Raw genomic sequence first — 139,539 nt, forward strand, 5'->3', positions numbered from 1 at the left:
TGTGGGCGGGACCATCGTGCTTCCTCTCGAGTGGAGACGGGTATGGCGGTGAACTTCTTGAGTTGCAGCAAGGGTGTGAAAGACCCTTTCGAAGTTCCAGAGGTTTGGTGTCATTAGTCTCCAGAGGCCTCATCGGAAATAGGCCTCATCTCGCCTGGAAGGGAGAACTTCCTGGATTTTCTCGAGTTGCGGCAGGTGTTCTCGAGTTACGACGGGGACCTCAGGGACCCGCCCTGGTGGCCTCAGGAGAGGCCAGTCCCCATGCGTGTTGCTAGGGGGCCTCTCGGGATTCCTCTCCCGTCTATACCGGGGCCAAAAACCTTGTGTGGAGTCAGGGCCGGAACCGAGGATTCCTCTCAGGGGCTGACATGGATCTTTGGGTACTTCTGGAGTCTCCCCAGTGGAGTCAGACCTCGTCTCGAGTGGGGGCATGCACGTGCGCTTTCCTTCCAGGCTGAAACAGCAATGTCACGCTTCCCGTCGCGTGGATCAAAGGATCTGTGGTTTTCCCTCGAGGCTTTCCCTCGAGGCTTTCCCACAGGGCTGTCCCACGTGCCACCGTGGTGTGAGTCGATCCTCGGCGTGAAAGATGAGCCAGTGCAGGGCAAAGAGGTTCCTCTGGAATGGACTGAGACATCTGGGGGACTCTTGGAATGGTGGTACGACCATGGAGATCCTCTCGCCTTTCCGGTTGAGAGTGCCTCCTCTTGAGATGCGACGGGAACGCCGGGAATTCTTTCCCGTTGAAAGCAGGGAAAGGATCCCTCATCTCGAGCACCGAGGGGGAAACGGGGCTCCTCTGGATGTGGGCGGGACCATCGTGCTTCCTCTCGAGTGGATACGGGTATGGCGGAGAACTTCTTGAGTTGCAGCAAGGGTGTGAAAGACCCTTTCGAAGTTCCAGAGGTTAGGTGTCATTAGTCTCCAGAGGCCTCATCGGAAATAGGCCTCATCTCGCCTGGAAGGGAGAACTTCCTGGATTTTCTCGAGTTGCGGCAGGTGTTCTCGAGTTACGACGGGGACCTCAGGGACCCGCCCTGGTGGCCTCAGGAGAGGCCAGTCCCCATGCGAGTTGCTAGGGGGCCTCTCGGGATTCCTCTCCCGTCGATACCGGGGCCAAAATGCTTGTGTGGAGTCAAGGCCGGAACCGAGGATTCCTCTCAGGGGCTGACATGGATCTTTGGGTACTTCTGGAGTCTCCCCAGGGGAGTCAGGCCTCGTCTCGAGTGTGGGCATGCACGTGCGCTTTCCTGCCAGGCTGTAGCAGCAATGTCACGCTTCCCGTCGCGTGGATCAAAGGATCTGTGGTTTTCCCTCGAGGCTTTCCCTCGAGGCTTTCCCACAGGGCTGTCCCACGTGCCACCGTGTTGTGAGTCGATCCTCGGCGTGAAAGATGAGCCAGTGCAGGGCAAAGAGGTTCCTCTGGAATGGACTGAGACATCTCGGGGACTCTTGGAATGGTGGTACGACCATGGAGTTCCTCTCGCCTTTCCTGTTGAGAGTGCCTCCTCTTGAGATGCGACGGGAACGCCGGGAATTCTTTCCCGTTGAAACCAGGGAAAGGATCCCTCATCTCGAGCTACGAGGGGGAAACGGGGCTCCTCTGGATGTGGGCGGGACCATCGTGCTTCCTCTCGAGTGGAGACGGGTATGGCGGTGAACTTCTTGAGTTGCAGCAAGGGTGTGAAAGACCCTTTCGAAGTTCCAGAGGTTTGGTGTCATTAGTCTCCAGAGGCCTCATCGGAAATAGGCCTCATCTCGCCTGGAAGGGAGAACTTCCTGGATTTTCTCGAGTTGCGGCAGGTGTTCTCGAGTTACGACGGGGACCTCAGGGACCCGCCCTGGTGGCCTCAGGAGAGGCCAGTCCCCATGCGTGTTGCTAGGGGGCCTCTCGGGATTCCTCTCCCGTCTATACCGGGGCCAAAAACCTTGTGTGGAGTCAGGGCCGGAACCGAGGATTCCTCTCAGGGGCTGACATGGATCTTTGGGTACTTCTGGAGTCTCCCCAGTGGAGTCAGACCTCGTCTCGAGTGGGGGCATGCACGTGCGCTTTCCTTCCAGGCTGAAACAGCAATGTCACGCTTCCCGTCGCGTGGATCAAAGGATCTGTGGTTTTCCCTCGAGGCTTTCCCTCGAGGCTTTCCCACAGGGCTGTCCCACGTGCCACCGTGGTGTGAGTCGATCCTCGGCGTGAAAGATGAGCCAGTGCAGGGCAAAGAGGTTCCTCTGGAATGGACTGAGACATCTGGGGGACTCTTGGAATGGTGGTACGACCATGGAGATCCTCTCGCCTTTCCGGTTGAGAGTGCCTCCTCTTGAGATGCGACGGGAACGCCGGGAATTCTTTCCCGTTGAAAGCAGGGAAAGGATCCCTCATCTCGAGCACCGAGGGGGAAACGGGGCTCCTCTGGATGTGGGCGGGACCATCGTTCTTCCTCTCGAGTGGATACGGGTATGGCGGAGAACTTCTTGAGTTGCAGCAAGGGTGTGAAAGACCCTTTCAAAGTTCCAGAGGTTAGGTGTCATTAGTCTCCAGACGCCTCATCGGAAATAGGCCTCATCTCGCCTGGAAGGGAGAACTTCCTGGATTTTCTCGAGTTGCGGCAGGTGTTCTTAAGTTACTACGGGGAACTCAGGGACCCGCCCTGGTGGCCTCAGGAGAGGCCAGTCCCCATGCGAGTTGCTAGGGGGCCTCTCGGGATTCCTCTCCCGTCGATACCGGGGCCAAAAACCTTGAGTGGAGTCAGGGCCGGAACCGAGGATTCCTCTCAGGGGCTGACATGGATCTTTGGATACTTCTGGAGTCTCCCCAGGGGAGTCAGGCCTCGTCTCGAGTGGGGGCATGCACGTGCGCTTTCCTTCCAGGCTGTAGCAGCAATGTCACGCTTCCCGTCACGTGCATCAAAGGATCTGTGGTTTTCCCTCGAGGCTTTCCCTCGAGGCTTTCCCACAGGGCTGTCCCACGTGCCACCGTGGTGTGAGTCGATCCTCGGCGTGAAAGATGAGCCAGTGCAGGGCAAAGAGTTTCCCCTGGAATGGACTGAGACATCTGGGGGACTCTTGGAATGGTGGTACGACCATGGAGTTCCTCTCGCCTTTCCTGTTGAGAGTGCCTCCTCTTGATATGCGACGGGAACGCCGGGAATTCTTTCCCGTTGAAAGCAGGGAAAGGATCCCTCATCTCGAGCTACGAGGGGGAAACGGGGCTCCTCTGGATGTGGGCGGGACCATCGTGCTTCCTCTCGAGTGGAGACGGGTATGGCGGTGAACTTCTTGAGTTGCAGCAAGGGTGTGAAAGACCCTTTCGAAGTTCCAGAGGTTAGGTGTCATTAGTCTCCAGACGCCTCATCGGAAATAGGCCTCATCTCGCCTGGAAGGGAGAACTTCCTGGATTTTCTCGAGTTGCGGCAGGTGTTCTCGAGTTACGACGGGGACCTCAGGGACCCGCCCTGGTGGCCTCAGGAGAGGCCAGTCCCCATGCGAGTTGCTAGGGGGCCTCTCGGGATTCCTCTCCCGTCGATACCGGGGCCAAAAACCTTGTGTGGAGTCAGGGCCGGAACCGAGGATTCCTCTCAGGGGCTGACATGGATCTTTGGGTACTTCTGGAGTCTCCCCAGTGGAGTCAGACCTCGTCTCGAGTGGGGGCATGCACGTGCGCTTTCCTTCCAGGCTGTAGCAGCAATGTCACGCTTCCCGTCGCGTGGATCAAAGGATCTGTGGTTTTCCCTCGAGGCTTTCCCTCCAGCCTTTCCCACAGGGCTGTCCCACGTGCCACCGTGGTGTGAGTCGATCCTCGGCGTGAAAGATGAGCCAGTGCAGGGCAAAGAGGTTCCTCTGGAATGGACTGAGACATCTGGGGGACTCTTGGAATGGTGGTACGACCATGGAGATCCTCTCGCCTTTCCTGTTGAGAGTGCCTCCTCTTGAGATGCGACGGGAACGCCGGGAATTCTTTCCCGTTGAAAGCAGGGAAAGGATCCCTCATCTCGAGCACCGAGGGGAAAAAGGGGCTCCTCTGGATGTGGGCGCGACCATCGTGCTTCCTCTCGAGTGGAGACGGGTATGGCGGTGAACTTCTTGAGTTGCAGCAAGGGTGTGAAAGACCCTTTCGAAGTTCCAGAGGTTAGGTGTCATTAGTGTCCAGAGGCCTCATCGGAAATAGGCCTCATCTCTCCTGGAAGGGAGAACTTCCTGGATTTTCTCGAGTTGCGGCAGGTGTTCTCGAGTTACGACGGGGACCTCAGGGACCCGCCCTGGTGGCCTCAGGAAAGGCCAGTCCCTAGGCGAGTTGCTAGGGGGCCTCTCGGGATTCCTCTCCCGTTGATACCGGGGCCAAAAACCTTGTGTGGAGCCAGGGCCGGAACCGAGGATTCCTCTCAGGGGCTGACATGGATCTTTGGGTACTTCTGGAGTCTCCCCAGGGGAGTCAGGCCTCGTCTCGAGTGGGGGCATGCACGTGCGCTTTCCTTCCAGGCTGTAGCAGCAATGTCACGCTTCCCGTCGCGTGGATCAAAGGATCTGTGGTTTTCCCTCGAGGCTTTCCCTCGAGGCTTTCCCACAGGGCTGTCCCACGTGCCACCGTGGTGTGAGTCGATCCTCGGCGTGAAAGATGAGCCAGTGCAGGGCAAAGAGGTTCCTCTGGAATGGACTGAGACATCTGGGGGACTCTTGGAATGGTGGTACGACCATGGAGTTCCTCTCGCCTTTCCTGTTGAGAGTGCCTCCTCTTGAGATGCGACGGGAACGCCGGGAATTCTTTCCCGTTGAAACCAGGGAAAGGATCCCTCATCTCGAGCTACGAGGGGGAAACGGGGCTCCTCTGGATGTGGGCGGGACCATCGTGCTTCCTCTCTAGTGGAGACGGGTATGGTGGTGAACTTCTTGAGTTGCAGCAAGGCTGTGAAAGACCCTTTCGAAGTTCCAGAGGTTAGGTGTCATTAGTCTCCAGACGCCTCATCGGAAATAGGCCTCATCTCGCCTGGAAGGGAGAACTTCCTGGATTTTCTCGAGTTGCGGCAGGTGTTCTCGAGTTACGACGGGGACCTCAGGGACCCGCCCTGGTGGCCTCAGGAGAAGCCAGTCCCTATGCGAGTTGCTAGGGGGCCTCTCGGGATTCCTCTCCCGTCGATACCGGGGCCAAAAACCTTGTTTGGAGTCAGGGCCGGAACCGAGGATTCCTCTCAGGGGCTGACATGGATCTTTGGGTACTTCTGGAGTCTCCCCAGGGGAGTCAGGCCTCGTCTCGAGTGGGGGCATGCACGTGCACTTTCCTTCCAGGCTGTAGCAGCAATGTCACGCTTCCCGTCGCGTGGATCAAATGATGTGTGGTTTTCCCTCGAGGCTTTCCCACAGGGCTGTCCCACGTGCCACCGTGGTGTGAGTCGATCCTCGGCGTGAAAGATGAGCCAGTGCAGGGCAAAGAGCTTCCTCTGGAATGGACTGAGACATCTGGGGGACTCTTGGAATGGTGGTACGACCATGGAGTTCCTCTCGCCTTTCCTGTTGAGAGTGCCTCCTCTTGAGATGCGACGGGAACGCAGGGAATTCTTTCCCGTTGAAAGCAGGGAAAGGATCCCTCATCTCGAGCTACGAGGGGGAAACGGGGCTCCTCTGGATGTGGGCGGGACCATCGTGCTTCCTCTCGAGTGGAGACGGGTATGGCGGTGAACTTCCTGAGTTGCACCAAGGGTGTGAAAGACCCTTTCGAAGTTCCAGAGGTTTGGTGTCATTAGTCTCCAGAGGCCTCATCGGAAATAGGCCTCATCTCGCCTGGAAGGGAGAACTTCCTGGATTTTCTCGAGTTGCGGCAGGTGTTCTCGAGTTACGACGGGGACCTCAGGGACCCGCCCTGGTGGCCTCAGGAGAGGCCAGTTCCCATGCGAGTTGCTAGGGGGCCTCTCGGGATTCCTCTCCCGTCGATACCGGGGCCAAAAACCTTGTGTGGAGTCAGGGCCGGAACCGAGGATTCCTCTCAGGGGCTGACATGGATCTTTGGGTACTTCTGGAGTATCCCCAGTGGAGTCAGACCTCGTCTCGAGTGGGGGCATGCACGTGCGCTTTCCTTCCAGGCTGTAGTAGCAATGTCTCGCTTCCCGTCGCGTGGATCAAAGGATCTGTGGTTTTCCCTCGAGGCTTTCCCTCGAGGCTTTCCCACAGGGCTGTCCCACGTGCCACCGTGGTGTGAGTCGATCCTCGGCGTGAAAGATGAGCCAGTGCAGGGCAAAGAGGTTCCTCTGGAATGGACTGAGACATCTGGGGGACTCTTGGAATGGTGGTACGACCATGGAGATCCTCTCGCCTTTCCTGTTGAGAGTGCCTCCTCTTGAGATGCGACGGGAACGCCGGGAATTCTTTCCCGTTGAAAGCAGGGAAAGGTTCCCTCATCTCGAGCACCGAGGGGAAAACGGGGCTCCTCTGGATGTGGGCGGGACCATCGTGCTTCCTCTCGAGTGGAGACGGGTATGGCGGAGAACTTCTTGAGTTGCAGCAAGGGTGTGAAAGACCCTTTCAAAGTTCCAGAGGTTAGGTGTCATTAGTCTCCAGACGCCTCATCGGAAATAGGCCTCATCTCGCCTGGAAGGGAGAACTTCCTGGATTTTCTCGAGTTGCGGCAGGTGTTCTTAAGTTACGACGGGGAACTCAGGGACCCGCCCTGGTGGCCTCAGGAGAGGCCAGTCCCCATGCGAGTTGCTAGGGGGCCTCTCGGGATTCCTCTCCCGTCGATACCGGGGCCAAAAACCTTGAGTGGAGTCAGGGCCGGAACCCAGGATTCCTCTCAGGGGCTGACATGGATCTTTGGGTACTTCTGGAGTCTCCCCAGGGGAGTCAGGCCTCGTCTCGAGTGGGGGCATGCACGTGCGCTTTCCTTCCAGGCTGTAGCAGCAATGTCACGCTTCCCGTCGCGTGGATCAAAGGATCTGTGGTTTTCCCTCGAGGCTTTCCCTCGAGGCTTTCCCACAGGGCTGTCCCACGTGCCACCGTGGCATGAGTCGATCCTCGGCGTGAAAGATGAGCCAGTGCAGGGCAAAGAGTTTCCTCTGGAATGGACTGAGACATCTGGGGGACTCTTGGAATGGTGGTACGACCATGGAGTTCCTCTCGCCTTTCCTGTTGAGAGTGCCTCCTCTTGATATGCGACGGGAACGCTGGGAATTCTTTCCCGTTGAAAGCAGGGAAAGGATCCCTCATCTCGAGCTACGAGGGGGAAACGGGGCTCCTCTGGATGTGGGCGGGACCATCGTGCTTCCTCTCTAGTGGAGACGGGTATGGCGGTGAACTTCTTGAGTTGCAGCAAGGGTGTGAAAGACCCTTTCGAAGTTCCAGAGGTTAGGTGTCATTAGTCTCCAGACGCCTCATCGGAAATAGGCCTCATCTCGCCTGGAAGGGAGAACTTCCTGGATTTTCTCGAGTTATGGCAGGTGTTCTCGAGTTACGACGGGGACCTCAGGGACCCGCCCTGTTGGCCTCAGGAGAGGCCAGTCCCTATGCGTGTTGCTAGGGGGCCCCTCGGGATTCCTCTCCCGTCGATACCGGGGCCAAAACCTTGTGTGGAGTCAGGGCCGGAACCGAGGATTCCTCTCAGGGACTGATATGGATCTTTGGGTACTTCTGGAGTCTCGCCAGGGGAGACAGGCCTCGTCTCGTGTGGGGGCATGCACGTGCACTTTCCTTCCAGGCTGTAGCAGCAATGTCACGCTCCCCGTCGCGTGGATCAAAGGATCTGCGGTTTTCCCTCGAGGCTTTCCCTCGAGGCTTTCCCACAGGGCTGTCCCACGTGACACCGTGGTGTGAGTCGATTCTCGGCGTTAAAGATGAGCCAATGCAGGGCAAAGAGGTTCCTCTGGAATGGACTGAGACATCTGGGGGACTCTTGGAATGGTGGTACGACCATGGAGTTCCTCTCGCCTTTCCTGTTGAGAGTGCCTCCTCTTGAGATGCGACGGGAACGCCGGGAATTCTTTCCCGTTGAAAGCAGGGAAAGGATCCCTCATCTCGAGCTACGAGGGGGAAACGGGGCTCCTCTGGATGTGGGCGGGACCATCGTGCTTCCTCTCGAGTGGAGACGGGTATGGCGGTGAACTTCTTGAGTTGCAGCAAGGGTGTGAAAGACCCTTTCGAAGTTCCAGAGGTTAGGTGTCATTAGTCTCCAGACGCCTCATCGGAAATAGGCCTCATCTCGCCTGGAAGGGAGAACTTCCTGGATTTTCTCGAGTTGGGGCAGGTGTTCTCGAGTTTCGACGGGGACCTCAGGGAACCGCCCTGTTGGCCTCAGGAGAGGCCAGTCCCTATGCGTGTTGCTAGGGGGCCCGTCGGGATTCCTCTCCCGTCGATACCGGGGCCAAAAACCTTGTGTGGAGTCAGGGCCGGAACCGAGGATTCCTCTCAGGGACTGATATGGATCTTTGGGTACTTCTGGAGTCTCGCCAGGGGAGACAGGCCTCGTCTCGTGTGGGGGCATGCACGTGCACTTTCCTTCCAGGCTGTAGCAGCAATGTCACGCTTCCCGTCGCGTGGATCAAAGGATCTGCGGTTTTCCCTCGAGGCTTTCCCTCGAGGCTTTCCCACAGGGCTCTCCCACGTGACACCGTGGTGTGAGTCGATTCTCGGCATGAAAAATGAGCCAGTGCAGGGCAAAGAGGTTCCTCTGGAATGGACTGAGACATCTGGGGGACTCTTGGAATGGTGGTACGACCATGGAGTTCCTCTCGCCTTTCCTGTTGAGAGTGCCTCCTCTTGAGATGCGACGGGAACGCCGGGAATTCTTTCCCGTTGAAAGGAGGGAAAGGATCCCTCATCTCGAGCTACGAGGGGGAAACGGGGCTCCTCTGGATGTGGGCAGGACCATCGTGCTTCCTCTCGAGTGGAGGCGGGTATGGGGGTGAACTTCTTGAGTTGCAGCAAGGGTGTGAAAGACCCTTTCGAAGTTCCAGAGGTTTGGTGTCATTAGTCTCCAGAGGCCTCATCGGAAATAGGCCTCATCTCGCCTGGAAGGGAGAACTTCCTGGATTTTCTCGAGTTGCGGCAGGTGTTCTCAAATTACGACGGGGACCTCAGGGACCCGCCCTGGTGGCCTCCGGAGAGGCCAGTCCCCATGCGAGTTGCTAGGGGGCCTCTCGGGATTCCTCTCCCGTCGATACTGGGGCCAAAAACCTTGTGTGGAGTCAGGGCCGGAACCGAGGATTCCTCTCAGGGGCTGACATGGATCTTTGGGTACTTCTGGAGTCTCCCCAGGGGAGTCAGGCCTCGTCTCGAGTGGGGGCATGCACGTGCGCTTTCCTTTCAGGCTGTAGCAGCAATGTCACGCTTCCCGTCACGTGAATCAAAGGATCTGTGGTTTTCCCTCGAGGCTTTCCCTCGAGGCTTTCCCACAGGGCTGTCCCACGTGCCACCGTGGTTTGAGTCGATCCACGGCGTGAAAGATGAGCCAATGCAGGGCAAAGAGGTTCCTCTGGAATGGACTGAGACATCTGGGGGACTCTTGGAATGGTGGTACGACCATGGAGTTCCTCTCGCCATTCCTGTTGAGAGTGCCTCCTCTTGAGATGCGACGGGAACGCCGGGAATTCTTTCCCGTTGAAAGCAGGGAAAGGATCCCTCATCTCGAGCTTCGAGGGGGAAACGGGGCTCCTCTGGATGTGGGCGGAACCATCGTGCTTCCTCTCTAGTGGAGACGGGTATGGCGGTGAACTTCTTGAGTTGCAGCAAGGGTGTGAAAGACCCTTTCGAAGTTCCAGAGGTTAGGTGTCATTAGGCTCCAGACGCCTCATCGGAAATAGGCCTCATCTCGCCTGGAAGGGAGAACTTCCTGGATTTTCTCGAGTTGCGGCAGGTGTTCTCGAGTTATGACGGGGACCTCAGGGACCCGCCCTGGTGGCCTCAGGAGAGGCCAGTCCCTAGGCGTGTTGCTAGGGGGCCTCTCGGGATTCCTCTCCCGTTGATACCGGTGCGAAAAACCTTGTGTGGAGTCAGGGCCGGAACCGAGGATTCCTCTCAGGGGCTGACATGGATCTTTGGGTACTTGTGGAGTCTCCCCAGGGGAGTCAGGCCTCGTCTCGAGTGGGGGCATGCACGTGCGCTTTCCTTCCAGGCTGTAGCAGCAATGTCACGCTTCCCGTCGCGTGGATCAAAGGATCTGTGGTTTTCCCTCGAGGCTTTCCCTCGAGGATTTCCCACAGGGCTGTCCCACGTGCCACCGTGGTGTGAGTCGATCCTCGGCGTGAAAGATGAGCCAGTGCAGGGCAAAGAGGTTCCTCTGGAATGGACTGAGACATCTGGGGGACTCTTGGAATGGTGGTACGACCATGGAGTTCCTCTCGCCTTTCCTGTTGAGAGTGCCTCCTCTTGAGGTGCGACGGGAACGCCGGGAATTCTTTCCCGTTGAAAGCAGGGAAAGGATCCCTCATCTCGAGCTACGAGGGGGAAACGGGGCTCCTCTGGATGTGGGCGGGACCATCGTGCTTCCTCTCTAGTGGAGACTGGTATGGTGGTGAACTTCTTGAGTTGCAGCAAGGCTGTGAAAGACCCTTTCGAAGTTCCAGAGGTAAGGTGTCATTAGTCTCCAGACGCCTCATCGGAAATAGGCCTCATCTCGCCTGGAAGGGAGAACTTCCTGGATTTTCTCGAGTTGCGGCAGGTGTTCTCGAGTTACGACGGGGACCTCAGGGACCCGCCCTGGTGGCCTCAGGAGAGGCCAGTCCCTATGCGAGTTGCTAGGGGGCCTCTCGGGATTCCTCTCCCGTCGATACCGGGGCCAAAAACCTTGTGTGGAGTCAGGGCCGGAACCGAGGATTCCTCTCAGGGGCTGACATGGATCTTTGGGTACTTCTGGAGTCTCCCCAGGGGAGTCAGGCCTCGTCTCGAGTGGGGGCATGGACGTGCACTTTCCTTCCAGGCTGTAGCAGCAATGTCACGCTTCCCGTCGCGTGGATCAAATGATGTGTGGTTTTCCCTAGAGGCTTTCCCACAGGGCTGTCCCACGTGCCACCGTGGTGTGAGTCGATCCTCGGCGTGAAAGATGAGCCAGTGCAGGGCAAAGAGGTTCCTCTGGAATGGACTGAGACATCTGGGGGACTCTTGGAATGGTGGTACGACCATGGAGTTCCTCTCGCCTTTCCTGTTGAGAGTGCCTCCTCTTGAGATGCGACGGGAACGCCGGGAATTTTTTCCCGTTGAAAGCAGGGAAAGGATCCCTCATCTCGAGCTACGAGGGGGAAACAGGGCTCCTCTGGATGTGGGCGGGACCATCGTGCTTCCTCTCGAGTGGAGACGGGTATGGCGGTGAACTTCTTGAGTTGCAGCAAGGGTGTGAAAGACCCTTTCGAAGTTCCAGAGGTTAGGTGTCATTAGTCTCCAGACGCCTCATCGGAAATAGGCCTCATCTCGCCTGGAAGGGAGAACTTCCTGGATTTTCTCGAGTTGCGGCAGGTGTTCTCGAGTTACGACGGGGACCTCAGGGACCCGCCCTGGTGGCCTCAGGAGAGGCCAGTCCCTATGCGAGTTGCTAGGGGGCCTCTCGGGATTCCTCTCCCGTCGATACCTGGGCCAAAAACCTTGTGTGCAGTTAGGGACGGAACCGAGGATTCCTCTCAGGGGCAGACATGGATCTTTGGGTACTTCTGGAGTCTCCCCAGGGGAGTCAGGCCTCGTCTCGAGTGGGGGCATGCACGTGCGCTTTCCTTCCAGGCTGTAGCAGCAATGTCACGCTTCCCGTCGCGTGGATCAAAGATCTGTGGTTTTCCCTCGAGGCTTTCCCTCGAGGCTTTCCCACAGGGCTGTCCCAAGTGCCACCGTGTTGTGAGTCGATCCTCGGCGTGAAAGATGAGCCAGTGCAGGGCAAAGAGGTTCCTCTGGAATGGACTGAGACATCTGGGGGACTCTTGGAATGGTGGTACGACCATGGAGTTCCTCTCGCCTTTCCTGTTGAGAGTGCCTCCTCTTGAGATGCGACGGGAACGCCGGGAATTCTTTCCCGTTGAAAGCAGGGAAAGGATCCCTCATCTCGAGCTACGAGGGGGAAACGGGGCTCCTCTGGTTGTGGGCGGGGCCATCGTGCTTACTCTCGAGTGGAGACGGGTATGGCGGTGAACTTCTTGAGTTGCAGCAAGGGTGTGAAAGACCCTTTCGAAGTTCCAGAGGTTTGGTGTCATTAGTCTCCAGAGGCCTCATCGGAAATAGGCCTCATCTCGCCTGGAAGGGAGAACTTCCTGGATTTTCTCGAGTTGCGGCAGGTGTTCTCGAATTACGACGGGGACCTCAGGGACCCGCCCTAGTGGCCTCCGGAGAGGCCAGTCCCCATGCGAGTTGCTAGGGGGCCTCTCGGGATTCCTCTCCCGTCGATACCGGGGCCAAAAACCTTGTGTGGAGTCAGGGCCGGAACCGAGGATTCCTCTCAGGGGCTGACATGGATCTTTGGGTACTTCTGGAGTCTCCCCAGTGGAGTCAGGCCTCGTCTCGAGTGGGGGCATGCACGTGCGCTTTCCTTTCAGGCTGTAGCAGCAATGTCACGCTTCCCGTCACGTGGATCAAAGGATCTGTGGTTTTCCCTCGAGGCTTTCCCTCGAGGCTTTCCCACAGGGCTGTCCCACGTGCCACCGTGGCATGAGTCGATCCTCGGCGTGAAAGATGAGCCAGTGCAGGGCAAAGAGTTTCCTCTGGAATGGACTGAGACATCTGGGTGACTCTTGGAATGGTGGTACGACCATGGAGTTCCTCTCGCCTTTCCTGTTGAGAGTGCCTCCTCTTGAGATGCGAAGGGAACCCCGGAATTCTTTCCCATTTAAAGCAGGGAAAGGATCCCTCATCTTGAGCTACGAGGGGGAAACGGGGTTCCTCTGGTTATGGGTGGGACGATCGTGCTTCCTCTCGAGTGGAGACGGGTATGGCGGTGAACTACTTGAGTTGCAGCAAGGGTGTGAAAGACCCTTTCGAAGTTCCAGAGGTTAGGTGTCATTAGTCTCCAGACGCCTCATGGGAAATAGGCCTCATCTCGCCTGGAAGGGAGAACTTCCTGGATTTTCTCGAGTTGCGGCAGGTGTTCTCCAGTTACGACGGGGACCTCAGGGACCGGCCTGGTGGCCTCAGGAAAGGCCAGTCCCCATGCGAGGTGCTAGGGGGCCTCTCGGGATTCCTCTTCCGTCGATACCGGGGCCAAAAACCTTGTGTGGAGTCAGGGCCGGAACCGAGGATTCCTCTCCGGGCTGACATGGATTTGGGGTACTTCTGGAGTCTCCCCAGGGGAGTCAGGCCTCGTCTCGAGTGGGGGCATGCACGTGCGCTTTCCTTCCAGGCTGTAGCAGCAATGTCACGCTTCCCGTCGCGTGGATCAAAGGATCTGTGGTTTTCAATCGAGGCTTTCCCTTGAGGCTTTCCCACAGGGCTGTCCCACGTGCCACCGTGGTGTGATTCGATCCTCGGCGTGAAAGATGAGCCAGTGCAGGGCAAAGACTTTCCTCTGGAATGGACTGAGACATCTGGGGGACTCTTGGAATTGTGGTACGACCATGGAGTTCCTCTCGCCTTTCCTGTTTAGAGTGCCTCCTCTTGAGATGTGACGGGAACGCCGGGAATTCTTCCCCGTTTAAAGCAGGGAAAGGATCCCTCATCTCGAGCTCCGAGGGGGAAACGGGGCTCCTCTGGATGTGGGCGGGACCATCATGCTTCCTCTCGAGTCGACACGGGTATGGCGGTGAACTTCTTGTGTTGCAGCAAGGGTGTGAAAGACCCTTTCGAAGTTCCAGAGGTTAGGTGTCATTAGTGTCCAGACGCCTCATCGGAAATAGGCCTCATCTCGCCTGGAAGGGAGAACTTCCTGGATTTTCTCCAGTTGCGGCAGGTGTTCTCCAGTTACGACCGGGACCTCAGGGACCGGCCTGGTGGCCTCAGGAAAGGCCAGTCCCCATGCGAGGTGCTAGGGGGCCTCTCGGGATTCCTCTCACGTCGATAACGGGGCCAAAAACCTTGTGTGGAGTCAGGGCCGGAACCGAGGATTCCTCTCAGGGGCTGACATGGATCTTGGGGTACTTCTGGAGTCTCCCCAGGGGAGTCAGTCCTCGTCTCGAGTGGGGGCATGCACGTGCGCTTTCCTTCCAGGCTGTAGCAGCAATGTCACGCTTCCCGTCGCGTGGATCAAAGGATCTGTGGTTTACCCTCGAGGCTTTCCCACAGGGCTGTCCCACGAGTCACCGTGGTGTGAGTCGATCCTCGGCGTGAAAGATGAGCCAGTGCAGGGCAAAGAGTTTCCTCTGGAATGGACTGAGAAATCTCGGGGACTCTTGGAATGGTGGTACGACCATGGAGTTCCTCTCATCTTTCCTGTTGAGAGTGCCTCATCTTGAGATGCGACGGGAACACCGGGATTTCTTTCCCGTTGATAGCAGGGAAAGGATCCCTTATCTCGAGCTACGAGGGGGAAACGGGGCTCCTCTGGATGTGGGCGGGACCATCGTGTTTCCTCTCGAGTGGAGACGGGTATGGCGGTGAACTTCTTGAGTTGCAGCAAGGGTGTGAAAGACCCTTTCGAAGTTCCAGAGGTTAGGTGTCATTAGTGTCCAGACGCCTCATCGGAAATAGGCCTCATCTCGCCTGGAAGGGAGAACTTCCTGGATTTTCTCGAGTTGTGGCAGGTGTTCTCCAGTTACGACGGGGACCTCAGGGAACGCCCTGGTGGCCTCAGGAAAGGCCAGTCCCCATGCGAGTTCCTAGGGGGCCTCTCGGGATTCCTCTCCCGTCGATACCGGGGCCAAAATACTTGTGTGGAGTCAGGGCCGGAACCGAGGATACCTCTCAGGGGCTGACATGGGGCTTTGGGTACTTCTGGAGTCTCCCCAGGGGAGTCAGGCCTCGTCTCGAGTGGGGGCATGCACGTGCGCTTTCCTTCCAGGCTGTAGCAGCAATGTCAAGCTTCCTGTGGGGTGGATGAAAGGATCTGTGGTTTTCCCTCGAGGCTTTCCCTTGAGGCTTTCCCACAGGGCTGTCCCACGTGCCACCGTGGTATGAGTCGATCCTCGGCGTGAAAGATGAGCCAGTGCAGGGCAAAGAGGTTCCTCTGGAATGGACTGAGACATCTGGGGGACTCTTGGAATGGTGGTACGACCATGGAATTCCTCTCGCCTTTCCTGTTGAGAGTGTCTCCTCTTGAGATGCGACGGGAACGCCGGGAATTCTTTCCCGTTGAAAGCAGGGAAAGGATCCCTCATCTCGAGCTACGAGGGGGAAACGGGGCTCCTCGGGATGTGGGCGGGACCATCGTGCTTCCTCTCGAGTGGAGACGGGTATGGCGGTGAACTTTTTGAGTTGCAGCAAGGGTGTGAAAGACCCTTTCGAAGTTCCAGAGGTTAGGTGTCATTAGTCTCCAGACGCCTCATGGGAAATAGGCCTCATCTCGCCTGGAAGGGAGAACTTCCTGGATTTTCTCGAGTTGTGGCAGGTGTTCTCGAGTTACGACGGGGACCTCAGGGACACGCCCTGGTGGCCTCAGGAGAGGCCAGTCCCCATGCGAGTTGCTACGGGGCCTCTCGGGATTCCTCTCCCGTCGATACCGGGTCCAAAATCCTTGTTTGGAGTCAGGGCCGGAACCGAGGATTACTCTCAGGGGCTGACATGGATATTTGGGTACTTCTGGAGTCTCCCCAGGGGAGTCAGGCCTCGTCTCGAGTGGGGGCATGCACGTGCGCTTTCCTTTAAGGCTGTAGCAGCAATGTCCTGCTTCCCGTCGCGTGGATCAAAGGATCTGTGGTTTTCCCTCGAGGCTTTCCCTCGAGGCTTTCCCACAGGGCTGTCCCACGTGACACCGTGGTGTGAGTCGATCCTCGGCGTGATAGATGAGCCAGTGCAGGGCAAACAGGTTCCTCTGGAATGGACTGAGACATCTGGGGGACTCTTGGAATGGTGGTACGACCATGGAGTTCCTCTCGCCTTTCCTGTTGAGAGTGCCTCCTCTTGAGATGCGACGGGAACGCCGGGAATTCTTTCCCGTTGAAAGCAGGGAAAGAATCCCTCATCTCGAGCTCCGAGCGGGAAACGGGGCTCCTTTGGATGTGGTCGGGACCATCGTGCTTCCTCTCGAGTGGAGACGGGTATGGTGGTGAACTTCTTGAGTTGCAGCAAGGGTGTGAAAGACCCTTTCGAAGTTCCAGAGGTTAGGTGTCATTAGTCTCCAGACGCCTCATCGGAAATAGGCCTCATCTCGCCTGGAAGGGAGAACTTCCTGGATTTTCTCGAGTTGCGGCAGGTGTTCTCGAGTTACGACGGGGACCTCAGGGACCGACCCTGGTGGCCTCAGGAGAGGCCAGTCCCCATGCGAGTTGCTAGGGGGCCTCTCGGGATTCCTCTCCCGTCGATACCGGGGCCAAAAACCTTGTGTGGAGTCAGGGCCGGAACCGAGGATTCCTCTCAGGGGCTGACATGGATCTTTGGGTACTTCTGGAGTCTCCCCAGTGGAGTCAGGCCTCGTCTCGAGTGGGGGCATGCACGTGCGCTTTCCTTTCAGGCTGTAGCAGCAATGTCACGCTTCCCGTCACGTGGATCAAAGGATCTGTGGTTTTCCCTCGAGGCTTTCCCTCGAGGCTTTCCCACAGGGCTGTCCCACGTGCCACCGTGGTGTGAGTCGATCCTCGGCGTGAAAGATGAGCCAGTGCAGGGCAAAGAGGTTCCTCTGGAATGGACTGAGACATCTGGGGGACTCTTGGAATGGTGGTACGACCATGGAGTTCCTCTCGCCTTTCCTGTTGAGAGTGCCTCCTCTTGAGATGCGACGGGAACGCCGGGAATTTTTTCCCGTTGAAAGCAGGGAAAGGATCCCTCATCTCGAGCTACGAGGGGGAAACGGGGCTCCTCTGGATGTGGGCGGGACCATCGTGCTTTCTCTCGAGTGGAGACGGGTATGGCGGTGAACTTCTTGAGTTGCAGCAAGGGTGTGAAAGACCCTTTCGAAGTTCCAGAGGTTAGGTGTCATTAGTCTCCAGACGCCTCATCGGAAATAGGCCTCATCTCGCCTGGAAGGGAGAACTTCCTTGATTTTCTCGAGTTGCGGCAGGTGTTCTCGAGTTACGACGGGGACCTCAGGGAACCGCCCTGTTGGCCTCAGGAGAGGCCAGTCCCTATGCGTGTTGCTAGGGGGCCCGTCGGGATTCCTCTCCCGTCGATACCGGGGCCAAAAACCTTGTGTGGAGTCAGGGCCGGAACCGAGGATTCCTCTCAGGGACTGATATGGATCTTTGGGTACTTCTGGAGTCTCGCCAGGGGAGACAGGCCTCGTCTCGTGTGGGGGCATGCACGTGCACTTTCCTTCCAGGCTGTAGCAGCAATGTCACGCTTCCCGTCGCGTGGATCAAAGGATCTGCGGTTTTCCCTCGAGGCTTTCCCTCGAGGCTTTCCCACAGGGCTGTCCCACGTGACACCGTGGTGTGAGTCGATTCTCGGCATGAAAAATGAGCCAGTGCAGGGCAAAGAGGTTCCTCTGGAATGGACTGAGACATCTGGGGGACTCTTGGAATGGTGGTACGACCATGGAGTTCCTCTCGCCTTTCCTGTTGAGAGTGCCTCCTCTTGAGATGCGACGGGAACGCCGGGAATTCTTTCCCGTTGAAAGGAGGGAAAGGATCCCTCATCTCGAGCTACGAGGGGGAAACGGGGCTCCTCTGGATGTGGGCAGGACCATCGTGCTTCCTCTCGAGTGGAGGCGGGTATGGGGGTGAACTTCTTGAGTTGCAGCAAGGGTGTGAAAGACCCTTTCGAAGTTCCAGAGGTTTGGTGTCATTAGTCTCCAGAGGCCTCATCGGAAATAGGCCTCATCTCGCCTGGAAGGGAGAACTTCCTGGATTTTCTCGAGTTGCGGCAGGTGTTCTCAAATTACGACGGGGACCTCAGGGACCCGCCCTGGTGGCCTCCGGAGAGGCCAGTCCCCATGCGAGTTGCTAGGGGGCCTCTCGGGATTCCTCTCCCGTCGATACTGGGGCCAAAAACCTTGTGTGGAGTCAGGGCCGGAACCGAGGATTCCTCTCAGGGGCTGACATGGATCTTTGGGTACTTCTGGAGTCTCCCCAGGGGAGTCAGGCCTCGTCTCGAGTGGGGGCATGCACGTGCGCTTTCCTTTCAGGCTGTAGCAGCAATGTCACGCTTCCCGTCACGTGAATCAAAGAATCTGTGGTTTTCCCTCGAGGCTTTCCCTCGAGGCTTTCCCACAGGGCTGTCCCACGTGCCACCGTGGTTTGAGTCGATCCACGGCGTGAAAGATGAGCCAATGCAGGGCAAAGAGGTTCCTCTGGAATGGACTGAGACATCTGGGGGACTCTTGGAATGGTGGTACGACCATGGAGTTCCTCTCGCCATTCCTGTTGAGAGTGCCTCCTCTTGAGATGCGACGGGAACGCCGGGAATTCTTTCCCGTTGAAAGCAGGGAAAGGATCCCTCATCTCGAGCTTCGAGGGGGAAACGGGGCTCCTCTGGATGTGGGCGGAACCATCGTGCTTCCTCTCTAGTGGAGACGGGTATGGCGGTGAACTTCTTGAGTTGCAGCAAGGGTGTGAAAGACCCTTTCGAAGTTCCAGAGGTTAGGTGTCATTAGTCTCCAGACGCCTCATCGGAAATAGGCCTCATCTCGCCTGGAAGGGAGAACTTCCTGGATTTTCTCGAGTTGCGGCAGGTGTTCTCGAGTTATGACGGGGACCTCAGGGACCCGCCCTGGTGGCCTCAGGAGAGGCCAGTCCCTAGGCGTGTTGCTAGGGGGCCTCTCGGGATTCCTCTCCCGTTGATACCGGTGCGAAAAACCTTGTGTGGAGTCAGGGCCGGAACCGAGGATTCCTCTCAGGGGCTGACATGGATCTTTGGGTACTTGTGGAGTCTCCCCAGGGGAGTCAGGCCTCGTCTCGAGTGGGGGCATGCACGTGCGCTTTCCTTCCAGGCTGTAGCAGCAATGTCACGCTTCCCGTCGCGTGGATCAAAGGATCTGTGGTTTTCCCTCGAGGCTTTCCCTCGAGGATTTCCCACAGGGCTGTCCCACGTGCCACCGTGGTGTGAGTCGATCCTCGGCGTGAAAGATGAGCCAGTGCAGGGCAAAGAGGTTCCTCTGGAATGGACTGAGACATCTGGGGGACTCTTGGAATGGTGGTACGACCATGGAGTTCCTCTCGCCTTTCCTGTTGAGAGTGCCTCCTCTTGAGGTGCGACGGGAACGCCGGGAATTCTTTCCCGTTGAAAGCAGGGAAAGGATCCCTCATCTCGAGCTACGAGGGGGAAACGGGGCTCCTCTGGATGTGGGCGGGACCATCGTGCTTCCTCTCTAGTGGAGACTGGTATGGTGGTGAACTTCTTGAGTTGCAGCAAGTCTGTGAAAGACCCTTTCGAAGTTCCAGAGGTAAGGTGTCATTAGTCTCCAGACGCCTCATCGGAAATAGGCCTCATCTCGCCTGGAAGGGAGAACTTCCTGGATTTTCTCGAGTTGCGGCAGGTGTTCTCGAGTTACGACGGGGACCTCAGGGACCCGCCCTGGTGGCCTCAGGAGAGGCCAGTCCCTATGCGAGTTGCTAGGGGGCCTCTCGGGATTCCTCTCCCGTCGATACCGGGGCCAAAAACCTTGTGTGGAGTCAGGGCCGGAACCGAGGATTCCTCTCAGGGGCTGACATGGATCTTTGGGTACTTCTGGAGTCTCCCCAGGGGAGTCAGGCCTCGTCTCGAGTGGGGGCATGGACGTGCACTTTCCTTCCAGGCTGTAGCAGCAATGTCACGCTTCCCGTCGCGTGGATCAAATGATGTGTGGTTTTCCCTAGAGGCTTTCCCACAGGGCTGTCCCACGTGCCACCGTGGTGTGAGTCGATCCTCGGCGTGAAAGATGAGCCAGTGCAGGGCAAAGAGGTTCCTCTGGAATGGACTGAGACATCTGGGGGACTCTTGGAATGGTGGTACGACCATGGAGTTCCTCTCGCCTTTCCTGTTGAGAGTGCCTCCTCTTGAGATGCGACGGGAACGCCGGGAATTTTTTCCCGTTGAAAGCAGGGAAAGGATCCCTCATCTCGAGCTACGAGGGGGAAACAGGGCTCCTCTGGATGTGGGCGGGACCATCGTGCTTCCTCTCGAGTGGAGACGGGTATGGCGGTGAACTTCTTGAGTTGCAGCAAGGGTGTGAAAGACCCTTTCGAAGTTCCAGAGGTTAGGTGTCATTAGTCTCCAGACGCCTCATCGGAAATAGGCCTCATCTCGCCTGGAAGGGAGAACTTCCTGGATTTTCTCGAGTTGCGGCAGGTGTTCTCGAGTTACGACGGGGACCTCAGGGACCCGCCCTGGTGGCCTCAGGAGAGGCCAGTCCCTATGCGAGTTGCTAGGGGGCCTCTCGGGATTCCTCTCCCGTCGATACCTGGGCCAAAAACCTTGTGTGCAGTTAGGGACGGAACCGAGGATTCCTCTCAGGGGCAGACATGGATCTTTGGGTACTTCTGGAGTCTCCCCAGGGGAGTCAGGCCTCGTCTCGAGTGGGGGCATGCACGTGCGCTTTCCTTCCAGGCTGTAGCAGCAATGTCACGCTTCCCGTCGCGTGGATCAAAGATCTGTGGTTTTCCCTCGAGGCTTTCCCTCGAGGCTTTCCCACAGGGCTGTCCCAAGTGCCACCGTGTTGTGAGTCGATCCTCGGCGTGAAAGATGAGCCAGTGCAGGGCAAAGAGGTTCCTCTGGAATGGACTGAGACATCTGGGGGACTCTTGGAATGGTGGTACGACCATGGAGTTCCTCTCGCCTTTCCTGTTGAGAGTGCCTCCTCTTGAGATGCGACGGGAACGCCGGGAATTCTTTCCCGTTGAAAGCAGGGAAAGGATCCCTCATCTCGAGCTACGAGGGGGAAACGGGGCTCCTCTGGTTGTGGGCGGGGCCATCGTGCTTACTCTCGAGTGGAGACGGGTATGGCGGTGAACTTCTTGAGTTGCAGCAAGGGTGTGAAAGACCCTTTCGAAGTTCCAGAGGTTTGGTGTCATTAGTCTCCAGAGGCCTCATCGGAAATAGGCCTCATCTCGCCTGGAAGGGAGAACTTCCTGGATTTTCTCGAGTTGCGGCAGGTGTTCTCGAATTACGACGGGGACCTCAGGGACCCGCCCTAGTGGCCTCCGGAGAGGCCAGTCCCCATGCGAGTTGCTAGGGGGCCTCTCGGGATTCCTCTCCCGTCGATACCGGGGCCAAAAACCTTGTGTGGAGTCAGGGCCGGAACCGAGGATTCCTCTCAGGGGCTGACATGGATCTTTGGGTACTTCTGGAGTCTCCCCAGTGGAGTCAGGCCTCGTCTCGAGTGGGGGCATGCACGTGCGCTTTCCTTTCAGGCTGTAGCAGCAATGTCACGCTTCCCGTCACGTGGATCAAAGGATCTGTGGTTTTCCCTCGAGGCTTTCCCTCGAGGCTTTCCCACAGGGCTGTCCCACGTGCCACCGTGGTGTGAGTCGATCCTCGGCGTGAAAGATGAGCCAGTGCAGGGCAAAGAGTTTCCTCTGGAATGGACTGAGAGATCTGGGTGACTCTTGGAATGGTGGTACGACCATGGAGTTCCTCTCGCCTTTCCTGTTGAGAGTGCCTCCTCTTGAGATGCGAAGGGAACCCCGGAATTCTTTCCCATTTAAAGCAGGGAAAGGATCCCTCATCTTGAGCTACGAGGGGGAAACGGGGTTCCTCTGGTTATGGGTGGGACGATCGTGCTTCCTCTCGAGTGGAGACGGGTATGGCGGTGAACTACTTGAGTTGCAGCAAGGGTGTGAAAGACCCTTTCGAAGTTCCAGAGGTTAGGTGTCATTAGTCTCCAGACGCCTCATGGGAAATAGGCCTCATCTCGCCTGGAAGGGAGAACTTCCTGGATTTTCTCGAGTTGCGGCAGGTGTTCTCCAGTTACGACGGGGACCTCAGGGACCGGCCTGGTGGCCTCAGGAAAGGCCAGTCCCCATGCGAGGTGCTAGGGGGCCTCTCGGGATTCCTCTTCCGTCGATACCGGGGCCAAAAACCTTGTGTGGAGTCAGGGCCGGAACCGAGGATTCCTCTCCGGGCTGACATGGATTTGGGGTACTTCTGGAGTCTCCCCAGGGGAGTCAGGCCTCGTCTCGAGTGGGGGCATGCACGTGCGCTTTCCTTCCAGGCTGTAGCAGCAATGTCACGCTTCCCGTCGCGTGGATCAAAGGATCTGTGGTTTTCAATCGAGGCTTTCCCTTGAGGCTTTCCCACAGGGCTGTCCCACGTGCCACCGTGGTGTGATTCGATCCTCGGCGTGAAAGATGAGCCAGTGCAGGGCAAAGACTTTCCTCTGGAATGGACTGAGACATCTGGGGGACTCTTGGAATTGTGGTACGACCATGGAGTTCCTCTCGCCTTTCCTGTTTAGAGTGCCTCCTCTTGAGATGTGACGGGAACGCCGGGAATTCTTCCCCGTTTAAAGCAGGGAAAGGATCCCTCATCTCGAGCTCCGAGGGGGAAACGGGGCTCCTCTGGATGTGGGCGGGACCATCATGCTTCCTCTCGAGTCGACACGGGTATGGCGGTGAACTTCTTGTGTTGCAGCAAGGGTGTGAAAGACCCTTTCGAAGTTCCAGAGGTTAGGTGTCATTAGTGTCCAGACGCCTCATCGGAAATAGGCCTCATCTCGCCTGGAAGGGAGAACTTCCTGGATTTTCTCCAGTTGCGGCAGGTGTTCTCCAGTTACGACCGGGACCTCAGGGACCGGCCTGGTGGCCTCAGGAAAGGCCAGTCCCCATGCGAGGTGCTAGGGGGCCTCTCGGGATTCCTCTCACGTCGATAACGGGGCCAAAAACCTTGTGTGGAGTCAGGGCCGGAACCGAGGATTCCTCTCAGGGGCTGACATGGATCTTGGGGTACTTCTGGAGTCTCCCCAGGGGAGTCAGTCCTCGTCTCGAGTGGGGGCATGCACGTGCGCTTTCCTTCCAGGCTGTAGCAGCAATGTCACGCTTCCCGTCGCGTGGATCAAAGGATCTGTGGTTTACCCTCGAGGCTTTCCCACAGGGCTGTCCCACGAGTCACCGTGGTGTGAGTCGATCCTCGGCGTGAAAGATGAGCCAGTGCAGGGCAAAGAGTTTCCTCTGGAATGGACTGAGAAATCTCGGGGACTCTTGGAATGGTGGTACGACCATGGAGTTCCTCTCATCTTTCCTGTTGAGAGTGCCTCATCTTGAGATGCGACGGGAACGCCGGGATTTCTTTCCCGTTGATAGCAGGGAAAGGATCCCTTATCTCGAGCTACGAGGGGGAAACGGGGCTCCTCTGGATGTGGGCGGGACCATCGTGTTTCCTCTCGAGTGGAGACGGGTATGGCGGTGAACTTCTTGAGTTGCAGCAAGGGTGTGAAAGACCCTTTCGAAGTTCCAGAGGTTAGGTGTCATTAGTGTCCAGACGCCTCATCGGAAATAGGCCTCATCTCGCCTGGAAGGGAGAACTTCCTGGATTTTCTCGAGTTGTGGCAGGTGTTCTCCAGTTACGACGGGGACCTCAGGGAACGCCCTGGTGGCCTCAGGAAAGGCCAGTCCCCATGCGAGTTCCTAGGGGGCCTCTCGGGATTCCTCTCCCGTCGATACCGGGGCCAAAATACTTGTGTGGAGTCAGGGCCGGAACCGAGGATACCTCTCAGGGGCTGACATGGGGCTTTGGGTACTTCTGGAGTCTCCCCAGGGGAGTCAGGCCTCGTCTCGAGTGGGGGCATGCACGTGCGCTTTCCTTCCAGGCTGTAGCAGCAATGTCAAGCTTCCTGTGGGGTGGATGAAAGGATCTGTGGTTTTCCCTCGAGGCTTTCCCTTGAGGCTTTCCCACAGGGCTGTCCCACGTGCCACCGTGGTATGAGTCGATCCTCGGCGTGAAAGATGAGCCAGTGCAGGGCAAAGAGGTTCCTCTGGAATGGACTGAGACATCTGGGGGACTCTTGGAATGGTGGTACGACCATGGAATTCCTCTCGCCTTTCCTGTTGAGAGTGTCTCCTCTTGAGATGCGACGGGAACGCCGGGAATTCTTTCCCGTTGAAAGCAGGGAAAGGATCCCTCATCTCGAGCTACGAGGGGGAAACGGGGCTCCTCGGGATGTGGGCGGGACCATCGTGCTTCCTCTCGAGTGGAGACGGGTATGGCGGTGAACTTTTTGAGTTGCAGCAAGGGTGTGAAAGACCCTTTCGAAGTTCCAGAGGTTAGGTGTCATTAGTCTCCAGACGCCTCATGGGAAATAGGCCTCATCTCGCCTGGAAGGGAGAACTTCCTGGATTTTCTCGAGTTGTGGCAGGTGTTCTCGAGTTACGACGGGGACCTCAGGGACACGCCCTGGTGGCCTCAGGAGAGGCCAGTCCCCATGCGAGTTGCTACGGGGCCTCTCGGGATTCCTCTCCCGTCGATACCGGGTCCAAAATCCTTGTTTGGAGTCAGGGCCGGAACCGAGGATTACTCTCAGGGGCTGACATGGATATTTGGGTACTTCTGGAGTCTCCCCAGGGGAGTCAGGCCTCGTCTCGAGTGGGGGCATGCACGTGCGCTTTCCTTTAAGGCTGTAGCAGCAATGTCCTGCTTCCCGTCGCGTGGATCAAAGGATCTGTGGTTTTCCCTCGAGGCTTTCCCTCGAGGCTTTCCCACAGGGCTGTCCCACGTGACACCGTGGTGTGAGTCGATCCTCGGCGTGATAGATGAGCCAGTGCAGGGCAAACAGGTTCCTCTGGAATGGACTGAGACATCTGGGGGACTCTTGGAATGGTGGTACGACCATGGAGTTCCTCTCGCCTTTCCTGTTGAGAGTGCCTCCTCTTGAGATGCGACGGGAACGCCGGGAATTCTTTCCCGTTGAAAGCAGGGAAAGAATCCCTCATCTCGAGCTCCGAGCGGGAAACGGGGCTCCTTTGGATGTGGTCGGGACCATCGTGCTTCCTCTCGAGTGGAGACGGGTATGGTGGTGAACTTCTTGAGTTGCAGCAAGGGTGTGAAAGACCCTTTCGAAGTTCCAGAGGTTAGGTGTCATTAGTCTCCAGACGCCTCATCGGAAATAGGCCTCATCTCGCCTGGAAGGGAGAACTTCCTGGATTTTCTCGAGTTGCGGCAGGTGTTCTCGAGTTACGACGGGGACCTCAGGGACCGGCCCTGGTGGCCTCAGGAGAGGCCAATCCCCATGCGAGTTGCTAGGGGGCCTCTCGGGATTCCTCTCCCGTCGATACCGGTGCCAAAAACCTTCTGTGGAGTCAGTGCCGGAACCGAGGATTCCTCTCAGGGGCTGATATGGATCTTTGGATACTTCTAGAGTCTCGCCAGGGGAGACAGGCCTCGTTTCGTGAGGGGGCATGCACGTGCACTTTCCTTCCAGGCTGTAGCAGCAATGTCACGCTTCCCGTGGCGTGGATCAAAGGATCTGTGGTTTTCCCTCGAGGCTTTCCCTCGAGGCTTTCCCACAGGGCTGTCCCACGTGCCACCGTGGTGTGAGTCGATCCTCGGCGTGAAAGATGAGCCAGTGTAGGGCAAAGAGGTTCCTCTGGAATGGACTGAGACATCTGGGGGACTCTTGGAATGGTGGTACGACCATGGAGTTCCTCTCGCCTTTCCTGTTGAGACTGCCTCCTCTTGAGATGCGACGGGAACGCCGGGAATTCTTTCCCGTTTAAAGCAGGGAAAGGATCCCTCATCTCGAGCTACGAGGGGGAAACGGGGCTCCTCTGGATGTGGGCGGGACCATCGTGCTTCCTCTCGAGTGGAGACGGGTATGGCGGTGAACTTCTTGAGTCGCAGCAAGGGTGTGAAAGACCCTTTCGAAGTTCCAGAGGTTAGGTGTCATTAGTCTCCAGACGCCTCATCGGAAATAGGCCTCATCTCGCCTGGAAGGGAGAACTTCCTGGATTTTCTCGAGTTGCGGCAGGTGTTCTCGAGTTACGACAGGGACCTCAGGGACCCGCCCTGGTGGCCTCAGGAGAGGCCAGTCCCCATGCGAGTTGCTAGGGGGCCTCTCGGGATTCCTCTCCCGTCGATACCGGGGCCAAAAACCTTGTGTGGAGTCAGGGCCGGAACCGAGGATGCCTCTCAGGGGCTGACATGGATCTTTGGGTACTTCTGGAGACTCCCCAGGGGAGTCAGGCCTCGTCTCGAGTGGGGGCATGCACGTGCGCTTTCCTTCCAGGCTGTAGCAGCAATGTCACGCTTCCCGTCGCGTGGATCAAAGGATCTGTGGTTTTCCCTCGAGGCTTTCCCTCGAGGCTTTCCCACAGGGCTGTCCCACGTGCCACCGTGGTGTGAGTCGATCCTCGGCGTGAAAGATGAGCCAGTGCAGGGCAAAGAGGTTCCTCTGGAATGGACTGAGACATCTGGGGGACTCTTGGAATGGTGGTACGACCATGGAGTTCCTCTCGCCTTTCCTGTTGAGAGTGCCTCCTCTTGAGATGCGACGGGAACGCCGGGAATTCTTTCCCGTTGAAAGCAGGGAAAGGATCCCTCATCTCGAGCTACGAGGGGGAAACGGGGCTCCTCTGGATGTGGGCGGGACCATCGTGTTTCCTCTCGAGTGGAGACGGGTATGGCGGTGAACTTCTTGAGTCGCAGCAAGGGTGTGAAAGACCCTTTCGAAGTTCCAGAGGTTAGGTGTCATTAGTCTCCAGACGCCTTATCGGAAATAGGCCTCATCTCGCCTGGAAGGGAGAACTTCCTGGATTTTCTCGAGTTGCGGCAGGTGTTCTCGAGTTACGACGGGGACCTCAGGGACCCGCCCTGGTGGCCTCAGGAGAGGCCAGTCCCCATGCGAGTTGCTAGGGGGCCTCTCGGGATTCCTCTCCCGTCGATACCGGGGCCAAAAACCTTGTGTGGAGTCAGGGCGGGAACCGAGGATTCCTCTCAGGGGCTGACATGGATCTTTGGGTACTTCTGGAGTCTCCCCAGTGGAGTCAGGCCTCGTCTCGAGTGGGGGCATGCACGTGCGCTTTCCTTCCAGGCTTTAGCAGCAATGTCACGCTTCCCGTCGCGTGGATCAAAGGATCTGTGGTTTTCCCTCGATGCTTTCCCTCGAGGCTTTCCCACAGGGCTGTCCCACGGGCCACCGTGGTGTGAGTCGATCCTCGTCGTGAAAGATGAGCCAGTGCAGGGCAAAGAGGTTCCTCTGGAATGGACTGAGACATCTGGGGGACTCTTGGAATGGTGGTACGACCATGGAGTTCCTCTCCTTTCCTGTTGACAGTGCCTCCTCTTGAGATGCGACGGGAACGCAGGGAATTCTTTCCCGTTGAAAGCAGGGAAAGGATCCCTCATCTCGAGCTACGAGGGGGAAACGGGGCTCCTTTGGATGTGGTCGGGACCATCGTGCTTCCTCTCGAGTGGAGACGGGTATGGTGGTGAACTTCTTGAGTTGCAGCAAGGGTGTGAAAGACCCTTTCGAAGTTCCAGAGGTTAGGTGTCATTAGTCTCCAGACGCCTCATCGGAAATAGGCCTCATCTCGCCTGGAAGGGAGAACTTCCTGGATTTTCTCGAGTTGCGGCAGGTGTTCTCGAGTTACGACGGGGAACTCAGGGACCGGCCCTGGTGGCCTCAGGAGAGGCCAGTCCCCATGCGAGTTGCTAGGGGGCCTCTCGGGATTCCTCTCCCGTCGATACCGGGGCCAAAAACCTTGTGTGGAGTCAGGGCCGGAACCGAGGATTCCTCTCAGGGGCTGATATGGATCTTTGGATACTTCTGGAGTCTCGCCAGGGGAGACAGGCCTCGTTTCGTGAGGGGGCATGCACGTGCACTTTCCATCCAGGCTTTAGCAGCAATGTCACGCTTCCCGTGGCGTGGATCAAAGGATCTGTGGTTTTCCCTCGAGGCTTTCCCTCGAGGCTTTCCCACAGGGCTGTCCCACGTGCCACCGTGGTGTGAGTCGATCCTCGGCGTGAAAGATGAGCCAGTGCAGGGCAAAGAGGTTCCTCTGGAATGGACTGAGACATCTGGGGGACTCTTGGAATGGTGGTACGACCATGGAGTTCCTCTCGCCTTTCCTGTTGAGAGTGCCTCCTCTTGAGATGCGACGGGAACGCCGGGAATTCTTTCCCGTTGAAAGCAGGGAAAGGATCCCTCATCTCGAGCTACGATGGGGAAACGGGGCTCCTCTGGATATGGGCGGGACCATCGTGCTTCCTCTCGAGTGGAGACGGGTATGGCGGTGAACTTCTTGAGTCGCAGCAAGGGTGTGAAAGACCCTTTCGAAGTTCCAGAGGTTAGGTGTCATTAGTCTCCAGACGCCTCATCGGAAATAGGCCTCATCTCGCCTGGAAGGGAGAACTTCCTGGATTTTCTCGAGTTGCGGCAGGTGTTCTCGAGTTACGACGGGGACCTCAGGGACCCGCCCTGGTGGCCTCAGGAGAGGCCAGTCCCCATGCGAGTTGCTAGGGGGCCTCTCGGGATTCCTCTCCCGTCGATACCAGGGCCAAAAACCTTGTGTGGAGTCAGGGCTGGAACCGAGGATTCCTCTCAGGGGCTGACATGGATCTTTGGGTACTTCTGGAGTCTCCCCAGGGGAGTCAGGCCTCGTCTCGAGTGGGGGCATGCACGTGCGCTTTCCTTCCAGGCTGTAGCAGCAATGTCACGCTTCCCGTCGCGTGGATCAAAGGATCTGTGGTTTTCCCTCGAGGCTTTCCCTCGAGGCTTTCCCACAGGGCTGTCCCACGTGCCACCGTGGTGTGAGTCGATCCTCGGCGTGAAAGATGAGCCAGTGCAGGGCAAAGAGGTTCCTCTGGAATGGACTGAGACATCTGGTGGACTCTTGGAATGGTGATACGACCATGGAGTTCCTCTCGCCTTTCCTGTTGAGAGTGCCTCCTCTTGAGATGCGACGGGAACGCCGGGAATTCTTTCCCGTTGAAAGCAGGGAAAGGATCCCTCATCTCGAGCTACGAGGGGGAAACGGGGATCCTCTGGATGTGGGCGGGACCATCGTGCTTCCTCTCGAGTGGAGACGGGTATGGCGGTGAACTTATTGAGTCGCAGCAAGGGTGTGAAAGACCCTTTCGAAGTTCCAGAGGTTAGGTGTCATTAGTCTCCAGACGCCTCATGGGAAATAGGCCTCATCTCGCCTGGAAGGGAGAACTTCCTGGATTTTCTCGAGTTGCGGCAGGTGCTCTCGAGTTACGATGAGGACCTCAGGGACACGCCCTGGTGGCCTCAGGAGAGGCCAGTCCCCATGCGAGTTGCTAGGGGGCCTCTCGGGATTCCTCTCCCGTCGATACCGGGGCCAAAAACCTTGTGTGGAGTCAGGGCGGGAACCGAGGATTCCTCTCAGGGGCTGACATGGATCTTTGGGTACTTCTGGAGTCTCCCCAGGGGAGTCAGGCCTCGTCTCGAGTGGGGGCATGCACGTGCGCTTTCCTTCCAGGCTGTAGCAGCAATGTCACGCTTCCCGTCGCGTGGATCAAAGGATCTGTGGTTTTCCCTCGAGGCTTTCCCTCGAGGCTTTCCCACAGGGCTGTCCCACGTGCCACCGTGGTGTGAGTCGATCCTCGGCGTGAAAGATGAGCCAGTGCAGGGCAAAGACGTTCCTCTGGAATGGACTGAGACATCTTGGGGACTCTTGGAATGGTGGTACGACCATGGAGTTCCTCTCGCCTTTCCTGTTGAGAGTTCCTCCTCTTCAGTTGCGACGGGAACGCCGGGAATTCTTTCCCGTTGAAAGCAGGGAAAGGATCCCTCATCTCGAGCTACGAGGGGGAAACGGGGCTCCTCTGGATGTGGGCGGGACCATCGTGCTTCCTCTCGAGTGGAGACGGGTATGGCTGTGAACTTCTTGAGTTGCAGCAAGGGTGTGAAAGACCCTTTCGAAGTTCCAGAGGTTAGGTGTCATTAGTCTCCAGACGCCTCATTATAAATAGGCCTCATCTCGCCTGGAAGGGAGAACTTCCTGGATTTTCTCGAGTTGCGGCAGGTGTTCTCGAGTTACGACGGGTACCTCAGGGACCCGCCCTGGTGTTCTCAGGAGAGGCCAGTCCCCATGCGAGTTGCTAGGGGGCCTCTCTGGATTCCTCTCCCGTCGATACCGGGGCCAAAAACCTTGTGTGGAGTCAGGGCCGGATCCGAGGATTCCGCTCAGGGACTGACATGGATCTTTGGGTACTTGTGGAGTCTCCCCAGGGGAGTCAGGCCTCGTCTCGAGTGGGGGAATGCACGTGCGCTTTCGTTCCAGGCTGTAGCAGCAATGTCACGCTTCCCGTCGCGTGGATCAAAGGATCTGTGGTTTTCCCTCGAGGCTTTCCCTCGAGGCTTTCCCACAGGGCTGTTCCACGTGCCACCGTGGTGTGAGTCGATTCTCGGCGTGAAAGATGAGCCAGTGCAGGGCAAAGAGGTTCCTCTGGAATGGACTGAGACATCTGGGGGACTCTTGGAATGGTGGTACGACCATGGAGTTCCTCTTGCCTTTCCTGTTGAGAGTGCCTCCTCTTGAGATGCGACGGGAACGCCAGGAATTCTTTCCCGTTGAAAGCAGGGAAAGGATCCCTCATCTCGAGCTACGAGGGGGAAACGGGGCTCCTCTGGATGTGGGCGGGACCATCGTGCTTCCTCTCGTGTGGAGACGGGTATGGCGGTGAACTTCTTGAGTTGCAGCAAGGGTGTGAAAGACCCTTTCGAAGTTCCAGAGGTTAGGTGTCATTAGTCTCCAGACGCCTCATCGGAAATAGGCCTCATCTCGCCTGGAAGGGAGAACTTCCTGGATTTTCTCGAGTTGCGGCAGGTGTTCTCGAGTTACGACGGGGACCTCAGGGACCCGCCCTGGTGGACTCAGGAGACCGAGTCCCCATGCGAGGAGCTAGGGGGCCTCTCGGGATTCCTCTCCCGTCGAAACCGGGGCCAAAAACCTTGTGTGGAGTCAGGGCCGGAACCGAGGATTCCTCTCAGGGGCTGACATTTATCTTTGGGTACTTCTGGAGTCTCCGCAGGGGAGTCAGGCCTCGTTTCGAGTGGGGGCATGCACGTGCGCTTTCCTTCCAGGCTGTAGCAGCAATGTCACGCTTCCCGTGGCGTGGATCAAAGGATCTGTGGTATTCCCTCGAGGCTTTCCCTCGAGGCTTTCCCACAGGGCTGTCCCACGTGCCACCGTGGTGTGAGTCGATTCTCGGCGTGAAAGACGAGCCAGTGTAGGGCAAAGAGGTTCCTCTGGAATGGACTGAGACATCTGGGGGACTCTTGGAATGGTGGTACGACCAAGAAGTTCCTCTCGCCTTTCCTGTTGAGAGTGCCTCCTCTTGAGATGCGACGGGAACGCCGGGAATTCTTTCCCGTTGAAAGCAGGGAAAGGATCCCACATCTCGAGCTACGAGGGGGAAACGGGGCTCCTCTGGATGTGGGCGGGACCATCGTGCTTCCTCTCGAGTGGAGACGGGTATGGCAGTGAACTTCTTGAGTTGCAGCAAAGGTGTGAAAGACCCTTTCGAAGTTCCAGAGTTAGGTGTCATTAGTCTCCAGACGCCTCATCGGAAATAGGCCTCATCTCGCCTGGAAGGGAGAACTTCCTGGATTTTCTCGAGTTGCGGCAGGTGTTCTCGAGTTACGACGGGGACCTCAGGGACCCGCCCTGGTGGCCTCAGGAGAGGCCAGTCCCCATGCGAGGTGCTAGGGGGCCTCTCGGGATTCCTCTCCCGTAGATACCGTGGCCAAAAGCCTTGTGTGCTGTCAGGGCCGGAACCGAGGATTCCTCTCAGGGGCTGACATGGATCTTTGGGTACTTCTGGAGTCTCCCCAGGGGAGTCAGGCCTCGTCTCGAGTGGGGGCATGCACGTGCGCTTTCCTTTCAGGCTGTAGCAGCAATGTCACGCTTCCCGTCGCATGGATCAAACAATCTGTGGTTTTCCCTCGAGGCTTTCCCTCGAGGCTTTCCCACAGGGCTGTCCCACGAGCTACCGTGGTGTGAGTCGATCCTCGGCGTGAAAGATGAGCCAGTGCAGGGCAAAGAGCTTCCTCTGGAATGGACTGAGACATCTGGGGGACTATTGGAATGGTGGTACGACCATGGAGTTCCTCTTGCCTTTCCTGTTGAGAGTGCCTCCTCTTGAGATGCGACAGGAGCACCGGGAATTCTTTCCCATTTAAAGCAGGGAAAGGATCCCTCATCTCGAGCTATGAGGGGGAAACGGGGCTCCTCTGGTTGTGGGTGGGACGATCGTGCTTCCTCTCGAGTGGAGACGGGTATGGCGGTGAACTACTTGAGTTGCAGCAAGGGTGTGAAAGACCCTTTCGAAGTTCCAGAAGTTAGGTGTCATTAGTCTCCAGACGCCTCATCGGAAATAGGCCTCATCTCGCCTGGAAGGGAGAACGTCCTGGATTTTCTCGAGTTGCAGCAGGTGTTCTCGAGTTACGACGGGGACCTCAGGGACCCGCCATGGTGGCCTCAGGAAAGGCCAGTCCTCTTGCGAGTTGCTAGGTTGCCTCTCGGTATTCCTCTCCCGTCGATACCTGGACCAAAAACCTTGTGTGGAGTGAGGGCCGGAACCGAGGATTACTCTCAGGGGCTGACATGGATCTTTGGGTCTTTCTGGAGTCTCCCGAGGGGAGTCAGGCCTCGTCTCGAGTGGGGGCATGCACGTGCGCTTTCCTTCCAGGCTGAAGCAGCAAAGACACTCTTCCCGTCACGTAGATCATAGGATCTGTGGATTTCCCTCCAGGCTTTCCCTTGAGGCTTTCCCACAGGGCTCTCCCACGTGCCAACGTGGTGTGATTCGATCCTCGGCATGAATGATGAGCCAGTGCAAGGCAAAGAGGTTGCTCTGGAATGGACTGAGACATCTGGGGGACTCTTGGAATGGTGGCACGACCATGGAGTTCCTCTCGCCTTTCCTGTTGAGAGTGCCTCCTCTTGAGATGCGATAGGAACACCGGGAATTCTTTCCCGTTGAAAGCAGGGAAAGGATCCCTCATCTCGAGCTACGAGGGGGAAACGGGGCTCCTCTGGATGTGGGCGGGACCATCGTGCTTCCTCTCGAGTCGACACGTGTATGGCGGTGAACTTCTTGAGTTGCAGCAAGGGTGTGAAAGACCCTTTCGAAGTTCCAGAGGTTAGGTGTCATTAGTGTCCAGACGCCTCATCGGAAATAGGCCTCATCTCGCCTGGAAGGGAGAACTTCCTGGATTTTCTCGAGTTGTGGCAGGTGTTCTCCAGTTACGACGGGGACCTCAGGGAACGCCCTGGTGGCCTCAGGAAAGGCCAGTCCCCATGCGAGTTCCTAGGGGGCCTCTCGGGATTCCTCTCCTGTCGATACCGGGGCCAAAATACTTGTGTGGAGTCAGGGCCGGAACCGAGGATACCTCTCAGGGGCTGACATGGGGCTTTGGGTACTTCTGGAGTCTCCCCAGGGGAGTCAGGCCTCGTCTCGAGTGGGGGCATGCACGTGCGCTTTCCTTCCAGGCTGTAGCAGCAATGTCAAGCTTCCTGTGGGGTGGATGAAAGGATCTGTGGTTTTCCCTCGAGGCTTTCCCTTGAGGCTTTCCCACAGGGCTGTCCCACGTGCCACCGTGGTATGAGTCGATCCTCGGCGTGAAAGATGAGCCAGTGCAGGGCAAAGAGGTTCCTCTGGAATGGACTGAGACATCTGGGGGACTCTTGGAATGGTGGTACGACCATGGAATTCCTCTCGCCTTTCCTGTTGAGAGTGTCTCCTCTTGAGATGCGACGGGAACGCCGGGAATTCTTTCCCGTTGAAAGCAGGGAAAGGATCCCTCATCTCGAGCTACGAGGGGGAAACGGGGCTCCTCGGGATGTGGGCGGGACCATCGTGCTTCCTCTCGAGTGGAGACGGGTATGGCGGTGAACTTTTTGAGTTGCAGCAAGGGTGTGAAAGACCCTTTCGAAGTTCCAGAGGTTAGGTGTCATTAGTCTCCAGACGCCTCATGGGAAATAGGCCTCATCTCGCCTGGAAGGGAGAATTTCCTGGATTTTCTCGAGTTGTGGCAGGTGTTCTCGAGTTACGACGGGGACCTCAGGGACACGCCCTGGTGGCCTCAGGAGAGGCCAGTCCCCATGCGAGTTGCTACGGGGCCTCTCGGGATTCCTCTCCCGTCGATACCGGGTCCAAAATCCTTGTTTGGAGTCAGGGCCGAAACCGAGGATGACTCTCAGGGGCTGACATGGATATTTGGGTACTTCTGGAGTCTCCCCAGGGGAGTCAGGCCTCGTCTCGAGTGGGGGCATGCACGTGCACTTTCCTTTAAGGCTGTAGCAGCAATGTCCTGCTTCCCGTCGCGTGGATCAAAGGATCTGTGGTTTTCCCTCGAGGCTTTCCCACAGGGCTGTCCCACGTGACACCGTGGTGTGAGTCTATCCTCGGCGTGATAGATGAGCCAGTGCAGGGCAAACAGGTTCCTCTGGAATGGACTGAGACATCTGGGGGACTCTTGGAATGGTGGTACGACCATGGAGTTCCTCTCGCCTTTCCTGTTGAGAGTGCCTCCTCTTGAGATGCGACAGGAACACCGGGAATTCTTTCCCATTTAAAGCAGGGAAAGGATCCCTCATCTCGAGCTACGAGGGGGAAACGGGGCTCCTCTGGTTGTGGGTGGGACGATCGTGCTTCCTCTCGAGTGGAGACGGGTATGGCGGTGAACTACTTGAGTTGCAGCAAGGGTGTGAAAGACCCTTTCTAAGTTCCAGAGGTTAGGTGTCATTAGTCTACAGACACCTCATCGGAAATAGGCCTCATCTCGCCTGGAAGGGAGAACTTCCTGGATTTTCTCGAGTTGCAGCATGTGTTCTCGAGTTACGACGGGGACCTCAGGGACCCGTCCTGGTGGCCTCAGGAACGGCCAGTCCCCATGCTAGTTGCTAGGGGGCCTCTCGGGATTCCTCTCCCGTCGATACCATGGCCAAAAACCTTGTGTGGAGTCAGGGCCCGAACCGAGGATTCCTCTCAGGGGATGACATGGATCTTTGGGTACTTGTGGAGTCTCCCCAGGGGAGTCAGGACTCGTCTCGAGTGGGGGCATGCACGTGCGCTTTCCTTCCAGGCTGTAGCAGCAATGTCACGCTTCCCGTCGCGTGGATCAAAGGATCTGTGGTTTTCCCTCGAGGCTTTCCCTCGAGGCTTTCCCACAGGGCTGTCTCACGTGCCACCGTTGTGTGAGTCGATCCTCGGCGTGAAAGATGAGCCAGTGCAGGGCAAAGAGGTTCCTCTGGAATGGACTGAGACATCTGGGGGACTCTTGGAATGGTGGTACGACCATGGAGTTCCTCTCGCCTTTCCTGTTGAGAGTGCCTCCTCTTGAGATGCGACGGGAATGCCGGGAAATCTTTCCCTATGAAAGCAGGGAAAGGATCCCTCATCTCGAGCTACGAGGGGTAAACGGGGCTCCTCTGGATGTGGGCGGGACCATCGTGCTTCCTCTCGAGTGGAGACGGGTATGGCGGTGAACTTCTTGAGTTGCAGCAAGGGTGTGAAAGACCCTTTCGAAGTTCCAGAGGTGAGGTGTCATTTGTCTCCAGAGGCCTCATCGGAAATAGGCCTCATCTCGCCTGGAAGGGAGAACTTCCTGGATTTTCTCGAGTTGCGGCAGGTGTTCTCGAGTTACGACGGGGACCTCAGGGACCCGCCCTGGTGGCCTCAGGAGAGGCCAGTCCCCTTGCAAGTTGCTAGGGGGCCTCTCGGGATTCCTCTCCCGTCGATACCGGGGCCAAAAACCTTGTGTGGAGTCAGGGCCGGAACCGAGGATTCCTCTCAGGGGCTGACATGGATCTTTGGGTACTTGTGGAGTCTCCCCAGGGGAGTCAGGCCTCGTCTCGAGTGTGGGCATGCACGTGCGCTTTCCTTCCATGCTGTAGCAGCAATGTCACTCTTCCCGTCGCGTGGATCAAAGGATCTGTGGTTTTCCCTCGAGGCTTTCGTACAGGGCTGTCCCTCGTGCCACCGTGGTGTGAGTCGATCCTCGGCGTGAAAGATGAGCCAGTGCAGGGCAAAGAGGTTCCTCTGGAATGGACTGAGACATCTGGGGGACTCTTGGAATGGTGGTACGACCATGGAGTTCCTCTCGCCTTTCCTGTTGAGAGTGCCTCCTCTTGAGATGCGACGGGAACGCCGGGAATACTTTCCCGTTGATAGCAGGGAAAGGATCCCTCATCTCGAGCTACGAGTGGGAAACGGGGCTCCTCTGGATGTGGGCGGGAACATCGTGTTTCCTCTCGAGTGGAGACGGGTATGGCGGTGAACTTCTTGAGTTGCAGCAAGGGTGAGAAAGACCCTTTCAAAGTTCCAGAGGTTCGGTGTCATTAGTCTCCAGACGCCTCATCGGAAATAGGCCTCATCTCGCCTGGAAGGGAGAACTTCCTGGATTTTCTCGAGTTGCGGCAGGTGTTCTCGAGATACGACGGGGACCTCAGGGACCCGCCCTGGTGTCCTCAGGAAAGGCCAGTCCCCATGCGAGTTGCTCGGGGGCCTCTCGGGATTCCTCTCCCGTCGATACCGGGGCCAAAATCCTTCTGTGGAGTCAGGGCCGGAACCGAGGATTCTTCTCAGGGGCTGACATGGGTATTTGGGTACTTCTGGAGTCTCCCCAGGGGGGTCAGGCCTCCTCTCGAGTGGGGGCATGCACGTGCGCCTTCCTTCCAGGCTGTAGCAGCAATGTCATGCTTCCCGTCGCGTGGATCAAAGGATCTGTGGTTTTCCCTCGAGGCTTTCCCTCGAGGCTTTCCCACAGAGCTGTCTCACGTGCCACCGTTGTGTGAGTCGATCCTCGGCGTGAAAGATGAGCCAGTGCAGGGCAAAGAGGTTCCTCTGGAATGGACTGAGACATCTGGGGGACTCTTGGAATGGTGGTACGACCATGGAGTTCCTCTCGCCTTTCCTGTTGAGAGTGCCTCCTCTTGAGATGCGACGGGAACGCCGGGAAATCTTTCCCGTTGAAAGCAGGGAAAGGATCCCTCATCTCGAGCTACGAGGGGGAAACGGGGCTCCTCTGGATGTGGGCGGGACCATCGTACTTCCTCTCGAGTGGAGACGGGTATGGCGGTGAACTTCTTGAGTTGCAGCAAGGGTGTGAAAGACCCTTTCGAAGTTCCAGAGGTTAGGTGTCATTTGTCTCCAGAGGCCTCATCGGAAATAGGCCTCATCTCGCCTGGAAGGGAGAACTTCCTGGATTTTCTCGAGTTGCGGCAGGTGTTCTCGAGTTACGACGGGGACCTCAGGGACCCGCCCTGGTGGCCTCAGGAGAGGCCAGTCCCCTTGCGAGTTGCTAGGGGGCCTCTCGGGATTCCTCTCCCGTCGATACCGGGGCCAAAAACCTTGTGTGGAGTCAGGGCCGGAACCGAGGATTCCTCTCAGGGGCTGACATGGATCTTTGGGTACTTGTGGAGTCTCCCCAGGGGAGTCAGGCCTCGTCTCGAGTGGGGGCATGCACGTGCGCTTTCCTTCCAGGCTGTAGCAGCAATGTCACGCTTCCCGTCGCGTGGATCAAAGGATCTGTGGTTTTCCCTCGAGGCTTTCGCTCGAGGCTTTCCCACAGGGCTGTCCCACGTGCCACCGTGGTGTGAGTCGATCCTCGGCGTGAAAGATGAGCCAGTGCAGGGCAAAGAGGCTCCTCTGGAATGGACTGAGACATCTGGGGGACTCTTGGAATGGTGGAACGACCATGGAGTTCCTCTCGCCTTTCCTGTTGAGAGTGCCTCCCCTTGAGATGCGACGGGAACGCCGGGAATTCTTTACCGTTGAAAGCAGGGAATGGATCCCTCATCTCGAGCTACGAGGGGGAAACGGGGCTCCTCTGGATGTGGGCGGGACCATCGTGCTTCCTCTCGAGTGGAGACGGGTATGGCGGTGAACTTCTTGAGTTGCAGCAAGGGTGTGAAAGACCCTTTCGAAGTTCCAGAGGTTAGGTGTCATTTGTCTCCAGAGGCCTCATCGGAAATAGGCCTCATCTCGCCTGGAAGGGAGAACTTCCTGGATTTTCTCGAGTTGCGGCAGGTGTTCTCGAGTTACGACGGGGACCTCAGGGACCCGCCCTGGTGGCCTCAGGAGAGGCCAGTCCCCATGCGAGTTGCTAGGGGGCCTCTCGGGATTCCTCTCCCGTCGATACCGGGGCCAAAAACCTTGTGTGGAGTCAGGGCCGGAACCGAGGATTCCTCTCAGGGGCTGACATGGATCTTTGGGTACTTCTGGAGTCTCCCCAGGGGAGTCAGGCCTCGTGTCGAGTGGGGGCATGCACGTGCGCTTTCCTTCCAGGCTGTAGCAGCAATGTCACGCTTCCCGTGGCGTGGATCAAAGGATCTGCGGTTTTCCCTCGAGGCTTTCCCTCGAGGCTTTCCCACAGGGCTGTCCCACGTGCCACCGTGGTGTGAGTCGATCCTCGGCGTGAAAGATGAGCCAGTGCAGGGCAAAGAGGCTCCTCTGGAATGGACTGAGACATCTGGGGGACTCTTGGAATGGTGGTACGACCATGGAGTTCCTCTCGCCTTTCCTGTTGAGAGTGCCTCCTCTTGAGATGCGACGGGAACGCCGGGAATTCTTTCCCGTTGAAAGCAGGGAAAGGATCCCTCATCTCGAGCTCCGAGGGGGAAACGGGGCTCCTCTGGATGTGGGCGGGACCATCGTGCTTCCTCTCGAGTGGAGACGGGTATGGAGGTGAACTTCATGAGTTGCATCAAGGGTGTGAAAGACCCTTTCGAAGTTCCAGAGGTTTGTTGTCATTTGTCTCCAGACGCCTCATCGGAAATAGGCCTCATCTCGCCTGGAAGGGAGAACTTCCTGGATTTTCTCGAGTTGCGGCAGGTGTTCTCGAGTTACGACGGGGACCTCAGGGACCCGCCCTGGTGGCCTCAGGAGAGGCCAGTCCCCATGCGAGTTGCTAGGGGGCCTCTCGGGATTCCTCTCCCGTAGATACCGGGGCCAAAAACCTTGTGTGGAGTCAGGGCCGGAACCGAGGATTCCTCTCAGGGGCTGACATGGATCTTTGGGTCTTTCTGGAGTCTCCCGAGGGGAGTCAGGCCTCGTCTCGAGTGGGGGCATGCACGTGCGCTTTCCTTCCAGGCTGAAGCAGCAAAGACACTCTTCCCGTCACGTAGATCATAGGATCTGTGGATTTCCCTCCAGGCTTTCCCTTGAGGCTTTCCCACAGGGCTCTCCCACGTGCCAACGTGGTGTGATTCGATCCTCGGCATGAATGATGAGCCAGTGCAAGGCAAAGAGGTTGCTCTGGAATGGACTGAGACATCTGGGGGACTCTTGGAATGGTGGCACGACCATGGAGTTCCTCTCGCCTTTCCTGTTGAGAGTGCCTCCTCTTGAGATGCGATAGGAACACCGGGAATTCTTTCCCGTTGAAAGCAGGGAAAGGATCCCTCATCTCGAGCTACGAGGGGGAAACGGGGCTCCTCTGGATGTGGGCGGGACCATCGTGCTTCCTCTCGAGTCGACACGTGTATGGCGGTGAACTTCTTGAGTTGCAGCAAGGGTGTGAAAGACCCTTTCGAAGTTCCAGAGGTTAGGTGTCATTAGTGTCCAGACGCCTCATCGGAAATAGGCCTCATCTCGCCTGGAAGGGAGAACTTCCTGGATTTTCTCGAGTTGTGGCAGGTGTTCTCCAGTTACGACGGGGACCTCAGGGAACGCCCTGGTGGCCTCAGGAAAGGCCAGTCCCCATGCGAGTTCCTAGGGGGCCTCTCGGGATTCCTCTCCTGTCGATACCGGGGCCAAAATACTTGTGTGGAGTCAGGGCCGGAACCGAGGATACCTCTCAGGGGCTGACATGGGGCTTTGGGTACTTCTGGAGTCTCCCCAGGGGAGTCAGGCCTCGTCTCGAGTGGGGGCATGCACGTGCGCTTTCCTTCCAGGCTGTAGCAGCAATGTCAAGCTTCCTGTGGGGTGGATGAAAGGATCTGTGGTTTTCCCTCGAGGCTTTCCCTTGAGGCTTTCCCACAGGGCTGTCCCACGTGCCACCGTGGTATGAGTCGATCCTCGGCGTGAAAGATGAGCCAGTGCAGGGCAAAGAGGTTCCTCTGGAATGGACTGAGACATCTGGGGGACTCTTGGAATGGTGGTACGACCATGGAATTCCTCTCGCCTTTCCTGTTGAGAGTGTCTCCTCTTGAGATGCGACGGGAACGCCGGGAATTCTTTCCCGTTGAAAGCAGGGAAAGGATCCCTCATCTCGAGCTACGAGGGGGAAACGGGGCTCCTCGGGATGTGGGCGGGACCATCGTGCTTCCTCTCGAGTGGAGACGGGTATGGCGGTGAACTTTTTGAGTTGCAGCAAGGGTGTGAAAGACCCTTTCGAAGTTCCAGAGGTTAGGTGTCATTAGTCTCCAGACGCCTCATGGGAAATAGGCCTCATCTCGCCTGGAAGGGAGAATTTCCTGGATTTTCTCGAGTTGTGGCAGGTGTTCTCGAGTTACGACGGGGACCTCAGGGACACGCCCTGGTGGCCTCAGGAGAGGCCAGTCCCCATGCGAGTTGCTACGGGGCCTCTCGGGATTCCTCTCCCGTCGATACCGGGTCCAAAATCCTTGTTTGGAGTCAGGGCCGAAACCGAGGATGACTCTCAGGGGCTGACATGGATATTTGGGTACTTCTGGAGTCTCCCCAGGGGAGTCAGGCCTCGTCTCGAGTGGGGGCATGCACGTGCACTTTCCTTTAAGGCTGTAGCAGCAATGTCCTGCTTCCCGTCGCGTGGATCAAAGGATCTGTGGTTTTCCCTCGAGGCTTTCCCACAGGGCTGTCCCACGTGACACCGTGGTGTGAGTCTATCCTCGGCGTGATAGATGAGCCAGTGCAGGGCAAACAGGTTCCTCTGGAATGGACTGAGACATCTGGGGGACTCTTGGAATGGTGGTACGACCATGGAGTTCCTCTCGCCTTTCCTGTTGAGAGTGCCTCCTCTTGAGATGCGACAGGAACACCGGGAATTCTTTCCCATTTAAAGCAGGGAAAGGATCCCTCATCTCGAGCTACGAGGGGGAAACGGGGCTCCTCTGGTTGTGGGTGGGACGATCGTGCTTCCTCTCGAGTGGAGACGGGTATGGCGGTGAACTACTTGAGTTGCAGCAAGGGTGTGAAAGACCCTTTCTAAGTTCCAGAGGTTAGGTGTCATTAGTCTACAGACACCTCATCGGAAATAGGCCTCATCTCGCCTGGAAGGGAGAACTTCCTGGATTTTCTCGAGTTGCAGCATGTGTTCTCGAGTTACGACGGGGACCTCAGGGACCCGTCCTGGTGGCCTCAGGAACGGCCAGTCCCCATGCTAGTTGCTAGGGGGCCTCTCGGGATTCCTCTCCCGTCGATACCATGGCCAAAAACCTTGTGTGGAGTCAGGGCCCGAACCGAGGATTCCTCTCAGGGGATGACATGGATCTTTGGGTACTTGTGGAGTCTCCCCAGGGGAGTCAGGACTCGTCTCGAGTGGGGGCATGCACGTGCGCTTTCCTTCCAGGCTGTAGCAGCAATGTCACGCTTCCCGTCGCGTGGATCAAAGGATCTGTGGTTTTCCCTCGAGGCTTTCCCTCGAGGCTTTCCCACAGGGCTGTCTCACGTGCCACCGTTGTGTGAGTCGATCCTCGGCGTGAAAGATGAGCCAGTGCAGGGCAAAGAGGTTCCTCTGGAATGGACTGAGACATCTGGGGGACTCTTGGAATGGTGGTACGACCATGGAGTTCCTCTCGCCTTTCCTGTTGAGAGTGCCTCCTCTTGAGATGCGACGGGAATGCCGGGAAATCTTTCCCTATGAAAGCAGGGAAAGGATCCCTCATCTCGAGCTACGAGGGGTAAACGGGGCTCCTCTGGATGTGGGCGGGACCATCGTGCTTCCTCTCGAGTGGAGACGGGTATGGCGGTGAACTTCTTGAGTTGCAGCAAGGGTGTGAAAGACCCTTTCGAAGTTCCAGAGGTGAGGTGTCATTTGTCTCCAGAGGCCTCATCGGAAATAGGCCTCATCTCGCCTGGAAGGGAGAACTTCCTGGATTTTCTCGAGTTGCGGCAGGTGTTCTCGAGTTACGACGGGGACCTCAGGGACCCGCCCTGGTGGCCTCAGGAGAGGCCAGTCCCCTTGCAAGTTGCTAGGGGGCCTCTCGGGATTCCTCTCCCGTCGATACCGGGGCCAAAAACCTTGTGTGGAGTCAGGGCCGGAACCGAGGATTCCTCTCAGGGGCTGACATGGATCTTTGGGTACTTGTGGAGTCTCCCCAGGGGAGTCAGGCCTCGTCTCGAGTGTGGGCATGCACGTGCGCTTTCCTTCCATGCTGTAGCAGCAATGTCACTCTTCCCGTCGCGTGGATCAAAGGATCTGTGGTTTTCCCTCGAGGCTTTCGTACAGGGCTGTCCCTCGTGCCACCGTGGTGTGAGTCGATCCTCGGCGTGAAAGATGAGCCAGTGCAGGGCAAAGAGGTTCCTCTGGAATGGACTGAGACATCTGGGGGACTCTTGGAATGGTGGTACGACCATGGAGTTCCTCTCGCCTTTCCTGTTGAGAGTGCCTCCTCTTGAGATGCGACGGGAACGCCGGGAATACTTTCCCGTTGATAGCAGGGAAAGGATCCCTCATCTCGAGCTACGAGTGGGAAACGGGGCTCCTCTGGATGTGGGCGGGAACATCGTGTTTCCTCTCGAGTGGAGACGGGTATGGCGGTGAACTTCTTGAGTTGCAGCAAGGGTGAGAAAGACCCTTTCAAAGTTCCAGAGGTTCGGTGTCATTAGTCTCCAGACGCCTCATCGGAAATAGGCCTCATCTCGCCTGGAAGGGAGAACTTCCTGGATTTTCTCGAGTTGCGGCAGGTGTTCTCGAGATACGACGGGGACCTCAGGGACCCGCCCTGGTGTCCTCAGGAAAGGCCAGTCCCCATGCGAGTTGCTCGGGGGCCTCTCGGGATTCCTCTCCCGTCGATACCGGGGCCAAAATCCTTCTGTGGAGTCAGGGCCGGAACCGAGGATTCTTCTCAGGGGCTGACATGGGTATTTGGGTACTTCTGGAGTCTCCCCAGGGGGGTCAGGCCTCCTCTCGAGTGGGGGCATGCACGTGCGCCTTCCTTCCAGGCTGTAGCAGCAATGTCATGCTTCCCGTCGCGTGGATCAAAGGATCTGTGGTTTTCCCTCGAGGCTTTCCCTCGAGGCTTTCCCACAGAGCTGTCTCACGTGCCACCGTTGTGTGAGTCGATCCTCGGCGTGAAAGATGAGCCAGTGCAGGGCAAAGAGGTTCCTCTGGAATGGACTGAGACATCTGGGGGACTCTTGGAATGGTGGTACGACCATGGAGTTCCTCTCGCCTTTCCTGTTGAGAGTGCCTCCTCTTGAGATGCGACGGGAACGCCGGGAAATCTTTCCCGTTGAAAGCAGGGAAAGGATCCCTCATCTCGAGCTACGAGGGGGAAACGGGGCTCCTCTGGATGTGGGCGGGACCATCGTACTTCCTCTCGAGTGGAGACGGGTATGGCGGTGAACTTCTTGAGTTGCAGCAAGGGTGTGAAAGACCCTTTCGAAGTTCCAGAGGTTAGGTGTCATTTGTCTCCAGAGGCCTCATCGGAAATAGGCCTCATCTCGCCTGGAAGGGAGAACTTCCTGGATTTTCTCGAGTTGCGGCAGGTGTTCTCGAGTTACGACGGGGACCTCAGGGACCCGCCCTGGTGGCCTCAGGAGAGGCCAGTCCCCTTGCGAGTTGCTAGGGGGCCTCTCGGGATTCCTCTCCCGTCGATACCGGGGCCAAAAACCTTGTGTGGAGTCAGGGCCGGAACCGAGGATTCCTCTCAGGGGCTGACATGGATCTTTGGGTACTTGTGGAGTCTCCCCAGGGGAGTCAGGCCTCGTCTCGAGTGGGGGCATGCACGTGCGCTTTCCTTCCAGGCTGTAGCAGCAATGTCACGCTTCCCGTCGCGTGGATCAAAGGATCTGTGGTTTTCCCTCGAGGCTTTCGCTCGAGGCTTTCCCACAGGGCTGTCCCACGTGCCACCGTGGTGTGAGTCGATCCTCGGCGTGAAAGATGAGCCAGTGCAGGGCAAAGAGGCTCCTCTGGAATGGACTGAGACATCTGGGGGACTCTTGGAATGGTGGAACGACCATGGAGTTCCTCTCGCCTTTCCTGTTGAGAGTGCCTCCCCTTGAGATGCGACGGGAACGCCGGGAATTCTTTACCGTTGAAAGCAGGGAATGGATCCCTCATCTCGAGCTACGAGGGGGAAACGGGGCTCCTCTGGATGTGGGCGGGACCATCGTGCTTCCTCTCGAGTGGAGACGGGTATGGCGGTGAACTTCTTGAGTTGCAGCAAGGGTGTGAAAGACCCTTTCGAAGTTCCAGAGGTTAGGTGTCATTTGTCTCCAGAGGCCTCATCGGAAATAGGCCTCATCTCGCCTGGAAGGGAGAACTTCCTGGATTTTCTCGAGTTGCGGCAGGTGTTCTCGAGTTACGACGGGGACCTCAGGGACCCGCCCTGGTGGCCTCAGGAGAGGCCAGTCCCCATGCGAGTTGCTAGGGGGCCTCTCGGGATTCCTCTCCCGTCGATACCGGGGCCAAAAACCTTGTGTGGAGTCAGGGCCGGAACCGAGGATTCCTCTCAGGGGCTGACATGGATCTTTGGGTACTTCTGGAGTCTCCCCAGGGGAGTCAGGCCTCGTGTCGAGTGGGGGCATGCACGTGCGCTTTCCTTCCAGGCTGTAGCAGCAATGTCACGCTTCCCGTGGCGTGGATCAAAGGATCTGCGGTTTTCCCTCGAGGCTTTCCCTCGAGGCTTTCCCACAGGGCTGTCCCACGTGCCACCGTGGTGTGAGTCGATCCTCGGCGTGAAAGATGAGCCAGTGCAGGGCAAAGAGGCTCCTCTGGAATGGACTGAGACATCTGGGGGACTCTTGGAATGGTGGTACGACCATGGAGTTCCTCTCGCCTTTCCTGTTGAGAGTGCCTCCTCTTGAGATGCGACGGGAACGCCGGGAATTCTTTCCCGTTGAAAGCAGGGAAAGGATCCCTCATCTCGAGCTCCGAGGGGGAAACGGGGCTCCTCTGGATGTGGGCGGGACCATCGTGCTTCCTCTCGAGTGGAGACGGGTATGGAGGTGAACTTCATGAGTTGCATCAAGGGTGTGAAAGACCCTTTCGAAGTTCCAGAGGTTTGTTGTCATTTGTCTCCAGACGCCTCATCGGAAATAGGCCTCATCTCGCCTGGAAGGGAGAACTTCCTGGATTTTCTCGAGTTGCGGCAGGTGTTCTCGAGTTACGACGGGGACCTCAGGGACCCGCCCTGGTGGCCTCAGGAGAGGCCAGTCCCCATGCGAGTTGCTAGGGGGCCTCTCGGGATTCCTCTCCCGTAGATACCGGGGCCAAAAACCTTGTGTGGAGTCAGGGCCGGAACCGAGGATTCCTCTCAGGGGCTGACATGGATCTTTGGGTACTTGTGGAGTCTCCCCAGGGGAGTCAGGCCTCGTCTCGAGTGGGGGCATGCACGTGCGCTTTCCTTCCAGGCTGTAGCAGCAATGTCACGCTTCCCGTGGCGTGGATCAAAGGATCTGTGGTTTTCCCTCGAGGCTTTCCCTCGAGGCTTTCCCACAGGGCTGTCCCACGTGCCACCTTTGTGTGTGTCGATCCTCGGCGTGAAAGATGAGCCAGTGCAGGGCAAAGAGGTTCCTCTGGAATGGACTGAGACATCTGGGGGACTCTTGGAATGGTGGTACGACCATGGAGTTCCTCTCGCCTTTCCTGTTGAGAGTGCCTCCTCTTGAGATGCGACGGGAACGCCGGGAATTCTTTCCCGTTGAAAGCAGGGAAAGGATCCCTCATCTCGAGCTCCGAGGGGGAAACGGGGCTCCTCTGGATGTGGGCGGGACCATCGTGCTTCCATTCGAGTGGAGACGGTATGGCGGTGAACTTCTTGAGTTGCAGCAAGGGTGTGAAAGACCCTTTCGAGTTCCAGAGTTTAGGTGTCATTAGTCTCCAGAGCCTCATCGGAAATAGGCCTCATCTCGCCTGGAAGGGAGAACTTCCTGGATTTTCTCGAGTTGCGGCAGGTGTTCTCGAGTTACGACGGGGACCTCACGGACCCGCCCTGGTGGCCTCAGGAGAGGCCAGTCCCCATGCGAGTTGCTAGGGGGCCTCTCGGGATTCCTCTCCCGTCGATACAGGGGCCAAAAACCTTGTGTGGAGTGAGGGCCGGAACCAAGGATTCCTCTCAGGGGCTGACATGGATCTTTGGGTACTTCTGGAGTCTCCCCAGGGGAGTCAGGCCTCGTCTCGAGTGGGGGCATGCACGTGCGCTTTCCTACCAGGCTGTAGCACCAATGTCACGCTTCCCGTAGCGTGGATCAAAGGATCTGTGGTTTTCCCTCGAGGCTTTCCCTCGAGGCTTTCCCACAGGGCTGTCCCACGTGCCACCGTGGTGTGAGTCGATCCTCGGCGTGAAAGATCAGCCAGTGCAGGGCAAAGAGGTTCCTCTGGAATGGACTGAGACATCTGGGGGACTCTTGGAATGGTGGTACGACCATGGAGTTCCTCTCGCCTTTCCTGTTGAGAGTGCCTCCTCTTGAGATGCGACGGGAACGCCGGGAATTCTTTCCCGTTGAAACCAGGGAAAGGATCCCTCATCTCGAGCTACGAGGGGGAAACTGGGCTCCTCTGGATGTGGGCGGGACGATCGTGCTTCCTCTCGAGTGGACACGGGTATGGCGCTGAACTTCTTGAGTTGCAGCAAGAGTGTGAAAGACCCTTTCGAAGTTCCAGAGTTTAGGTGTCATTCGTCTCCAAACGCCTCATCGGAAATAGGCCTCATCTCGCCTGGAAGGGAGAACTTCCTGGATTTTCTCGAGTTGCGGCAGGTGTTCTCGAGTTACGACGGGGACCTCAGGGACCCGCCCTGGTGGCCTCAGGAGAGGCCAGTCCCCATGCGAGTTGCTAGGGGGCCTCTCGGGATTCCTCTCCCGTCGATACCGGGGCCAAAATGCTTGTGTGGAGTCAAGGCCGGAACCGAGGATTCCTCTCAGGGGCTGACATGGATCTTTGGGTACTTCTGGAGTCTCCCCAGGGGAGTCAGGCCTCGTCTCGAGTGGGGGCATGCACGTGCGCTTTCCTTCCAGGCTGTAGCAGCAATGTCACGCTTCCCGTCGCGTGGATCAAAGGATCTGTGGTTTTCCCTCGAGGCTTTCCCTCGAGGCTTTCCCACAGGGCTGTCCCACGTGCCACCGTGTTGTGAGTCGATCCTCGGCGTGAAAGATGAGCCAGTGCAGGGCAAAGAGGTTCCTCTGGAATGGACTGAGACATCTCGGGGACTCTTGGAATGGTGGTACGACCATGGAGTTCCTCTCGCCTTTCCTGTTGAGAGTGCCTCCTCTTGAGATGCGACGGGAACGCCGGGAATTCTTTCCCGTTGAAACCAGGGAAAGGATCCCTCATCTCGAGCTACGAGGGGGAAACGGGGCTCCTCTGGATGTGGGCGGGACCATCGTGCTTCCTCTCGAGTGGAGACGGGTATGGCGGTGAACTTCTTGAGTTGCAGCAAGGGTGTGAAAGACCCTTTCGAAGTTCCAGAGGTTTGGTGTCATTAGTCTCCAGAGGCCTCATCGGAAATAGGCCTCATCTCGCCTGGAAGGGAGAACTTCCTGGATTTTCTCGAGTTGCGGCAGGTGTTCTCGAGTTACGACGGGGACCTCAGGGACCCGCCCTGGTGGCCTCAGGAGAGGCCAGTCCCCATGCGTGTTGCTAGGGGGCCTCTCGGGATTCCTCTCCCGTCTATACCGGGGCCAAAAACCTTGTGTGGAGTCAGGGCCGGAACCGAGGATTCCTCTCAGGGGCTGACATGGATCTTTGGGTACTTCTGGAGTCTCCCCAGTCGAGTCAGACCTCGTCTCGAGTGGGGGCATGCACGTGCGCTTTCCTTCCAGGCTGAAACAGCAATGTCACGCTTCCCGTCGCGTGGATCAAAGGATCTGTGGTTTTCCCTCGAGGCTTTCCCTCGAGGCTTTCCCACAGGGCTGTCCCACGTGCCACCGTGGTGTGAGTCGATCCTCGGCGTGAAAGATGAGCCAGTGCAGGGCAAAGAGGTTCCTCTGGAATGGACTGAGACATCTGGGGGACTCTTGGAATGGTGGTACGACCATGGAGATCCTCTCGCCTTTCCGGTTGAGAGTGCCTCCTCTTGAGATGCGACGGGAACGCCGGGAATTCTTTCCCGTTGAAAGCAGGGAAAGGATCCCTCATCTCGAGCACCGAGGGGGAAACGGGGCTCCTCTGGATGTGGGCGGGACCATCGTGCTTCCTCTCGAGTGGATACGGGTATGGCGGAGAACTTCTTGAGTTGCAGCAAGGGTGTGAAAGACCCTTTCAAAGTTCCAGAGGTTAGGTGTCATTAGTCTCCAGACGCCTCATCGGAAATAGGCCTCATCTCGCCTGGAAGGGAGAACTTCCTGGATTTTCTCGAGTTGCGGCAGGTGTTCTTAAGTTACTACGGGGAACTCAGGGACCCGCCCTGGTGGCCTCAGGAGAGGCCAGTCCCCATGCGAGTTGCTAGGGGGCCTCTCGGGATTCCTCTCCCGTCGATACCGGGGCCAAAAACCTTGAGTGGAGTCAGGGCCGGAACCGAGGATTCCTCTCAGGGGCTGACATGGATCTTTGGATACTTCTGGAGTCTCCCCAGGGGAGTCAGGCCTCGTCTCGAGTGGGGGCATGCACGTGCGCTTTCCTTCCAGGCTGTAGCAGCAATGTCACGCTTCCCGTCACGTGCATGAAAGGATCTGTGGTTTTCCCTCGAGGCTTTCCCTCGAGGCTTTCCCACAGGGCTGTCCCACGTGCCACCGTGGTGTGAGTCGATCCTCGGCGTGAAAGATGAGCCAGTGCAGGGCAAAAAGTTTCCCCTGGAATGGACTGAGACATCTGGGGGACTCTTGGAATGGTGGTACGACCATGGAGTTCCTCTCGCCTTTCCTGTTGAGAGTGCCTCCTCTTGATATGCGACGGGAACGCCGGGAATTCTTTCCTGTTGAAAGCAGGGAAAGGATCCCTCATCTCGAGCTACGAGGGGGAATCGGGGCTCCTCTGGATGTGGACGGGACCATCGTGCTTCCTCTCGAGTGGAGACGGGTATGGCGGTGAACTTCTTGAGTTGCAGCAAGGGTGTGAAAGACCCTTTCGAAGTTCCAGAGGTTAGGTGTCATTAGTCTCCAGACGCCTCATCGGAAATAGGCCTCATCTCGCCTGGAAGGGAGAACTTCCTGGATTTTCTCGAGTTGCGGCAGGTGTTCTCGAGTTACGACGGGGACCTCAGGGACCCGCCCTGGTGGCCTCAGGAGAGGCCAGTCCCCATGCGAGTTGCTAGGGGGCCTCTCGGGATTCCTCTCCCGTCGATACCGGGGCCAAAAACCTTGTGTGGAGTCAGGGCCGGAACCGAGGATTCCTCTCAGGGTCTGACATGGATCTTTGGGTACTTCTGGAGTCTCCCCAGGGGAGTCAGGCCTCGTCTCGAGTGGAGGCATGCACGTGCACTTTCCTTCCAGGCTGTAGCAGCAATGTCACGCTTCCCGTCTCGTGGATCAAAGGATCTGTGGTTTTCCTTCGAGGCTTTCCCACAGGGCTGTCCCACGTGCCACCGTGGTGTGAGTCGATCCTCGGCGTGAAAGATGAGCCAGTGCAGGGCAAAGAGCTTCCTCTGGAATGGACTGAGACATCTGGGGGACTCTTGGAATGGTGGTACGACCAAGGAGTTCCTCTCACCTTTCCTGTTGAGAGTGCCTCCTCTTGAGATGCGACGGGAACGCCGGGAATTCTTTCCCGTTGAAAGCAGGGAAAGGATCCCTCATCTCGAGCTACGAGGGGGAAACGGGGCTCCTCTGGATGTGGGCGGGACCATCGTGCTTCCTCTCGAGTGGAGACGGGTATGGCGGTGAACTTCTTGAGTTGCACCAAGGGTGTGAAAGACCCTTTCGAAGTTCCAGAGGTTTGGTGTCATTAGTCTCCAGAGGCCTCATCGGAAATAGGCCTCATCTCGCCTGGAAGGGAGAACTTCCTGGATTTTCTCGAGTTGCGGCAGGTGTTCTCGAGTTACGACGGGGACCTCAGGGACCCGCCCTGGTGGCCTCAGGAGAGGCCAGTCCCCATGCGAGTTGCTAGGGGGCCTCTCGGGATTCCTCTCCCGTCGATACCGGGGGGAAAATCCTTGTGTGGAGTCAGGGCCGGAACCGAGGATTCCTCTCAGGGGCTGACATGGATCTTTGGGTACTTCTGGAGTCTCCCCAGTGGAGTCAGACCTCGTCTCGAGTGGGGGCATGCACGTGCGCTTTCCTTCCAGGCTGTAGCAGCAATGTCACGCTTCCCGTCGCGTGGATCAAAGGATCTGTGGTTTTCCCTCGAGGCTTTCCCTCGAGGCTTTCCCACAGGGCTGTCCCACGTGCCACCGTGGTGTGAGTCGATCCTCGGCGTGAAAGATGAGCCAGTGCAGGGCAAAGAGGTTCCTCTGGAATGGACTGAGACATCTGGGGGACTCTTGGAATGGTGGTACGACCATGGAGATCCTCTCGCCTTTCCTGTTGAGAGTGCCTCCTCTTGAGATGCGACGGGAACGCCGGGAATTCTTTCCCGTTGAAAGCAGGGAAAGGATCCCTCATCTCGAGCACCGAGGGGAAAAAGGGGCTCCTCTGGATGTGGGCGGGACCATCGTGCTTCCTCTCGAGTGGAGACGGGTATGGCGGTGAACTTCTTGAGTTGCAGCAAGGGTGTGAAAGACCCTTTCGAAGTTCCAGAGGTTAGGTGTCATTAGTCTCCAGAGGCCTCTTCGGAAATAGGCCTCATCTCTCCTGGAAGGGAGAACTTCCTGGATTTTCTCGAGTTGCGGCAGGTGTTCTCGAGTTACGACGGGGACCTCAGGGACCCGCCCTGGTGGCCTCAGGAAAGGCCAGTCCCTAGGCGAGTTGCTAGGGGTCCTCTCGGGATTCCTCTCCCGTTGATACCGGGGCCAAAAACCTTGTGTGGAGTCAGGGCCGGAACCGAGGATTCCTCTCAGGGGCTGACATGGATCTTTGGGTACTTCTGGAGTCTCCCCAGGGGAGTCAGGCCTCGTCTCGAGTGGGGGCATGCACGTGCGCTTTCCTTCCAGGCTGTAGCAGCAATGTCACGCTTCCCGTCGCGTGGATCAAAGGATCTGTGGTTTTCCCTCGAGGCTTTCCCTCGAGGCTTTCCCACAGGGCTGTCCCACGTGCCACCGTGGTGTGAGTCGATCCTCGGCGTGAAAGGTGAGCCAGTGCAGGGCAAAGAGGTTCCTCTGGAATGGACTGAGACATCTGGGGGACTCTTGGAATGGTGGTACGACCATGGAGTTCCTCTCGCCTTTCCTGTTGAGAGTGCCTCCTCTTGAGATGCGACGGGAACGCCGGGAATTCTTTCCCGTTGAAACCAGGGAAAGGATCCCTCATCTCGAGCTACGAGGGGGAAACGGGGCTCCTCTGGATGTGGGCGGGACCATCGTGCTTCCTCTCTAGTGGAGACGGGTATGGTGGTGAACTTCTTGAGTTGCAGCAAGGCTGTGAAAGACCCTTTCGAAGTTCCAGAGGTTAGGTGTCATTAGTCTCCAGACGCCTCATCGGAAATAGGCCTCATCTCGCCTGGAAGGGAGAACTTCCTGGATTTTCTCGAGTTGCGGCAGGTGTTCTCGAGTTACGACGGGGACCTCAGGGACCCGCCCTGGTGGCCTCAGGAGAAGCCAGTCCCTATGCGAGTTGCTAGGGGGCCTCTCGGGATTCCTCTCCCGTCGATACCGGGGCCAAAAACCTTGTGTGGAGTCAGGGCCGGAACCGAGGATTCCTCTCAGGGGCTGACATGGATCTTTGGGTACTTCTGGAGTCTCCCCAGGGGAGTCAGGCCTCGTCTCGAGTGGGGGCATGCACGTGCACTTTCCTTCCAGGCTGTAGCAGCAATGTCACGCTTCCCGTCGCGTGGATCAAATGATGTGTGGTTTTCCCTCGAGGCTTTCCCACAGGGCTGTCCCACGTGCCACCGTGGTGTGAGTCGATCCTCGGCGTGAAAGATGAGCCAGTGCAGGGCAAAGAGCTTCCTCTGGAATGGACTGAGACATCTGGGGGACTCTTGGAATGGTGGTACGACCATGGAGTTCCTCTCGCCTTTCCTGTTGAGAGTGCCTCCTCTTGAGATGCGACGGGAACGCAGGGAATTCTTTCCCGTTGAAAGCAGGGAAAGGATCCCTCATCTCGAGCTACGAGGGGGAAATGGGGCTCCTTTGGATGTGGTCGGGACCATCGTGCTTCGTCTCGAGTGGAGACGGGTATGGTGGTGAACTTCTTGAGTTGCAGCAAGGGTGTGAAAGACCCTTTCGAAGTTCCAGAGGTTAGGTGTCATTAGTCTCCAGACGCCTCATCGGAAATAAGCCTCATCTCGCCTGGAAGGGAGAACTTCCTGGATTTTCTCGAGTTGTGGCAGGTGTTCTCGAGTAACGACGGGGACCTCAGGGACCGGCCCTGGGGGCCTCAGGAGAGGCCAGTCCCCATGCGAGTTGCTAGGGGGCCTCTCGGGATTCCTCTCCCGTTGATACCGGGGCCAAAATGCTTGTGTGGAGTCAGGGCCGGAACCGAGGATTCCTCTCAGGGGCTGACATGGATCTTTGGGTACTTCTGGAGTCTCCCCAGGGGAGTCAGGCCTCGTCTCGAGTGGGGGCATGCACGTGCGCTTTCCTTCCAGGCTTTAGCAGCAATGTCACGCTTCCCGTCGCGTGGATCAAAGGATCTGTGGTTTTCCCTCACGGCTTTCCCTCGAGGCTTTCCCACAGGGCTGTCCCACGTGCCACCGTGGTGTGAGTCGATCCTCGGCGTGAAAGATGAGCCAGTGCAGGGCAAAGAGGTTCCTCTGGAATGGACTGAGACATCTGGGGGACTCTTGGAATGGTGGTACGACCATGGAGTTCCTCTCGCCTTTCCTGTTGAGAGTGCCTCCTCTTGAGATGCGACGGGAACGCCGGGAATTCTTTCCCGTTGAAAGCAGGGAAAGGATCCCTCATCTCGAGCTACGAGGGGGAAACGGGGCTCCTCTGGATGTGGGCGGGACCATCGTGCTTCCTCTCGAGTGGAGACGGGTATGGCGGTGAACTTCCTGAGTTGCACCAAGGGTGTGAAAGACCCTTTCGAAGTTCCAGAGGTTTGGTGTCATTAGTCTCCAGAGGCCTCATCGGAAATAGGCCTCATCTCGCCTGGAAGGGAGAACTTCCTGGATTTTCTCGAGTTGCGGCAGGTGTTCTCGAGTTACGACGGGGACCTCAGGGACCCGCCCTGGTGGCCTCAGGAGAGGCCAGTTCCCATGCGAGTTGCTAGGGGGCCTCTCGGGATTCCTCTCCCGTCGATACCGGGGCCAAAAACCTTGTGTGGAGTCAGGGCCGGAACCGAGGATTCCTCTCAGGGGCTGACATGGATCTTTGGGTACTTCTGGAGTATCCCCAGTGGAGTCAGACCTCGTCTCGAGTGGGGGCATGCACGTGCGCTTTCCTTCCAGGCTGTAGTAGCAATGTCTCGCTTCCCGTCGCGTGGATCAAAGGATCTGTGGTTTTCCCTCGAGGCTTTCCCTCGAGGCTTTCCCACAGGGCTGTCCCACGTGCCACCGTGGTGTGAGTCGATCCTCGGCGTGAAAGATGAGCCAGTGCAGGGCAAAGAGGTTCCTCTGGAATGGACTGAGACATCTGGGGGACTCTTGGAATGGTGGTACGACCATGGAGATCCTCTCGCCTTTCCTGTTGAGAGTGCCTCCTCTTGAGATGCGACGGGAACGCCGGGAATTCTTTCCCGTTGAAAGCAGGGAAAGGTTCCCTCATCTCGAGCACCGAGGGGAAAACGGGGCTCCTCTGGATGTGGGCGGGACCATCGTGCTTCCTCTCGAGTGGAGACGGGTATGGCGGAGAACTTCTTGAGTTGCAGCAAGGGTGTGAAAGACCCTTTCAAAGTTCCAGAGGTTAGGTGTCATTAGTCTCCAGACGCCTCATCGGAAATAGGCCTCATCTCGCCTGGAAGGGAGAACTTCCTGGATTTTCTCGAGTTGCGGCAGGTGTTCTTAAGTTACGACGGGGAACTCAGGGACCCGCCCTGGTGGCCTCAGGAGAGGCCAGTCCCCATGCGAGTTGCTAGGGGGCCTCTCGGGATTCCTCTCCCGTCGATACCGGGGCCAAAAACCTTGAGTGGAGTCAGGGCCGGAACCCAGGATTCCTCTCAGGGGCTGACATGGATCTTTGGGTACTTCTGGAGTCTCCCCAGGGGAGTCAGGCCTCGTCTCGAGTGGGGGCATGCACGTGCGCTTTCCTTCCAGGCTGTAGCAGCAATGTCACGCTTCCCGTCGCGTGGATCAAAGGATCTGTGGTTTTCCCTCGAGGCTTTCCCTCGAGGCTTTCCCACAGGGCTGTCCCACGTGCCACCGTGGCGTGAGTCGATCCTCGGCGTGAAAGATGAGCCAGTGCAGGGCAAAGAGTTTCCTCTGGAATGGACTGAGACATCTGGGGGACTCTTGGAATGGTGGTACGACCATGGAGTTCCTCTCGCCTTTCCTGTTGAGAGTGCCTCCTCTTGATATGCGACGGGAACGCTGGGAATTCTTTCCCGTTGAAAGCAGGGAAAGGATCCCTCATCTCGAGCTACGAGGGGGAAACGGGGCTCCTCTGGATGTGGGCGGGACCATCGTGCTTCCTCTCTAGTGGAGACGGGTATGGCGGTGAACTTCTTGAGTTGCAGCAAGGGTGTGAAAGACCCTTTCGAAGTTCCAGAGGTTAGGTGTCATTAGTCTCCAGACGCCTCATCGGAAATAGGCCTCATCTCGCCTGGAAGGGAGAACTTCCTGGATTTTCTCGAGTTATGGCAGGTGTTCTCGAGTTACGACGGGGACCTCAGGGACCCGCCCTGTTGGCCTCAGGAGAGGCCAGTCCCTATGCGTGTTGCTAGGGGGCCCCTCGGGATTCCTCTCCCGTCGATACCGGGGCCAAAACCTTGTGTGGAGTCAGGGCCGGAACCGAGGATTCCTCTCAGGGACTGATATGGATCTTTGGGTACTTCTGGAGTCTCGCCAGGGGAGACAGGCCTCGTCTCGTGTGGGGGCATGCACGTGCACTTTCCTTCCAGGCTGTAGCAGCAATGTCACGCTCCCCGTCGCGTGGATCAAAGGATCTGCGGTTTTCCCTCGAGGCTTTCCCTCGAGGCTTTCCCACAGGGCTGTCCCACGTGACACCGTGGTGTGAGTCGATTCTCGGCGTTAAAGATGAGCCAATGCAGGGCAAAGAGGTTCCTCTGGAATGGACTGAGACATCTGGGGGACTCTTGGAATGGTGGTACGACCATGGAGTTCCTCTCGCCTTTCCTGTTGAGAGTGCCTCCTCTTGAGATGCGACGGGAACGCCGGGAATTCTTTCCCGTTGAAAGCAGGGAAAGGATCCCTCATCTCGAGCTACGAGGGGGAAACGGGGCTCCTCTGGATGTGGGCGGGACCATCGTGCTTCCTCTCGAGTGGAGACGGGTATGGCGGTGAACTTCTTGAGTTGCAGCAAGGGTGTGAAAGACCCTTTCGAAGTTCCAGAGGTTAGGTGTCATTAGTCTCCAGACGCCTCATCGGAAATAGGCCTCATCTCGCCTGGAAGGGAGAACTTCCTGGATTTTCTCGAGTTGGGGCAGGTGTTCTCGAGTTTCGACGGGGACCTCAGGGACCCGCCCTGGTGGCCTCAGGAGAGGCCAGTCCCCATGCGAGTTGCTAGGGGGCCTCTCGGGATTCCTCTCCCGTCGATACCGGGGCCAAAAACCTTGTGTGGAGTCAGGGCCGGAACCGAGGATTCCTCTCAGGGGCTGACATGGATCTTTGGGTACTTCTGGAGTCTCCCCAGTGGAGTCAGGCCTCGTCTCGAGTGGGGGCATGCACGTGCGCTTTCCTTTCAGGCTGTAGCAGCAATGTCACGCTTCCCGTCACGTGGATCAAAGGATCTGTGGTTTTCCCTCGAGGCTTTCCCTCGAGGCTTTCCCACAGGGCTGTCCCACGTGCCACCGTGGTGTGAGTCGATCCTCGGCGTGAAAGATGAGCCAGTGCAGGGCAAAGAGGTTCCTCTGGAATGGACTGAGACATCTGGGGGACTCTTGGAATGGTGGTACGACCATGGAGTTCCTCTCGCCTTTCCTGTTGAGAGTGCCTCCTCTTGAGATGCGACGGGAACGCCGGGAATTTTTTCCCGTTGAAAGCAGGGAAAGGATCCCTCATCTCGAGCTACGAGGGGGAAACGGGGCTCCTCTGGATGTGGGCGGGACCATCGTGCTTTCTCTCGAGTGGAGACGGGTATGGCGGTGAACTTCTTGAGTTGCAGCAAGGGTGTGAAAGACCCTTTCGAAGTTCCAGAGGTTAGGTGTCATTAGTCTCCAGACGCCTCATCGGAAATAGGCCTCATCTCGCCTGGAAGGGAGAACTTCCTTGATTTTCTCGAGTTGCGGCAGGTGTTCTCGAGTTACGACGGGGACCTCAGGGAACCGCCCTGTTGGCCTCAGGAGAGGCCAGTCCCTATGCGTGTTGCTAGGGGGCCCGTCGGGATTCCTCTCCCGTCGATACCGGGGCCAAAAACCTTGTGTGGAGTCAGGGCCGGAACCGAGGATTCCTCTCAGGGACTGATATGGATCTTTGGGTACTTCTGGAGTCTCGCCAGGGGAGACAGGCCTCGTCTCGTGTGGGGGCATGCACGTGCACTTTCCTTCCAGGCTGTAGCAGCAATGTCACGCTTCCCGTCGCGTGGATCAAAGGATCTGCGGTTTTCCCTCGAGGCTTTCCCTCGAGGCTTTCCCACAGGGCTGTCCCACGTGACACCGTGGTGTGAGTCGATTCTCGGCATGAAAAATGAGCCAGTGCAGGGCAAAGAGGTTCCTCTGGAATGGACTGAGACATCTGGGGGACTCTTGGAATGGTGGTACGACCATGGAGTTCCTCTCGCCTTTCCTGTTGAGAGTGCCTCCTCTTGAGATGCGACGGGAACGCCGGGAATTCTTTCCCGTTGAAAGGAGGGAAAGGATCCCTCATCTCGAGCTACGAGGGGGAAACGGGGCTCCTCTGGATGTGGGCAGGACCATCGTGCTTCCTCTCGAGTGGAGGCGGGTATGGGGGTGAACTTCTTGAGTTGCAGCAAGGGTGTGAAAGACCCTTTCGAAGTTCCAGAGGTTTGGTGTCATTAGTCTCCAGAGGCCTCATCGGAAATAGGCCTCATCTCGCCTGGAAGGGAGAACTTCCTGGATTTTCTCGAGTTGCGGCAGGTGTTCTCAAATTACGACGGGGACCTCAGGGACCCGCCCTGGTGGCCTCCGGAGAGGCCAGTCCCCATGCGAGTTGCTAGGGGGCCTCTCGGGATTCCTCTCCCGTCGATACTGGGGCCAAAAACCTTGTGTGGAGTCAGGGCCGGAACCGAGGATTCCTCTCAGGGGCTGACATGGATCTTTGGGTACTTCTGGAGTCTCCCCAGGGGAGTCAGGCCTCGTCTCGAGTGGGGGCATGCACGTGCGCTTTCCTTTCAGGCTGTAGCAGCAATGTCACGCTTCCCGTCACGTGAATCAAAGGATCTGTGGTTTTCCCTCGAGGCTTTCCCTCGAGGCTTTCCCACAGGGCTGTCCCACGTGCCACCGTGGTTTGAGTCGATCCACGGCGTGAAAGATGAGCCAATGCAGGGCAAAGAGGTTCCTCTGGAATGGACTGAGACATCTGGGGGACTCTTGGAATGGTGGTACGACCATGGAGTTCCTCTCGCCATTCCTGTTGAGAGTGCCTCCTCTTGAGATGCGACGGGAACGCCGGGAATTCTTTCCCGTTGAAAGCAGGGAAAGGATCCCTCATCTCGAGCTTCGAGGGGGAAACGGGGCTCCTCTGGATGTGGGCGGAACCATCGTGCTTCCTCTCTAGTGGAGACGGGTATGGCGGTGAACTTCTTGAGTTGCAGCAAGGGTGTGAAAGACCCTTTCGAAGTTCCAGAGGTTAGGTGTCATTAGTCTCCAGACGCCTCATCGGAAATAGGCCTCATCTCGCCTGGAAGGGAGAACTTCCTGGATTTTCTCGAGTTGCGGCAGGTGTTCTCGAGTTATGACGGGGACCTCAGGGACCCGCCCTGGTGGCCTCAGGAGAGGCCAGTCCCTAGGCGTGTTGCTAGGGGGCCTCTCGGGATTCCTCTCCCGTTGATACCGGTGCGAAAAACCTTGTGTGGAGTCAGGGCCGGAACCGAGGATTCCTCTCAGGGGCTGACATGGATCTTTGGGTACTTGTGGAGTCTCCCCAGGGGAGTCAGGCCTCGTCTCGAGTGGGGGCATGCACGTGCGCTTTCCTTCCAGGCTGTAGCAGCAATGTCACGCTTCCCGTCGCGTGGATCAAAGGATCTGTGGTTTTCCCTCGAGGCTTTCCCTCGAGGATTTCCCACAGGGCTGTCCCACGTGCCACCGTGGTGTGAGTCGATCCTCGGCGTGAAAGATGAGCCAGTGCAGGGCAAAGAGGTTCCTCTGGAATGGACTGAGACATCTGGGGGACTCTTGGAATGGTGGTACGACCATGGAGTTCCTCTCGCCTTTCCTGTTGAGAGTGCCTCCTCTTGAGGTGCGACGGGAACGCCGGGAATTCTTTCCCGTTGAAAGCAGGGAAAGGATCCCTCATCTCGAGCTACGAGGGGGAAACGGGGCTCCTCTGGATGTGGGCGGGACCATCGTGCTTCCTCTCTAGTGGAGACTGGTATGGTGGTGAACTTCTTGAGTTGCAGCAAGGCTGTGAAAGACCCTTTCGAAGTTCCAGAGGTAAGGTGTCATTAGTCTCCAGACGCCTCATCGGAAATAGGCCTCATCTCGCCTGGAAGGGAGAACTTCCTGGATTTTCTCGAGTTGCGGCAGGTGTTCTCGAGTTACGACGGGGACCTCAGGGACCCGCCCTGGTGGCCTCAGGAGAGGCCAGTCCCTATGCGAGTTGCTAGGGGGCCTCTCGGGATTCCTCTCCCGTCGATACCGGGGCCAAAAACCTTGTGTGGAGTCAGGGCCGGAACCGAGGATTCCTCTCAGGGGCTGACATGGATCTTTGGGTACTTCTGGAGTCTCCCCAGGGGAGTCAGGCCTCGTCTCGAGTGGGGGCATGGACGTGCACTTTCCTTCCAGGCTGTAGCAGCAATGTCACGCTTCCCGTCGCGAGGATCAAATGATGTGTGGTTTTCCCTAGAGGCTTTCCCACAGGGCTGTCCCACGTGCCACCGTGGTGTGAGTCGATCCTCGGCGTGAAAGATGAGCCAGTGCAGGGCAAAGAGGTTCCTCTGGAATGGACTGAGACATCTGGGGGACTCTTGGAATGGTGGTACGACCATGGAGTTCCTCTCGCCTTTCCTGTTGAGAGTGCCTCCTCTTGAGATGCGACGGGAACGCCGGGAATTTTTTCCCGTTGAAAGCAGGGAAAGGATCCCTCATCTCGAGCTACGAGGGGGAAACAGGGCTCCTCTGGATGTGGGCGGGACCATCGTGCTTTCTCTCGAGTGGAGACGGGTATGGCGGTGAACTTCTTGAGTTGCAACAAGGGTGTGAAAGACCCTTTCGAAGTTCCAGAGGTTAGGTGTCATTAGTCTCCAGACGCCTCATCGGAAATAGGCCTCATCTCGCCTGGAAGGGAGAACTTCCTTGATTTTCTCGAGTTGCAGCAGGTGTTCTCGAGTTACGACGGGGACCTCAGGGACCCGCCCTGTTGGCCTCAGGAGAGGCCAGTCCCTATGCGTGTTGCTAGGGGGCCCCTCGGGATTCCTCTCCCGTCGATACAGGGGCCAAAAACCTTGTGTGGCGTCAGGGCCGGAACCGAGGATTCCTCTCAGGGACTGATATGGATCTTTGGGTACTTCTGGAGTCTCGTCAGGGGAGACAGGCCTCGTCTCGTGTGGCGGCATGCACGTGCACTTTCCTTCCAGGCTGTAGCAGCAATGTCACGCTTCCCGTAGCGTGGATCAAAGGATCTGCGGTTTTCCCTCGAGGCTTTCCCTCGAGGCTTTCCCACAGGGCTGTCCCACGTGACACCGTGGTGTGAGTCGATTCTCGGCGTGAAAAATGAGCCAGTGCAGGGCAAAGAGGTTCCTCTGGAATGGACTGAGACATCTGGGGGACTCTTGGAATGGTGGTACGACCATGGAGTTCCTCTCGCCTTTCCTGTTGAGAGTGCCTCCTCTTGAGATGCGACGGGAACGCCGGGAATTCTTTCCCGTTGAAAGCAGGGAAAGGATCCCTCATCTCGAGCTACGAGGGGGAAACGGGGCTCCTCTGGATGTGGGCGGGACCATCGTGCTTCCTCTCGAGTGGAGACGGGTATGGCGGTGAACTTCTTGAGTTGCAGCAAGGGTGTGAAAGACCCTTTCGAAGTTCCAGAGGTTAGGTGTCATTAGTCTCCAGACGCCTCATCGGAAATAGGCCTCATCTCGCCTGGAAGGGAGAACTTCCTGGATTTTCTCGAGTTGCGGCAGGTGTTCTCGAGTTACGACGGGGACCTCAGGGACCCGCCCTGGTGGCCTCAGGAGGGGCCAGTCCCTATGCGAGTTGCTAGGGGGCCTCTCGGGATTCCTCTCCCGTCGATACCTGGGCCAAAAACCTTGTGTGCAGTTAGGGACGGAACCGAGGATTCCTCTCAGGGGCAGACATGGATCTTTGGGTACTTCTGGAGTCTCCCCAGGGGAGTCAGGCCTCGTCTCGAGTGGGGGCATGCACGTGCGCTTTCCTTCCAGGCTGTAGCAGCAATGTCACGCTTCCCGTCGCGTGGATCAAAGATCTGTGGTTTTCCCTCGAGGCTTTCCCTCGAGGCTTTCCCACAGGGCTGTCCCAAGTGCCACCGTGTTGTGAGTCGATCCTCGGCGTGAAAGATGAGCCAGTGCAGGGCAAAGAGGTTCCTCTGGAATGGACTGAGACATCTGGGGGACTCTTGGAATGGTGGTACGACCATGGAGTTCCTCTCGCCTTTCCTGTTGAGAGTGCCTCCTCTTGAGATGCGTCGGGAACGCCGGGAATTCTTTCCCGTTGAAAGCAGGGAAAGGATCCCTCATCTCGAGCTACGAGGGGGAAACTGGGCTCCTCTGGATGTGGGCGGGACCATGGTGCTTCCTCTCGAGTGGAGACGGGTATGGCGGTGAACTTCTTGAGTTGCAGCAAGGATGTGAAAGACCCTTTCGAAGTTCCAGAGGTTAGGTGTCATTAGTCTCCAGAGGCCTCATCGGAAATAGGCCTCATCTCGCCTGGAAGGGAGAACTTCCTGGATTTTCTCGAGTTGCGGCAGGTGTTCTCGAGTTACGACGGGGACCTCAGGGACCCGCCCTGGTGGCCTCAGGAGAGGCCAGTCCCCATGCGAGTTGCTAGGGGGCCTCTCGGGATTCCTCTCCCGTAGATACCGGGGCCAAAAACCTTGTGTGGAGTCAGGGCCGGAACCGAGGATTCCTCTCAGGGGCTGACATGGATCTTTGGGTACTTGTGGAGTTTCCCCAGGGGAGTCAGGCCTCGTCTCGAGTGGGGGCATGCACGTGCGCTTTCCTTCCAGGCTGTAGCAGCAATGTCACGCTTCCCGTGGCGTGGATCAAAGGATCTGTGGTTTTCCCTCGAGGCTTTCCCTCGAGGCTTTCCCACAGGGCTGTCCCACGTGCCACCGTTGTGTGTGTCGATCCTCGGCGTGAAAAATGAGCCAGTGCAGGGCAAAGAGGTTCCTCTGGAATGGACTGAGACATCTGGGGGACTCTTGGAATGGTGGTACGACCATGGAGTTCCTCTCGCCTTTCCTGTTGAGAGTGCCTCCTCTTGAGATGCGACGGGAACGCCGGGAATTCTTTCCCGTTGAAAGCAGGGAAAGGATCCCTCATCTCGAGCTCCGAGGGGGAAACGGGGCTCCTCTGGATGTGGGCGGGACGATCGTGCTTCCTCTCGAGTGGACACGGGTATGGCGCTGAACTTCTTGAGTTGCAGCAAGGGTGTGAAAGACCCTTTCGAAGTTCCAGAGGTTAGGTGTCATTCGTCTCCAAACGCCTCATCGGAAATAGGCCTCATCTCGCCTGGAAGGGAGAACTTCCTGGATTTTCTCGAGTTGTGGCAGGTGTTCTCGAGTTACGACGGGGACCTCAGGGACCCGCCCTGGTGGCCTCAGGAGAGGCCAGTCCCCATGCGAGTTACTAGGGGGCCTCTCGGGATTCCTCTCCGGTCGATACCGGGGCAAAAAACCTTGTGTGGAGTCAGGACCGGAACCGAGGATTCCTCTCAGGGGCTGACATGGATCTTTGGGTACTTCTGGAGTCTCCCCAGGGGAGTCAGGCCTCGTCTCGAGTGGGGGCATGCACGTGCGCTTTCCTTCCAGGCTGTAGCAGCAATGTCACGCTTCCCGTCCCGTGGATCAAAGGATCTGTGGTTTTCCCTCGAGGCTTTCGCTCGAGGCTTTCCCACAGGGCTGTCCCACGTGCCACGGTGGTGTGAGTCGATCCTCGGCGTGAAAGATGAGCCAGTGCAGGGCAAAGAGTTTCCTCTGGAATGGACTGAGACATCTGGGGGACTCTTGGAATGATGGTACGACCATGGAGTTCCTCTCGCCTTTCCTGTTGAGAGTGCCTCCTCTTGAGATGCGACAGGAACGCCGGGAATTCTTTCCCGTTGAAAGCAGGGAAAGGATCCCTCATCTCGAACTACGAGGGGGAAACTGGGCTCCTCTGGATGTGGGCGGGACCATGGTGCTTCCTCTCGAGTGGAGACGGGTATGGCGGTGAACTTCTTGAGTTGCAGCAAGGATGTGAAAGACCCTTTCGAAGTTCCAGAGGTTAGGTGTCATTAGTCTCCAGAGGCCTCATCGGAAATAGGCCTCATCTCGCCTGGAAGGGAGAACTTCCTGGATTTTCTCGAGTTGCGGCAGGTGTTCTCGAGTTACGACGGGGACCTCAGGGACCCGCCCTGGTGGCCTCAGGAGAGGCCAGTCCCCATGCGAGTTGCTAGGGGGCCTCTCAGGATTCCTCTCCCATAGATACCGGGGCCAAAAACCTTGTGTGGAGTCAGGGCCGGAACCGAGGATTCCTCTCAGGGGCTGACATGGATCTTTGGGTACTTGTGGAGTCTCCCCAGGGGAGTCAGGCCTCGTCTCGAGTGGGGGCATGCACGTGCGCTTTCCTTCCAGGCTGTAGCAGCAATGTCACGCTTCCCGTGGTGTGGATCAAAGGATCTGTGGTTTTCCCTCGAGGCTTTCCCTCGAGGCTTTCCCACAGGGCTGTCCCACGTGCCACCGTTGTGTGTGTCGATCCTCGGCGTGAAAAATGAGCCAGTGCAGGGCAAAGAGGTTCCTCTGGAATGGACTGAGACATCTGGGGGACTCTTGGAATGGTGGTACGACCATGGAGTTCCTCTCGCCTTTCCTGTTGAGAGTGCCTCCTCTTGAGATGCGACTGGAACGCCGGGAATTCTTTCCCGTTGAAAGCAGGGAAAGGATCCCTCATCTCGAGCTCCGAGGGGGAAACGGGGCTCCTCTGGATATGGGCGGGACCATCGTGCTTCCTCTCGAGTGGAGACGGTATAGCGGTGAACTTCTTGAGTTGCAGCAAGGGTGTGAAAGACCCTTTCGAAGTTCCAGAGGTTAGGTGTCATTAGTCTCCAGACGCCTCATCGGAAATAGGCCTCATCTCGCCTGGAAGGGAGAACTTCCTGGATTTTCTCGAGTTGCGGCAGGTGTTCTCGAGTTACGACGGGGACCTCAGGGACCCGCCCTGGTGGCCTCAGGAGAGGCCAGTCCCCATGCGAGTTGCTAGGGGGCCTCTCGGGATTCCTCTCCCGTAGATACCGGGGCCAAAAACCTTGTGTGGAGTCAGGGCCGGAACCAAGGATTCCTCTCAGGGGCTGACATGGATTTTTGGGTACTTCTGGAGTCTCCCCAGGGGAGTCAGGCCTCGTCTCGAGTGGGGGCATGCACGTGCACTTTCCTTCCAGGCTGTAGCACCAATGTCACGCTTCCCGTAGCGTGGATCAAAGGATCTGTGGTTTACCCTCGAGGCTTTCCCTCGAGGCTTTCCCACAGGGCTGTCCCACGTGCCACCGTGGTGTGAGTCGATCCTCGGCGTGAAAGATGAGCCAGTGCAGGGCAAAGAGTTTCCTCTGGAATGGACTGAGACATCTGGGTGACTCTTGGAATGATGGTACGACCATGGAGTTCCTCTCGTCTTTCCTGTTGAGAGTGCCTCCTCTTGAGATGCGACGGGAACGCCGGGAATTCTTTCCCGTTGAAAGCAGGGAAAGGATCCCACATCTCGAGCTACGAGGGGGAAACTGGGCTCCTCTGGATGTGGGCGGGACCATGGTGCTTCCTCTCGAGTGGAGACGGGTATGGCGGTGAACTTCTTGAGTTGCAGCAAGGATGTGAAAGACCCTTTCGAAGTTCCAGAGGTTAGGTGTCATTAGTCTCCAGAGGCCTCATCGGAAATAGGCCTCATCTCGCCTGGAAGGGAGAACTTCCTGGATTTTCTCGAGTTGCGGCAGGTGTTCTCGAGTTACGACGGGGACCTCATGGACCCGCCCTGATGGCCTCAGGAGAGGCCAGTCCCCATGCGAGTTGCTAGGGGGCCTCTCGGGATTCCTCTCCCGTCGATACCGGGGCCAAAAACCTTGTGTGGAGTCAGGGCCGGAACCGAGGATTCCTCTCAGGGGCTGACATGGATCTTTGGGTACTTCTGGAGTCTCCCCAGGGGAGTCAGGCCTCGTGTCGAGTGGGGGCATGCACGTGCGCTTTCCTTCCAGGCTGTAGCAGCAATGTCACGCTTCCCGTGGCGTGGATCAAAGGATCTGCGGTTTTCCCTCGAGGCTTTCCCTCGAGGCTTTCCCACAGGGCTGTCCCACGTGCCACCGTGGTGTGAGTCGATCCTCGGCGTGAAAGATCAGCCAGTGCAGGGCAAAGAGGTTCCTCTGGAATGGACTGAGACATCTGGGGGACTCTTGGAATGGTGGTACAACCATGGAGTTCCTCTCGCCTTTCCTGTTGAGAGTGCCTCCTCTTGAGATGCGACGGGAACGCCGGGAATTCTTTCCCGTTGAAACCAGGGAAAGGATCCCTGATCTCGAGCTACGAGGGGGAAACGGGGCTCCTCTGGATGTGGGCGGGACGATCGTGCTTCCTCTCGAGTGGACACGGGTATGGCGCTGAACTTCTTGAGTTGCAGCAAGGGTGTGAAAGACCCTTTCGAAGTTCCAGAGGTTAGGTGTCATTCGTTTCCAAACGCCTCATCGGAAATAGGCCTCATCTCGCCTGGAAGGGAGAACTTCCTGGATATTCTCGAGTTGCGGCAGGTGTTCTCGAGTTACGCCGGGGACCTCAGGGACCCGCCCTGGTGGCCTCAGGAGAGGCCAGTCCCCATGCGAGTTGCTAGGGGGCCTCTCGGGATTCCTCTCCCATCGATACTGGGGCAAAAACCTTGTGTGGAGTCAGGGCCGGAACCGAGGATTCCTCTCAGGGGCTGACATGGATCTTTGGGTACTTCTGGAGTCTCCCCAGGGGAGTCAGGCCTCGTCTCGAGTGGGGGCATGCACGTTTGCTTTCCTTCCAGGCTGTAGCAGCAATGTCACTCTTCCCGTCGCGTGGATCAAAGGATCTGTGGTTTTCCCTCGAGGCTTTCCCTCGAGGCTTTCCCACAGGGCTGTCCCACGTGCCACCGTGGTGTGAGTCGATCCTCGGCGTGAAAGATGAGCCAGTGCAGGGCAAAGAGGCTCCTCTGGAATGGACTGAGACATCTGGGGGACTCTTGGAATGGTGATACGACCATGGAGTTCCTCTCGCCTTTCCTGTTGAGAGTGCCTCCTCTTGAGATGCGACGGGAACGCCGGGAATTCTTTCCCGTTGAAAGCAGGGAATGGATCCCTCATCTCGAGCTCCGAGGGGGAAACGGGGCTCCTCTGGATGTGGGCGGGACCATCGTGCTTCCTCTCGAGTGGAGACGGGTATGGCGGTGAACTTCTTGAGTTGCAGCAAGGGTGTGAAAGACCCTTTCGAAGTTCCAGAGTTTAGGTGTCATTAGTCTCCAGACGCCTCATCGGAAATAGGCCTCATCTCGCCTGGAAGGGAGAACTTCCTTGATTTTCTCGAGTTGCGGCAGGTGTTCTCGAGTTACGACGGGGACCTCAGGGACCCGCCCTGGTGGCCTCAGGAGAGGCCAGTCCCCATGCGAGTTGCTAGGGGGCCTCTCGGGATTCCTCTCTGGTCGATACCGGGGCAAAAAACCTTGTGTGGAGTCAGGGTCGGAACCGAGGATTCCTCTCAGGGGCTGACATGAATCTTTGGGTACTTGTGGAGTATCCCCAGGGGAGTCAGGCCTCGTCTCGAGTGGGGGCATGCACGTGCGCTTTCCTTCCAGGCTGTAGCAGCAATGTCACGCTTCCCGTCGCGTGGATCAAAGGATCTGTGGTTTTCCCTCGAGGCTTTCCGTCGAGGCTTTCCCACAGGGCTGTCCCACGTGCCACCGTGGTGTGAGTCGATCCTCGGCGTGAAAGATGAGCCAGTGCAGGGCAAAGAGGCTCCTCTGGAATGGACTGAGACATCTGGGGGACTCTTGGAATGGTGGTACGACCATGGAGTTCCTCTCGCCTTTCCTGTTGAGAGTGCCTCCTCTTGAGATGCGACGGGAACGCCGGGAATTCTTTCCCGTTGAAAGCAGGGAAAGCATCCCTCATCTCGAGCTCCGAGGGGGAAACGGGGCTCCTCTGGATGTGGGCGGGACCATCGTGCTTCCTCTGGAGTGGAGACGGGTATGGAGGTGAACTTCATGAGTTGCATCAAGGGTGTGAAAGACCCTTTCGAAGTTCCAGAGGTTTGTTGTCATTTGTCTCCAGACGCCTCATCGGAAATAGGCCTCATCTCGCCTGGAAGGGAGAACTTCCTGGATTTTCTCGAGTTGCGGCAGGTGTTCTCGAGTTACGACGGGGACCTCAGGGACCCGCCCTGGTGGCCTCAGGAGAGGCCAGTCCCCATGCGAGTTGCTAGGGGGCCTCTCGGGATTCCTCTCCCGTCGATACAGGGGCCAAAAACCTTGTGTGGAGTCAGGGCCGGAACCAAGGATTCCTCTCAGGGGCTGACATGGATCTTTGGGTACTTCTGGAGTCTCCCCAGGGGAGTCAGGCCTCGTCTCGAGTGGGGGCATGCACGTGCCCTTTCCTACCAGGCTGTAGCACCAATGTCACGCTTCCCGTAGCGTGGATCAAAGGATCTGTGGTTTTCCCTCGAGGCTTTCCCTCGAGGCTTTCCCACAGGGCTGTCCCACGTGCCACCGTGGTGTGAGTCGATCCTCGGCGTGAAAGATCAGCCAGTGCAGGGCAAAGAGGTTCCTCTGGAATGGACTGAGACATCTGGGGGACTCTTGGAATGGTGGTACGACCATGGAGTTCCTCTCGCCTTTCCTGTTGAGAGTGCCTCCTCTTGAGATGCGATGGGAACGCCGGGAATTCTTTCCCGTTGAAACCAGGGAAAGGATCCCTCAACTCGAGCTACGAGGGGGAAACTGGGCTCCTCTGGATGTGGGCGGGACGATCGTGCTTCCTCTCGAGTGGACACGGGTATGGCGCTGAACTTCTTGAGTTGCAGCAAGGGTGTGAAAGACCCTTTCGAAGTTCCAGAGTTTAGGTGTCATTCGTCTCCAAACGCCTCATCGGAAATAGGCCTCATTTCGCCTGGAAGGGAGAACTTCCTGGATTTTCTCGAGTTGCGGCAGGTGTTCTCGAGTTACGACGGGGACCTCAGGGACCCGCCCTGGTGGCCTCAGGAGAGGCCAGTCCCCATGCGAGTTACTAGGGGGCCTCTCGGGATTCCTCTCCGGTCGATGCCGGGGCAAAAAACCTTGTGTGCAGTCAGGGCCGGAACCGAGGATTCCTCTCAGGGGCTGACATGGATCTTTGGGTACTTCTGGAGTCTCCCCAGGGGAGTCAGGCCTCGTCTCGAGTGGGGGCATGAACGTGCGCTTTCCTTCCAGGCTGTAGCACCAATGTCACGCTTCCCGTAGCGTGGATCAAAGGATCTGTGGTTTTCCCTCGAGGCTTTCCCTCGAGGCTTTCCCACAGGGCTGTCCCACGTGCCACCGTGGTGTGAGTCGATCCTCGGCGTGAAAGATCAGCCAGTGCAGGGCAAAGAGGTTCCTCTGGAATGGACTGAGACATCTGGGGGACTCTTGGAATGGTGGTACGACCATGGAGTTCCTCTCGCCTTTCCTGTTGAGAGTGCCTCCTCTTGAGATGCGACGGGAACGCCGGGAATTCTTTCCCGTTGAAAGCAGGGAAAGTGTCCCTCATCTCGAGCTACGAGGGGGAAACTGGGCTCCTCTGGATGTGGGCGGGACGATCGTGCTTCCTCTCGAGTGGACACGGGTATGGCGCTGAACTTCTTGAGTTGCAGCAAGGGTGTGAAAGACCCTTTCGAAGTTCCAGAGGTTAGGTGTCATTCGTCTCCAAACGCCTCATCGGAAATAGGCCTCATCTCGCCTGGAAGGGAGAACTTCCTGGATTTTCTCGAGTTGCGGCAGGTGTTCTCGAGTTACGACGGGGACCTCAGGGACCCGCCCTGGTGGCCTCAGGAGAGGCCAGTCCCCATGCGAGTTACTAGGGGGCCTCTCAGGATTCCTCTCCGGTCGATACCGGGGCAAAAAACCTTGTGTGGAGTCAGGACCGGAACCGAGGATTCCTCTCAGGGGCTGACATGGATCTTTGGGTACTTCTGGAGTCTCCCCAGGGTGTCAGGCCTCGTCTCGAGTGGGGGCATGCACGTGCGCTTTCCTTCCAGGCTGTAGCAGCAATGTCACGCTTCCCGTCCCGTGGATCAAAGGATCTGTGGTTTTCCCTCGAGGCTTTCGCTCGAGGCTTTCGCACAGGGCTGTCCCACGTGCCACGGTGGTGTGAGTCGATCCTCGGCGTGAAAGATGAGCCAGTGCAGGGCAAAGAGGTTCCTCTGGAATGGACTGAGACATCTGGGGGACTCTTGGAATGATGGTACGACCATGGAGTTCCTCTCGCCTTTCCTGTTGAGAATGCCTCCTCTTGAGATGCGACGGGAACGCCGGGAATTCTTTCCCGTTGAAAGCAGGGAAAGGATCCCTCATCTCGAGCTACGAGGGGGAAACTGGGCTCCTCTGGATGTGGGCGGGACCATGGTGCTTCCTCTCGAGTGGAGACGGGTATGGCGGTGAACTTCTTGAGTTGCAGCAAGGATGTGAAAGACCCTTTCGAAGTTCCAGAGGTTAGGTGTCATTAGTCTCCAGAGGCCTCATCGGAAATAGGCCTCATCTCGCCTGGAAGGGAGAACTTCCTGGATTTTCTCGAGTTGCGGCAGGTGTTCTCGAGTTACGACGGGGACCTCAGGGACCCGCCCTGGTGGCCTCAGGAGAGGCCAGTCCCCATGCGAGTTGCTAGGGGGCCTCTCGGGATTCCTCTCCCGACGATACCGGGGCCAAAAACCTTGTGTGGAGTCAGGGCCGGAACCGAGGATTCCTCTCAGGGGCTGACATGGATCTTTGGGTACTTGTGGAGTCTCCCCAGGGGAGTCAGGCCTCGTCTCGAGTGGGGGCATGCACGTGCGCTTTCCTTCCAGGCTGTAGCAGCAATGTCACGCTTCCCGTGGCGTGGATCAAAGGATCTGTGGTTTTCCCTCGAGGCTTTCCCTCGAGGCTTTCCCACAGGGCTGTCCCACGTGCCACCGTTGTGTGTGTCGATCCTCGGCGTGAAAAATGAGCCAGTGCAGGGCAAAGAGGTTCCTCTGGAATGGACTGAGACATCTGGGGGACTCTTGGAATGGTGGTACGACCATGGAGTTCCTCTCGCCTTTCCTGTTGAGAGTGCCTCCTCTTGAGATGCGACGGGAACGCCGGGAATTCTTTCCCGTTGAAAGCAGGGAAAGGATCCCTCATCTCGAGCTCCGAGGGGGAAACGGGGCTCCTCTGGATGTGGGCGGGACGATCGTGCTTCCTCTCGAGTGGACACGGGTATGGCGCTGAACTTCTTGAGTTGCAGCAAGGGTGTGAAAGACCCTTTCGAAGTTCCAGAGGTTAGGTGTCATTCGTCTCCAAACGCCTCATCGGAAATAGGCCTCATCTCGCCTGGAAGGGAGAACTTCCTGGATTTTCTCGAGTTGCGGCAGGTGTTCTCGAATTACGACGGGGAACTCAGGGACCCGCCCTGGTGGCCTCAGGAGAGGCCAGTCCCCATGCGAGTTACTAGGGGGCCACTCGGGATTCCTCTCCGGTCGATACCGGGGCAAAAATCCTTGTGTGGAGTCAGGGCCGGAACCGAGGATTCCTCTCAGGGGCTGACATGGATCTTTGGGTACTTCTGGAGTCTCCCCAGGGGAGTCAGGCCTCGTCTCGAGTGGGGGCATGCACGTGCGCTTTCCTTCCAGGCTGTAGCACCAATGTCACGCTTCCCGTAGCGTGGATCAAAGGATCTGTTGTTTTCCCTCGAGGCTTTCCCTCGAGGCTTTCCCACAGGGCTGTCCCACGTGCCACCGTGGTGTGAGTCGATCCTCGGCGTGAAAGATCAGCCAGTGCAGGGCAAAGAGGTTCCTCTGGAATGGACTGAGACATCTGGGGGACTCTTGGAATGGTGGTACGACCATGGAGTTCCTCTCGCCTTTCCTGTTGAGAGTGCCTCCTCTTGAGATGCGACGGGAACGCCGGGAATTCTTTCCCGTTGAAAGCAGGGAAAGGATCCCTCATCTCGAGCTACGAGGGGGAAACTGGGCTCCTCTGGATGTGGGCGGGACGATCGTGCTTCCTCTCGAGTGGACACGGGTATGGCGCTGAACTTCTTGAGTTGCAGCAAGGGTGTGAAAGACCCTTTCGAAATTCCAGAGGTTAGGTGTCATTCGTCTCCAAATGCCTCATCGGAAATAGGCCTCATCTCGCCTGGAAGGGAGAACTTCCTGGATTTTCTCGAGTTGCGGCAGGTGTTCTCGAGTTACGACGGGGACCTCAGGGACCCGCCCTGGTGGCCTCAGGAGAGGCCAGTCCCCATGCGAGTTACTAGGGGGCCTCTCGGGATTCCTCTCCGGTCGATACCGGGGCAAAAAACCTTGTGTGGAGTCAGGGCCGGAACCGAGGATTCCTCTCAGGGGCTGACATGGATCTTTGGGTACTTCTGGAGTCTCCCCAGGGGAGTCAGGCCTCGTCTCGAGTGGGGGCATGCACGTGCGCTTTCCTTCCAGGCTGTAGCAGCAATGTCACGCTTCCCGTCCCGTGGATCAAAGGATCTGTGGTTTTCCCTCGAGGCTTTCGCTCGAGGCTTTCCCACAGGGCTGTCCCACGTGCCACGGTGGTGTGAGTCGATCCTCGGCGTGAAAGATGAGCCAGTGCAGGGCAAAGAGGTTCCTCTGGAATGGACTGAGACATCTGGGGGACTCTTGGAATGATGGTACGACCATGGAGTTCCTCTCGCCTTTCCTGTTGAGAGTGCCTCCTCTTGAGATGCGACGGGAACGCCGGGAATTCTTTCCCGTTGAAAGCAGGGAAAGGATCCCTCATCTCGAGCTACGAGGGGGAAACTGGGCTCCTCTGGATGTGGCCGGGACCATCGTGCTTCCTCTCGAGTGGAGACGGGTATGGCGGTGAACTTCTTGAGTTGCAGCAAGGGTGTGAAAGACCCTTTCGAAGTTCCAGAGGTTAGGTGTCATTCGTCTCCAAACGCCTCATCGGAAATAGGCCTCATCTCGCCTGGAAGGGAGAACTTCCTGGATTATCTCGAGTTGCGACAGGTGTTCTCGAGTTACGACGGGGACCTCAGGGACCCGCCCTGGTGGCCTCAGGAGAGGCCAGTCCCCATGCGAGTTGCTAGGGGGCCTCTCGGGATTCCTCTCCCATCGATACTGGGGCAAAAACCTTGTGTGGAGTCAGGGCCGGTACCGAGGATTCCTCTCAGGGGCTGACATGGATCTTTGGGTACTTCTGGAGTCTCCCCAGGGGAGTCAGGCCTCGTCTCGAGTGGGGGCATGCACGTGCGCTTTCCTTCCAGGCTGTAGCAGCAATGTCACGCTTCCCGTCGCGTGGATCAAAGGATCTGTGGTTTTCCCTCGAGGCTTTCCCTCGAGGCTTTCCCACAGGGCTGTCCCACGTGCCACCGTGGTGTGAGTCGATCCTCGGCGTGAAAGATGAGCCAGTGCAGGGCAAAGAGGCTCCTCTGGAATGGACTGAGACATCTGGGGGACTCTTGGAATGGTGGTACGACCATGGAGTTCCTCTCGCCTTTCCTGTTGAGAGTGCCTCCTCTTGAGATGCGACGGGAACGCCGGGAATTCTTTCCCGTTGAAAGCAGGGAAAGGATCGCTCATCTCGAGCTAGGAGGGGGAAAGGGGGCTCCTCTGGATGTGGGCGGGACGATCGTGCTTCCTCTCGAGTGGAGACGGGTATGGCGGTGAACTTCTTGAGTTGCAGCAAGGGTGTGAAAGACCCTTTCGAAGTTCCAGAGTTTAGGTGTCATTAGTCTCCAGACGCCTCATCGGAAATATGACTCATCTCGCCTGGAAGGGAGAACTTCCTGGATTTTCTCGAGTTGCGGCAGGTGTTCTCGAGTTACGACGGGGACATCAGGGACCCGCCCTGGTGGCCTCAGGGGAGGCCAGTCCCCAGGCGAGTTGCTAGGGGGCCTCTCGGGATTCCTCTCCCGTCGATACCGGGGCCAAAATCCTTGTGTGGAGTCAGGGCCGGAAACGAGGATTTCTCTCAGGGTCTGACATGGATCTTTGGGTACTTCTGGAGTCTCCCCAGGGGAGTCTGGCCTCGGCTCGAGTGGGGCCATGCACGTGCGCTTTCCTTCCAGGCTGTAGCAGCAATGTCTCGCTTCCCATCTCGTGGATCAAAGGATCTGTGGTTTTCCCTCGAGGCTTTCCCTCGAGGCTTTCCCACAGGGCTGTCCCACGTGCCACCGTGGTGTGAGTCGATCCTCGGCGTGAAAGATGAGCCAGTTCAGGGCAAAGAGGTTCCTCTGGAATGGACTGAGACATCTGGGGGACTCTTGGAATGGTGGTACGACCATGGAGTTCCTCTCGCCTTTTCTGTTGAGAGTGCCTCCTCTTGAGAAGCGACGGGAACGCCGGGAATTCTTTCCCGATGAAAGCAGGGAAAGGATCGCTCATCTCGAGCTACGAGGGGGAAACGGGGCTCCTCTGGATGTGGGCGGGACCATCGTGCTTCCTCTGGAGTGGAGACGGGTATGGCGGTGAACTTCTTGAGTTGCAGCAAGGGTGTGAAAGACCCTTTCGAAGTTCCAGAGTTTAGGTGTCATTAGTCTCCAGACGCCTGATCGGAAATAGGCCTCATCTCGCCTGGAAGGGAGAACTTCCTGGATTTTCTCGAGTTGCGGCAGGTGTTCTCGAGTTACGACGGGGACCTCAGGGACCCGCCCTGGTGCCTCAGGAGAGGCCAGTCCCCATGCGAGTTGCTAGGGGGCCTCTCGGGATTCCTCTCCCGTCGATACCGGGGCCAAAAACCTTGTGTGGAGTCAGGGCCGGAACCGAGGATTCCTCTCAGGGGCTGACATGGATCTTTGGGTACTTCTGGAGTCTCCCCAGGGGAGTCAGGCCTCGTCTCGAGTGGGGGCATGCACGTGCGCTTTCCTTCCAGGCTGTAGCACCAATGTCTCGCTTCCCGTAGCGTGGATCAAAGGATCTGTGGTTTTCCCTCGAGGCTTTCCCACAGGGCTGTCCCACGTGCCACCGTGGTGTGAGTCGATCCTCGGCGTGAAAGATCAGCCAGTGCAGGGCAAGGAGGTTCCTCTGGAATGGACTGAGACATCTGGGGGACTCTTGGAATGGTGGTACGACCATGGAGTTCCTCTCGCCTTTCATGTTGAGAGTGCCTCCTCTTGAGATGCGACGGGAACCCCGGAATTCTTTCCCGTTGAAAGCAGGGAAAGGATCCCTCATCTCGAGCTACGAGGGGGAAACTGGGCTCCTCTGGATGTGGGCGGGACGATCGTGCTTCCTCTCGAGTGGACACGGGTATGGCGCTGAACTTCTTGAGTTGCAGCAAGGGTGTGAAAGACCCTTTCGAAGTTCCAGAGGTTAGGTGTCATTCGTCTCCAAACGCCTCATCGGAAATAGGCCTCATCTCGCCTGGAAGGGAGAACTTCCTGGATTATCTCGAGTTGCGAAAGGTGTTCTCGAGTTACGACGGGGACCTCAGGGACCCGCCCTGGTGGCCTCAGGAGAGGCCAGTCCCCATGCGAGTTGCTAGGGGGCCTCTCGGGATTCCTCTCCCATCGATACTGGGGCAAAAACCTTGTGTGGAGTCAGGGCCGGAACCGAGGATTCCTCTCAGGGGCTGACATGGATCTTTGGGTACTTCTGGAGTCTCCCCAGGGGTGTCAGGCCTCGTCTCGAATGGGGGCGTGCACGTGCGCTTTCCTTCCAGGCTGTAGCAGCAATGTCACGCTTCCCGTCGCGTGGATCAAAGGATCTGTGGTTTTCCCTCGAGGCTTTCCCTCGAGGCTTTCCCACAGGGCTGTCCCACGTGCCACCGCGGTGTGAGTCGATCCTCGGCGTGAAAGATGAGCCAGTGCAGGGCAAAGAGGCTCCTCTGGAATGGACTGAGACATCTGGGGGACTCTTGGAATGGTGGTACGACCATGGAGTTCCTCTCGCCTTTCCTGTTGAGAGTGCCTCCTCTTGAGATGCGACGGGAACGCCGGGAATTCTTTCCCGTTGAAAGCAGGGAAAGGATCCCTCATCTCGAGCTACGAGGGGGAAACGGGGCTCCTCTGGATGTGGGCGGGACCATCGTGCTTCCTCTCGAGTGGAGACGGGTATGGCGGTGAACTTCTTGAGTTGCAGCAAGGGTGTGAAAGACCCTTTCGAAGTTCCAGAGGTTAGGTGTCATTTGTCTCCAGAGGCCTCATCGGAAATAGGCCTCATCTCGCCTGGAAGGGAGAACTTCCTGGATTTTCTCGAGTTGCGGCAGGTGTTCTCGAGTTACGACGGGGACCTAAGGGACCCGCCCTGGTGGCCTCAGGAGAGGCCAGTCCCCATGCGAGTTGCTAGGGGCCCTCTCGGGATTCCTCTCCCGTCGATACCGGGGCCAAAAACCTTGTGTGGAGTCAGGGCCGGAACCGAGGATTCCTCTCAGGGGCTGACATGGATCTTTGGGTACTTCTGGAGTCTCCCCAGGGGAGTCAGGCCTCGTCTCGAGTGGGGGCATGCACGTGCGCTTTCCTTCCAGGCTGTAGCAGCAATGTCACGCTTCCCGACGCGTGGATCAAAGGATCTGTGGCTTTCCCTCGAGGCTTTCCCTCGAGGCTTTCCCACAGGGCTGTCCCACGTGCCACCGTGGTGTGAGTCGATCCTCGGCGTGAAAGATGAGCCAGTGCAGGGCAAAGAGGCTCCTCTGGAATGGACTGAGACATCTGGGGGACTCTTGGAATGGTGGTACGACCATGGAGTTCCTCTCGCCTTTCCTGTTGAGAGTGCCTCCTCTTGAGATGCGACGGGAACGCCGGGAATTCTTTCCCGTTGAAAGCAGGGAAAGGATCCCTCATCTCGAGCTCCGAGGGGGAAACGGGGCTCCTCTGGATGTGGGCGGGACCATCGTGCTTCCTCTCGAGTGGAGTCGGGTATGGCGGTGAACTTCTTGAGTTGCAGCAAGGGTGTGAAAGACCCTTTCGAAGTTCCAGAGTTTAGGTGTCATTAGTCTCCAGACGCCTCATCGGAAATAGGCCTCATCTCGCCTGGAAGGGAGAACTTCCTGGATTTTCTCGAGTTGCGGCAGGTGTTCTCGAGATACGACGGGGACCTCAGGGACCCGCCCTGGTGGCCTCAGGAGAGGCCAGTCCCCATGCGAGTTGCTAGGGGGCCTCTCGGGATTCCTCTTCCGTCGATACCGGGGTCAAAAACCTTGTGTGGAGTCAGGGCCGGAACCGAGGATTCCTCTCAGGGGCTGACATGGATCTTTGGGTACTTCTGGAGTCTCCCCAGGGGAGTCAGGCCTCGTCTCGAGTGGGGGCATGCAGGTGCGCTTTCCTTCCAGGCTGTAGCAGCAATGTCACGCTTCCCGTGGCGTGGATCAAAGGATCTGTGGTTTTCCCTCGAGGCTTTCCCTCGAGGCTTTCCCACAGGGCTGTCCCACGTGCCACCGTGGTGTGAGTCGATCCTCGGCGTGAAAGATCAGCCAGTGCAGGGCAAAGAGTTTCCTCTGGAATGGACTGAGACATCTGGGGGACTCTTGGAATGGTGGTACGACCATGGAGTTCCTCTCGCCTTTCCTGTTGAGAGTGCCTCCTCTTGAGATGCGACGGGAACGCCGGGAATTCTTTCCCGTTGAAAGCAGGGAAAGGATCCCTCATCTCGAGCTACGAGGGGGAAACGGGGTTCCTCTGGATGTGGGCGGGACCATCGTGCTTCCTCTCGAGTGGACACGGGTATGGCGGTGAACTTCTTGAGTTGCAGCAAGGCTGTGAAAGACCCTTTCGAAGTTCCAGAGGTTAGGTGTCATTAGTCTCCAGACGCCTCATCGGAAATAGGCCTCATCTCGCCTGGAAGGGAGAACTTCCTGGATTTTCTCGAGTTGCGGCAGGTGTTCTCGAGTTACGACGGGGACCTCAGGGACCCGCCCTGGTGGCCTCAGGAGAAGCCAGTCCCTATGCGAGTTGCTAGGGGGCCTCTCGGGATTCCTCTCCCGTCGATACCGGGGCCAAAAACCTTGTGTGGAGTCAGGGCCGGAACCGAGGATTCCTCTCAGGGGCTGACATGGATCTTTGGGTACTTCTGGAGTCTCCCCAGGGGAGTCAGGCCTCGTCTCGAGTGGGGGCATGCACGTGCACTTTCCTTCCAGGCTGTAGCAGCAATGTCACGCTTCCCGTCGCGTGGATCAAATGATGTGTGGTTTTCCCTCGAGGCTTTCCCACAGGGCTGTCCCACGTGCCACCGTGGTGTGAGTCGATCCTCGGCGTGAAAGATGAGCCAGTGCAGGGCAAAGAGCTTCCTCTGGAATGGACTGAGACATCTGGGGGACTCTTGGAATGGTGGTACGACCATGGAGTTCCTCTCGCCTTTCCTGTTGAGAGTGCCTCCTCTTGAGATGCGACGGGAACGCAGGGAATTCTTTCCCGTTGAAAGCAGGGAAAGGATCCCTCATCTCGAGCTACGAGGGGGAAATGGGGCTCCTTTGGATGTGGTCGGGACCATCGTGCTTCGTCTCGAGTGGAGACGGGTATGGTGGTGAACTTCTTGAGTTGCAGCAAGGGTGTGAAAGACCCTTTCGAAGTTCCAGAGGTTAGGTGTCATTAGTCTCCAGACGCCTCATCGGAAATAAGCCTCATCTCGCCTGGAAGGGAGAACTTCCTGGATTTTCTCGAGTTGTGGCAGGTGTTCTCGAGTAACGACGGGGACCTCAGGGACCGGCCCTGGGGGCCTCAGGAGAGGCCAGTCCCCATGCGAGTTGCTAGGGGGCCTCTCGGGATTCCTCTCCCGTTGATACCGGGGCCAAAATGCTTGTGTGGAGTCAGGGCCGGAACCGAGGATTCCTCTCAGGGGCTGACATGGATCTTTGGGTACTTCTGGAGTCTCCCCAGGGGAGTCAGGCCTCGTCTCGAGTGGGGGCATGCACGTGCGCTTTCCTTCCAGGCTTTAGCAGCAATGTCACGCTTCCCGTCGCGTGGATCAAAGGATCTGTGGTTTTCCCTCACGGCTTTCCCTCGAGGCTTTCCCACAGGGCTGTCCCACGTGCCACCGTGGTGTGAGTCGATCCTCGGCGTGAAAGATGAGCCAGTGCAGGGCAAAGAGGTTCCTCTGGAATGGACTGAGACATCTGGGGGACTCTTGGAATGGTGGTACGACCATGGAGTTCCTCTCGCCTTTCCTGTTGAGAGTGCCTCCTCTTGAGATGCGACGGGAACGCCGGGAATTCTTTCCCGTTGAAAGCAGGGAAAGGATCCCTCATCTCGAGCTACGAGGGGGAAACGGGGCTCCTCTGGATGTGGGCGGGACCATCGTGCTTCCTCTCGAGTGGAGACGGGTATGGCGGTGAACTTCCTGAGTTGCACCAAGGGTGTGAAAGACCCTTTCGAAGTTCCAGAGGTTTGGTGTCATTAGTCTCCAGAGGCCTCATCGGAAATAGGCCTCATCTCGCCTGGAAGGGAGAACTTCCTGGATTTTCTCGAGTTGCGGCAGGTGTTCTCGAGTTACGACGGGGACCTCAGGGACCCGCCCTGGTGGCCTCAGGAGAGGCCAGTTCCCATGCGAGTTGCTAGGGGGCCTCTCGGGATTCCTCTCCCGTCGATACCGGGGCCAAAAACCTTGTGTGGAGTCAGGGCCGGAACCGAGGATTCCTCTCAGGGGCTGACATGGATCTTTGGGTACTTCTGGAGTATCCCCAGTGGAGTCAGACCTCGTCTCGAGTGGGGGCATGCACGTGCGCTTTCCTTCCAGGCTGTAGTAGCAATGTCTCGCTTCCCGTCGCGTGGATCAAAGGATCTGTGGTTTTCCCTCGAGGCTTTCCCTCGAGGCTTTCCCACAGGGCTGTCCCACGTGCCACCGTGGTGTGAGTCGATCCTCGGCGTGAAAGATGAGCCAGTGCAGGGCAACGAGGTTCCTCTGGAATGGACTGAGAAATCTCGGGGACTCTTGGAATGGTGGTACGACCATGGAGTTCCTCTCGTCTTTCCTGTTGAGAGTGCCTCCTCTTGAGATGCGACGGGAAGGCCGAAAATACTTTCCCGTTGATAGCAGGAAAAGGATCCCTCATCTCGATCTACGAGGGGCAATCGGGGCTCCTCTGGATGTGGGCGGGACCATCATGTTTCCTCTCGAGTGGAGACGGTTATGACGGTGAACTTCTTGAGTTGCAGCAAGGGTGTGAAAGACCCTTTCGAAGTTCCAGAGGTTCCGTGTCATTAGTCTCCAGACGCCTTATCGGATATAGGCCTCATCTCGCCTGGAAGGGAGAACTTCCTGGATTTTCTCGAGTTGCGGCAGGTGTTCTCGAGTTACGACGGGGACCTCAGGAACCCGCCCTGGTGGCCTCAGGAAAGGTCAGTCCCCTTGCGAGTTCCTAGGGGGCCTCTCGGGATTCCTCTCCCGTCGATACCGGGGCCAAAATACTTGTGTGGAGTCAGGGCCGGAACCGAGGATTCCTCTCAGGGGCTGACATGGATCTTTGGGTACTTCTGGAGTCTCCCCAGGGGAGTCAGGCCTCGTCTCGAGTGGGGGCATGCACGTGCGCTTTCCTTACAGGCTGTAGCAGCAATGTCACTGTTCCCGTCGCGTGGATCAAAGGATCTGTGGTTTTCACTCGAGGCTTTCCCACAGGGCTGTCCCACGTGCCACCGTGGTGTGAGTCGATCCTCGGCGTGAAAGATGAGCCAGTGCAGGGCAAAGAGGTTCCTCTGGAATGGACTGAGACCTCTGGGGGACTCTTGGAATGGTGGTACGACCATGGAGTTCCTCTCGCCTCTCCTGTTGAGAGTGCCTCCTCTTGAGATGCGACGGGAACGCCGGGAATTCTTTCCCGTTGAAAACAGGGAAAGGATCCCTCATCTCGAGCTACGAGGGGGAAACTGGGCTCCTCTGGATGTGGGCGGGACCATCGTGATTCCTCTCGAGTGGAGATGGGTATGGCGGTGAAATTCTTGAGTTGCAGCAAGGGTGTGAAAGACCCTTTCGAAGTTCCAGAGGTTAGGTGTCATTAGTCTCCAGACGCCTCATCGGAAATAGGCCTCACTTCGCCTGGAAAGGAGAACTTCCTGGATTTTCTCGAGTTGCGGCAGGTGTTCTCGATTTACGACGGGGACCTCAGGGACCCGCCCTGGTGGCCTCAGGTACGGCCAGTCCCCATGCTAGTTGCTAGGGGGCCTCTCGGGATTCCTCTCCCGTCGATACCGGGGCCAAAAACCTTGTGTGGAGTCAGGGCCGGAACCGAGGATTCCTCTCAGGGGCTGACATGGATCTTTGGGTACTTCTGGAGTCTCCCCAGGGGAGTCAGGACTCGTCTCGAGTGGGGGCATGCACGTGCGCTTTCCTTCCAGGCTGTAGCAGCAATGTCATGCTTCCCGTCGCGTGGATCAAAGGATCTGTGGTTTTCCCTCGAGGCTTTCCCTCGAGGCTTTCCCACAGGGCTGTCCCACGTGCCACCGTGGTGTGAGTCGATCCTCGGCGTGAAAGATGAGCCAGTGCAGGGCAAAGAGTTTCCTCTGGAATGGACTGAGAAATCTCGGGGACTCTTGGAATGGTGGTACGACCATGGAGTTCCTCTCATCTTTCCTGTTGAGAGTGCCTCCACTTGAGATGCGACGGGAACGCCGGGAATTCTATCCCGTTGATAGCAGGGAAAGGATCCCTCATCTCGAGCTACGAGGGGGAAACGGGGCTCCTCTGGATGTGGGCGGGACCATCGTGTTTAATCTCGAGTGGAGACGGGTATGGCGGTGAACTTCTTGAGTTGCAGCAAGGGTGTGAAAGACCCTTTCGAAGTTCCAGAGGTTCGGTGTCATTAGTCTCCAGACGCCTCATCGGAAATAGGCCTCATCTCGCCTGGAAGGGAGAACTTCCTGGATTTTCTCGAGTTGCGGCAGGTGTTCTCGAGTTACGACGGGGACCTCAGGGACCCGCCCTGGTGGCCTCAGGAGAGGCCAGTCCCCATGCGAGATGCTAGGGGGCCTCTCGGGATTCCTCTCCCGTCGATACCGGGGCAAAAAACTTGTGTGGAGTCAGGGCCGGAACCGAGGATTCCTCTCAGGGGCTGACATGGGTCTTTGGGTACTTCTGGAGTCTCCCCAGGGGGGTCAGGCCTCGTCTCGAGTGTGGGCATGCACGTGCGCCTTCCTTCCAGGCTGTAGCAGCAATGTCACGCTTCCCGTCGCGTGGATCAAAGGATCTGTGGTTTTCCCTCGAGGCTTTCCCTCGAGGCTTTCCCACAGGGCTGTCTCACGTGCCACCGTTGTGTGAGTCGATCCTCGGCGTGAAAGATGAGCCAGTGCAGGGCAAACAGGTTCCTCTGGAATGGACTGAGATATCTGGGGGACTCTTGGAATAGTGGTACGACCATGGAGTTCCTCTCGCCTTTCCTGTTGAGAGTGCCTCCTCTTGAGATGCGACGGGAACGCCGGGAATTCTTTCCCGTTGAAAGCAGGGAAAGGATCCCACATCTCGAGCTACGAGGGGGAAACGGGGCTCCTCTGGATGTGGGCGGGACCATCGTGCTTCCTTTCGAGTGGAGACGGGTATGGCGGTGAAATTCTTGAGTTGCAGCAAGGGTGTGAAAGACCCTTTCGAAGTTCCAGAGGTTAGGTGTCATTAGTCTCCAGACGCCTCATCGGAAATAGGCCTCATTTCGCCTGGAAAGGAGAACTTCCTGGATTTTCTCGAGTTGCGGCAGGTGTTCTCGAGTTACGACGGGGACCTCAGGAACCCGCCATGGTGGCCTCAGGAAAGGTCAGTCCCCTTGCGAGTTCCTAGGGGGCCTCTCGGGATTCCTCTCCCGTCGATACTGGGGCCAAAATACTTGTGTGGAGTCAGGGCCGGAACCGAGGATTCCTCTCAGGGGCTGACATGGATCTTTGGGTACTTCTGGAGTCTCCCCAGGGGAGTCAGGCCTCGTCTCGAGTGGGGGCATGCACGTGCGCTTTCCTTACAGGCTGTAGCAGCAATGTCACGGTTCCCGTCGCGTGGATCAAAGGATCTGTGGTTTTCCCTCGAGGCTTTCCCACAGGGTTGTCCCACGTGCCACCGTGGTGTGAGTCGATCCTCGGCGTGAAAGATGAGCCAGTGCAGGGCAAAGAGGTTCCTCTGGAATGGACTGAGACATCTGGGGGACTCTTGGAATGGTGGTACGACCACGGAGTTCCTCTCGCCTTTCGTGTTGAGAGTTCCTCCTCTTGAGATGCGACGGGAACGCCGGGAATTCTTTCCCGTTGAAAGCAGGGAAAGGATCCCTCATCTCGAGCTCCGAGGGGGAAACGGGGCTCCTCTGAATGTGGGCGGGACCATCGTGCTTCCTCTCGAGTGGTGACGGGTATGGCGGTGAACTTCTTGAGTTGCAGCAAGGGTGTGAAAGACCCTTTCGAAGTCCCAGAGATTAGCTGTCATTAGACTCCAGTCGCCTCATCGGAAATAGGCCTCATCTCGCCTGGAACGGAGAACTTCCTGGATTTTCTCGAGTTGCGGCAGGTGTTCTCGAGTTACGAGGGGGACCTCAGGGACCCGCCCTGGTGGCCTCAGGAGAGGCCAGTCCCCATGCGAGTTGCTAGGGGGCCTCTCGGGATTCCTCTCCCGTCGATACCGGGGCCAAAAACCTTGTGTGGAGTCAGGGCCGGAAGCAAGGATTCCTCTCAGGGGCTGACATGGATCTTTGGGTACTTCTGGAGTCTCCCCAGGGGAGTCAGGCCTCGTCTCGAGTGGGGGCATGCACGTGCGCTTTCCTTCCAGGCTGTAGCAGCAATGTCACGCTTCCCGTCGCGTGGATCAAAGGATCTGTGGTTTTACCTCGAGGCTTTCCCTCGAGGCTTTCCCACAGGGCTGTCCCACGTGCCACCGTGGTGTGAGTCGATCCTCGGCGTGAAAGATGAGCCAGTGCAGGGCAAAGAGGTTCCTCTGGAATGCACTGAGACATCTGGGGGACTCTTGGAATGGTGGTACGACCATGGAGTTCCTCTCGCCTTTCCTGTTGAGAGTGCCTCCTCTTGAGATGCGACGGGAACGCCGGGAATTCTTTCCCGTTGAAAGCAGGGAAAGGATCCCTCATCTCGAGCTACGAGGGGGAAACGGGGCTCCTGTGGATGTGGGCGGGACCATCGTGCTTCCTCTCGAGTGGAGACGGGTATGGCGGTGAACTTCTTGAGTTGCAGCAAGGGTGTGAAAGACCCTTTCGAAGTTCCAGACGTTAGGTGTCATTAGTCTGCAGAAGCCTCATCGGAAATAGGCCTCATCTCGCCTGGAATGGAGAACTTCCTGGATTTTCTCGAGTTGCGGCAGGTGTTCTCGAGTAACGACGGGGACCTCAGGGACCCGCCCTGGTGGCCTCAGGAGAGGCCAGTCCCCATGCGAGTTGCTAGGGGTTCTCTCGGGATTCCTCTCCCATCGATACCGGGGCCAAAACCCTTTGGTGGAGTCAGGACCGGAACCGAGGATTCCTCTCAGGGGCTGACATGGATCTTTGGGTACTTCTGGAGTCTCCCCAGGGGAGTCAGGCCTCGTATCGAGTGGGGGCATGCACGTGCACTTTCCTTCCAGGCTGTAGCAGCAATCTCACGCTTCCCGTGGCGTGGATCAAAGGATCTGTGGTTTTCCCTCGAGGCTTTCCCTCGAGGCTTTCCCACAGGGCTGTCCCACGTGCCACCGTGGTGTGAGTCGATCCTCGGCGTGAAACATGAGCCAGTGCAGGGCAAAGAGGTTCCTCTGGAATGGACTGAGACATCTGGGGGACTATTGGAATGGTGGTACGACCATGGAGTTCCTCTCGCCTTTCCTGTTGAGAGTGCCTCCTCTTGAGATGCGTCGGGAACGACGGGAATTCTTTCCCGTTGAAAGCAGGGAAAGGATCCCTCATCTCGAGCTCCGAGGGGGAAACGGGTCTCCTCTGGATGTGGGCGGGACCATCGTGCTTCCTCTCGAGTGGAGACGGGTATGGCGGTGAACTTCTTGAGTTGCAGCAAGGGTGTGAAAGACCCTTTCGAAGTTCCAGACGTTAGGTGTCATTAGTCTGCAGACGCCTCATCGGAAATAGGCCTCATCTCGCCTGGAATGGAGAACTTCCTGGATTTTCTCGAGTTGCGGCAGGTGTTCTCGAGTTACGACGGGGACCTCAGGGACCCGCCCTGGTGGCCTCAGGAGAGGCCAGTCCCCATGCGAGTTGCTAGGGGGCCTCTCGGGATTACTCTTCCGTCGATACCGGGGCCAAAACCCTTTGGTGGAGTCAGGGCCGGAACCGAGGATTCCTCTCAGGGGCTGACATGGATCTTTGGGTACTTCTGGAGTCTCCCCAGGGGAGTCAGGCCTCGTCTCGAATGGGGGCATGCACGTGCGCTTTCCTTCCAGGCTGTAGCAGCAATGTCACGCTTCCCGTCGCGTGGATCAAACGACCTGTGGTTTTCCCTCGAGGCTTTCCCTCGAGGCTTTCCCACAGGGCTGTCCCACGTGCCACCGTGGTGTGAGTCGATCCTCGGCGTGAAAGATGAGCCAGTGCAGGGCAAAGAGGTTCCTCTGGAATGCACTGAGACATCTGGGGGACTCTTGGAATGGTGGTACGACCATGGAGTTCCTCTCGCCTTTCCTGTTGAGAGTGCCTCCTCTTGAGATGCGACGGGAACGCCGGGAATTCTTTCCCGTTGAAAGCAGGGAAAGGATCCCTCATCTCGAGCTACGAGCGGGAAACGGGGCTCCTGTGGATGTGGGCGGGACCATCGTGCTTCCTCTCGAGTGGAGACGGGTATGGCGGTGAACTTCTTGAGTTGCAGCAAGGGTGTGAAAGACCCTTTCGAAGTTCCAGACGTTAGGTGTCATTAGTCTGCAGAAGCCTCATCGGAAATAGGCCTCATCTCGCCTGGAATGGAGAACTTCCTGGATTTTCTCGAGTTGCGGCAGGTGTTCTCGAGTAACGACGGGGACCTCAGGGACCCGCCCTGGTGGCCTCAGGAGAGGCCAGTCCCCATGCGAGTTGCTAGGGGTTCTCTCGGGATTCCTCTCCCATCGATACCGGGGCCAAAACCCTTTGGTGGAGTCAGGACCGGAACCGAGGATTCCTCTCAGGGGCTGACATGGATCTTTGGGTACTTCTGGAGTCTCCCCAGGGGAGTCAGGCCTCGTATCGAGTGGGGGCATGCACGTGCGCTTTCCTTCCAGGCTGTAGCAGCAATCTCACGCTTCCCGTGGCGTGGATCAAAGGATCTGTGGTTTTCCCTCGAGGCTTTCCCTCGATGCTTTCCCACAGGGCTGTCCCATGTGCCACCATGGTGTGAGTTGATCCTCGGCGTGAAAGATGAGCCAGTGCAGGGCAAAAAGTTTCCTCTGGAATGGACTGAGACATCTGGGGGACTCTTGGAATGGTGGTACGACCATGGAGTTCCTCTCGCCTTTCCTGTTGAGAGTGCCTCCTCTTGAGATGCGACGGGAACGCCGGGAATACTTTCCCGTTGAAAGCAGGGAAAGGATCCCTCATCTCGAGCTACGAGGGGGAAATGGTGCTCCTCTGGATGTGGGCGGGACCATCGTGCTTCCTCTTGAGTGGACACGGGTATGGCGGTGAACTTCTTGAGTTGCAGCAAGGGTGTGAAAGACCCTTTCGAAGTTCCAGAGGTTAGGTGTCATTAGTCTCCAGACGCCTCATCGGAAATAGGCCTCATCTCGCCTGGAAGGGAGAACTTCCTGGATTTTATCGAGTTGCGGCAGGTGTTCTCGAGTTACGACGGGGACCTCAGGGACCCGCCCTGGTGGCCTCAGGAGAGGCCAGTCCCCATGCGAGTTGCTAGGGGCCCTCTCGGAATTCCTCTCCCGTCGATACCGGGGCCAAAAACCTTTGGTGGAGTCAGGGCCGGAACCGAGGATTCCTCTCAGGGGCTGACATGGATCTTTGGGTACTTCTGGAGTCTCCCCAGGGGAGTCAGGCCTCGTCTCGAGTGGGGGCATGCACGTGCGCTTTCCTTCCAGGCTGTAGCAGCAATGTCACGCTTCCCGTCGCGTGGATCAAAGGATCTGTGGTTTTCCCTCGAGGCTTTCCCTCGAGGCTTTCCCACAGGGCTGTCCCACGTGCCACCGTGGTGTGAGTCGATCCTCGGCGTGAAAGATGAGCCAGTGCAGGGCAAAGAGGTTCCTCTGGAATGGACTGAGACATCTGGGGGACTATTGGAATGGTGGTACGACCATGGAGTTCCTCTCGCCTTTCCTGTTGAGAGTGCCTCCTCTTGAGATGCGTCGGGAACGCCGGGAATTCTTTCCCGTTGAAAGCAGGGAAAGGATCCCTCATCTCGAGCTCCGAGGGGGAAACGGGTCTCCTCTGGATGTGGGCGGGACCATCGTGCTTCCTCTCGAGTGGAGACGGGTATGGCGGTGAACTTCTTGAGTTGCAGCAAGGGTGTGAAAGACCCTTTCGAAGTTCCAGACGTTTGGTGTCATTAGTCTGCAGACGCCTCATCGGAAATAGGCCTCATCTCGCCTGGAATGGAGAACTTCCTGGATTTTCTCGAGTTGCGGCAGGTGTTCTCGAGTTACGACGGGGACCTCAGGGACCCGCCCTGGTGGCCTCAGGAGAGGCCAGTCCCCATGCGAGTTGCTAGGGGGCCTCTCGGGATTACTCTTCCGTCGATACCGGGGCCAAAACCCTTTGGTGGAGTCAGGGCCGGAACCGAGGATTCCTCTCAGGGGCTGACATGGATCTTTGGGTACTTCTGGAGTCTCCCCAGGGGAGTCAGGCCTCGTCTCGAGTGGGGGCATGCACGTGCGCTTTCCTTCCAGGCTGTAGCAGCAATGTCACGCTTCCCGTCGCGTGGATCAAAGGATCTGTGGTTTTCCCTCGAGGCTTTCCCTCGAGGCTTTCCCACAGGGCTGTCCCACGTGCCACCGTGGTGTGAGTCGATCCTCGGCGTGAAACATGAGCCAGTGCAGGGCAAAGAGGTTCCTCTGGAATGGACTGAGACATCTGGGGGACTATTGGAATGGTGGTACGACCATGGAGTTCCTCTCGCCTTTCCTGTTGAGAGTGCCTCCTCTTGAGATGCGTCGGGAACGCCGGGAATTCTTTCCCGTTGAAAGCAGGGAAAGGATCCCTCATCTCGAGCTCCGAGGGGGAAACGGGGCTCCTCTGGATGTGGGCGGGACCATCGTGCTTCCTCTCGAGTGGAGACGGGTATGGCGGTGAACTTCTTGAGTTGCAGCAAGGGTGTGAAAGACCCTTTCGAAGTTCCAGACGTTAGGTGTCATTAGTCTGCAGACGCCTCATCGGAAATAGGCCTCATCTCGCCTGGAATGGAGAACTTCCTGGATTTTCTCGAGTTGCGGCAGGTGTTCTCGAGTTACGACGGGGACCTCAGGGACCCGCCCTGGTGGCCTCAGGAGAGGCCAGTCCCCATGCGAGTTGCTAGGGGGCCTCTCGGGATTACTCTTCCGTCGATACCGGGGCCAAAACCCTTTGGTGGAGTCAGGGCCGGAACCGAGGATTCCTCTCAGGGGCTGACATGGATCTTTGGGTACTTCTGGAGTCTCCCCAGGGGAGTCAGGCCTCGTCTCGAATGGGGGCATGCACGTGCGCTTTCCTTCCAGGCTGTAGCAGCAATGTCACGCTTCCCGTCGCGTGCATCAAACGACCTGTGGTTTTCCCTCGAGGCTTTCCCTCGAGGCTTTCCCACAGGGCTGTCCCACGTGCCACCGTGGTGTGAGTCGATCCTCGGCGTGAAAGATGAGCCAGTGCAGGGCAAAGAGGTTCCTCTGGAATGGACTGAGACATCTGGGGGACTCTTGGAATGGTGGTACGACCATGGAGTTCCTCTCGCCTTTCCTGTTGAGAGTGCCTCCTCTTGAGATGCGACGGGAACGCCGGGAATTCTTTCCCGTTGAAAGCAGGGAAAGGATCCCTCATCTCGAGCTACGAGCGGGAAACGGGGCTCCTGTGGATGTGGGCGGGACCATCGTGCTTCCTCTCGAGTGGAGACGGGTATGGCGGTGAACTTCTTGAGTTGCAGCAAGGGTGTGAAAGACCCTTTCGAAGTTCCAGACGTTAGGTGTCATTAGTCTGCAGAAGCCTCATCGGAAATAGGCCTCATCTCGCCTGGAATGGAGAACTTCCTGGATTTTCTCGAGTTGCGGCAGGTGTTCTCGAGTAACGACGGGGACCTCAGGGACCCGCCCTGGTGGCCTCAGGAGAGGCCAGTCCCCATGCGAGTTGCTAGGGGTTCTCTCGGGATTCCTCTCCCATCGATACCGGGGCCAAAACCCTTTGGTGGAGTCAGGACCGGAACCGAGGATTCCTCTCAGGGGCTGACATGGATCTTTGGGTACTTCTGGAGTCTCCCCAGGGGAGTCAGGCCTCGTATCGAGTGGGGGCATGCACGTGCGCTTTCCTTCCAGGCTGTAGCAGCAATCTCACGCTTCCCGTGGCGTGGATCAAAGGATCTGTGGTTTTCCCTCGAGGCTTTCCCACAGGGCTGTCCCACGTGCCACCGTGGTGTGAGTCGATCCTCGGCGTGAAAGATGAGCCAGTGCAGGGCAAAGAGGTTCCTCTGGAATGGACTGAGACATCTGGGGGACTCTTGGAATGGTGGTACGACCATGGAGTTCCTCTCGCCTTTCCTGTTGAGAGTGCCTCCTCTTGAGATGCGACGGGAACGCCGGGAATTCTTTCCCGTTGAAAGCAGGGAAAGGATCCCTCATCTCGAGCTACGAGGGGGAAACGGGGCTCCTCTGGATGTGGGCGGGACCATCGTGCTTCCTCTCGAGTGGAGACGGGTATGGCCGTGAACTTCTTGAGTTGCAGCAAGGGTGTGAAAGACCCTTTCGAAGTTCCAGAGTTTAGGTGTCATTAGTCTCCAGACGCCTCATCGGAAATAGGCCTCATCTCGCCTGGAAGGGAGAACTTCCTGGATTTTCTCGAGTTGCGGCAGGTGATCTCGAGTTACGACGGGGACCTCAGGGACCCGCCCTGGTGGCCTTAGGAGAGGGCAGTCCCCATGCGAGTTGCTAGGAGGCCTCTCGGGATTCCTCTCCCGTCGATACCGGGGCCAAAAACATTTGGTGGAGTCAGGGCCGGAACCGAGGATTCCTCTCAGGGGCTGACATGGATCTTTGAGTACTTCTGGAGTCTCCCCAGGGGAGTCAGGCCTCGTCTCGAGTGGGGGCATGCACATGCGCTTTCCTTCCAGGCTGTAGCAGCAATGTCACGCTTCCCGTCGCGTGGATCAAAGGATCTGTGGTTTTCCCTCGAGGCTTTCCCTTGAGGCTTTCCCACAGGGCTGTCCCACGTGCCACCATGGTGTGAGTCGATCCTCGGCGTGAAAGATGAGCCAGTGCAGGGCAAAGAGGTTCCTCTGGAATGGACTGAGACATCTGGGGGACTCTTGGAATGGTGGTACGACCATGGAGTTCCTCTTGCCTTTCCTGTTGAGAGTGCCTCCTCTTGAGATGCGACGGGAACGCCGGGAATTCTTTCCCGTTGAAAGCATGGAAAGGTTCCCTCATCTCGAGCTACGAGGGGGAAACGGTGCTCCTCTGGATATGGGCGGGACCATCGTGCTTCCTCTCGAGTGGACACGGGTATGGCGGTGAACTTCTTGAGTTGCAGCAAGGGTGTGAAAGACCCTTTCGAAGTTCCAGAGGTTAGGTGTCATTAGTCTCCAGACGCCTCATCGGAAATAGGCCTCATCTCGCCTGGAAGGGAGAACTTCCTGGATTTCTCGAGTTGCGGCAGGTGTTCTCGAGTTACGACGGGGACCTCAGGGACCCGCCCTGGTGGCCTCAGGAGAGGCCAGTCCCCATGCGAGTTGCTAGGGGGCCTCTCGGGATTACTCTTCCGTCGATACCGGGGCCAAAACCCTTTGGTGGAGTCAGGGCCGGAACCGAGGATTCCTCTCAGGGGCTGACATGGATCTTTGGGTACTTCTGGAGTCTCCCCAGGGGAGTCAGGCCTCGTCTCGAGTGGGGGCATGCACGTGCGCTTTCCTTCCAGGCTGTAGCAGCAATTTCACGCTTCCCGTCGCGTGGATCAAACGACCTGTGGTTTTCCCTCGAGGCTTTCCCTCGAGGCTTTCCCACAGGGCTGTCCCACGTGCCACCGTGGTGTGAGTCGATCCTCGGCGTGAAAGATGAGCCAGTGCAGGGCAAAGAGGCTCCTCTGGAATGCACTGAGACATCTGGGGGACTCTTGGAATGGTGGTACGACCATGGAGTTCCTCTTGCCTTTCCTGTTGAGAGTGCCTCCTCTTGAGATGCTACGGGAACGCCGGGAATTCTTTCCCGTTGAAAGCAGGGAAAGGATCCCTCATCTCGAGCTACGAGGGGGAAACGGGGCTCCTCTGGATGTGGGCGGGACCATCGTGCTTCCGCTCGAGTGGAGACGGGTATGGCGGTGAACTTCTTGAGTTGCAGCAAGGGTGTGAAAGACCCTTTCGAAGTTCCAGAGGTTAGGTGTCATTAGTCTCCAGACGCCTCATCGGAAATAGGCCTCATCTCGCCTGGAAGGGAGAACTTCCTGGATTTTCTCGAGTTGCGGCAGGTGTTCTCGAGTTACGACGGGGACCTCAGGGACCCGCCCTGGTGGCCTCAGGAGACGCCATTCCCCAAGCGAGTTGCTAGGGGGCCTCTCGGGATTCCTCTCCCGTCGATACCAGGGCCAAAAACCTTGTGTGGAGTCAGGGCCGGAACCGAGGATTCCTCTCAGGGGCTAATATGGATCTTTGGGTACATCTGGAGTCTCGCCAGGGGAGACAGGCCTCGTCTCGAGTCGGGTCATGCACGTGCACTTTCCTTCCAGGCTGTAGCAGCAATGTCACGCTTCCCGTCGCATGGATCAAAGGATCTGTGGTTTTCCCTCGAGGCTTTCCCTCGAGGCTTTCCCACAGGGCTGTCCCACGTGCCACCGTGGTGTGAGTGGATCCTCGGCGTGAAAGATGAGCCAGTGCAGGGCAAAGAGGTTCCTCTGGAATGGACTGAGACATCTGGGGGACTCTTGGAATGGTGGTACGACCATGGAGTTCCTCTCGCCTTTCCTGTTGAGAGTGCCTCCTCTTGAGATGCGACGGGAACACCGGGAATTCTTTCCCGTTGAAAGCAGGGAAAGGATCCCTCATCTCGAGCTACGAGGGGGAAACGGGGCTCCTCTGGATGTGGGCGGGACCATCGTGCTTCCTCTCGAGTGGAGACGGGTATGGCGGTGAACTTCTTGATTTGCAGCAAGGGTGTGAAAGACCCTTTCGAAGTTCCAGAGTTTAGGTGTCATTAGTCTCCAGACGCCTCATCGGAAATAGGCCTCATCTCGCCTGGAAGGGAGAACTTCCTGGATTTTCTCGAGTTGCGGCAGGTGTTCTCGAGTTACGACGGGGACCTCAGGGACCCGCCCTGGTGGCCTCAGGAGAGGCCAGTCCCCATGCGAGTTGCTAGGGGGCCTCTCGGGATTCCTCTCCCGTCGATACCGGGGCCAAAAACATTTGGTGGAGTCAGGGCCGGAACCTAGGATTCCTCTCAGGGGCTGACATGGATTTTTGGGTACTTCTGGAGTCTCCCCAGGGGAGTCAAGCCTCGTCTCGAGTGGGGGCATGCACGTGCGCTTTCCTTCCAGGCTGTAGCAGCAATGTCACGCTTCCCGTGGCGTGGATCAAAGGATCTGTGGTTTTCCCTCGAGGCTTTCCCTCGAGGCTTTCCCACAGGGCTGTCCCACGTGCCACCGTGGTGTGATTCGATCCTCGGCGTGAAAGATGTGCCAGTGCAGGGCAAAGAGTTTCCTTTGGAATGGACTGAGACATCTGGGGGACTCTTGGAATGGTGGTACGACCATGGAGTTCCTCTCGCCTTTCCTGTTGAGAGTGCCTGCTCTTGAGATGCGACGGGAACGCCGGGAATTCTTTCCCGTTGAAAGCAGGGAAAGGATCCCTCATCTCGAGCTACGAGGGGGAAACGGTGCTCCTCTGGATGTGGGCGGGACCATCGTGCTTCCTCTTGAGTGGACACGGGTATGGCGGTGAACTTCTTGAGTTGCAGCAAGGGTGTGAAAGACTCTTTCGAAGTTCCAGAGGTTAGGTGTCATTAGTCTCCAGACGCCTCATCAGAAATAGGCCTCATCTCGCCTGGAAGGGAGAACTTCCTGTATTTTCTCGAGTTGCGGCAGGTGTTCTCGAGTTACGACGGGGACCTCAGGGACCCGCCCTGGTGGCCTCAGGAGAGGCCAGTCCCCATGCGAGTTGCTAGGGGGCCTCTCGGGATTCCTCTCCCGTCGATACCGGGGCCAAAAACCTTGTGTGGAGTCAGGGCCGGAACCGAGGATTCCTCTCAGGGGCTGATATGGATCTTTGGGTACATCTGGAGTCTCGCCAGGGGAGACAGGCCTCGTCTCGAGTCGGGGCATGCACGTGCACTTTCCTTCCAGGCTGTAGCAGCAATGTCACGCTTCCCGTCGCGTGGATCAAAGGATCTGTGTTTTTCCCTCGAGGCTTTCCCTTGAGGCTTTCCCACAGGGCTGTCCCACGTGCCACCGTGGTGTGAGTCGATCCTCGGCGTGAAAGATGAGCCAGTGCAAGGCAAAGAGGTTCCTCTGGAATGGACTGAGACATCTGGGGGACTCTTGGAATAGTGGTACGACCATGGAGTTCCTCTCGCCTTTCCTGTTGAGAGTGCCTCCTCTTGAGATGCGACGGGAACGCCGGGAATTCTTTCCCGTTGAAAGCAGGGAAAGGATCCCTCATATCGAGCTACGAGGGGGAAACGGGGCTCCTCTGGATGTGGGCGGGACCATCGTGCTTCCTCTCGAGTGGAGACGGGTATGGCGGTGAACTTCTTGAGTCGCAGCAAGGGTGTGAAAGACCCTTTCGAAGTTCCAGAGGTTAGGTGTCATTAGTCTCCAGACGCCTCATCGGAAATAGGCCTCATCTCGCCTGGAAGGGAGAACTTCCTGGATTTTCTCGAGTTGCGGCAGGTGTTCTCGAGTTACGACGGGGACCTCAGGGACCCGCCCTGGTGGCCTCAGGAGAGGCCAGTCCCCATGCGAGTTGCTAGGGGGCCTCTCGGGATTCCTCTCCCGTCGATACCGGGGCCAAAAACCTTGTGTGGAGTCAGGGCCGGAACAGAGGATTCCTCTCAGGGGCTGATATGGATCTTTGGGTACATCTGGAGTCTCGCCAGGGGAGACAGGCCTCGTCTCGAGTCGGGACATGCACGTGCACTTTCCTTCCAGGCTGTAGCAGCAATGTCACGCTTCCCGTCGCGTGGATCAAAGGATCTGTGGTTTTCCCTCGAGGCTTTCCCTCGAGGCTTTCCCACAGGGCTGTCCCACGTGCCACCGTGGTGTGAGTCGATCCTCGGCGTGAAAGATGAGCCAGTGCAGGGCAAAGAGGTTCCTCTGGAATGGACTGAGACATCTGGGGGACTCTTGGAATGGTGGTACGACCATGGAGTTCCTCTCGCCTTTCCTGTTGAGAGTGCCTCCTCTTGAGATGCGACGGGAACGCCGGGAAATCTTTCCCGTTGAAAGCAGGGAAAGGATCCCTCATCTCGAGCTACGAGGGGGAACCGAGGCTCCTCTGGATGTGGGCGGGACCATCGTGCTTCCTCTCGAGTGGAGACGGGTATGGCGGTGAACTTCTTGAGTCGCAGCAAGGGTGTGAAAGACCCTTTCGAAGTTCCAGAGGTTAGGTGTCATTAGTCTCCAGACGCCTCATCGGAAATAGGCCTCATCTCGCCTGGAAGGGAGAACTTCCTGGATTTTCTCGAGTTGCGGCAGGTGTTCTCGAGTTACGACGGGGACCTCAGGGACCCGCCCTGGTGGCCTCAGGAGAGGCCAGTCCCCATGCGAGTTGCTAGGGGGCCTCTCGGGATTCCTCTCCCGTCGATACCGGGGCCAAAAACCTTGTGTGGAGTCAGGGCCGGAACCGAGGATTCCTCTCAGGGGCTGACATGGATCTTTGGGTAATTCTGGAGTCTCCCCAGGGGAGTCAGGCCTCGTCTCGAGTGGGGGCATGCACGTGCGCTTTCCTTCCAGGCTGTAGCAGCAATGTCACGCTTCTCGTCGCGTGGATCAAAGGATCTGTGGTTTTCCCTCGAGGCTTTCCCACAGGGCTGTCGCACGTGCCACCGTGGTGTGAGTCGATCCTCGGCGTGAAAGATGAGCCAGTGCAGGGCAAAGAGGTTCCTCTGGAATGGACTGAGACATCTGGGGGACTCTTGGAATGGTGGTACGACCATGGAGTTCCTCTCGCCTTTCCTGTTGAGAGTGCCTCCTCTTGAGATGCGACGGGAACGCCGGGAATTCTTTCCCGTTGAAAGCAGGGAAAGGATCCCTCATCTCGAGCTACGAGGGGGAAACGGTGCTCTTCTGGATGTGGGCGGGACCATCGTGCTTCCTCTCGAGTGGACACGGGTATGGCGGTGAACTTCTTGAGTTGCAGCAAGTGTGTGAAAGACCCTTTCGAAGTTCCAGAGGTTAGGTGTCATTAGTCTCCAGACGCCTCATCGGAAATAGGCCTCATCTCGCCTGGAAGGGAGAACTTCCTGGATTTTCTCGAGTTGCGGCAGGTGTTCTCGAGTTACGACGGGGACCTCAGGGACCCGCCCTGGTGGCCTCAGGAGAGGCCAGTCCCCATGCGAGTTGCTAGGGGGCCTCTCGGGATTCCTCTCCCGTCGATACCGGGGCCAAAAACCTTTGGTGGAGTCAGGGCCGGAACCGAGGATTCCTCTCATGGGCTGAAATGGATCTTTGAGTACTTCTGGAGTCTCCCCAGGGGAGTCAGGCCTCGTCTCGACTGGGGGCATGCACGTGCGCTTTCCTTCCAGGCTGTAGCAGCAATGTCACGCTTCCCGTGGCGTGGATCAAAGGATCTGTGGTTTTCCCTCGAGGCTTTCCCTCGAGGCTTTCCCACAGGGCTGTCCCACGTGCCACCATGGTGTGAGTCGATCCTCGGCGTGATAGATGAGCCAGTGCAGGGCAAAGAGGTTCCTCTGGAATGGACTGAGACATCTGGGGGACTCTTGGAATGGTGGTACGACCATGGAGTTCCTCTCGCCTTTCCTGCTGAGAGTGCCTCCTCTTGAGATGCGATGGGAACGCCGGGAATTCCTTCCCGTTGAAAGCAGGGAAAGGATCCCTCATCTCGAGCTACGAGGGGGAAACGGTGCTCCTCTGGATGTGGGCGGGACCATCGTGCTTCCTCTTGAGTGGACACGGGTATGGCGGTGAACTTCTTGAGTTGCAGCAAGGGTGTGAAAGACCCTTTCGAAGTTCCAGAATTTAGGTGTCATTAGTCTCCAGACGCCTCATCGGAAATAGGCCTCATCTCGCCTGGAAGGGAGAACTTCCTGGATTTCTCGAGTTGCGGCAGGTGTTCTCGAGTTACGACGGGGACCACAGGGAACCGCCCTGGTGGCCTCAGGAGAGGCCAGTCCCCATGCGAGTTGCTAGGGGGCTTCTCGGGATTACTCTTCCGTCGATACCGGGGCCAAAACCCTTTGGTGGAGTCAGGGCCGGAACCGAGGATTCCTCTCAGGGGCTGACATGGATCTTTGGGTACTTCTGGAGTCTCCCCAGGGAAGTCAGGCCTCGTCTCGAGTGGGGGCATGCACGTGCGCTTTCCTTCCAGGCTGTAGCAGCAATGTCACGCTTCCCGTCGCGTGGATCAAAGGATCTGTGGTTTTCCCTCGAGGCTTTCCCTCGAGGCTTTCCCACAGGGCTGTCCCACGTGCCACCGTGGTGTGAGTCGATCCTCGGCGTGAAAGATGTGCCAGTGCAGGGCAAAGAAGTTCCTCTGGAATGCACTGAGACATCTGGGGGACTCTTGGAATGGTGGTACGACCATGGAGTTCCTCTCGACTTTCCTGTTGAGAGTGCCTCCTCTTGAGATGCGACGGGAACGCCGGGAATTCTTTCCCGTTGAAAGCAGGGAAAGGATCCCTCATCTCGAGCTACGAGGGGGAAACGGTGCTCCTCTGGATGTGGGCGGGACCATCGTTCTTCCTCTTGAGTGGACACGGGTATGGCGGTGAACTTCTTGAGTTGCAGCAAGGGTGTGAAAGACCCTTTCGAAGTCCCAGAGGTTAGGTGTCATTAGTCTCCAGACGCCTCATTGGAAATAGGCCTCATCTCGCCTGGAAGGGAGAATTTCCTGGATTTTCTCGAGTTGCGGCAGGTGTTCTCGAGTTACGACGGGGACCTCAGGGACCCGCCCTGGTGGCCTCAGTAGACGCCAGTCCCCATGTGAGTTGCTAGGGGGCCTCTCGGGATTCCTCTCCCGTCGATACCGGGGCCAAAAACCTTGTGTGGAGTCAGGGCCGGAACCGAGGATTCCTCTCAGGGGCTGCTATGGATCTTTGGGTACATCTGGAGTCTCGCCAGGGGAGACAGGCCTCGTCTCGAGTCGGGGCATGCACGTGCACTTTCCTTCCAGGCTGTAGCAGCAATGTCACGCTTCCCGTCGCGTGGATCAAAGGATCTGTGGTTTTCCCTCGAGGCTTTCCCTCGAGGCTTTCCCACAGGGCTGTCCCACGTGCCACCGTGGTGTGAGTCGATCCTCGGCGTGAAAGATGAGCCAGTGCAGGGCAAAGAGGTTCCTCTGGAATGGACTGAGACATCTGGGGGACTCTTGGAATGGTGGTACGACCATGGAGTTCCTCTCGCCTTTCCTGTTGAGAGTGCCTCCTCTTGAGATGCGACGGGAACGCCGGGAATTCTTTCCCGTTGAAAGCAGGGAAAGGATCCCTCATCTCGAGCTACGAGGGGGAAACGGGGCTCCTCGGGATGTGGGCGGGACCATCGTGCTTCCTCTCGAGTGGAGACGGGTCTGGCGGTGAACTTCTTGAGTTGCAGCAAGGGTGTGAAAGACCCTTCCGAAGTTCCAGAGGTTACGTGTCAGTCTCCAGACGCCTCATCGGAAATAGACCTCATCTCGCCTGGAAGGGAGAACTTCCTGGATTTTCTCGAGTTGCGGCAGGTGTTCTCGAGTTACGACGGGGACCTCAGGGACCCGCCCTGGTGGCCTCAGGAGAGGCCAGTCCCCATGCGAGTTGCTAGGGGGCCTCTCGGGATTCCTCTCCCGTCGATAACGGGGCCAAAAACCTTGTGTGGAGTCAGGGCCGGAACCTAGGATTCCTCTCAGGGGCTGACATGGATCTTTGGGTACTTCTGGAGTCTCCCCAGGGGAGTCAGGCCTCGTCTCGAGTGGGGGCATGCACGTGTGCTTTCCTTCCAGGCTGTAGCAGCAATGTCACGCTTCCCGTCGCGTGGATCAAAGGATCTGTGGTTTTCCCTCGAGGCTTTCCCTCCAGGCTTTCCCTCCAGGCTTTCCCACAGGGCTCTCCCACGTGCCACCGTGGTGTGAGTCGATCCACGGCGAGAAAGATGAGCCAGTGCAGGGCAAAGAAGTTCCTCTGGAATGGACTGAGACATCTGGGGGACTCTTGGAATGGTGGTACGACCATGGAGTTCCTCTCGCCTTTCCTGTTGAGAGTGCCTCCTCTTGAGATGCGACGGGAACGCCGGGAATTCTTTCCCGTTGAAAGCAGGGAAAGGATCCCTCATCTCGAGCTACGAGGGGGAAACGAGGCTCCTCTGGATGTGGGCGGGACCATCGTGCTTCCTCTCGAGTGGACACGGGTATGTCGGTGAACTTCTTGAGTTGCAGCAAGGGTGTGAAAGACCCTTTCGAAGTTCCAGAGGTTGGGTGTCATTAGTCTCCAGACGCCTCATCGGAAATAGGCCTCATCTCGCCTGGAAGGGAGAACTTCCTGGATTTTCTCGAGTTGCGGCAGGTGTTCTCGAGTTACGACGGGGACCTCAGGGACCCGCCCTGGTGGCCTCAGGAGAGGCCAGTCCCCATGCGAGTTGCTAGGGGGCCTCTCGGGATTCCTCTCCCGTCGATACCGGGGCCAAAAACCTTGTGTGGAGTCAGGGCCGGAACCGAGGATTCCTCTCAGGGGCTGACATGGATCTTTGGGTATTTCTGGAGTCTCCCCAGGGGAGTCAGGCCTCGTCTCGAGTGGGGGCATGCACGTGTGCTTTCCTTCCAGGCTGTAGCAGCAATGTCACGCTTCCCGTCGCGTGCATCAAAGGATCTGTGGTTTTCCCTCGAGGCTTTCCCTCGAGGCTTTCCCACAGGGCTGTCCCACGTGCCACCGTGGTGTGAGTCGATCCTCGGCGTGAAAGATGAGCCAGTGCAGGGCAAAGAGGTTCCTCTGGAATGGACTGAGACATCTGGGGGACTCTTGGAATGGCAGTACGACCATGGAGTTCCTCTCGCCTTTCCTGTTGAGAGTGCCTCCTCTTGAGATGCGACGGGAACGCCGGGAATTCTTTCCCGTTGAAAGCAGGGAAAGGATCCCTCATCTCGAGCTACGAGGGGGAAACGGGGCTCCTCGGGATTTGGGCGGGACCATCGTGCTTCCTCTCGAGTGGACACGGGTATGTCGGTGAACTTCTTGAGTTGCAGCAAGGGTGTGAAAGACCCTTTCGAAGTTCCAGAGGTTAGGTGTCATTAGTCTCCAGACGCCTCATCGGAAATAGGCCTCATCTAGCCTGGAAGGGAGAACTTCCTGGATTTTCTCGAGGTGCGGCAGGTGTTCTCGAGTTACGACGGGTACCACAGGGACCCGCCCTGATGGCCTCAGGAGAGGCCAGTCCCCATGCCATGTGCTAGGGGGCCTCTCGGGATTCCTCTCCCGTCGATACCGGGGCCAAAAACCTTGTGTGGAGTCAGGGCCAGAACCGAGGATTCCTCTCAGGGGCTGACATGGATCTTTGGGTACTTCTAGAGTCTCCCCAGGGGAGTCAGGCCTGGTCTCGAGTGGGGGCATGGACGTGCGCTTTCCTTCCAGGCTGTAGCAGCAATGTCACGCTTCCCGTCGCGAGGATCAAATGATCTGTGGTTTTCTCTCGATGCTTTCCCTCGAGGCTTTCCCACAGGGCTCTCCCACGTGCCACCGTGGTGTGAGTCGATCCTCGGCGTGAAAGATGAGCCAGTGAAGGGCAAAGAGGTTCCTCTGGAATGCACTGAGACATCTGGGGGACTCTTGGAATGGTGGTACGACCATGGAGTTCCTCTCGCCTTTCCTGTTGAGAGTGCCTCCTCTTGAGATGCGACGGGAACGCCGGGAATTCTTTCCCGTTGAAAGCAGGGAAAGGATCCCTCATCTCGAGCTACGAGGGGGAAACGGGGCTCCTCTGGATGTGGGCGGGACCATCGTGCTTCCTCTCGAGTGGAGACGGGTATAGCGGTGAACTTCTTGAGTTGCAGCAAGGGTGTGAAAGACCCTTTCGAAGTTCCAGAGGTTAGGTGTCATTAGTCTCCAGACGCCTCATCGGAAATAGGCCTCATCTCGCCTGGAAGGGAGAACTTCCTGGATTTTCTCGAGTTGCGGCAGTTGTTCTCGAGCTACGACGGGGACCTCAGGGACCCGCCCTGGTGGCCTCAGGAGACGCCATTCCCCAAGCGAGTTGCTAGGGGGCCTCTCGGGATTCCTCTCCCGTCGATACCGTGGCCAAAAACCTTGTGTGGAGTCAGGGCCGGAACCGAGGATTCCTCTCAGGGGCTGATATGGATCTTTGGGTACATCTGGAGTCTCGCCAGGGGAGACAGGCCTCGTTTCGAGTCGGGGCATGCACGTGCACTTTCCTTCCAGGCTGTAGCAGCAATGTCACGCTTCCCGTCGCATGGATCAAAGGATCTGTGGTTTTCCCTCGAGGCTTTCCCTCGAGGCTTTCCCACAGGGCTGTCCCACGTGCCACCGTGGTGTGAGTGGATCCTCGGCGTGAAAGATGAGCCAGTGCAGGGCAAAGAGGTTCCTCTGGAATGGACTGAGACATCTAGGGGACTCTTGGAATGGTGGTACGACCATGGAGTTCCTCTCGCCTTTCCTGTTGAGAGTGCCTCCTCTTGAGATGCGACGGGAACACCGGGAATTCTTTCCCGTTGAAAGCAGGGAAAGGATCCCTCATCTCGAGCTACGAGGGGGAAACGGGGCTCCTCTGGATGTGGGCGGGACCATCGTGCTTCCTCTCGAGTGGACACGGGTATGGCGGTGAACTTCTTGAGTTGCAGCAAGGGTGTGAAAGACCCTTTCGAAGTTCCAGAGGTTAGGTGTCTTTAGTCTCCAGACGCCTCATCGGAAATAGGCCTCATCTCGCCTGGAAGGGAGAACTTCCTGGATTTTCTCGAGTTGCGGCAGGTGTTCTCGAGTTACGACGGGGACCTCAGGGACCCGCCCTGGTGGCCTCAGGAGACGCCAGTCCCCATGCGAGTTGCTAGGGGGCCTCTCGGGATCCCTCTCCCGTCGATACCGGGGCCAAAAACCTTGTGTGGAGTCAGGGCCGGAACCGAGGATTCCTCTCAGGGGCTGATATGGATCTTTGGGTACATCTGGAGTCTCGCCAGGGGAGACAGGCCTCGTCTCGAGTCGGGGCATGCACGTGCACTTTCCTTCCAGGCTGTAGCAGCAATGTCACGCTTCCCGTCGCATGGATCAAAGGATCTGTGGTTTTCCCTCGAGGCTTTCCCTCGAGGCTTTCCCACAGGGCTATCCCACGTGCCACCGTGGTGTGAGTGGATCCTCGGCGTGAAAGATGAGCCAGTGCAGGGCAAAGAGGTTCCTCTGGAATGGACTGAGACATCTGGGGGACTCTTGGAATGGTGGTACGACCATGGAGTTCCTCTCGCCTTTCCTGTTGAGAGTGCCTCCTCTTGAGATGCGACGGGAACGCCGGGAATTCTTTCCCGTTGAAAGCAGGGAAAGGATCCCTCATCTCGAGCTACGAGGGGGAAACGGGGCTCCTCTGGATGTGGGCGGGACCATCGTGCTTCCTCTCGAGTGGACACGGGTATGGCGGTGAACTTCTTGAGTTGCAGCAAGGGTGTGAAAGACCCTTTCGAAGTTCCAGAGGTTAGGTGTCATTAGTCTCCAGACGCCTCATCGGAAATAGGCCTCATCTCGCCTGGAAGAGAGAACTTCCTGGATTTTCTCGAGTTGCGGCAGGTGTTCTCGAGTTATGACGGGGACCTCAGGGACCCGCCCTGGTGGCCTCATGAGAGGCCAGTCCCTATTCGAGGTGCTAGGGGGCCTTTCGGGATTTCTCTCCCGTCGATACCGGGGCCAAAAACCTTGTGTGGAGTCAGGGCCGGAACCGAGGATTCCTCTCAGGGGCTGACATGGATCTTTGGGTACTTCTGGAGTCTCCCCAGGGGAATCAGGCCTCGTCTCGAGTGGGGGCATGCACGTGAGCTTTCCTTCCAGGCTGTAGCATCAATGTCACGCTTCCCGTGGCGTGGATCAAAGGATCTGTGGTTTTCCCTCGAGGCTTTCCCACAGGGCTGTCCCACGTGCCACCGTGGTGTGAGTCGATCCTCGGCGTGAAAGATGAGCCAGTGCAGGGCAAAGAGGTTCCTCTGGAATGGACTGAGACATCTGGGGGACTCTTGGAATGGTGGTACGACCATGGAGTTCCTCTCGCCTTTCCTGTTGAGAGTGCCTCCTCTTGAGATGCGACGGGAACGCCGGGAATTCTTTCCCGTTGAAAGCAGGGAAAGGATCCCTCATCTCGAGCTACGAGGGGGAAACGGGGCTCCTCTGGATGTGGGCGGGACCATCGTGCTTCCTCTCGAGTGGAGACGGGTATGGCGGTGAACTTCTTGAGTTGCAGCAAGGGTGTGAAAGACCCTTTCGAAGTTCGAGAGGTTAGGTGTCATTAGTCTCCAGATGCCTCATCGGAAACAGGCCTCATCTCGCCTGGAAGGGAGAACTTCCTGGATTTTCTCGAGTTGCGGCAGGTGTTCTCGAGTTACGACGGGGACCTCAGGGACCCGCCCTGGTGGCCTCAGGAGAGGCCAGTCCCCATGCGAGGTGCTAGGGGGCCTCTCGGGATTCCTCTCCCGTCGATACCGGGGCCAAAAACCTTGTGTGCAGTCAGGGCCGGAACCGAGGATTCCTCTCAGGGGCTGACATGGATCTTTGGGTACTTCTGGAGTCTCCCCACGGGAGTCAGGCCTCGTCTCGAGTGGGGGCATGCACGTGCGCTTTCCTTCCAGGCTGTGGCAGCAATGTCACGCTTCCCGTCGCGTGGATCAAAGGATCTGTGGTATTCCCTCGAGGCTTTCCCTCGAGGCTTTCCCACAGGGCTGTCCCACGTGCCACCGTGGTGTGAGTCGATCCTCGGAGTGAAAGATGAGCCAGTGCAGGGCAAAGAGGTTCCTCTGGAATGGACTGAGACATCTGGGGGACTCTTGGAATGGTGGTACGACCATGGAGTTCCTCTCGCCTTTCCTGTTGAGAGTGCCTCCTCTTGAGATACGACGGGAACACCGGGAAATCTTTCCCGTTGAAAGCAGGGAAAGGATCCCTCATCTCGAGCTAAGAGGGGGAAACGGGGCTCCTCTGGATGTGGGCGGGACCATCGTGCTTCCTCTCGAGTGGAGACGGGTATGGCGGTGAAATTCTTGAGTTGCAGCAAGGGTGTGAAAGACCCTTTCGAAGTTCGAGAGGTTAGGTGTCATTAGTCTCCAGATGCCTCATCGGAAATAGGCCTCATCTCGCCTGGAAGGGAGAACTTCCTGGATTTTCTCGAGTTGCGGCAGGAGTTCTCGAGTTAAGACGGGGACCTCAGGGACCCGCCCTCATGGCCTCAGGAGAGGCCAGTCCCCATGCGAGGTGCTAGGGGGCCTCTCGGGATTCCTCTCCCGTCGATACCAAGGCCAAAAACCTTGTGTGGAGTCAGGGTCGGAACCGAGGATTCCTCTCAGGGGCTTATATGGATCTTTGGGTACTTCTGGAGTCTCGCCAGGGGAGACAGGCCTCGTCTCGAGTGGGGGCATGCACGTGCGCTTTCCTTCCAGGCTGTAGCAGCAATGTCACGCTTCCCGTGGCGTGGATCAAAGGATCTGTGGTTTTCCCTCGAGGCTTTCCCTCGAGGCTTTCCCACAGGGCTGTCCCACGTGCTTCCGTGGTGTGAGTCGATCCTCGGCGTGAAAGATGAGCCAGTGCAGGGCAAAGAGGTTCCTCTGGAATGGACTGAGACATCTGGGCGACTCTTGGAATGGTGGTACGACCATGGAGTTCCTCTCGCCTTTCCTGTTGAGAGTGCCTCCTCTTGAGATGCGACGGGAACGCCGGGAATTCTTTCCCGTTGAAAGCAGGGAAAGGATCCCTCATCTCGAGCTACGAGGGGGAAACGGGGCTCCTCTGGATGTGGGCGGGACCATCGTGCTTCCTCTCGAGTGGAGACGGGTATGGCGGTGAACTTCTTGAGTTGCAGCAAGGGTGTGAAAGACCCTTTCGAAGTTCCAGAGGTTAGGTGTCATTAGTCTCCAGACGACTCATCGGAAATAGGCCTCATCTCGCCTGCAAGGGAGAACTTCCTGGATTTTCTCGAGTTGCGGCAGGTGTTCTCGAGTTACGACGGGGACCTCAGGGACCCGCCCTGGAGGCCTCAGGAGAGGCCAGTCCCCATGCGAGGTGCTAGGGGGCCTCTCGGGATTCCTCTCCCTTCGATACCGGGGCCAAAAACCTTGTGTGGAGTCAGGGCCGGAACCGAGGATTCCTCTCAGGGGCTTATATGGATCTTAGGGTACTTCTGGAGTCTCGCCAGGGGAGACAGGCCTCGTCTCGAGTGGGGGCATGCACGTGCGCTTTCCTTCCAGGCTGTAGCAGCAATGTCACGCTTCCCGTCGCGTGCATCAAAGGATCTGTGGTTTTCCCTCGAGGCTTTCCCTCGAGGCTTTCCCACAAGGCTGTCCCACGTGCCTCCGTGGTGTGAGTCGATCCTCGGCGTGAAAGATGAGCCAGTGCAGGGCAAAGAGGTTCCTCTGGAATGGACTGAGACATCTGGGGGACTCTTTGTATGGTGGTACGACCATGGAGTTCCTCTCGCCTTTCCTGTTGAGAGTGCCTCCTCTTGAGATGCGACGGGAACGCCGGGAATTCTTTCCCGTTGAAAGCAGGGAAACGATCCCTCATCTTGAGCTACGAGGGGGAAATGGGGCTCCTCTGGATGTGGGCGGGACCATCGTGCTTCCTCCCGAGTGGAGACGGGTATGGCGGTGAACTTCTTGAGTTGCAGCAAGGGTGTGAAAGACCCTTTCGAAGTTCGAGAGGTTAGGTGTCATTAGTCTCCAGACGCCTCATCGGAAATAGGCCTCATCTCGCCTGGAAGGGAGAACTTCCTGGATTTTCTCGAGTTGCGGCAGGTGTTCTCGAGTTACGACTTGGACCTCAGGGACCCGCCCTGGTGGCCTCAGGAGAGGCCAGTCCCCATGCGAGGTGCTAGGGGGCCTCTCGGGATTCCTCTCCCGTCGATACCAGGGCCAAAAACCTTGTGTGCAGTCAGGGCCGGAACCGAGGATTCCTCTCAGGGGCTGACATGGATCTTTGGGTACTTCTGGAGTCTCGCCAGGGGAGACAGGCCTCGTCTCGAGTGGGGGCATGCACGTGCGCTTTCCTTCCAGGCTGTAGCAGCAATGTCACGCTTCCCGTGGCGTGGATCAAAGGATCTGTGGTTTTCCTTCGAGGCTTTCCCTCGAGGCTTTCCCACAGGGCTGTCCCACGTGCCACCGTGCTGTGAGTCGATCCTCGGCGTGAAAGATGAGCCAGTGCAGGGCAAAGAGGTTCCTCTGGAATGGACTGAGACATCTGGGGGACTCTTGGAATGGTGGTAAGACCATGGAGTTCCTCTCGCCTTTCCTATTAAGAGTGCCTCCTCTTGACATGCGACGGGAACGCCGGGAATTCTTTCCCGTTGAAAGCAGGGAAAGGATCCCTCATCTCGAGCTACGAGGGGGAAACGGGGCTCCTCTGGATGTGGGCGGGACCATCGTACTTCCTCTCGAGTGGAGACGGGTATGGCGGTGAACTTCTTGAGTTGCAGCGAGGGTGTGAAAGACCCTTTCGAAGTTCCAGAGGTTAGGTGTCATTAGTCTCCAGACGCCTCATCGGAAATAGGCCTCATCTCGCCTGGAAGGGAGAACTTCCTGGATTTTCTCGAGTTGCGGCAGGTGTTCTCGAGTTACGACGGGGACCTCAGGGACCCGCCCTGGTGGCCTCAGGAGAGGCCAGTCCCCATTCGAGTTGCTAGGGGGCCTCTCGGGATTCCTCTCCCGTCGATACCGGGGCCAAAAACCTTGTGTGGAGTCAGGGCCGGAACCGAGGATTCCTCTCAGGGGCTGACATGGATCTTTGGGTACTTCTGGAGTCTCCCCACGGGAGTCAGGCCTCGTCTCGAGTCGGGGCATGCACGTGCGCTTTCCTTCCAGGCTGTAGCAGCAATGTCACGCTTCCCGTGGCGTGGATCAAAGGATCTGAGGTTTTCCCTCGAGGCTTTCCCTCGAGGCTTTCCCACAGGGCTGTCCCACGTGCCACCGTGGTGTGAGTCGATCCTCGGCGGGAAAGATGAGCCAGTGCAGGGCAAAGAGGTTCCTCTGGAATGGACTGAGACATCTGGGGGACTCTTGGAATGGTGGTACGACCATGGAGTTCCTCTCGCCTTTCCTGTTGAGAGTGCCTCCTCTTGAGATGTGACGGGAACGCCGGGAATTCTTTCCCGTTGAAAGCAGGGAAAGGATCCCTCATCTCGAGCTACGAGGGGGAAACGGGGCTCCTCTGGATGTGGGCGGGACCATCGTGCTTCCTCTCGAGTGGAGACGGGTATGGCGGTGAACTTCTTGAGTTGCAGCAAGGGTGTGAAAGACCCTTTCGAAGTTCCAGAGATTAGGCGTCATTAGTCTCCAGACGCCTCATCGGAAATAGGCCTCATCTCGCCTGGAAGGGAGAACTTCCTGGATTTTCTCGAGTTGCGGCAGGTGTTCTCGAGTTACGACGGGGACCTCAGGGACCCGCCCTGGTGGCATCAGGAGAGGCCAGTCCCCATGCGAGTTGCTAGGGGGCCTCTCGGGATTCCTCTCAGTCGATACCGGGGCCAAAAACCTTGTGTGGAGTCAGGGCCGTAACCGAGGATTCCTCTCAGGGGCTGACATGGATCTTTGGGTACTTCTGGAGTCTCCCCAGGGGAGTCAGGCCTCGTCTCCAGTGGGGGCATGCACGTGCGCTTTCCTTCCAGGCTGTAGCAGCAATGTCACGCTTCCCGTGGCGTGTATCAAAGGATCTGTGGTTTTCCCTCGAGGCTTTCCCACAGGGCTGTCCCACGTGCCACCGTGGTGTGAGTCGATCCTCGGCGTGAAAGATGAGCCAGTGCAGGGCAAAGAGGTTCCTCTGGAATGGACTGAGACATCTGGGGGACTCTTGGAATGGTGGTACGACCATGGAGTTCCTCTCGCCTTTCCTGTTGAGAGTGCCTCCTCTTGAGATGCGACGGGAACGCCGGGAATTCTTTCCCGTTGAAAGCAGGGAAAGGATCCCTCATCTCGAGCTAGGAGGGGGAAACGGGGCTCCTCTGGATGTGGGCGGGACCATCGTGCTTCCTCTCGAGTGGACACGGGTATGGCGGTGAACTTCTTGAGTTGCAGCAAGGGTGTGAAAGACCCTTTCGAAGTTCCAGAGTTTAGGTGTCATTAGTCTCCAGACGCCTCATCGGAAATAGGCCTCATCTCGCCTGGAAGGGAGAACTTCCTGGATTTTCTCGAGTTGCGGCAGGTGTTCTCGAGTTACAACGGGGACCTCAGGGACCCGCCCTGGTGGCCTCAGGAGAGGCCAGTCCCCATGCGAGTTGCTAGGGGGCCTCTCGGGATTCCTCTCCCGTCGATACCGGGGTCAAAAACCTTGTGTGGAGTCAGGGCCGGAACCGAGGATTCCTCTCAGGGGCTGACATGGATCTTTGGGTACTTCTGGAGTCTCCCCAGGGGAGTCAGGCTTCGTCTCGAGTCGGGGCATGCACGTGCGCTTTACTTCCAGGCTGTAGCAGCAATGTCACGCTTCCCGTCGCGTGGATCAAAGGATCTGTGGATTTCCCTCGAGGCTTTCCCTCGAGGCTTTCCCACAGGGCTATCCCACGTCCCACCGTGGTGTGAGTCGATCTTCGGCGTGAAAGATGAGGCAGTGCAGGGCAAAGAGGTTCCTCTGGAATGGACTGAGACATCTGGGGGACTCTTGGAATGGTGGTAAGACCATGGAGTTCCTCTCGCCTTTCCTGTTGAGAGTGCCTCCTCTTGAGATGCGACGGGAACGCCGGGAATTCTTTCCCGTTGAAAGTATGGAAAGGATCCTTCATCTCGAGCTACGAGGGGGAAACACGGCTCCTCTGGATGTGGGCGGGACCATCGTGCTTCCTCTCGAGTGGAGAAGGGTATGGCGGTGAACTTCTTGAGTTGCAGCAAGGGTGTGAAAGACCCTTTCGAAGTTCCAGAGGTTAGGTGTCATTAGTCTCCAGACGCCTCATCGGAAATAGGCCTCATCTCGCCTGGAAGAGAGAACTTCCTGGATTTTCTCGAGTTGCGGCAGGTGTTCTCGAGTTACGACGGGGACCTCAGGGACCCGCCCTGGTGGCCTCAGGAGAGGCCAGTCCCCATTCGAGGTGCTAGGGGGCCTTTCGGGATTTCTCTCCCGTCGATACCGGGGCCAAAAACCTTGTGTGGAGTAAGGGCCGGAACCGAGGATTCCTCTCAGGGGCTGACATGGATCTTTGGGTACTTCTGGAGTCTCCCCAGGGGAATCAGGCCTCGTCTCGAGTGGGGGCATGCACGTGAGCTTTCCTTCCAGGCTTTAGCAGCAATGTCACGCTTCCCGTCGCGTGGATCAAAGGATCTGTGGTTTTCCCTCGAGGCTTTCCCACAGGGCTGTCCCACGTGCCACCGTGGTGTGAGTCGATCCTCGGCGTGAAAGATGAGCCAGTGCAGGGCAAAGAGGTTCCTCTGGAATGGACTGAGACATCTGGGGGACTCTTGGAATGGTGGTACGACCATGGAGTTCCTCTCGCCTTTCCTGTTGAGAGTGCCTCCTCTTGAGATGCGACGGGAACGCCGGGAATTCTTTCCCGTTGAAAGCAGGGAAAGGATCCCTCATCTTGAGCTCCGAGGGGGAAACGGGGCTCCTCTGGATGTGGGCGGGACCATCGTGCTTCCTCTCGAGTGGAGACGGGTATGGCGGTGAACTTCTTGAGTTGCAGCAAGGGTGTGAAAGACCCTTTCGAAGTTCGAGAGGTTAGGTGTCATTAGTCTCCAGACGCCTCATCGGAAATAGGCCTCATCTCGCCTGGAAGGGAGAACTTCCTGGATTTTCTCGAGTTGCGGCAGGTGTTCTCGAGTTACGACGGGGACCTCAGGGAACCGCCCTGGTGGCCTCAGGAGAGGCCAGTCCCCATGCGAGGTGCTAGGGGGCCTCTCGGGATTCCTCTCCCGTCGATACCGGGGCCAAAAACCTTGTGTGCAGTCAGGGACTGAACCGAGGATTCCTCTCAGGGGCTGACATGGATCTTTGGGTACTTCTGGAGTCTCCCCACGGGAGTCAGGCCTCGTCTCGAGTGGGGGCATGCACGTGCGCTTTCCTTCCAGGCTGTAGCAGCAATGTCTCGCTTCCCGTCGCGTGGATCAAAGGATCTGTGGTATTCCCTCGAGGCTTTCCCTCGAGGCTTTCCCACAGGGCTGTCCCACGTGCCACCGTGGTGTGAGTCGATCCTCGGCGTGAAAGATGAGCCAGTGCAGGGCAAAGAGGTTCCTCTGGAATGGACTGAGACATCTGGGGGACTCTTGGAATGGTGATACGACCATGGAGTTCCTCTCGCCTTTCCTGTTGAGAGTGCCTCCTCTTGAGATACGACGGGAACACCGGGAATTCTTTCCCGTTGAAAGCAGGGAAAGGATCCCTCATCTCGAGCTAAGAGGGGGAAACGGGGCTCCTCTGGATGTGGGCGGGACCATCGTGCTTCCTCTCGAGTGGAGACGGGTATGGCGGTGAACTTCTTGAGTTGCAGCAAGGGTGTGAAAGACCCTTTCGAAGTTCCAGAGGTTAGGTGTCATTAGTCTCCAGACGCCTCATCGGAAATAGGCCTCATCTCGCCTGGAAGGGAGAACTTCCTGGATTTTCTCGAGTTGCGGCAGGTGTTCTCGAGTTACGACGGGGACCTCAGGGACCCGCCCTCGTGGCCTCAGGAGAGGCCAGTCCCCATGCGAGGTGCTAGGGGGCCTCTCGGGATTCCTCTCCCGTCGATACCAAGGCCAAAAACCTTGTGTGGAGTCAGGGTCGGAACCGAGGATTCCTCTCAGGGGCTTATATGGATCTTTGGGTACTTCTGAAGTCTCGCCAGGGGAGACAGGCCTCGTCTCGAGTGGGGGCATGCACGTGCGCTTTCCTTCCAGGCTGTAGCAGCAATGTCACGCTTCCCGTGGCGTGGATCAAAGGATCTGTGGTTTTCCCTCGAGGCTTTCCCTCGAGGCTTTCCCACAGGGCTGTCCCACGTGCCTCCGTGGTGTGAGTCGATCCTCGGCGTGAAAGATGAGCCAGTGCAGGGCAAAGAGGTTCCTCTGGAATGGACTGAGACATCTGGGGGACTCTAGGAATGGTGGTACGACCATGGAGTTCCTCTCGCCTTTCCTGTTGAGAGTGCCTCCTCTTGAGATGCGACGGGAACGCCGGGAATTCTTTCCCGTTGAAAGCAGGGAAAGGATCCCTCATCTCGAGCTACGAGGGGGAAACGGGGCTCCTCTGGATGTGGGCGGGACCATCGTGCTTCCTCTCGAGTGGAGACGGGTATGGCGGTGAACTTCTTGAGTCGCAGCAAGGGTGTGAAAGACCCTTTCGAATTTCCAGAGGTTAGGTGTCATTAGTCTCCAGACGCCTCATCGGAAATAGGCCTCATCTCGCCTGGAAGGGAGAACTTCCTGGATTTTCTCGAGTTGCGGCAGGTGTTCTCGAGTTACGACGGGGACCTCAGGGACCCGCCCTGGTGGCCTCAGGAGAGGCCAGTCCCCATGCGAGGTGCTAGGGGGCCTCTCAGGATTCCTCTCCCGTCGATACCGGGGCCAAAAACCTTGCGTGCAGTCAGGGCCGGAACCGAGGATTCCTCTCAGGGGCTGACATGTATCTTTGGGTACTTCTGGAGTCTCGCCAGGGGAGACAGGCCTCGTCTCGAGTGGGGGCATGCACGTGCGCTTTCCTTCCAGGCTGTAGCAGCAATGTCACGCTTCCCGTGGCGTGGATCAAAGGATCTGTGGTTTTCCTTCGAGGCTTTCCCTCGAGGCTTTCCCACAGGGCTGTCCCACGTGCCACCGTGCTGTGAGTCGATCCTCGGCGTGAAAGATGAGCCAGTGCAGGGCAAAGAGGTTCCTCTGGAATGGACTGAGACATCTGGGGGACTCTTGGAATGGTGGTAAGACCATGGAGTTCCTCTCGCCTTTCCTATTAAGAGTGCCTCCTCTTGACATGCGACGGGAACGCCGGGAATTCTTTCCCGTTGAAAGCAGGGAAAGGATCCCTCATCTCGAGCTACGAGGGGGAAACGGGGCTCCTCTGGATGTGGGCGGGACCATCGTACTTCCTCTCGAGTGGAGACGGGTATGGCGGTGAACTTCTTGAGTTGCAGCGAGGGTGTGAAAGACCCTTTCGAAGTTCCAGAGGTTAGGTGTCATTAGTCTCCAGACGCCTCATCGGAAATAGGCCTCATCTCGCCTGGAAGGGAGAACTTCCTGGATTTTCTCGAGTTGCGGCAGGTGTTCTCGAGTTACGACGGGGACCTCAGGGACCCGCCCTGGTGGCCTCAGGAGAGGCCAGTCCCCATTCGAGTTGCTAGGGGGCCTCTCGGGATTCCTCTCCCGTCGATACCGGGGCCAAAAACCTTGTGTGGAGTCACGCCGGAACCGAGGATTCCTCTCAGGGGCTGACATGGATCTTTGGGTACTTCTGGAGTCTCCCCAGGGGAGTCAGGCCTCGTCTCGAGTCGGGGCATGCACGTGCGCTTTCCCTCCAGGCTGTAGCAGCAGTGTCACGCTTCCCGTCGCATGAATCAAAGGATCTGTGGTTTTCCCTCGAGGCTTTCCCTCGAGGCTTTCCCACAGGGCTGTCCCACGTGCCACCGTGGTGTGAGTCGATCCTCGGCGTGAAAGATGAGCCAGTGCAGGGCAAAGAGGTTCCTCTGGAATGGACTGAGACATCTGGGGGACTCTTGGAATGGTGGTACGACCATGGAGTTCCTCTCGCCTTTCCTGTTGAGAGTGCCTCCTCTTGAGATGCGACGGGAACGCCGGGAATTCTTTCCCGTTGAAAGCAGGGAAAGGATCCCTCATCTCGAGCTACGAGGGGGAAACGGGGCTCCTCTGGATGCGGGCGGGACCATCGTGCTTCCTCTCGAGTGGAGACGGGTATGGCGGTGAACTTCTTGAGTTGCAGCAAGGGTGTGAAAGACCCTTTCGAAGTTCCAGAGGTTAGGTGTCATTAATCTCCAGACGCCTCATCGGAAATAGGCCTCATCTCGCCTGGAAGGGAGAACTTCCTGGATTTTCTCGTGTTGCCGCAGGTGTTCTCGAGTTACGACGGGGACCTCAGGGACCCGCCCTGGTGGCCTCAGGAAAGGCCAGTCCCCATGCGAGTTGCTAGGTGGCCTCTCGGGATTCCTCTCCCGTCGGTTCCGGGGCCAAAATCCTTGTGTGGAGTCAGGGCCAGAACCGAGGATTCCTCTCAGGGGCTGGCATGGATCTTTGGGTACTTCTGGAGTCTCCCCATGGGAGTCAAGCCTCGTCTCGAGTGGGGGCATGCACGTGCACTTTCCTTCCAGGCTGTAGCAGCAATGTCACGCTTCCCGTCGCGTGGATCAAAGGATCTGTGGTTTTCCCTCGAGGCTTTCCCTCGAGGCTTTCCCACAGGGCTGTCCCACGTGCCACCGTGGTGTGAGTCGATCCTCGGCGTGAAAGATGAGCCAGTGCAGGGCAAAGAGGTTCCTCTGGAATGGACTGAGACATCTGGGGGACTCTTGGAATGGTGGTACGACCATGGAGTTGCTCTCGACTTTCCTGTTGAGAGTGCCTCCTCTTGAGATGCGACGGGAATGCCGGGAATTCTTTCCCGTTGAAAGCAGGGAAAGGATCCCTCATTTCGAGCTACGAGGGGGAAACGGGGCTCCTCTGGATGTGGGCGGGACAATCGTGCTTCCTCTCGAGTGGACACGGGTATGGCGGTGAACTTCTTGAGTTGCAGCAAGGGTGTGAAAGACCCTTTCGAAGTTCCAGAGGTTAGGTGTCATTCGTCTCCAGACGCCTCATCGGAAATAGGCCTCATCTCGCCTGGAAGGGAGAACTTCCTGGATTTTCTCGAGTTGCGGCAAGTGTTTTCAAGTTACTACGGGGACCTCAGGGACCCGCTCTGGTGGTCTCAGGAGAGGCCAGTCCCCATGCGAGTTGCTAGGGGGCCTCTCGGGATTCCTCTCCCGTCGATACCGGGGCCAAAAACCTTGTGTGGAGTCAGGGCCGGAACCGAGGATTCCTCTCAGGGGCTGACATGGATCTTTGGGTACTTCTGGAGTCTCCCCAAGGACGTCAGGCTTAGTCACGAGTCGGGGCATGCACGTGCGCTTTCCTTCCAGGCTGTAGCAGCAATGTCACGCTTCCCGTCGCGTGGATCAAAGGATCTGTGGTTTTCCCTCGAGGCTTTCCCACAGGGCTGTCCCACGTGCCCCCGTGGTGTGATTCGATCCTCGGCGTGAACGATGAGCCAGTGCAGGGCAAAGAGGTTCCTCTGGAATGGACTGAGACATCTGGGGGACTCTTGGAATGGTGCTACGACCATGGAGTTCCTCTCGCCTTTCCTGTTGAGAGTGCCTCCTCTTGAGATGCGACGGGAACGCCGGGAATTCTTTCCCGTTGAAAGCAGGGAAAGGATCCCTCATCTCGAGCTACGAGGGGGATACGGGGCTCCTCTGGATGTGGGCGGGACCATCGTGCTTCCTCTCGAGTGGAGACGGGTATGGCGGTGAACTTCTTGAGTTGCAGCAAGGGTGTGAAAGACCCTTTCGAAGTTCCAGAGGTTAGGTGTCATTAATCTCCAGACGCCTCATCGGAAATAGGCCTCATCTCGCCTGGAAGGGAGAACTTCCTGGATTTTCTCGAGTTGCGGCAAGTGTTCTCGAGTTACGACGGGGACCTCAGGGACCCACCCTGGTGGCGTCAGGAGAGGCCAATCCCCATGCGAGTTGCTAGGGTGCCTCTCGGGATTCCTCTCCCGTCGATACCGGGGCCAAAAACCTTGTGTGGAGTCAGGGCCAGAACCGAGGATTCCTCTCAGGGGCTGACATGGATCTTTGGGTACTTCTGGAGTCTCCCCAGGGGAGTCAGGCCTCGTCTCGAGTGGGGGCATTCACGTGCGCTTTCCTTCCAGGCTGTAGCAGCAATGTCACGCTTCCCGTGTCGTGGATCAAAGGATCTGTGGTTTTCCCTCGAGGCTTTCCCTCGAGGCTTTCCCACAGGGCTGTCCCACGTGCCTCCGTGGTGTGAGTCGATCCTCGGCGTGAAAGATGAGCCAGTGCAGGGCAAAGAGGTTCCTCTGGAATGGACTGAGACATCTGGGGGACTCTAGGAATGGTGGTACGACCATGGAGTTCCTCTCGCCTTTCCTGTTGAGAGTGCCTCCTCTTGAGATGCGACGGGAACGCCGGGAATTCTTTCCCGTTGAAAGCAGGGAAAGGATCCCTCATCTCGAGCTACGAGGGGGAAACGGGGCTCCTCTGGATGTGGGCGGGACCATCGTGCTTCCTCTCGAGTGGAGACGGGTATGGCGGTGAACTTCTTGAGTCGCAGCAAGGGTGTGAAAGACCCTTTCGAATTTCCAGAGGTTAGGTGTCATTAGTCTCCAGACGCCTCATCGGAAATAGGCCTCATCTCGCCTGGAAGGGAGAACTTCCTGGATTTTCTCGAGTTGCGGCAGGTGTTCTCGAGTTACGACGGGGACCTCAGGGACCCGCCCTGGTGGCCTCAGGAGAGGCCAGTCCCCATGCGAGGTGCTAGGGGGCCTCTCGGGATTCCTCTCCCGTCGATACCGGGGCCAAAAACCTTGTGTGCAGTCAGGGCCGGAACCGAGGATTCCTCTCAGGGGCTGACATGTATCTTTGGGTACTTCTGGAGTCTCGCCAGGGGAGACAGGCCTCGTCTCGAGTGGGGGCATGCACGTGCGCTTTCCTTCCAGGCTGTAGCAGCAATGTCACGCTTCCCGTGGCGTGGATCAAAGGATCTGTGGTTTTCCTTCGAGGCTTTCCCTCGAGGCTTTCCCACAGGGCTGTCCCACGTGCCACCGTGCTGTGAGTCGATCCTCGGCGTGAAAGATGAGCCAGTGCAGGGCAAAGAGGTTCCTCTGGAATGGACTGAGACATCTGGGGGACTCTTGGAATGGTGGTAAGACCATGGAGTTCCTCTCGCCTTTCCTATTAAGAGTGCCTCCTCTTGACATGCGACGGGAACGCCGGGAATTCTTTCCCGTTGAAAGCAGGGAAAGGATCCCTCATCTCGAGCTACGAGGGGGAAACGGGGCTCCTCTGGATGTGGGCGGGACCATCGTACTTCCTCTCGAGTGGAGACGGGTATGGCGGTGAACTTCTTGAGTTGCAGCGAGGGTGTGAAAGACCCTTTCGAAGTTCCAGAGGTTAGGTGTCATTAGTCTCCAGACGCCTCATCGGAAATAGGCCTCATCTCGCCTGGAAGGGAGAACTTCCTGGATTTTCTCGAGTTGCGGCAGGTGTTCTCGAGTTACGACGGGGACCTCAGGGACCCGCCCTGGTGGCCTCAGGAGAGGCCAGTCCCCATTCGAGTTGCTAGGGGGCCTCTCGGGATTCCTCTCCCGTCGATACCGGGGCCAAAAACCTTGTGTGGAGTCAGGGCCGGAACCGAGGATTCCTCTCAGGGGCTGACATGGATCTTTGGGTACTTCTGGAGTCTCCCCAGGGGAGTCAGGCCTCGTCTCGAGTCGGGGCATGCAGGTGCGCTTTCCCTCCAGGCTGTAGCAGCAATGTCACGCTTCCCGTCGCATGAATCAAAGGATCTGTGGTTTTCCCTCGAGGCTTTCCCTCGAGGCTTTCCCACAGGGCTGTCCCACGTGCCACCGTGGTGTGAGTCGATCCTCGGCGTGAAAGATGAGCCAGTGCAGGGCAAAGAGGTTCCTCTGGAATGGACTGAGACATCTGGGGGACTCTTGGAATGGTGGTACGACCATGGAGTTCCTCTCGCCTTTCCTGTTGAGAGTGCCTCCTCTTGAGATGCGACGGGAACGCCGGGAATTCTTTCCCGTTGAAAGCAGGGAAAGGATCCCTCATCTCGAGCTACGAGGGGGAAACGGGGCTCCTCTGGATGTGGGCGGGACCATCGTGCTTCCTCTCGAGTGGAGACGGGTATGGCGGTGAACTTCTTGAGTTGCAGCAAGGGTGTGAAAGACCCTTTCGAAGTTCCAGAGGTTAGGTGTCATTAATCTCCAGACGCCTCATCGGAAATAGGCCTCATCTCGCCTGGAAGGGAGAACTTCCTGGATTTTCTCGTGTTGCCGCAGGTGTTCTCGAGTTACGACGGGGACCTCAGGGACCCGCCCTGGTGGCCTCAGGAAAGGCCAGTCCCCATGCGAGTTGCTAGGTGGCCTCTCGGGATTCCTCTCCCGTCGGTTCCGGGGCCAAAATCCTTGTGTGGAGTCAGGGCCAGAACCGAGGATTCCTCTCAGGGGCTGGCATGGATCTTTGGGTACTTCTGGAGTCTCCCCATGGGAGTCAAGCCTCGTCTCGAGTGGGGGCATGCACGTGCACTTTCCTTCCAGGCTGTAGCAGCAATGTCACGCTTCCCGTCGCGTGGATCAAAGGATCTGTGGTTTTCCCTCGAGGCTTTCCCTCGAGGCTTTCCCACAGGGCTGTCCCACGTGCCTCCGTGGTGTGAGTCGATCCTCGGCGTGAAAGATGAGCCAGTGCAGGGCAAAGAGGTTCCTCTGGAATGGACTGAGACATCTGGGGGACTCTAGGAATGGTGGTACGACCATGGAGTTCCTCTCGCCTTTCCTGTTGAGAGTGCCTCCTCTTGAGATGCGACGGGAACGCCGGGAATTCTTTCCCGTTGAAAGCAGGGAAAGGATCCCTCATCTCGAGCTACGAGGGGGAAACGGGGCTCCTCTGGATGTGGGCGGGACCATCGTGCTTCCTCTCGAGTGGAGACGGGTATGGCGGTGAACTTCTTGAGTCGCAGCAAGGGTGTGAAAGACCCTTTCGAATTTCCAGAGGTTAGGTGTCATTAGTCTCCAGACGCCTCATCGGAAATAGGCCTCATCTCGCCTGGAAGGGAGAACTTCCTGGATTTTCTCGAGTTGCGGCAGGTGTTCTCGAGTTACGACGGGGACCTCAGGGACCCGCCCTGGTGGCCTCAGGAGAGGCCAGTCCCCATGCGAGGTGCTAGGGGGCCTCTCGGGATTCCTCTCCCGTCGATACCGGGGCCAAAAACCTTGTGTGCAGTCAGGGCCGGAACCGAGGATTCCTCTCAGGGGCTGACATGTATCTTTGGGTACTTCTGGAGTCTCGCCAGGGGAGACAGGCCTCGTCTCGAGTGGGGGCATGCACGTGCGCTTTCCTTCCAGGCTGTAGCAGCAATGTCACGCTTCCCGTGGCGTGGATCAAAGGATCTGTGGTTTTCCTTCGAGGCTTTCCCTCGAGGCTTTCCCACAGGGCTGTCCCACGTGCCACCGTGCTGTGAGTCGATCCTCGGCGTGAAAGATGAGCCAGTGCAGGGCAAAGAGGTTCCTCTGGAATGGACTGAGACATCTGGGGGACTCTTGGAATGGTGGTAAGACCATGGAGTTCCTCTCGCCTTTCCTATTAAGAGTGCCTCCTCTTGACATGCGACGGGAACGCCGGGAATTCTTTCCCGTTGAAAGCAGGGAAAGGATCCCTCATCTCGAGCTACGAGGGGGAAACGGGGCTCCTCTGGATGTGGGCGGGACCATCGTACTTCCTCTCGAGTGGAGACGGGTATGGCGGTGAACTTCTTGAGTTGCAGCGAGGGTGTGAAAGACCCTTTCGAAGTTCCAGAGGTTAGGTGTCATTAGTCTCCAGACGCCTCATCGGAAATAGGCCTCATCTCGCCTGGAAGGGAGAACTTCCTGGATTTTCTCGAGTTGCGGCAGGTGTTCTCGAGTTACGACGGGGACCTCAGGGACCCGCCCTGGTGGCCTCAGGAGAGGCCAGTCCCCATTCGAGTTGCTAGGGGGCCTCTCGGGATTCCTCTCCCGTCGATACCGGGGCCAAAAACCTTGTGTGGAGTCAGGGCCGGAACCGAGGATTCCTCTCAGGGGCTGACATGGATCTTTGGGTACTTCTGGAGTCTCCCCAGGGGAGTCAGGCCTCGTCTCGAGTCGGGGCATGCAGGTGCGCTTTCCCTCCAGGCTGTAGCAGCAATGTCACGCTTCCCGTCGCATGAATCAAAGGATCTGTGGTTTTCCCTCGAGGCTTTCCCTCGAGGCTTTCCCACAGGGCTGTCCCACGTGCCACCGTGGTGTGAGTCGATCCTCGGCGTGAAAGATGAGCCAGTGCAGGGCAAAGAGGTTCCTCTGGAATGGACTGAGACATCTGGGGGACTCTTGGAATGGTGGTACGACCATGGAGTTCCTCTCGCCTTTCCTGTTGAGAGTGCCTCCTCTTGAGATGCGACGGGAACGCCGGGAATTCTTTCCCGTTGAAAGCAGGGAAAGGATCCCTCATCTCGAGCTACGAGGGGGAAACGGGGCTCCTCTGGATGTGGGCGGGACCATCGTGCTTCCTCTCGAGTGGAGACGGGTATGGCGGTGAACTTCTTGAGTTGCAGCAAGGGTGTGAAAGACCCTTTCGAAGTTCCAGAGGTTAGGTGTCATTAATCTCCAGACGCCTCATCGGAAATAGGCCTCATCTCGCCTGGAAGGGAGAACTTCCTGGATTTTCTCGTGTTGCCGCAGGTGTTCTCGAGTTACGACGGGGACCTCAGGGACCCGCCCTGGTGGCCTCAGGAAAGGCCAGTCCCCATGCGAGTTGCTAGGTGGCCTCTCGGGATTCCTCTCCCGTCGGTTCCGGGGCCAAAATCCTTGTGTGGAGTCAGGGCCAGAACCGAGGATTCCTCTCAGGGGCTGGCATGGATCTTTGGGTACTTCTGGAGTCTCCCCATGGGAGTCAAGCCTCGTCTCGAGTGGGGGCATGCACGTGCACTTTCCTTCCAGGCTGTAGCAGCAATGTCACGCTTCCCGTCGCGTGGATCAAAGGATCTGTGGTTTTCCCTCGAGGCTTTCCCTCGAGGCTTTCCCACAGGGCTGTCCCACGTGCCACCGTGGTGTGAGTCGATCCTCGGCGTGAAAGATGAGCCAGTGCAGGGCAAAGAGGTTCCTCTGGAATGGACTGAGACATCTGGGGGACTCTTGGAATGGTGGTACGACCATGGAGTTGCTCTCGACTTTCCTGTTGAGAGTGCCTCCTCTTGAGATGCGACGGGAATGCCGGGAATTCTTTCCCGTTGAAAGCAGGGAAAGGATCCCTCATTTCGAGCTACGAGGGGGAAACGGGGCTCCTCTGGATGTGGGCGGGACCATCGTGCTTCCTCTCGAGTGGAGACGGGTATGGCGGTGAACTTCTTGAGTTGCAGCAAGGGTGTGAAAGACCCTTTCGAAGTTCCAGAGGTTAGGTGTCATTCGTCTCCAGACGCCTCATCGGAAATAGGCCTCATCTCGCCTGGAAGGGAGAACTTCCTGGATTTTCTCGAGTTGCGGCAAGTGTTTTCAAGTTACTACGGGGACCTCAGGGACCCGCTCTGGTGGTCTCAGGAGAGGCCAGTCCCCATGCGAGTTGCTAGGGGGCCTCTCGGGATTCCTCTCCCGTCGATACCGGGGCCAAAAACCTTGTGTGGAGTCAGGGCCGGAACCGAGGATTCCTCTCAGGGGCTGACATGGATCTTTGGGTACTTCTGGAGTCTCCCCAAGGACGTCAGGCTTAGTCACGAGTCGGGGCATGCACGTGCGCTTTCCTTCCAGGCTGTAGCAGCAATGTCACGCTTCCCGTCGCGTGGATCAAAGGATCTGTGGTTTTCCCTCGAGGCTTTCCCACAGGGCTGTCCCACGTGCCCCCGTGGTGTGATTCGATCCTCGGCGTGAAAGATGAGCCAGTGCAGGGCAAAGAGGTTCCTCTGGAATGGACTGAGACATCTGGGGGACTCTTGGAATGGTGCTACGACCATGGAGTTCCTCTCGCCTTTCCTGTTGAGAGTGCCTCCTCTTGAGATGCGACGGGAACGCCGGGAATTCTTTCCCGTTGAAAGCAGGGAAAGGATCCCTCATCTCGAGCTACGAGGGGGATACGGGGCTCCTCTGGATGTGGGCGGGACCATCGTGCTTCCTCTCGAGTGGAGACGGGTATGGCGGTGAACTTCTTGAGTTGCAGCAAGGGTGTGAAAGACCCTTTCGAAGTTCCAGAGGTTAGGTGTCATTAATCTCCAGACGCCTCATCGGAAATAGGCCTAATCTCGCCTGGAAGGGAGAACTTCCTGGATTTTCTCGAGTTGCGGCAAGTGTTCTCGAGTTACGACGGGGACCTCAGGGACCCACCCTGGTGGCGTCAGGAGAGGCCAATCCCCATGCGAGTTGCTAGGGTGCCTCTCGGGATTCCTCTCCCGTCGATACCGGGGCCAAAAACCTTGTGTGGAGTCAGGGCCGGAACCGAGGATTCCTCTCAGGGGCTGACATGGGTCTTTGGGTACTTCTGGAGTCTCCCCAGGGGAGTCAGACCTCGTCTCGAGTGGGGGCATGCACGTGCGCTTTCCTTCCAGGCTGTAGCAGCAATGTCACGCTTCCCGTCGCGTGGATCAAAGGATCTGTGGTTTTCCCTCGAGGCTTTCCCTCGAGGCTTTCCCACAGGGCAGTCCCACGTGCCACCGTGGTGTGAGTCGATCCTCGGCGTGAAAGATGAGCCAGTGCAGGGCAAAGAGGTTCCTCTGGAATGGACTGAGACATCTGGGGGACTCTTGGAATGGTGGTACGACCATGGAGTTCCTCTCGCCTTTCCTGTTGAGAGTGCCTCCTCTTGAGATGCGACGGGAACGCCGGGAATTCTTTCCCGTTGAAAGCAGGGAAAGGATCCCTCATCTCGAGCTACGAGGTGGAAACGGGGCTCCTCTGGATGTGGGCGGGACCATCGTGCTTCCTCTCGAGTGGAGACGGGTATGGCGGTGAACTTCTTGAGTTGCAGCAAGGGTGTGAAAGACCCTTTCGAAGTTCCAGAGGTTAGGTGTCATTAATCTCCAGACGCCTCATCGGAAATAGGCCTCATCTCGCCTGGAAGGGAGAACTTCCTGGATTTTCTCGTGTTGCCGCAGGTGTTCTCGAGTTACGACGGGGACCTCAGGGACCCGCCCTGGTGGCCTCAGGAAAGGCCAGTCCCCATGCGAGTTGCTAGGTGGCCTCTCGGGATTCCTCTCCCGTCGGTTCCGGGGCCAAAATCCTTGTGTGGAGTCAGGGCCAGAACCGAGGATTCCTCTCAGGGGCTGGCATGGATCTTTGGGTACTTCTGGAGTCTCCCCATGGGAGTCAAGCCTCGTCTCGAGTGGGGGCATGCACGTGCACTTTCCTTCCAGGCTGTAGCAGCAATGTCACGCTTCCCGTCGCGTGGATCAAAGGATCTGTGGTTTTCCCTCGAGGCTTTCCCTCGAGGCTTTCCCACAGGGCTGTCCCACGTGCCACCGTGGTGTGAGTCGATCCTCGGCGTGAAAGATGAGCCAGTGCAGGGCAAAGAGGTTCCTCTGGAATGGACTGAGACATCTGGGGGACTCTTGGAATGGTGGTACGACCATGGAGTTGCTCTCGACTTTCCTGTTGAGAGTGCCTCCTCTTGAGATGCGACGGGAATGCCGGGAATTCTTTCCCGTTGAAAGCAGGGAAAGGATCCCTCATTTCGAGCTACGAGGGGGAAACGGGGCTCCTCTGGATGTGGGCGGGACCATCGTGCTTCCTCTCGAGTGGAGACGGGTATGGCGGTGAACTTCTTGAGTTGCAGCAAGGGTGTGAAAGACCCTTTCGAAGTTCCAGAGGTTAGGTGTCATTCGTCTCCAGACGCCTCATCGGAAATAGGCCTCATCTCGCCTGGAAGGGAGAACTTCCTGGATTTTCTCGAGTTGCGGCAAGTGTTTTCAAGTTACTACGGGGACCTCAGGGACCCGCTCTGGTGGTCTCAGGAGAGGCCAGTCCCCATGCGAGTTGCTAGGGGGCCTCTCGGGATTCCTCTCCCGTCGATACCGGGGCCAAAAACCTTGTGTGGAGTCAGGGCCGGAACCGAGGATTCCTCTCAGGGGCTGACATGGATCTTTGGGTACTTCTGGAGTCTCCCCAAGGACGTCAGGCTTAGTCACGAGTCGGGGCATGCACGTGCGCTTTCCTTCCAGGCTGTAGCAGCAATGTCACGCTTCCCGTCGCGTGGATCAAAGGATCTGTGGTTTTCCCTCGAGGCTTTCCCACAGGGCTGTCCCACGTGCCCCCGTGGTGTGATTCGATCCTCGGCGTGAAAGATGAGCCAGTGCAGGGCAAAGAGGTTCCTCTGGAATGGACTGAGACATCTGGGGGACTCTTGGAATGGTGCTACGACCATGGAGTTCCTCTCGCCTTTCCTGTTGAGAGTGCCTCCTCTTGAGATGCGACGGGAACGCCGGGAATTCTTTCCCGTTGAAAGCAGGGAAAGGATCCCTCATCTCGAGCTACGAGGGGGATACGGGGCTCCTCTGGATGTGGGCGGGACCATCGTGCTTCCTCTCGAGTGGAGACGGGTATGGCGGTGAACTTCTTGAGTTGCAGCAAGGGTGTGAAAGACCCTTTCGAAGTTCCAGAGGTTAGGTGTCATTAATCTCCAGACGCCTCATCGGAAATAGGCCTCATCTCGCCTGGAAGGGAGAACTTCCTGGATTTTCTCGAGTTGCGGCAAGTGTTCTCGAGTTACGACGGGGACCTCAGGGACCCACCCTGGTGGCGTCAGGAGAGGCCAATCCCCATGCGAGTTGCTAGGGTGCCTCTCGGGATTCCTCTCCCGTCGATACCGGGGCCAAAAACCTTGTGTGGAGTCAGGGCCGGAACCGAGGATTCCTCTCAGGGGCTGACATGGGTCTTTGGGTACTTCTGGAGTCTCCCCAGGGGAGTCAGACCTCGTCTCGAGTGGGGGCATGCACGTGCGCTTTCCTTCCAGGCTGTAGCAGCAATGTCACGCTTCCCGTCGCGTGGATCAAAGGATCTGTGGTTTTCCCTCGAGGCTTTCCCTCGAGGCTTTCCCACAGGGCAGTCCCACGTGCCACCGTGGTGTGAGTCGATCCTCGGCGTGAAAGATGAGCCAGTGCAGGGCAAAGAGGTTCCTCTGGAATGGACTGAGACATCTGGGGGACTCTTGGAATGGTGGTACGACCATGGAGTTCCTCTCGCCTTTCCTGTTGAGAGTGCCTCCTCTTGAGATGCGACGGGAACGCCGGGAATTCTTTCCCGTTGAAAGCAGGGAAAGGATCCCTCATCTCGAGCTACGAGGGGGAAACGGGGCTCCTCTGGATGTGGGCGGGACCATCGTGCTTCCTCTCGAGTGGAGACAGGTATGGCGGTGAACTTCTTGAGTTGCAGCAAGGGTGTGAAAGACCCTTTCGAAGTTCCAGAGGTTAGGTGTCATTAGTCTCCAGACGCCTCATCGGAAATAGGCCTCATCTCGGCTGGAAGGGAGAACTTCCTGGATTTTCTCGAGTTGCGCCAGGTGTTCTCGAGTTACGACGGGGACCTCAGGGACCCGCCCTGGTGGCCTCAGGAAAGGCCAGTCTCCATGCGAGTTGCTAGGGGGCCTCTCGGGATTCCTCTCCCGTCGATACCGGGGCCAAAAACCTTGTGTGGAGTCAGGGCCGGAACCGAGGATTCCTCTCAGGGGTGACATGGATCTTTGGGTACTTCTGGAGTCTCCCCAGGGGAGTCAGGCCTCGTCTCGAGTGGGGGCATGCACGTGCGCTTTCCTTCCAGGCTGTAGCAGCAATGTCATGCTTCCCGCCGCGTGGATTAAAGGATCTGTGGTTTTCCCTCGAGGCTTTCCCTCGAGGCTTTCCCACAGGGCTGTCCCACGTGCCACCGTGGTGTGAGTCGATCCTCGGCGTGAAAGATGAGCCAGTGCAGGGCAAAGAGGTTCCTCTTTAATGGACTGAGACATCTGGGGGACTCCTGGAATGGTGGTACGATCATGGAGTTCCTCTCGCCTTTCCTGTTGAGAGTGCCTCCTTTTGAGATGCGACGGGAACGCCGGGAATTCTTTCCCGTTGAAAGCAGGCAAAGGATCCGTTATCTCGAGCTAGGAGGGGGAAACGGGGCTCCTCTCGATGTGGGCGGGACCATCGTGCTTCCTTTCGAGTGGAGACGGGTATGGCGGTGAACTTCTTGAGTTGCAGCAAGGGTGTGAAAGGCCCTTTCGAAGTTCCCGACTTTAGGTGTCATTAGTCTCCAGAGGCCTCATCGGAAATTGGCCTCATCTCGCCTGGAAGGGAGAACTTCCTGGATTTCTCGAGTTGCGGCAGGTGTTCTCGAGTTACGACGGGGACCTCAGGGACCCGCCCTCGTGGCCTCAGGAGAGGCCAGTCCCCATGCGAGTTGCTAGGGGGCCTCTCGGGATTCCTCTCCCGTCGATGCCGGGGCCAAAGCCTTGTGTGGAGTCAGGGCCGGAACCGAGGATTCCTCTCAGGGGCTGAAATGGATCTTTGGGTACTTCTGGAGTCTCCCCAGGGGAGTCAGGCCTCGTCTCGAGTGGGGGCATGCACGTGCGCTTTCCTTCCAGGCTCTAGCAGCAATGTCACGCTTCCCGTCGCGTGGATCAAAGGATCTGTGGTTTTCCCTCGAGGCTTTCCCTCGAGGCTTTCCCACAGGGCTGTCCCACGTGCCACCGTGGTATGAGTCGATCCTCGGCGTGAAAGATGAGCCAGTGTAGGGCAAAGAGTTTCCTCTGGAATGGAATGAGACATCTGGGGAACTCTTGGAATGGTGGTACGACCATGGAGTTCCTCTCGCCTTTCCTGTTGAGAGTGCCTCCTCTTGAGATGCGACGGGAACGCTGGGAATTCTTTCCCGTTGAAAGCAGGGAAAGGATCCCTCATCTCGAGCTCCGAGGGGGAAACGGGGCTCCTCTAGATGTGGGCGGGACCATCGTGCTTCCTCTCGAGTGGAGACGGGTATGGCGGTGAACTTCTTGAGTTGCAGCAAGGGTGTGAAAGACCCTTTCGAAGATCCAGAGGTTAGGTGTCATTAGTCTCCATACGCCTCATCGGAAATAGGCCTCATCTCGCCTGGAAGGGAGAACTTCCTGGATTTTCTCGAGTTGCGGCAGGTGTTCTCGAGTTACGACGGGGACCTCAGGGACCCGCCCTGGTGGCCTCAGGAGAGGCCAGTCCCCTTCCGACTTGCTAGGGGGCCTCTCGGGATTCCTCTCCCGTCGATACCGGGGCCAAAGCTTTGTGTGGAGTCAGGGCCGGAACCGAGGATTCCTCTCAGTGGCTGACATGGATCTTTGGGTACTTCCTGAGTCTCCCCAGGGGAGTCAGGCCTCCTCTCGAGTGGGGGCATGCACGTGCGCTTTCCTTCCAGGCTGTAGCAGCAATGTCACGCTTCCCGTCGCGTGGATCAAAGGATCTGTGGTTTTCCCTCGAGGCTTTCCCTCGAGGCTTTCCCACAGGGCTGTCCCACGTGCCACAGTGGTGTGAGTCGATCCTCGGCGTGAAAGATGAGCCAATGCAGGGCAAAGAGGTTCCTCTGGAATGGACTGAGACATCTGGGGGACTCTTGGAATGGTGGTACGACCATGGAGTTCCTCTCGCCTTTCCTGTTGAGAGTGCCTCCTCTTGAGATGCGACGGGAACGCCGGGAATTCTTTCCCGTTGAAAGCAGGGAAAGGATCCCTCATCTCGAGACACGAGGGGGAAACGGGGCTCCTCTGGATGTGGGCGGGACCATCGTGCTTCCTCTCGAGTGGAGATGGGTATGGCGGTGAACTTCTTGAGTTGCAGCAAGGGTGTGAAAGACCCTTTCGAAGTTCCAGAGGTTAGGTGTCATTAGTCTCCATACGCCTCATCGGAAATAGGCCTCATCTCGCCTGGAAGGGAGAACTTCCTGGATTTTCTCGAGTTGCGGCAGGTGTTCTAGAGTTACGACGGGGACCTCAGGGACCCGCCCTGGTGGCCTCAGGAGAGGCCAGTCCCCATGCGAGTTGCTAGAGGGCCTCTCGGGATTCCTCTCCCGTCGATACCGGGGCAAAAACCTTGTGTGCAGTCAGGGCCGGAACCGAGGATTCCTCTCAGGGGCTGACATGGGTCTTTGGGTACTTCTGGAGTCTCCCCAGGGGAGTCAGGCCTCGTCTCGAGTTGGGGCATCCACGTGCGCTTTCCGTCCAGGCTGTAGCAGCAATATCACGCTTCCCGTGGCGTGGATCAAAGGATCTGTGGTTTTCCCTCGAGGCTTTCCCTCGAGGCTTTCCCACAGGGCTGTCCCACGTGCCACCGTGGTGTGAGTCGATCCTCGGCGTGAAAGATGAGCCAGTGCAGGGCAAAGAGGTTCCTCTGGAATGGACTGAGACATCTGGGGGACTCTTGGAATGGTGGTACGACCATGGAGTTCCTCTCGCCTTTCCTGTTGAGAGTGCCTCCTCTTGAGATGCGACGGGAAAGCCGGGAATTCTTTCCCGTTGAAAGCAGGGAAAGGATCCCTCATCTCGAGCTCCGAGGGGGAAACGGGGCTCCTCTGGATGTGGGCGGGACCATCGTGCTTCCTCTCGAGTGGAGACGGGTATGGCGGTGAACTTCTTGAGTTGCAGCAAGGGTGTGAAAGACCCTTTCGAAGTTCCAGAGGTTAGGTGTCATTAGTCTCCAGACGCCTCATCGGAAATAGGCCTCATCTCGCCTGGAAGGGAGAACTTCCTGGATTATCTCGAGTTGTGGCAGGTGTTCTCGAGTTACGACGGGGACCTCAGGGACCCGCACTGGTGGCCTCAGGAGAGGCCAGTCCCCATGCGAGTTGCTAGGGGGCCTCTCGGGATTCCTCTCCCGTCGATACGGGGGCCAAAAAGCTTGTGTGGAGTCAGGGCCGGAACCGAGCATTCCTCTCAGGGGCTGACATGGATCTGTGGGTACTTGTGGAGTCTCCCCAGGGGAGTCAGGCCTCGTTTCGAGTGGGGGCATGCACGTGCGCTTTCCTTCCAGGCTGTAGCAGCAATGTCACGCTTCCCGTCGCGTGGATCAAAGGATCTGTGGTTTTCCCTCGAGGCTTTCCCTCGAGGCTTTCTCACAGGGCTGTCCCACGTGCCACCGTGGTGTGAGTCGATCCTCGGCGTGAAAGATGAGCCAGTGCAGGGCAAAGAGATTCCTCTGGAATGGACTGCGACATCTGGGGGACTCTTGGAATGGTGGTACGACCATGGAGTTCCTCTCGCCTTTCCTGTTGAGAGTGCCTCCTCTTGAGATGCGACGGGAACGCCGGGAATTCTTTCCCGTTGAAAGCAGGGAAAGGATCCCTCATCTCGAGCTCCGAGGGGGAAACGGGGCTCCTCTGGATGTGGGCGGGACCATCGTGCTTCCTCTCGAGTGGAGACGGGTATTGCGGTGAACTTCTTGAGTTGAAGCAAGGGTGTGAAAGACCCTTTCGAAGTTCCAGAGATTAGGCGTCATTAGTCTCCAGACGCCTCATCGGAAATAGGCCTCATCTCGCCTGGAAGGGAGAACTTCCTGGATTTTCTCGAGTTGCGGCAGGTGTTCTCGAGTTACGACGGGGACCTCAGGGACCCGCCCTGGTGGCCTCAGGAGAGGCCAGTCCCCATGCGAGTTGCTAGGGGGCCTCTCGGGATTCCTCTCCCGTCGATACCGGGGCCAAAAACCTTGTGTGCAGTCAGGGCCGGAACCGAGGATTCCTCTCAGGGGCTGACATGGATCTTTGGGTACTTCTGGAGTCTCCCCAGGGGAGTCAGGCCTCGTCTCAAGTCGGGGCATGCACGTGCACTTTCCTTCCAGGCTGTAGCAGCAATGTCACGCTTCCCGTGGCGTGGATCAAAGGATCTGTGGTTTTCCTTCGAGGCTTTCCCTCGAGGCTTTCCCACAGGGCTGTCCCACGTGCCACCGTGGTGTGAGTCGATCCTCGGCGTGAAAGATGAGCCAGTGCAGGGCAAAGAGGTTCCTCTGGAATGGACTGAGACATCTGGGGGACTCTTGGAATGGTGGTAAGACCATGGAGTTCCTCTCGCCTTTCCTATTAAGAGTGCCTCCTCTTGAGATGCGACGGGAACGCCGGAAATTCTTTCCCGTTGAAAGCAGGGAAAGGATCCCTCATCTCGAGCTACGAGGGGGAAACGGGGCTCCTCTGGATGTGGGCGGGACTATCGTGCTTCCTCTCGTGTGGAGACGGGTATGGCGGTGAACTTCTTGAGTTGCAGCAAGGGTGTGAAAGACCCTTTCGAAGTTCCAGAGGTTAGGTGTCATTAGTCTCCAGACGCCTCATCGGAAATAGGCCTCATCTCGCCTGGAAGGGAGAACTTCCTGGATTTTCTCGAGTTGCGGCAGGTGTTCTCGAATTACGACGGGGACCTCAGGGACCCGCCCTGGTGGCCTCAGGAGAGGCCAGTCCCCATGCGAGTTGCTAGGGGGCCTCTCGGGATTCCTCTCCCGTCGATACCGGGGCCAAAAAGCTTGTGTGGAGTCAGGGCCGGAACCGAGGATTCCTCTCAGGGGCTGACATGGATCTTGGGGTGCTTCTGAAGTCTCCCCAGGGGAATCAAGCCTCGTTTCGAGTGGTGGCATGCACGTGCGCTTTCCCTCCAGGCTGTAGCAGCAATGTCACGCTTCCCGTCACATGAATCAAAGGATCTGTGGTTTTCCCTCGAGGCTTTCCCTCGAGGCTTTCCCACAGGGCTGTCCCACGTGCCACCGTGGTGTGAGTCGATCCTCGGCGTGAAAGATGAGCCAGTGCAGGGCAAAGAGGTTCCTCTGGAATGGACTGAGACATCTGGGGGACTCTTGGAATGGTGGTACGACCATGGAGTTCCTCTCGCCTTTCCTGTTGAGAGTGCCTCCTCTTGAGATGCGACGGGAACGCCGGGAATTCTTTCCCGTTGAAAGCAGGGAAAGGATCCCTCATCTCGAGCTACGAGGGGGAAACGGGGCTCCTCTGGATGCGGGCGGGACCATCGTGCTTCCTCTCGAGTGGAGACGGGTATGGCGGTGAACTTCTTGAGTTGCAGCAAGGGTGTGAAAGACCCTTTCGAAGTTCCAGAGGTTAGGTGTCATTAATCTCCAGACGCCTCATCGGAAATAGGCCTCATCTCGCCTGGAAGGGAGAACTTCCTGGATTTTCTCGTGTTGCGGCAGGTGTTCTCGAGTTACGACGGGGACCTCAGGGACCCGCCCTGGTGGCCTCAGGAAAGGACAGTCCCCATGCGAGTTGCTAGGTGGCCTCTCGGGATTCCTCTCCCGTCGGTTCCGGGGCCAAAATCCTTGTGTGGAGTCAGGGCCAGAACCGAGGATTCCTCTCAGGGGCTGGCATGGATCTTTGGGTACTTCTGGAGTCTCCCCATGGGAGTCAGGCCTCGTCTCGAGTGGGGGCATGCACGTGCACTTTCCTTCCACGCTGTAGCAGCAATGTCACGCTTCCCGTCGCGTGGATCAAAGGATCTGTGGTTTTCCCTCGAGGCTTTCCCTCGAGGCTTTCCCACAGGGCTGTCCCACGTGCCACCGTGGTGTGAGTCGATCCTCGGCGTGAAAGATGAGCCAGTGCAGGGCAAAGAGGTTCCTCTGGAATGGACTGCGACATCTGGGGGACTCTTGGAATGGTGGTACGACCATGGAGTTGCTCTCGACTTTCCTGTTGAGAGTGCCTCCTCTTGAGATGCGACGGGAATGCCGGGAATTCTTTCCCGTTGAAAGCAGGGAAAGGATCCCTCATTTCGAGCTACGAGGGGGAAACGGGGCTCCTCTGGATGTGGCCGGGACCATCGTGCTTCCTCTCGAGTGGAGACGGGTATGGCGGTGAACTTCTTGAGTTGCAGCAAGGGTGTGAAAGACCCTTTAGAAATTCCAGAGGTTAGGTGCCATTCGTCTCCAGACGCCTCATCGGAAATAGGCCTCATCTCGCCTGGAAGGGAGAACTTCCTGGATTTTCTCGAGTTGCGGCAAGTGTTTTCAAGTTACTACGGGGACCTCAGGGACCCGCTCTGGTGGTCTCAGGAGAGGCCAGTCCCCATGCGAGTTGCTAGGGGGCCTCTCGGGATTCCTCTCCCGTCGATACCGGGGCCAAAAACCTTGTGTGGAGTCAGGGCCGGAACCGAGGATTCCTCTCAGGGGCTGACATGGATCTTTGGGTATTTCTGGAGTCTCCCCAAGGACGTCAGGCTTAGTCACGAGTCGGGGCATGCACGTGCGCTTTCCTTCCAGGCTGTAGCAGCAATGTCACGCTTCCCGTCGCGTGGATCAAAGGATCTGTGGTTTTCCCTCGAGGCTTTCCCACAGGGCTGTCCCACGTGCCACCGTGGTGTGAGTCGATCCTCGGCGTGAAAGATGAGCCAGTGCAGGGCAAAGAGGTTCCTCTGGAATGGACTGAGACATCTGGGGGACTCTTGGAATGGTGGTACGACCATGGAGTTCCTCTCGCCTTTCCTGTTGAGAGTGCCTCCTCTTGAGATGCGATGGGAAAGCCGGGAATTCTTTCCCGTTGAAAGCAGGGAAAGGATCCCTCATCTCGAGCTACGAGGGGGAAACGGGGCTCCTCTGGATGTGGGCGGGACCATCGTGCTTCCTCTCGAGTGGAGACGGGTATGGGGGTGAACTTCTTGAGTTGCAGCAAGGGTGTGAAAGACCCTTTCGAAGTTCCAGAGGATAGGTGTCATTTGTCTCCAGACGCCTCATCGGTAATAGGCCTCATCTCGCCTGGAAGGGAGAACTTCCTGGATTTTCTCGAGATGCGGCAGGTGTTCTCGAGTTACGACGGGGACCTCAGGGACCCGCCCTGGTGCCCTCAGGAGAGGCCAGTCCCCATGCGAGTTGCTAGGGGGCCTCTCGGGATTCCTCTCCCGTCGATACCGGGGCCAAAAACCTTGTGTGGAGTCAGGGCCGGAACCGAGGATTCCTCTCAGGGGCTGACATGGATCTTTGGGTACTTCTGGAGTCTCCCCAGGGGAGTCAGGCCTCGTCTCGAGTGGGGGCATGCACGTGCGCTTTCCTTCCAGGCTGTAGCATCAATGTCACGCTTCCCGTCGCGTGGATCAAAGGATCTGTGGTATTCCCTCGAGGCTTTCCCTCGAGGCTTTCCCACAGGGCTGTCCCACGTGCAACCGTGGTGTGAGTCGATCCTCGGCGTGAAAGATGAGCCAGTGCAGGGCAAAGAGGTTCCTCTGGAATGGACTGAGACATCTGGGGGACTCTTGGAATGGTGGTACGACCATGGAGTTCCTCTCGCCTTTCCTGTTGAGAGTGCCTCCTTTTGAGATGCGACGGGAACGCCGGGAATTCTTTCCCGTTGAAAGCAGGGAAAGGATCCCTCATCTCGAGCTACGAGGGGGAAACGGGGCTCCTCTGGATGTGGGCGGGACCATCGTGCTTCCTCTCGAGTGGAGACGGGTATGGCGGTGAACTTCTTGAGTTGCAGCAAGGGTGTGAAAGACCCTTTCGAAGTTCCAGAGGTTAGGTGTCATTAGTCTCCAGACGCCTCATCGGAAATAGGCCTCATCTCGCCTGGAAGGGAGAACTTCCTGGATTTTCTCGAGTTGCGGCAAGTGTTTTCAAGTTACTACGGGGACCTCAGGGACCCGCTCTGGTGGTCTCAGGAGAGGCCAGTCCCCATGCGAGTTGCTAGGGGGCCTCTCGGGATTCCTCTCCCGTCGATACCGGGGCCAAAAACCTTGTGTGGAGTCAGGGCCGGAACCGAGGATTCCTCTCAGGGGCTGACATGGATCTTTGGGTATTTCTGGAGTCTCCCCAAGGACGTCAGGCTTAGTCACGAGTCGGGGCATGCACGTGCGCTTTCCTTCCAGGCTGTAGCAGCAATGTCACGCTTCCCGTCGCGTGGATCAAAAGATCTGTGGTTTTCCCTCGAGGCTTTCCCACAGGGCTGTCCCACGTGCCACCGTGGTGTGAGTCGATCCTCGGCGTGAAAGATGAGCCAGTGCAGGGCAAAGAGGTTCCTCTGGAATGGACTGAGACATCTGGGGGACTCTTGGAATGGTGGTACGACCATGGAGTTCCTCTCGCCTTTCCTGTTGAGAGTGCCTCCTCTTGAGATGCGATGGGAAAGCCGGGAATTCTTTCCCGTTGAAAGCAGGGAAAGGATCCCTCATCTCGAGCTACGAGGGGGAAACGGGGCTCCTCTGGATGTGGGCGGGACCATCGTGCTTCCTCTCGAGTGGAGACGGGTATGGGGGTGAACTTCTTGAGTTGCAGCAAGGGTGTGAAAGACCCTTTCGAAGTTCCAGAGGTTAGGTGTCATTTGTCTCCAGACGCCTCATCGGTAATAGGCCTCATCTCGCCTGGAAGGGAGAACTTCCTGGATTTTCTTGAGATGCGGCAGGTGTACTCGAGTTACGACGGGGACCTCAGGGACCCGCCCTGGTGCCCTCAGGAGAGGCCAGTCCCCATGCGAGTTGCTAGGGGGCCTCTCGGGATTCCTCTCCCGTCGATACCGGGGCCAAAAACCTTGTGTGGAGTCAGGGCCGGAACCGAGGATTCCTCTCAGGGGCTGACATGGATCTTTGGGTACTTCTGGAGTCTCCCCAGGGGAGTCAGGCCTCGTCTCGAGTGGGGGCATGCACGTGCGCTTTCCTTCCAGGCTGTAGCATCAATGTCACGCTTCCCGTCGCGTGGATCAAAGGATCTGTGGTATTCCCTCGAGGCTTTCCCTCGAGGTTTTCCCACAGGGCTGTCCCACGTGCAACCGTGGTGTGAGTCGATCCTCGGCGTGAAAGATGAGACAGTGCAGGGCAAAGAGGTTCCTCTGGAATGGACTGAGACATCTGGGGGACTCTTGGAATGGTGCTACGACCATGGAGTTCCTCTCGCCTTTCCTGTTGAGAGTGCCTCCTCTTGAGATGCGACGGGAACGCCGGGAATTCTTTCCCGTTGAAAGCAGGGAAAGGATCCCTCATCTCGAGCTACGAGGGGGATACGGGGCTCCTCTGGATGTGGGCGGGACCATCGTGCTTCCTCTCGAGTGGAGACGGGTATGGCGGTGAACTTCTTGAGTTGCAGCAAGGGTGTGAAAGACCCTTTCGAAGTTCCAGAGGTTAGGTGTCATTAATCTCCAGACGCCTCATCGGAAATAGGCCTCATCTCGCCTGGAAGGGAGAACTTCCTGGATTTTCTCGAGTTGCGGCAAGTGTTCCCGAGTTACGACGGGGACCTCAGGGACCCATCCTGGTGGCGTCAGGAGAGGCCAATCCCCATGCGAGTTGCTAGGGGGCCTCTCAGGATTCCTCTCCCGTCGATACCGGGGCCAAAAACCTTGTGTGGAGTCAGGGCCGGAACCGAGGATTCCTCTCAGGGGCTGACATGGATCTTTGGGTACTTCTGGAGTCTCCCCAGGGGAGTCAGGCCTCGTCTCGAGTGGGGGCATTCACGTGCGCTTACCTTCCAGGCTGTAGCAGCAATGTCACGCTTCCCGTGTCGTGGATCAAAGGATCTGTGGTTTTCTCTCGAGGCTTTCCCACAGGGCTGTCCCACGTGCCACCGTGGTGTGAGTCGATCCTCGGCGTGAAAGATGAGCCAGTGCAGGGCAAAGAGGTTCCTCTGGAATGGACTGAGACATCTGGGGGACTCTTGGAATGGTGGTACGACCATGGAGTTCCTCTCGCCTTTCCTGTTGAGAGTGCCTCCTCTAGAGATGCGACGGGAACGCCGGGAATTCTTTCCCGTTGAAAGCAGGGAAAGGATCCCTCATCTCAAGCTACGAGGGGGAAACGGGGCTCCTCTGGATGTGGGCGGGACCATCGTGCTTCCTCTCGAGTGGAGACGGGTATGGCGGTGAACTTCTTGAGTTGCAGCAAGCGTGTGAAAGACCCTTTCGAAGTTCCAGAGGTTAGGTGCATTAGTCTAAAGACGCCTCATCGGAATTAGGCCTCATCTCGCCTGGAAGGGAGAACTTCCTGGATTTTCTCGAGTTACGGCAGGTGTTCTCGAGTTACGACGGGGACCTCAGGGACCCGCCCTGGTGGCCTCAGGAGAGGCCAGTCCCCATGCGAGTTGCTAGGGGGCCTCTCGGGATTCCTCTCCCGTCGATACCGGGGCCAAAAACCTTGTGTGGAGTCAGGGCCGGAACCGAGGATTCCTCTCAGGGGCTGACATGGGTCTTTGGGTACTTCTGGAGTCTCCCCAGGGGAGTCAGGCCTCGTCTCGAGTGGGGGCATGCACGTGCGCTTTCCTTCCAGGCTGTAGCAGCAATGTCACGCTTCCCGTCGCGTGGATCAAAGGATCTGTGGTTTTCCCTCGAGGCTTTCCCTCGAGGCTTTCCCACAGGGCAGTCCCACGTGCCACCGTGGTGTGAGTCGATCCTCGGCGTGAAAGATGAGCCAGTGCAGGGCAAAGAGGTTCCTCTGGAATGGACTGAGACATCTGGGGGACTCTTGGAATGGTGGTACGACCATGGAGTTCCTCTCGCCTTTCCTGTTGAGAGTGCCTCCTCTTGAGATGCGACGGGAACGCCGGGAATTCTTTCCCGTTGAAAGCAGGGAAAGGATCCCTCATCTCGAGCTACGAGGGGGAAACGGGGCTCCTCTGGATGTGGGCGGGACCATCGTGCTTCCTCTCGAGTGGAGACGGGTATGGCGGTGAACTTCTTGAGTTGCAGCAAGGGTGTGAAAGACCCTTTCGACCTTCCAGAGGTTAGGTGTCATTAGTCTCCAGACGCCTCATCGGAAATAGGCCTCATCTCGCCTGGAAGGGAGAACTTCCTGGAATTTCTCGAGTTGCGGCAGGTGTTCTCGAGGTACGAAGGGGACATCAGGGAACCGCCCTGGTGTCCTCAGGAAAAGCCAGTCCCCATGCGAGTTGCTAGGGGGCCTCTAGGGATTCCTTTCCCGTCGATACCGGGGCCAAAAACCTTTGGTGGAGTCAGGGCCGGAACCGAGGATTCCACTCAGGGGCTGACATGAATCTTGGGGTAATTCTGAAGTCTCCCCAGGGGAGTCAGGCCTCGTCTCGAGTGGGGGCATGCACGTGCGCTTTCCCTCCAGGCTGTAGCAGTAATGTCACGCTTCCCGTCGCGTGAATCTAAGGATCTGTGGTTTTCCCTCAAGGCTTTCCCTCGAGGCTTTCCAACAGGGCTGTCCCACGTGCCACCGTGGTGTGAGTCGATCCTCGGCGTGAAAGATGAGCCAGTGCAGGGCAAAGAGGTTCCTCTGGAATGGACAACGACATCTGGGGGACTGTTGGAATGGTGGTACGATCATGGAGTTCCTCTCGCCTTTCCTGTTGAGAGTGCCTCCTTTTGAGATGCGACGGGAACGCCGGGAATTCTTTCCCGTTGAAAGCAGGCAAAGGATCCCTTATCTCGAGCTACGAGGGGAAACGGGGCTCCTCTGGATGTGGGCGGGACCATCGTGCTTCCTTTCGAGTGTAGACGGGTATGGCGGTGAACTTCTTGAGTTGCAGCAAGGGTGTGAAAGGCCCTTTCGAAGTTCCCGACGTTAGGTGTCATTAGTCTCCAGAGGCCTCATCGGAAATTGGCCTCATCTCGCCTGGAAGGGAGAACTTCCTGGATTTCTCGAGTTGCGGCAGGTGTTCTCGAGTTACGACGGGGACCTCAGGGACCCGCCCTGGTGGCCTCAGGAGAGGACAGTCCCCATGCGAGTTGCTAGGGGGCCTCTCGGGATTCCTCTCCCGTCGATACCGGGGCCAAAGCCTTGTGTGGAGTCAGGGCCGGAACCGAGGATTCCTCTCAGGGGCTGACATGGATCTTTGGGTACTTCTGGAGTCTCCCCAGGGGAGTCAGGCCTCGTCTCGAGTGGGGGCATGCACGTGCGCTTTCCTTCCAGGCTTTAGCAGCAATGTCACGCTTCCCGTCGCGTGGATCAAAGGATCTGTGGTTTTCCCTCGAGGCTTTCCCTCGAGGCTTTCCCACAGGGCTGTCCCACGTGCCACCGTGGTATGAGTCGATCCTCGGCGTGAAAGATGAGCCAGTGCAGGGCAAAGAGGTTCCTCTGGAATGGACTGAGACATCTGGGGGACTCTTGGAATGGTGATACGACCATGGAGTTCCTCTCGCCTTTCCTGTTGAGAGTGCCTCCTCTTGAGATGCGACGGGAACGCTGGGAGTTCTTTCCCGTTGAAAGCAGGGAAAGGATCCCTCATCTCGAGCTCCGAGGGGGAAACGGGGCTCCTCTGGATGTGGGCGGGACTATCGTGCTTCCTCTCGAGTGGAGACGGGTATGGCGGTGAACTTCTTGAGTTGCAGCAAGGGTGTGAAAGACCCTTTCGAAGTTCCAGAGGTTAGGTGTCATTAGTCTCCAGAGGCCTCATCGGAAATAGGCCTCATCTCGCCTGGAAGGGAGAACTTCCTGGATTTTCTCGAGTTGCGGCAGGTGTTCTCGAGTTACGACGGGGACCTCAGGGACCCGCCCTGGTGGCCTCAGGAGGGGCCAGTCCCCTTGCGACTGGCTAGGGGGCCTCTCGGGATTCCTCTCCCGTCGATACCGGGGCCAAAGCCTTGTGTGGAGTCAGGGCCGGAACCGAGGATTCCTCTCAGGGGCTGACATGGATCTTTGGGTACTTCTGGAGTCTCCCCAGGGGAGTCAGGCCTCGTCTCGAGTGGGGGCATGCACGTGCGCTTTCCTTCCAGGCTGTAGCAGCAATGTCACGCTTCCCGTCGCGTGGATCAAAGGATCTGTGGTTTTCCCTCGAGGCTTTCCCTCGAGGCTTTCCCACAGGGCTGTCCCACGTGCCACCGTGGTGTGAGTCGATCCTCGGCGTGAAAGATGAGCCAGTGCAGGGCAAAGAGGTTCCTCTGGAATGGACTGAGACATCTGGGGGACTCTTGGAATGGTGGTACGACCATGGAGTTCCTCTCGCCTTTCCTGTTGAGAGTGCCTCCTCTTGAGATGCGACGGGATCGCCGGGAATTCTTTCCCGTTGAAAGCAGGGAAAGGATCCCTCATCTCGAGCTCCGAGGGGGAAACGGGGCTCCTCTGGATGTGGGCGGGACCATCGTGCTTCCTCTCGAGTGGACACGGGTATGGCGGTGAACTTCTTGAGTTGCAGCAAGGGTGTGAAAGACCCTTTCGAAGTTCCAGAGGTTAGGTGTCATTAGTCTCCAGACGCCTCATCGGAAATAGGCCTCATCTCGCCTGGAAGGGAGAACTTCCTGGATTTTCTCGAGTTGCGGCAGCTGTTCTCGAGTTACGACGGGGACCTCAGGGACCCGCCCTGGTGGCCTCAGGAGAGGCCAGTCCCCATGCGAGTTGCTAGGGGGCCTCTCGGGATTCCTCTCCCGTCGATACCGGGGCCAAAGCCTTGTGTGGAGTCAGGGCCGGAACCGAGGATTCCTCTCAGGGGCTGACATGGATCTTTGGGTACTTCTGGAGTCTCCCCAGGGGAGTCAGGCCTCGTCTCGAGTGGGGGCATGCACGTGCGCTTTCCTTCCAGGCTGTAGCAGCAATGTCACGCTTCCCGTCGCGTGGATCAAAGGATCTGTGGTTTTCCCTCGAGGCTTTCCCTCGAGGCTTTCCCACAGGGCTGTCCCACGTGCCACCGTGGTATGAGTCGATCCTCGGCGTGAAAGATGAGCCAGTGCAGGGCAAAGAGGTTCCTCTGGAATGGACTGAGACATCTGGGGGACTCTTGGAATGGTGATACGACCATGGAGTTCCTCTCGCCTTTCCTGTTGAGAGTGCCTCCTCTTGAGATGCGACGGGAACGCTGGGAATTCTTTCCCGTTGAAAGCAGGGAAAGGATCCCTCATCTCGAGCTCCGAGGGGGAAACGGGGCTCCTCTGGATGTGGGCGGGACTATCGTGCTTCCTCTCGAGTGGAGACGGGTATGGCGGTGAACTTCTTGAGTTGCAGCAAGGGTGTGAAAGACCCTTTCGAAGTTCCAGAGGTTAGGTGTCATTAGTCTCCAGACGCCTCATCGGAAATAGGCCTCATCTCGCCTGGAAGGGAGAACTTCCTGGATTTTCTCGAGTTGCGGCAGGTGTTCTCGAGTTACGACGGGGACCTCAGGGACCCGCCCTGGTGGCCTCAGGAGAGGCCAGTCCCCTTGCGACTGGCTAGGGGGCCTCTCGGGATTCCTCTCCCGTCGATACCGGGGCCAAAGCCTTGTGTGGAGTCAGGGCCGGAACCGAGGATTCCTCTCAGGGGCTGACATGGATCTTTGGGTACTTCTGGAGTCTCCCCAGGGGAGTCAGGCCTCGTCTCGAGTGGGGGCATGCACGTGCGCTTTCCTTCCAGGCTGTAGCAGCAATGTCACGCTTCCCGTCGCGTGGATCAAAGGATCTGTGGTTTTCCCTCGAGGCTTTCCCTCGAGGCTTTCCCACAGGGCTGTCCCACGTGCCACCGTGGTGTGAGTCGATCCTCGGCGTGAAAGATGAGCCAGTGCAGGGCAAAGAGGTTCCTCTGGAATGGACTGAGACATCTGGGGGACTCTTGGAATGGTGGTACGACCATGGAGTTCCTCTCGCCTTTCCTGTTGAGAGTGCCTCCTCTTGAGATGCGACGGGATCGCCGGGAATTCTTTCCCGTTGAAAGCAGGGAAAGGATCCCTCATCTCGAGCTACGAGGGGGAAACGGGGCTCCTCTGGATGTGGGCGGGACCATCGTGCTTCCTCTCGAGTGGAGACGGGTATGGCGGTGAACTTCTTGAGTTGCAGCAAGGGTGTGAAAGACCCTTTCGACCTTCCAGAGGTTAGGTGTCATTAGTCTCCAGACGCCTCATCGGAAATAGGCCTCATCTCGCCTGGAAGGGAGAACTTCCTGGAATTTCTCGAGTTGCGGCAGGTGTTCTCGAGGTACGAAGGGGACATCAGGGAACCGCCCTGGTGTCCTCAGGAAAAGCCAGTCCCCATGCGAGTTGCTAGGGGGCCTCTAGGGATTCCTTTCCCGTCGATACCGGGGCCAAAAACCTTTGGTGGAGTCAGGGCCGGAACCGAGGATTCCACTCAGGGGCTGACATGAATCTTGGGGTAATTCTGAAGTCTCCCCAGGGGAGTCAGGCCTCGTCTCGAGTGGGGGCATGCACGTGCGCTTTCCCTCCAGGCTGTAGCAGTAATGTCACGCTTCCCGTCGCGTGAATCTAAGGATCTGTGGTTTTCCCTCAAGGCTTTCCCTCGAGGCTTTCCAACAGGGCTGTCCCACGTGCCACCGTGGTGTGAGTCGATCCTCGGCGTGAAAGATGAGCCAGTGCAGGGCAAAGAGGTTCCTCTGGAATGGACAGAGACATCTGGGGGACTCTTGGAATGGTGGTACGATCATGGAGTTCCTCTCGCCTTTCCTGTTGAGAGTGCCTCCTTTTGAGATGCGACGGGAACGCCGGGAATTCTTTCCCGTTGAAAGCAGGCAAAGGATCCCTTATCTCGAGCTACGAGGGGAAACGGGGCTCCTCTGGATGTGGGCGGGACCATCGTGCTTCCTTTCGAGTGTAGACGGGTATGGCGGTGAACTTCTTGAGTTGCAGCAAGGGTGTGAAAGGCCCTTTCGAAGTTCCCGACTTTAGGTGTCATTAGTCTCCAGAGGCCTCATCGGAAATTGGCCTCATCTCGCCTGGAAGGGAGAACTTCCTGGATTTCTCGAGTTGCGGCAGGTGTTCTCGAGTTACGACGGGGACCTCAGGGACCCGCCCTGGTGGCCTCTGGAGAGGACAGTCCCCATGCGAGTTGCTAGGGGGCCTCTCGGGATTCCTCTCCCGTCGATACCGGGGCCAAAGCCTTGTGTGGAGTCAGGGCCGGAACCGAGGATTCCTCTCAGGGGCTGACATGGATCTTTGGGTACTTCTGGAGTCTCCCCAGGGGAGTCAGGCCTCGTCTCGAGTGGGGGCATGCACGTGCGCTTTCCTTCCAGGCTTTAGCAGCAATGTCACGCTTCCCGTCGCGTGGATCAAAGGATCTGTGGTTTTCCCTCGAGGCTTTCCCTCGAGGCTTTCCCACAGGGCTGTCCCACGTGCCACCGTGGTATGAGTCGATCCTCGGCGTGAAAGATGAGCCAGTGCAGGGCAAAGAGGTTCCTCTGGAATGGACTGAGACATCTGGGGGACTCTTGGAATGGTGATACGACCATGGAGTTCCTCTCGCCTTTCCTGTTGAGAGTGCCTCCTCTTGAGATGCGACGGGAACGCTGGGAGTTCTTTCCCGTTGAAAGCAGGGAAAGGATCCCTCATCTCGAGCTCCGAGGGGGAAACGGGGCTCCTCTGGATGTGGGCGGGACTATCGTGCTTCCTCTCGAGTGGAGACGGGTATGGCGGTGAACTTCTTGAGTTGCAGCAAGGGTGTGAAAGACCCTTTCGAAGTTCCAGAGGTTAGGTGTCATTAGTCTCCAGAGGCCTCATCGGAAATAGGCCTCATCTCGCCTGGAAGGGAGAACTTCCTGGATTTTCTCGAGTTGCGGCAGGTGTTCTCGAGTTACGACGGGGACCTCAGGGACCCGCCCTGGTGGCCTCAGGAGAGGCCAGTCCCCTTGCGACTGGCTAGGGGGCCTCTCGGGATTCCTCTCCCGTCGATACCGGGGCCAAAGCCTTGTGTGGAGTCAGGGCCGGAACCGAGGATTCCTCTCAGGGGCTGACATGGATCTTTGGGTACTTCTGGAGTCTCCCCAGGGGAGTCAGGCCTCGTCTCGAGTGGGGGCATGCACGTGCGCTTTCCTTCCAGGCTGTAGCAGCAATGTCACGCTTCCCGTCGCGTGGATCAAAGGATCTGTGGTTTTCCCTCGAGGCTTTCCCTCGAGGCTTTCCCACAGGGCTGTCCCACGTGCCACCGTGGTGTGAGTGGATCCTCGGCGTGAAAGATGAGCCAGTGCAGGGCAAAGAGGTTCCTCTGGAATGGACTGAGACATCTGGGGGACTCTTGGAATGGTGGTACGACCATGGAGTTCCTCTCGCCTTTCCTGTTGAGAGTGCCTCCTCTTGAGATGCGACGGGATCGCCGGGAATTCTTTCCCGTTGAAAGCAGGGAAAGGATCCCTCATCTCGACCTCCGAGGGGGAAACGGGGCTCCTCTGGATGTGGGCGGGACCATCGTGCTTCCTCTCGAGTGGAGAC

Source organism: Capricornis sumatraensis, chromosome 19, assembly GCF_032405125.1.
Source record: "Capricornis sumatraensis isolate serow.1 chromosome 19, serow.2, whole genome shotgun sequence".
In the NCBI taxonomy this organism is placed as follows: domain Eukaryota; kingdom Metazoa; phylum Chordata; class Mammalia; order Artiodactyla; family Bovidae; genus Capricornis; species Capricornis sumatraensis.